This window comes from Vanacampus margaritifer, chromosome 10, assembly GCF_051991255.1.
Source record: "Vanacampus margaritifer isolate UIUO_Vmar chromosome 10, RoL_Vmar_1.0, whole genome shotgun sequence".
NCBI classification, from domain to species: Eukaryota; Metazoa; Chordata; class Actinopteri; order Syngnathiformes; family Syngnathidae; genus Vanacampus; species Vanacampus margaritifer.
In genome coordinates this window covers 9773587-9916737 of record NC_135441.1, presented here as the reverse complement: position 1 = coordinate 9916737, position 143151 = coordinate 9773587, and the positions used below count along the sequence as shown (strand labels likewise).

At 39.8% G+C, this 143151-nt stretch overlaps 11 protein-coding genes and 1 non-coding gene across 12 annotated transcripts in view; 7 read left to right on the top strand and 5 right to left on the bottom strand.

The window, feature by feature from the left end:
- Window positions 1-51082, bottom strand: part of gpc3 (glypican 3) — a 126023-nt gene extending 74941 nt beyond the window's left edge. The window contains exons 1-2 of the mRNA XM_077577039.1: window positions 50679-51082; window positions 44368-44529 (exon numbers count right to left, since the gene is read on the bottom strand). Of these exons, the coding sequence (XP_077433165.1) occupies window positions 44368-44529; window positions 50679-50835 (319 nt within the window). The 5' untranslated portion in view covers window positions 50836-51082. The remainder of the gene's footprint in view (window positions 1-44367; window positions 44530-50678) is intronic.
- An 8081-nt stretch (window positions 51083-59163) lies between these two features.
- cab39l1 (calcium binding protein 39, like 1) lies at window positions 59164-65724 on the bottom strand. The gene is made up of 9 exons (XM_077578418.1): window positions 65391-65724; window positions 64883-65022; window positions 64635-64799; window positions 64385-64503; window positions 63490-63658; window positions 63337-63396; window positions 63197-63262; window positions 62971-63114; window positions 59164-61993 (listed from the first exon to the last, which is right to left on the bottom strand). Exons 2-9 carry the CDS (start codon window positions 64997-64999, stop codon window positions 61802-61804), a joined length of 1032 nt encoding a protein of 343 aa, XP_077434544.1. The 5' UTR covers window positions 65000-65022; window positions 65391-65724; the 3' UTR covers window positions 59164-61801.
- Window positions 65725-68149: 2425 nt separating this feature from the next.
- On the top strand, window positions 68150-78795 carry phf6 (PHD finger protein 6). The gene is made up of 11 exons (XM_077578977.1): window positions 68150-68310; window positions 69914-70074; window positions 71413-71514; window positions 75564-75697; window positions 75789-75835; window positions 75999-76153; window positions 76230-76373; window positions 76498-76602; window positions 76700-76833; window positions 76975-77111; window positions 77777-78795. The coding sequence occupies exons 2-10, from the start codon at window positions 69943-69945 to the stop codon at window positions 77102-77104; spliced, it is 1083 nt and encodes a 360-aa protein (XP_077435103.1). The 5' UTR covers window positions 68150-68310; window positions 69914-69942; the 3' UTR covers window positions 77105-77111; window positions 77777-78795.
- A 603-nt stretch (window positions 78796-79398) lies between these two features.
- hprt1 (hypoxanthine phosphoribosyltransferase 1) lies at window positions 79399-89063 on the top strand. Its single transcript, XM_077577735.1, has 9 exons — window positions 79399-79621; window positions 81409-81515; window positions 81920-82103; window positions 82193-82258; window positions 83957-83974; window positions 84059-84141; window positions 88253-88299; window positions 88403-88479; window positions 88795-89063. Exons 1-9 carry the CDS (start codon window positions 79595-79597, stop codon window positions 88840-88842), a joined length of 657 nt encoding a protein of 218 aa, XP_077433861.1. The 5' UTR covers window positions 79399-79594; the 3' UTR covers window positions 88843-89063.
- Window positions 89064-91913: 2850 nt separating this feature from the next.
- On the top strand, window positions 91914-100075 carry pabir2 (PABIR family member 2). The gene is made up of 10 exons (XM_077577472.1): window positions 91914-93000; window positions 93113-93191; window positions 93272-93325; window positions 93587-93630; window positions 94565-94619; window positions 94905-95006; window positions 95374-95459; window positions 95857-95921; window positions 97355-97451; window positions 98441-100075. The coding sequence occupies exons 1-10, from the start codon at window positions 92876-92878 to the stop codon at window positions 98580-98582; spliced, it is 849 nt and encodes a 282-aa protein (XP_077433598.1). The 5' UTR covers window positions 91914-92875; the 3' UTR covers window positions 98583-100075.
- On the top strand, window positions 94705-94829 carry LOC144059776 (small nucleolar RNA U109). Its single transcript, XR_013295768.1, has one exon. It is a non-coding gene; the product is annotated as a small nucleolar RNA U109 (small nucleolar RNA).
- Window positions 100076-100080: 5 nt separating the features above from the next.
- On the bottom strand, window positions 100081-103934 carry mospd1 (motile sperm domain containing 1). Its single transcript, XM_077577473.1, has 6 exons — window positions 103461-103934; window positions 102160-102438; window positions 101999-102074; window positions 101501-101733; window positions 100709-100870; window positions 100081-100629 (listed from the first exon to the last, which is right to left on the bottom strand). Exons 2-6 carry the CDS (start codon window positions 102311-102313, stop codon window positions 100598-100600), a joined length of 657 nt encoding a protein of 218 aa, XP_077433599.1. The 5' UTR covers window positions 102314-102438; window positions 103461-103934; the 3' UTR covers window positions 100081-100597.
- A 162-nt stretch (window positions 103935-104096) lies between these two features.
- Window positions 104097-119409, top strand: ints6l (integrator complex subunit 6 like). The gene is made up of 18 exons (XM_077577471.1): window positions 104097-104379; window positions 104506-104583; window positions 108830-108979; window positions 110739-110828; window positions 110932-111115; window positions 111199-111327; window positions 111648-111811; window positions 112556-112708; window positions 112883-113015; window positions 113190-113284; window positions 113377-113487; window positions 114418-114633; window positions 114711-114837; window positions 114930-115072; window positions 115323-115554; window positions 115633-116007; window positions 116774-116867; window positions 117506-119409. The coding sequence occupies exons 1-18, from the start codon at window positions 104269-104271 to the stop codon at window positions 117606-117608; spliced, it is 2688 nt and encodes an 895-aa protein (XP_077433597.1). The 5' UTR covers window positions 104097-104268; the 3' UTR covers window positions 117609-119409.
- A 2339-nt stretch (window positions 119410-121748) lies between these two features.
- mmgt1 (membrane magnesium transporter 1) lies at window positions 121749-125570 on the bottom strand. Its single transcript, XM_077578713.1, has 4 exons — window positions 125430-125570; window positions 125083-125135; window positions 124891-124994; window positions 121749-122505 (listed from the first exon to the last, which is right to left on the bottom strand). The coding sequence occupies exons 1-4, from the start codon at window positions 125506-125508 to the stop codon at window positions 122358-122360; spliced, it is 384 nt and encodes a 127-aa protein (XP_077434839.1). The 5' UTR covers window positions 125509-125570; the 3' UTR covers window positions 121749-122357.
- A 359-nt stretch (window positions 125571-125929) lies between these two features.
- Window positions 125930-128503, top strand: pfdn6 (prefoldin subunit 6). The gene is made up of 4 exons (XM_077578714.1): window positions 125930-126106; window positions 126252-126322; window positions 126421-126545; window positions 128252-128503. The coding sequence occupies exons 1-4, from the start codon at window positions 126043-126045 to the stop codon at window positions 128358-128360; spliced, it is 369 nt and encodes a 122-aa protein (XP_077434840.1). The 5' UTR covers window positions 125930-126042; the 3' UTR covers window positions 128361-128503.
- Window positions 128504-132505: 4002 nt separating this feature from the next.
- Window positions 132506-134840, bottom strand: her5 (hairy-related 5). The gene is made up of 3 exons (XM_077578139.1): window positions 134666-134840; window positions 134492-134587; window positions 132506-134079 (listed from the first exon to the last, which is right to left on the bottom strand). The coding sequence occupies exons 1-3, from the start codon at window positions 134711-134713 to the stop codon at window positions 133639-133641; spliced, it is 585 nt and encodes a 194-aa protein (XP_077434265.1). The 5' UTR covers window positions 134714-134840; the 3' UTR covers window positions 132506-133638.
- Window positions 134841-140161: 5321 nt separating this feature from the next.
- Window positions 140162-142556, top strand: LOC144058720 (transcription factor HES-7-like). Its single transcript, XM_077577182.1, has 4 exons — window positions 140162-140215; window positions 140777-140872; window positions 140961-141054; window positions 141919-142556. The coding sequence occupies exons 1-4, from the start codon at window positions 140162-140164 to the stop codon at window positions 142554-142556; spliced, it is 882 nt and encodes a 293-aa protein (XP_077433308.1).
- Window positions 142557-143151: the final 595 nt, after the last annotated feature.

Genomic DNA, 143151 nt, shown 5'->3' with positions numbered 1-143151 from the left:
GTAAAAATCAGTAATGGCCTAACAAAGTTGATAAGATGCTTTAGCACTAAGCCTCAATCACAATCATCTTTATGTATATTGTTCACCAAGATTTAAGTGCTATTAAATTTCCATAAGATTGTCTCTCCTAGTAATCATGTTGAGCATAATGCAAGCTGACTACTTTGCTGATGACTGTGGCACCACTCCAAGAGTTGACACTGCCTCTGCTGTCACCTCCTACAAGCACAACAGATGTCCTTAGATTTGATGAATCCATCAGTTTATGAAACAATTGCTCGACTAATGAAGGAAGATTTGTGATTTGAATAGCTTTTCTCGGTCCACGTAGTTTCAGCCATTTTAATGAAGCAGATAAGGGAAGCTGCAGTCATACAGCAAATTCAAACATGCTTTCATATTGAAAGACACCCTGCCTAACATGCTCTAAAATCAGTGTTGTGAGTGTTGTACTAAAATGCCTGAAAATGCATTTGACTTGGTAGCACTGTGATGACACAAAAAGCAACAAACATCAAAAGGTGTTTTTAAATCCGTTTACAAGGTAGTTCAACACGCGGCATACCACAGATTGTCATTATAGCATGCAACATAATCTCTCTTTTGAATTCCATGAATTAATTTTGGGGAAAATGTTACTGTATAACTTAGTGTGGCAGAGAAGATCAGGATTAGCAGACAAAAGCAGTGCAAAAACACTAATGCAAGAATTGGAAACATTCTGCTGGAAGTGCTAATGAAGATGGCATGAGTCATTACAAAAAGAAACGTTTTTGTTTTTCTCATATTTATATTATCTTATTTGAATACACTGTACTCATTTTAACCACTCTGTCTACTGTACATGTAGTGAATAAGACACATACCAAGTCCATAAAGCTGATAACAGTTATTGTCTCTCAAACTCCGCCAATTCTTCCACTCTTTTCACGATCCATATTTTCTTCTCAGCTTTCATTAGAATGAAGATCCGACGTGTTCTCGATAAGTCCATTCTTTCTCAATTGTCGCACCCTTCTGGCAATGTCAGCATTTCGTTTTGTGAGATTTTCATTGACGTAGACATGTTTACCTTAAAGCATGTAGCTATCTCTCAAAAGAGCAATCTTTTTCTTCCTGTCAACAAACCTGATCAGAATTGCCGGTAGTCGTGCCCCCAAAACCCCAACCCCAACCCCGCCCCCACGTTAAAACACTGCCAATAAGTTGAAAAAGACAAGTAAAACTGAAAACCAGAGAGTTGAAACTAAAAACCTGTGACAGTCGGAAAAAAAGAGAGAATGTAAAAAAAACTCTGCAGATTGGCATTGAAAAATACATCATAATACAAAAAAAAATATGCTTAAAAAAATAGTTTGTTTTTTTTATCTCTGTATTTTATTTTTCAATACAACCTTTTACAATGTCAATACTTGTTACAATGTCAATGCAGCTTTTCCCAGAATTATATATTTTTTTCAATACCAAATCTTATTGTCAGTGTTGTGGCTCCATACTATCCCAGTTGACTTGACTACTTCAATTACCCTAACTTGTTTTTGCAATGTGGAGAAATGCACATTCCATCAAACTGAGTGAAAAGAAGCACATTGAGGATGTAGTAAGACTTGCATCATCAAAGCTGTTGATGTTAATTGACATGACAGACAGCCTCGTATAAAAATTTTAAAAACAACATTAAATAAGCATTAAATGCTGCCTCACAAAATTGTGAGACTTGCACAGAAAAAAAATGATTCTGGCTTCTCCTTTGTGGCTCCCAAAAACTGAAATAACAGCTTCACCTGCAAAAGAATATTCAAAAACAGCACTTCCACAAAGTCATTGTTCTGTGAATCTGAGCATTGTTTACCTTGTTAGCCAAAGTTTATGGATAAACAAGCTAATTGAGTAATGCTGCACAGCGTGAAGCCGCTCTCCCACCTGCGCTATAAATAGGTAAGAGGTAAGAAAATCAGTTGCGTGATGGGAGGGAAACGAAAAATTCTTTGTTGTTTATGTGTGAGAGATGAAACACAAACACCTACGCCACCTTAGTGACTGAGGTTTACCCCCGCTTCCTACACCCACGTCTTTTTCACCGCATCTTCACAAACCCTCTCACACCGAGCATGACTCTCGTTTGCAACACACACACCTGAAACTGATGCCAGTTTAGCGGAATGTGTTTCAGTCACCACAACACAAATAAGATACACAGAGGCACAAACACCCTGACAAGTACCTGGCTTGATCAAAGCAACTCGCATGAACACAAACCCACACACAGACACACGTCTCCATTAATTAGACCTGCTTGAACCTTCTATGCCGGCTTCCTCTTCCCCCATTTTTCACCCTCCAACCCCAAATCCTTTCTACTTTCATCCACACTCATTCATCTGAAGTGATAAAGAAATTCACATTAAAGCAGAAGGCAACACCCCCATTTTTTTTTTTTTATATCTTCTATGGCGCCCCACTCATCTAAATACAGTATTCAGTTTTATATTGTGTTTGTGGAATATGAATTAAGACGCAAAATCCAGCCGTTTTTAGCTATCTCAGGGGCGGCGGCCATTTTGCCACTTGCTGTCGACTTAAGATGACCTCACAGCGAGTGACAAACTGCCCCCCCCCCCCCCGAAAGAGGTGGATTTAGATGCTCAATTCATTTTCCGCAAACGGGGTGCCTACAACATTATTAAGACCATTTTTGGGTTGACTTCCTCTTTGAAGGGAAAGTCAGCCTTATTTCTTGACAATAGTATGTTATATGTGACCTCACTAGTCTAAACATGACATTTTGAATAATATTACATTTGTGGAATATGAGACATGCAGCAAAATCCAGCCATTTTTATCCATCTCAGGGGGTGGCCATTTTGCCACTTGCTGTTGGCTGACGACATCACAGTTACTCGAGGCTCAGGCTACAACCAATCACAGCTCACCTGTTTTCTGAAGCTGAGCTGTGATTGGTTGTTACCTGAGACCTGAGCAACGGTGATGTCGTCAGTTCAAATGGTAAAATGGCCGCCTTCTGATATTGATAAAAACTGGATTTTGCTGCTAAACTCGTATTCCACTAATGCAATATTAACTAGAATACCGTTTAGACTAGTGGGGCTGCATAGAACATATTACTATCAATTTTTTGGAGGGTTGACTTCCCCTTTAAAAGAGGTTGTAACAATGTTGTGCGAGTGGTGGGCCGAGGGAAAATGATGACACAAGGACATGTTTATGTTATTTATTGCAAGGTAAAAATACTAAAATAAAATACATCTCTTTTCCCGTCCACAGCCCCAAATCCCTCTTGAATCCCCACAGCCATCTTTTATAACAACACTTTGAATTTTGAATGAGGGTCTCACTCTTAGGGGACCTGTTGTCTTGTATTCACCTTCGCCCACCACCTTCCGCTCACCTTCACATCTGCCCTTTCTAACTCAGCCCCTATTTTTCCCATTCCCCTTCCCAAAGTCACAGTGATGAATGGCTGAGTGCTGCCATCTCCGCGCGCCCACCAGCTAAAGGCAAAGGCCAGCTAACACGGCTCAGACGCTCCCGGGATCATAGGCAGGAGGGACAGTAATTAATCCTGTATGAGGGGAGGCCGCGCTGCAGGATGTACGGTGAGCTTTCGGACATATTGCGTGCGCAGTATGTGTGGGTGTGAAACTCCAGACGGTTATATTAATACATGTGCAGAACTCGGGGTGATGTGTCTCAGAGTGCAAGGTTGTATCAGTGTGTGCGTGTGTGCGCGTGGTGAGGGTAGATGAGCACCTTAAATAAACAACACTTGGGTACAGACTGGAGCAGCCAGAGGCAGGACATACAAGACTGTCCTTGAACTCCTGGGTCGAACACACGCACACACACACACAATGCATTGGCAACAATGAAACAGCAACTGCAAAACTGTGACAGGGGTGTGAAATAATATTCCAGCTCTTTTGTTAGAGTAAATCGATTGTCAGGGGCACTCTGAATAATAACTAAGGTCTAATTGGGTGCAGAAATCTGAGAAGCCATTGCCTCCAAATATTGCATTTCCTCAAAACGCAGCCAGTGGTGTTACTCAACCGCAGAGCGTACCAGGCATTTATTTGTGTTTTTCTGCTCTATAAAATGAATAAACTGGCTCACAAAAGCTGTCTATTCCTGTTAATAATTTTAATCGTATCCAACTTGTTTCTCCACGTCACATATCATTGATGCAACTACCTGAATAGAAAACAACACTAGTGCAGTTTAGTGATAGACCGATATGATGTTGTTGTTGTTGTTTTCGATACCAATTATTAGTAGGCAAGGAAGCCAATAACTGATATTTGCAGCCGTTATTCATTTGCAGTAAAACTATATCTTAGCATCAAAATTATTTTAAAAAACAAAACAAAAAAAGCTTAACTTTGTCGAAATGACATTAAGCATGATTGTTAAAACAACTTTTCAAAATGTTTCAACATGAAGCTTTTTCTTTTATTAAATTCAAACAAACATAGTTTTTTTTTTAGTTTTTTTATAGTAAATAAAGTTCTCCAAAAAATGTAAATAATTAAAATGTTAAACTAGCACTTATTTAAGATTATCAAGTCTACAAGAAGATTGGCTTACATTTAGCAGGTTAAGAAATGAATGTTCCTCATTAGTCAGAAAAGCTCAAGCGGAATACTAATTGTCAATTACAACAGATAGTTTTAATGATCCAAAACGTTTCTGGAAAACAATTAAATCTCTCTCAGTAAGTGATAAAACATTGTCTTTACCGACTTGTGTTGTTGGTACATCCTCACGTGTTAGAGACAAACATGAAATGCTGAATTGTTTTAATGAGTAATTTATATCAGCTGGCTCATCAAAGAACCAATCCATTAATGCAGTCGTAGATAATTTCTTCTCTGCACCTGAGCAGCCCTTAATTAATTAATTTTCAACCCTTTACTGTAGCGGAGGTATGCAAGGGGTTCAAAAGTCTTGACACTAAAAAGTCATACGGCCCAGATCTTTTAGAGCCGTATTTCTTAAAAAAAAATTGGTGCTGATGTGATTGCAGAACCTCTCAAATATATTTTTAATCTTACCATGTCTACTTCAACTATTGCAAAAAAAAATTAAATCTGTTTTTGTATGGCCACTGTTAAAAGGCGGTGACCCAGCTATATTGAACAATTACAGACCCATTTCAAAGTTGTCAATATTGTCAAAAGTCTTAGAGGGTCTAATTAGCAAACAGTTAAAAGAATTCTTGGAGATGCTTTTCATTTTATCTGGCTTTCAATCTGGATATAGTAAAAGCATAGCACTCCTGTATAACAGCGACATTTAAAGTTGTAAATGATGTTTGTTTTGCTATTGACAGAAAACAGAAATGTGTTTCTGTTTTTTTAGATCTGACCAAAGCATTTGATTCTGTAGATCATCAGATATTGAAGCAGCAGTTAAAGGGTATTGGCCATTTAGAGCAAGCAGTTGGTTGGATTTCTATCTAACTATCGTACTGAAAGAACTCAAAGTGTTAAATGTGATGACCAATGTTCTGATGGTCTGCCAGTTACTCGAGGTGTACAAGCATCTATTCTAGGCCCACTCCTGTTTACAATTTATATAAATGATGTAGTGCAGAATCTGAGCAACGCAAGCTGTCATTTTTACGCTGATGACATGATTGTCTATCCCTTTGCAGCTACACTCACTGAAGCCATTAACAATTTACAAAATGCATTCACGGCTGTTTGTTGTAGTTTTTCTGACTTGAATCTTTCCTTAATTACCACAAAAATAAAAGTAATGGTGTTTTTCTAATAGTAAAGACAAGCAGAAGAATGTTTCCCCAATTGTTGCTCAAGATGGCTCAGTGATTGAGGTCGTTAGTCCTTTTAAGTACTTGGGCATCTTAATTGATGCATCATTGTCTTTTAAGTCTCACATTGATTCTCTTGTAAAAAACAAAAAAACTAACTGCGCCTTAAGTTAAGTTTCTATTTAAGAAACAAGTTATGTTTTTCTTTCCATGCAAGGAAGAGACTTGTGGCTGCAACATTTCTTCCTGTGCTTGATTATGGAGACCTTTTATACTCACATGCCCCAGCCAAAGCTCACATATGTTGGACTATGTTTTTCATGCTTTATAACAAACTATGGTCCACGAACACATCACTGTGAACTGTATTCCCGGGTTGGATGGCCTGCTTTGGATACTCGTCGGCTGACACACTGGTACAGATTTATTTACAAGGGGACTCATAGGGTTACTCCCTCCATACTTGAAAGTTTATCTTCAGCGAAAATCCGTTGGACCTTACTGTCTTTGTTCTCAGGACATCTATTTACTGACTGTCAGGACAGAGAAAGGAAAGATGGCTTTTCAGTATCGAGCACCTACAGATTGGAATTTTTTACAAAAGACAATTCAACTTCCAGATCTCATAACTTTGTCTCAGTTTGATGTCATTTTAAAGGACCTCGAAATGAAGTTATTAACCTGTTGCTGTTTCTAATTTACTGTTTTAACTGTACGTAATGTTGTGTTGTGTTGTGTTGCGCCTCTTGGCCAGGAATCCCTTGAAAAAAAGATATTGCGGATCTCAATGGGATTTTCCTGATTAAATAATGGTTAAATAAAAAAATAAAAAAATTATTAGCTTTGGATAAAAAGGTTAATCTTGTCTTCTAATTTATACAGTCTTTTGTTTTTCTTTTTTTTAAACAAAAGGTTTCGTTTAACTTCACTACTTTCTGAGTCGAAACTAGTCAAGGTAAACTAAACCTTTTGTCTTAAAAAAGAAAACAAAAGACTTACATTAGTTTTGATTTCTAACAAAAACAAAAAGTGAAAAGTGTCAGTGTCAACAGCATCTCTTATAAAGTGAACATTTTAATGACTACATAAATAAAGAGTTCCATGAAGTGAACCCAGTTTTATTGGTCTCTTAAGATGGTATCTCACTGAGTGACAAATGGTTGTGAACATAGCAAATTTCGGGTTTTTGACAGGGTTTGTAAAAGGTTTCAAAAAATGCTCGCAAACAATGAAAAATTGTTTGAACATGTTCAGAATTTCTTTGTGACAACAAAAACTGTGACAAGTAAAAACAGTCTGGGAACATTTCTGCAAGCTTTTGCAACATTTATAAACCCTGACGAAAACCCCAAATTCACTAAGTTGGCAAACATTTACCGCTCAGTGAGATATCAGCTTTGCCAGCCTACAGATTTGTAAAAAAAAATTGTCCCAGTCGATAATCCGTTTATCCCTAGTTCCGCTACAACAGGTTTTTACTTACTGTCTGACTATAATACCTTGATAATGTATAGTTTGTCATATACTTATACTACTGAAAATGAAAAAAAGTTAGGGGTATCGGACTTTTGGGTGAAATTAATGCAGAACCTAAAATTAACTACAGTATAACCTTTGCAGATTAAATTAATTTGACCTTTATGTCCAATGTGTCAGTACTTTTCACGCAACTTGCTGCTGTCCAACAAGGAGCTGAATGACAAAATTCAGGTTTAAGGTCTATGACTTGGACCAATACATTCCCTGCCATTCCAATTCATAGTTAAACTTCATTGTGCTGTTCACATTTTGACATTGTGAAACCAAGATGACACCTACCAATCAATTAATATTACCTCACCAGTGTGAGGCTTCAAACAAGGTATTCTCAGAGGTTAGTGGTTGCTGTTGTTGTTTTTAAACAAGACTTCTAATGCTACAAAATGTCAAGAATCACAAAATGTAGTTTGTTACGGATGGAAAGAAGATTTACAGTAAATGCACAATGTTTTGTTCATATGCTTACAATAGTGATACAGATCATTCATATATATATATATATATACGACGTACCGAGTGACTACCATAATTAGGGCACAGTGTCAATAAGAGAAGTGATCATGCGGTAAAAATGCATCACTTTGATACGAGTCTCCCAGGAACCAAGGGGGTAAAGTTGCTCCATAAACATCTAGGTGTGTTCTCCATCATAGTCCTATGCTAATTGGGCCAATCCGTTACCCACTTTGACATGTTTAATGTTTCGGGTGATGACCGATTATTGCAACGTACACAAGTGTCCGTGACGTCTAACCAGAGGCTACAGCGATAGGCATCATTAGCACTGGCCTTGCCAGCATACCAATCACATGGCCCTACAGCATAATAGGCAGGCCGAGGGGGGAATAAACAAAATGGTTTTGTTTAATGTGCTCATTCTCTCGATTTTGTCTTTTTTTTCCCCTAACAAATTTTTTCCACAATGTTTAGTGGATGAGGGCAGCCTAATTATGGAAATCTGTTAGGGTGCCTGTGGTTTTTGTACCCAAGTGTGGGGAGGCAGAGCGAGGAAGCCGAGGTAAAGTCCAAAACAAAAGGGTTTTATCAATTAAACAAAAACAAGGTGGTGCACAATGTGCCGACAGTAAACAACAAAAACAAGAAAGTTCTAAATCAAGACAAACTTAAATGACATGACGAGGGTTGGCAAGACATGTGGGAATTGACAATGGACCGGCAAAGACTCAAACAAAAACAGGAGACTAAGGCCCCGTCCAGACGGAAACAAAGTCGGCTTCGTTCCTTAAACACATACCTCACACCGAAGCATTTCAAGACTTCTGTGTGTCCAAAAGAAGACACTGAAGACGTTTAATGGCTGTAATGTATATGCCAAGTCTGGAGTGGCGCTGTAGCGGAGCCACAGGGAGTTACCGGAAAGCGTAGAAGAAGAATCAGCGAAGATGACAAGTGACAATGGCGGGTGATTCAAGTACAACGCCGCTTGTTGAACGTGGGAATAAAGAAGCAAAATATTTTGCTGCAAAAGCATAAGCAAGCTAAGGAGGCTGCGCGAAACGACTACGACACGGCTATCCGTCATTGTTGTTGACACCACTGACGGTTTGCGCGCAGTCACGTGAGAATTGGCGCATACGTCATCGAGCTGCGACCATTACGTCATCGCTGGAGGAGTATCCGGCATATGGTGTCCGGACGGACACGTGCGAGGCGTGTATTGAAATCTTTCCACTCTGGAGCCCGGTTTCAAAAGTGATTGGTTTCAAAAGTTTCAAGCTCCGAAAACCGCGCCGTCGTGTGGACGAACGGGTGTGCTCATTTTGGCCACTCATTTATACAACTTATCCTTTTAGAGACTAAAAATACTGAAAATATGTGTCTCAAAGTAAATTTTTTAAGGGCATTTCAAAAGAAATACTTTTAAAAAACGAATTTGAAAAATAAAGATGTTTGTTGTTGTGCAAAGTTATAATGTAACATTGATTTATGTCGCAGATCGGCCTGAACTCTTAATTTGACTTGTCTAACATTCTTGATTGGCGCACAAGTATTAAGTTAGCCACCATTAGTTGTAAAAACAATAAAAAAAAAATTAAAAAAGAAAGTGGATTGTATACAGAGCCTTTACTGATCAGAATGTAAGCATGCTTACTTCACACATTATGAATTCTGCTGTTATTCTCACGTTAACATTCCCTCCGAATGCTAATCATCCTTTCGGAATCCGTGTCACGAATAAGTCAAGGAAATAACAAACATGCTTCCCGAGTTCTCCCCTTCCAGTTGCTGAACAGAGGTCTTTGCGTCATGCACGATGGCGTTTTCTGTGCATGGGGTTGAGCATTCAACTACACACAAATGTTGGTTATATTCTGAATAGTATGAAATCAGGTGTGTTGGAATTTCAAACCAGCAGGAAATGAAAATGTGGATATTGTGTACAAGAGGGTGGGGCCATGGACAGATTTTTAAAAAAAACAACAACATAAAAACATCCCACCATGCATGTTGCGTTGGATGTTAGCTGGCCTGAATACTGGTACAAGTAGGTGTCGGGCTGCAGCCCACATGCAGTGACCCATTTTTCCCCAGAAAGAGGTAGCAATCAGCAGCACGGCTGCAGGGTGCCAGAGGCGGGCGTACGCCGGTCCCAGCGGACAGAGCGCTATTACAGCACAGGAAATACAATCATGACAAGTCCAGAGGCTAAATGTAAGATTCGGCAACAGCACAACAGAGGAGTTAGGTCCTTTTTAAGTCCAACCAGCACCCCCTACCCGCGCTTAAACGTGTTTGAGCTGCTTGAAGATCTGATCAAAGGCACTTGTACACCTACTGAGTAGCTGTTGATGTGCTGCGCTGCATCCAGAACAAAAGAATGGAAGAAAATTGGGTTTTCTCTGCGGTTTTCCCTACCGAGAGACATTTCTGAGGGAGATTACCCGGCGTGTACGACGCCAGAGGGAGCTTGGTGGTTTCCAGTATGCAGAGATGAGTGGGTTAAATGGAGAGACTGGATGAAAGGAGGGAGTCGAGGAGGGACGAGTTGAGATGAGAGGTCACGGCGAAGGGGGAGTACAGACTGACAGATATGGAAATCAAGTCAAGAGGGAGACAGAGATACCAAGTTTTCCTTCACTTTCTCTTTGTATTTACCCTTCAAAAAGGAAGAGAGCGCAGCCTAATAAAACATTTATCATTCCAGGAAAGCGCTTTAATGTCTGTGGCATTAAAAGGCTGGAAGAAGGGAACGAAAGATGAAGAGAGAGAGAGAGGGGGAGTGTACTGTGGATAGTGGTGAAAGGTGGAAAAGTGGCAGGGCACATGCAAACACACACTCACGAACGAGTGAGAGCAGGAAGATCAGGAAATGATTTGACAAATAATTTATCAAAAGACTAAGACATTTTTTTAAGGTAATCACTGGGGCTTGATTTATGAGGAAGATACACGATTAAATTAATCTTGATCTTGAACATTTTGTCGGAAAAATTAAAAGCGTGTTTTTGCTTTTGATAAAACACGAGGAATCCGGGAAAGTTAGCGCACCAGAAGTACTGTACTGTTATAAGATTCATATTCAAAGGAATGTGACTGCAAATGTAGTCACCATACACATTGTCACTTCTTGCCAAGCCAATGTGTTGAGTTTTTAAAATGTGTTTTATTATTTCAAGTGGTTCATTTTCCACTACCAATTCAATCCAAAAGAAGAACCAGTCTGAACAAAAATGGGAGAATATACACCGAACGACTCAAATTAAAAGCAGTGAGACTCCAGAGGTAGTCATCAAAAATATTGACACTTATTAGCACAGGCAATGTAATGGTCCCTTTTTTTTTTTACTTGATTTTTTACTATGAGAGCAGAGCCTTTTTATATTTTGACTGATACATATTTAATTTTGTATTAATTTCTACATTTATTTTTAGATTTGTTTTATTTTATTTCTAATATATATATATATATATATATATATATATATATATATATATATATATATATATATATATATATATATATATATATATATATAGAGAGAGAGAGAGAGAGAGAGAGAGAGAGAGAGAGAGAGAGAGAGAGAGAGAGGTGTGTGTGTGTGTGTGTGTTGTTTTTTTTAATTTATGAATTATATTTTTGTATTCATTTTTATTTTCATTTATTTATTGGGCATTGTTGGTCCTCCGCAGTTTTTACGACAAAGACAGTGACTGAATACATTGTCAGGACTTGAAGAAAACTGCTTAATAATTGTGCTCCAACATCATACTTATTATTCCACATGAGTGTTGTGTCAAAGGATTTTGCTATCTTTGTGTACAACAGTGAAGTTCTCACCCCACAGCACTCATTGCACAAAGTGGCGAGGCAATGTCATGGCTTGATCAGGCATGACCTGAGGCTTGAACACGACCGCCTGATCCACCCGCTAGCCAAAAGTCTTTCCTCGGGTGTGACTGCCAGGCTCAGCGCTGCCTGGGTGACAGACAAACATCCTTCTGCGGCAACCCACAGCGGGTCGGAGCAATCGAGGGGCAAGACCCAAGCAAGACGCAGCAAGGGGACGTTAGCCTGCATGTGCCAATGTTTGTCTGTTTGCGTTTTGCTTAATTTTGTCTGTGTGACTTAATGCTGTCTGAAATGTGATACGACCTTCAGTGGAAGATGGAACTGGAGGATGGCATACCCTGGGGCAGAAGGTTTTTCTCTTAAGGGATTTGTTAGGGAAATTAGACTTTTTATTGTGTATACTAATAGTTTGGTCTCTGGAGTAGCTGCCAACTCATCAAGTGTGAAATCAAGTGTGTCTATGAGCAAGATGTTTTAAACTTCCGCCCCAGTGTTATGTAACAGTGGGGGTAATTTACATAATAACCACCCAACACACGCTGTCCATGTTACCATGGTAACAAAAGTTGGCCCAGTAATATAAGGGGCCTAGAATGTCCTTACATAGAGTGTTTCAAAAATCTATTTAATTGAAACTAAAAGTGAAATTCACAAGGTAAAAGCTCATTCATGACCCCAATAAGAACAAGAGCTATAGAAGATGGATGGATGGATGGATCTGCATTCTTCTCTGTGTAAAGGTATCTACAAGAGGCATCAAACTTCACCAAACACTCATTTTTTAAATTATTTTTTTAAGTTAACTGCAATGCAACGCCTTACTTTGATTTAGTACAGGTTTTTACTATCATCATTAAATATGCAACAGCTGCTCCAGGTATTTTCAAATAAACCAGCTGCAGCAACGTAAGTCATCAATCTATGGGCAACAAAAGATAAACGATAACAAAAAAAACTGGCTTCCAACTTCACTCTCCAGCCATAGGGAATTAAGAGTCGAGAGAAAAAGAGATTTTTTGTTTTCTCGTTTAATAAATTATCCATTAACCATCCTATTTCAAGACTCTAATAGTTGTTTTTACTTTCCAACAGGTAGATGTTGGTCTAAACTAGCCAAATGCAGTTTATCAACCTTACCCAGATCCTTCTTGTACAAATCATAATCATGTTGAGCATCAACAGATTCCATGTTTTGGGAGCTCCACTTGTTCAATATGATAAAGTTTCATCTTGACATGAACTCGCTTCATAGATGAGTAAATATAAGCTGATTAACCAAATATTATATGCATGCCAAACACAGCTCAACATCTAATAAAATAGGATACAGCATACATACGGTGACATCACACACAAAAGCTGGACTTCTTGTTTTAAATCTTAGACTTTCTCAGTTACAGTTTGTTGGCGACAATAAACCATGTCAAGGTTATCTAAGTCATGCTGAAGTTCCTTTTCCTTTAACGAATCAGCGGAATTATCGTTCAATAGATTTAGATAAAAGTGTCTCCGATGTAGTACGTTGAACTGAAAAAGGATGCTTTGAAACAAGGGCGTGGAAATGTCATGGCATGCGTTGTCTTTTAAGTCGACTGCCAGCTTTCTGGCTGTGTGTTAATGATATCAAGATAAAATATTGACGTGAGTAATGTAATTCTAAATGTGTCTACAAGCTCTCACCCCTGTGACTCACATTAAAAATGCTCATAAACACAAAACACAAAGAGTCACAGGTGCATCTGCCTTCCCAATAGGAAACAATCGTGTGTGTGTGTGTGTGTGTGTGTGTGCGTGTGTGTGTGTGTGTGTGTGTGTGTGTGTGTGTGTGTGTGTGTGTGCGTGTGTGTGTGTGTGTGTGTGTGTGTGTGTACTGCACTCTACAGTTAAAACTAATTCTGGTTTGAAGCGGCAGGAAGTTAGCCTTATCTTGGGGATAGGGAAGGATGGGTTGTGTAATTATTTTCACCGACTTTGATCCAGAATTAAGCCGCCTCTGAACACCTGCTGGTGTCTGTCTCCATAATTAGACCCACAACCACAAGGACAGGACACACACCAGGCTGCACGCCAGTTCTGTGTCACAAACACGCAAAACACATTTGAATAAAAACAGTTCACAACACTATGAGCTTTGTACAAATGTGTTTTTTTTTCTTTCATAATTTATGATCCCCATGTCTATGAACATATTTTTGTTAAAAATGCCCCAAAGTTCGAGGATTCCAACACACTTTTCACGCTGGTTTTCTAGCCACACTGCGAATAACCTATTAAAATGACCATGCAAATGAGTGATAGTGCCCCCTTTACTGCTGTGAAGGTAGAAACGCACAGCTGGATTACATCTGAAAGAGGTTTCTGATTGTAAAGTCGTGGCTGGGTAGCGTGTAGTTGGACAGCATAGGATGTTGGTGTGTAAAATGAATGAGGAAGATTAAGAAGGAAAAGGCAGAGAAGAGATAGGAGGAGCGTCGTGCAGCCTATCAAGAGGTGAGACAGGTTTTCTCTCGGTGAGCAGGAGGAGCTTCCAGAAGAAGAGCTCGTTATGGTGAAGATGATCCGAGAGATGGGCAGGAGAGTACAGTACTCGGAATGTCTTCTGATAGGAAAGGGGAAAATAAGACGTGAAACCAGTAAGCATACAAGGAAAGTGGGGACATTGAGAGGACCTGGAAAGGAGACAAGAATACGAGGCGATGTGACGCAGAACAAAGACAGAGGTGGAAAAGTAAAAAAAATAAAATAAAAAAAACTGGTTGGACTGTGAAAAAAGTGAGAAATATCTTGGCCAGACAGGGAGATCGAAAAGGAAAAGATGTGCAGCAGGTTAGAATAATTAAAGGTAGGGCTGGGCAATAAATCAAATTAATTCGATACATCGTCATTTTAAAAATCGAATCGTTGAAAATTTGCTAAATCGTGAAATTGAGTTTTGTCTTCTGGATAATTAAAAGCTGCTGTTCTTATGTTCTGTTACATCCAAATGTGTTTGTCAGTTGTGATTTTGCCCAATGCTGGATGGGTGATTTACAAGACATGTTTACAGCTACCAATTACTTAATTGTGGCATTTAAGTACAAACTTTGAAGGTTAAGTTTGTTAAAACTAATTTAGAATCAGTATACATTGTTGTTGTCTGAACATTTTGCACAGGAATTATTTTTGAATTAATTTAACCTTTACAGTTTTTCTTCATAGGTTTGGCGCATTTCTTGAAACTGAGATGACATTTTCAAAACTGCAAGCTCATTTGGCCAAACAGACTTACATTTGTGCAAATCAGTTCATTAGCAAAAGCACATATCTATCCCAAATCTGTTCACACATGCTTCACTACAAGTTCCTTTCCCAAACAAAGAGTTGGTACAATCACAACTGCAAAGATCCTTCTCAATTGCTTTGGCTCATCTGCATTTAATTCGTTCTTTAAAAAAAGAACTTGGATGATTTTGCACAACTCTTTGGATCATCTGCAAAAGCTCATATCTCTCCCAAAACAGCTCACCTATGTGTCAAAATCAAATTTCGATGTCATACAAGTAGTCAGTGCCCCCAAAATGCATTGTCCCTTTGGCATTCTGTGAGCACCACAAGTCAAAATCATTAGATGTTTTCTCACAACAGCTAACAAAATACAATTATATATAAAACTCAGGGTGGGGAAGGATTTTAAAAGAGCAGCATTCAAAGTTTGCGGTTTGACATACTCACAGCCAAGGAAATTGCATTTTTATTCACACAAAGTTACTTAGACATTAGAGTGCAACAAAAAAAAGTGTAAGCCAAATTATGTATATTTATGAAAAACTAATAACTAAAATTATATCTCGCACACAGTGTAAATGAAATACTGTAACACTGTCACTTGCCTTCCCCCTCATTCTCTTGGTCATCCATACGCTGCTCTGTTTGGCCAAAGGTTTTCATCGACATCGCTTCGGATATTTTCCCTTGTAATAAAGCGAGGGGAAAAAACGGCGTGAATGTCTCAACCATCCTCTACACTGATCCCCTGTGATGTCTTTGCATGCAGCATCCATTGCTTGAAGTCGGGTCAACTGGTCTTGAGCCCGATGTTCATACACTCTCCACCTCCAAGCGGAAAAAAAATCCTCAATTGGATTGAGGAAAGGAGAGTAGGGTGGTAGTAGCTCCATGAGCATCCTTGAATGGGTTTTAAACCAGGCCCTGATGAGATGGCCACGATGGAAATTCACATTGTCCCACACAATCACATAGTTTGGTAGGTGATCTTATTTTCAGGATATGAGGCCTTTCATTCCCTTCTAATGCCAATATTGTCTGCAATAGGATAGAAGAAAACTTGTTTGCTGCTTACTTGCTGTAAGGTTACAATGATAGACAAGAAATAGCTGACTTACTTGCACATACTGGTACGGCAGGTCTTTCACAAGGTCAGTGTTTCTATCAAATGGTACTCTGTAAATCTGTTTCATTGTCATCTGATGCTTCTTCAACACCCGGTCTATAGTGGAAAAGCTGATAGAGTTGATATTTTGCAATGTAGCATTGTGCTGAAGGATTGCATGACGGATCTGTCTCAGAGTGATAGCATTATTTGCAATCATCATGTTGCAGATTTCTTGTTCTTGATGGGGATTGAGAAGGCGTCGATCAGCAAGATCTATTCATTTGAAAAATGTGCTAAATGTCGGCAGATTGAGCTAACTGTAGGCTAAATGTACACAACCGTTAGCACAGATCCACTGAGGCAATTGAGACATGGTCTAAGACATTGGCAATTTGATGAAAGCAATGAGAAATGCCATTCAGTTGAGACCAATTGTAAGGTAGTTTAGGGATTTGTCCGTGGCATTTTGAAAATGTCATCTCAGTTTCAAGAAATGTGCCAAACCTATGGAGAAAAACTGTGACAAAATGTTTCGTGGGTTCATTAGAATAAAATCGATTAAAATCGTAATCGTCCTGAATGACTGCAAAAATCGAGATTTCTTTTTTGACCATATCGCCCAGCCCTAATTAAAGGTAAAGATGTAAATGTGTTTACTGGTGCCATGAGTGTTCTGGAAAGATGGAAAGAATCATTTGAGGAGTTGATGATTGAGGAAAATAAGAGAGACTAAAGAGTAGAAGAGGCAATTGTGGTGAACCAGGAAGGAGAAAGTTAAAGAGGCACTAAAAAGTATGAAAAATGAAGCGGCATTTGGTCCTGATGGCATCAGTGGTTCTCAAATGGGGGTACGTGAAGACACTCCAGGGGGTACGTGAGATTAATTGAAAGAGTAGGCTCCATGTAAAAATAATTTTAAAGTAATTATTAAATCATGTAAATATTTCAGTTAACCATAGGTTCATAAAATGAATTTTATATTCAGTTGGTTATTCAATTTCATTGTCCTAAAAACCCAGAGTCTCCCCATACCAGAATGGTTCGACCCAAGCTGTCATATGCTAACTAGCATCGCCTGTAAATCATTTCAAAACTTTATTTGAGATTAAGTTAATGATTTATTTTGTAGAACAGATCTTTACTATGATCCCTATGGAGGACACTTAATGTGCACAAATCTTTATTTATAATTACTTCTTTCTTTTTTTGTTGTTGTATGTTTTATTTTCAAATAGTTGAAGAGAGACCATGATACAAATGAAGTTCCAAAGTTTAATAAATGAGACAATGATAGCACAGCACTGTTGTGAAAAATACCTGAAAAGATTCATTTCAGCTATTTCATGTGTCATTCCAGGTGCTACTTTCTCAAAAGAATCAATTGTGCAATGTTTTTCTAAAAGATTTTTGCTGTAAAAACGCGTTTCTCTAAAAGAAACAGCAAAGGCTTTTCTCACTAACTTAATGAGATGTTTTTGTGGTATGAAAAAACAAAACAGAATGAAAACACTCTCTGGGCAGTTCTAAAAAGAGCAAGGAAGACTAACATGAGAAGTGACAGGCGTGCTGAACACTGCAGCATCTCAGTCTTGTAGATTTAATGTCCCTGTTCCTCAATTCCAAATCGCTCCAAAAGCATCAAAGAGGCTGCTTCTCAACTGCCATTCAAAGTCTGTAGACTTTCAAATGACATTGACAGTCAAAGCGTCTCCTGCGTAGCAACAGTTACATTGATTGCCTTTCTTTTTGACGGTGAATATTCACTTACTTTTTTTTTTTTACTTTATGTCAGACACGAAGAGACTTACTTCCAGAGAGACCCGAAGGGGGAGGGGGCAGAAAAGGGATTTCTTTTTAGCAAAATAACTTAGAGAGAAAGTAATTTTCTGACATGCCATGTCTCGTTCATCCCTTTCAGCGTGTTCCCAAGGCTTCCTATTATTTTTCAAAGAACAGCGTAGCTCTCTGTCGAAGGGAATCAAGAAGAGCCGGCCATGGTCACTGTCTACAAAACGCTTGTTTTTGTAGCCAAGAATGAAAGGTTCATTTTGTCTGCACTTTCTGTTCAAAATCCCGATGCCAGTGATGCTGCTGATTCGAACAGATACTAAAGAATGTGCCTTCACACAACTTACAGTGGTACCTCGGCTCACGAACGCTTCAGCTCATGAACTTTTCGCCTAACGAACATTAAATTCGCGAGCATTTTGTCTCGGCTGACGAACTAGTTTTCGGCGGACAAACCAAATCTCGCGACACGAGAAATCACGAGAAGCTGACGCACGCTCACGGCGTCCCAGTTCGTCGCCCTCTTTGTTTGAGTGTGGACGTGGTTTGTGTTCGGTAGACATTTTGCATCATTTTGGAGTACTTTTGGAGTGTACTTTTGCTACCATGGGACCGAAAAAGACCCCACAAAAGGCTAGTGTTAAGCCTAAGAAGACATTGAAGAAAATTACGGTCGAGCAGAAGAAGGAGATCATCGACAAACACAAACGAGGTGCGCGTTTGTCAGCATCAAGTGAGAGCATCAAGACCAAGTTAGCAAAGTGGAGTGATGTGCAGGATTTTGTCGAACAGTACCATTCAGAAAAGACTGTGGCTGTGAGAATCATCAACATGATGAATGATAATGTGATGCCTCAGTTTCCTAAGACCTTACAACTCAGAAAGCAACAGGTGTCAATTAAGAGGTTTTTAGTCAGCAACAAGGATAAAGAGTCTCCTAAGAAGCAAAGAAGAGAAGCCACACCGGAGGACTCTCCTTCCAAACAGTAACTCCCTCCCTCCCTCCTCCTCCCACTCCATTCCATCAAGCCTTCAACTACTGTACAATCACAAAGGCAAGTTGCAAGTTTTGCAAATAAAAACACTTTATTATACAGTACAGTGTATTTCTTTAATTACAATACAATAGCACATTTGTTATACATAAAATAAGGTATATTTTGTGTAGTTTTAAGGCTTTTTTAGTAGAAAATTGTGTTTTATGGGGACCTGGGAACGGATTATTCTCATTTCAATGGTTTCCTATGGGAAATACTTGTTTGGAAGACGAACTTTTCGGCTCACATACTCTCTGTGGGAACCAATTAAGTTCGTGAGCCAAGGTACCACTGTATTTTGTTCTGTTTATGTGTTTGTCTATTTACACCCATATCATGTAGTGTCAACATGGCGTGGCTGTGTTCATGCTTAGGACAATGGGCCAAATTCACAAATTGTTTATGCCTCATTGAAGTATCCTTGAGCAAGAAACTGAACCTCCATTTGCTCCTGTTGCTGCACCTCACTCATCGTTACGACTCGGTGCTGTATAGGGCAGTAAAGATTACACTACCTAGTACCTAAGGGGCCTTGAAAAGGGTGCTTGTCGACACCACCATACATGTTTGTAACACTATGAAGTGCTCAATATATTCATGTTTTTGGAGGACACTAATTTAGTAACTCCTCAAGTGCTTCAAATGAACTGTCAATGGTTCTTGTAAAAAACAAACACAAAAAAAAGCTTGCTTGCGTCATTTTGAACTCGGTCTTGTAGTGGCAACTTGGAAATCTCTTAAGTCAGGGGTGCTCAAGTTCAGTCCCCAAGAGCCCCTATCCAGCCTGTTTTCCATGTTTCTCTCCACTAACACACCTGATTCGTGATCAGGATCGTTATCAGGCTTCTGCAAAGCTTGCTGATTAGCTGATCATTAGATTCAGCTGTGCTGCAGGAGGGAAACATGGAAAACAGGCTGGATAGGGGCTCTCGAGGACCATACTTGAGCACCCCTGCTCTAAGCAAACTAGCCAGTTTATGTTTAAACTTGTTGAACATCTACTACCTATTTGACCTGAAAGGCACCATTTATATTCTAGACCTAATTGGACATGCTCTCTCTTCTTCACTTCATTGCTTATGACTTCTTCATAATCTGAGTATAATTAGTTTCCAACTTAATTTTTCAGTCATACTCACGTTGTGTTGCTTATTGACAATGATACAATTTAGCTAGAAAGTAATTAGTTCAAAGTTACATTTACAGCTCATCTATATATCATGACTGGATGCACAGCTGGGTTAACGTACACCTTGATGTAAAAACTGGTTTTATTTCAAATTGTGGTTTATGACATCACCAGCCTCTCGTGTGTAACTTTTACTACTGTTTCCTCTTGGTTGGTCATTAACCCCGACAAACACTGTCATTTGGACCCTCTTCACCTCATAAAGTCCTCAACACTCATACTCGAGTGCTGTAAGCAGATCTAGTCACAGTCTCACCCCCAGGGTCTTGTACCCAGTTTGTTCTGAAATGTTGTGGTTAAACCCAACACCTCTCCTGGGCTTTTAAAAGGGTTTGGCTTGATCTCGCTGCATGTGTGTCATCTTTTTTAAAGTGCTGCATCTCGGGCCTTTATGAAAAATATATGAATATGAGTGATGATGTTCTGTATTAGCGCAAAGTCTGCCTTGTCACTGCAGGAAGTACATTATCCAACCCTATGAATGCATGTCATGTATTTTGCCAGAAACTAATATTTAGGAAGGAGAGGAAGTGAAAAAAAAGACTAACTTTTGAAGCATAGAATTGAATTCATCAGAATAACAAAGAACCTCCCCATCTTTAAATTAATGAATATTGATATTATTTGTTTTGATTTAATGATGGAAATGTATGCACTGGCTGTACAACTTGAAAGGATGATTAAAAAAATAATAATAATAGTCCTCAATCCTCAGCCAAAGCTTTGCAAAAACATCTTACAAAGTGCAGCACAAGTGAATAAGAATAGAGGGGGGGAATTGGATATGACTTGTAGACAAGACCAATAAACCTTCACGGTTGAATTGGATCATGCTGTTTTTCAGACAAAATTGAAGGCGTATGCACCAAACAGCAGCCCAGAGTATTGTCGCTTTTTAAGAGTCCTTGGAGAGGAAAGTGTGATGGATAGCGCTCCCGCAGGGCACTCCCTCGTTCTGCTGGGGGACTTCAGCGGTCACATGGGCAACGGCAGTGAAACCTGGAAGGCTGCCGATTGGGAGGCCATCTTGACCTGTTATTGGACTTCTGTGCTTTTTCACTGATTGTCCATAACATACACAAAAGGCTGCAGTTCAATGGTGGGAAAGTCAATGCCAGGCTGCCATGACACTCTGACTCATAAATGTGTAAATCTGAGTATAATGTCAGTGCCCCACCACACGTCACTGAAGTAAAGGTGGCTGTAGTGAAGGCCTCTACAGTATATGTTATGATTATAATATGACAGAATCAGATTTATTAGTCCAGTATGTAAAAACGCACAAGAAATTTGTCTTTAGAGTTATAAATCCGAGAAACACAAAAAATGACCAACAGAGGGAGAAACCATGAAGCCTGATGCTTCAATATTAGGGATGAGACTAGATCTCACGGGACGAGATCTTGCGGGATTTGAACGCCACGAGAATTCTTGTCCCTCCACAGCACGAGATCTTCAAGAATTTTTTGGTGGGACTTATTGAGTAGGGATGAGGATCCCAGTGTTTCAAATTTCCTGATTGCAAAACACAACATGCATGGCAATGTTGTTTATGAGCACCGCTAGAAACATGGCGCCTAATGCGTAGTATGACATTTTACTGGAAAAGAAAAACACAGGGCAACTTCGGAATTTCGATCTTTCATCTGATGAAGGACAACTATGCAAAAGCATTTGCACACACAGGATGGGATAACTTTAAATAATGTCACGTTTGTGATCCGCTCATGGGTGCTCAACATAACAACGGGTAATTATTGTAGCAATTATTGTATTGTAGAATTTGCCGTTACTAACTGCTAATGTTAAAGCCCATTGCTGACCGAGCGGTGCAGACTTGCGGGGGTATGCGCACGTAGCAGTGTTGTTTTTTCATCAGGGTTCATTCAATGTTGGAAAATGTGCCAAGACATTCGACAAAACGAACTCCGACGAAAAAACAACACTCGCCTCACAAGCGTTTGCCGCTCAGTGAGATACAACCAATGGAATGTCTTCTCTTTCATTTTATTTGGTGACCATGGCCAAAGAGAGTCTGTCTGGTTCAAAGGCTGCCAGACTGTACTGTGTAGTGTTCATACATGAGTGGTGAAATGTTACTGCACATTACTGTGCATTTGTCACAGAATAATCAAGGTTGTATTTTGTAAATTTCTACATTAGAATATTTACTTTTTCTTTACTTTTATGTTCAAAAATAAATCTTGCCATGTCACACCATTGTGGAGTCCTAGGATGTGGACCTCTTACGACTTCACTGTGGGGTTTGTAAGGTCATGTTACTTTTAAACATTTAAAACAATTAAGACATACAACCAAGTTGATGCTAATCTGTTTATTTTCCTCTTTTTTTTTTTTTTTTACAAAAAAGCCGGATTGAAAATGCAATAGAAATCGCAAAAATCTTTTCAATTCCCATCCCTATTGTTGAGCCACAAGTGCAATTATTGCAGCAGCATTTGAAAAATGAGCCCGTAAGAAAAGTGACTCTACTGTTTGTGTTCACATTTGCGCTTTAGAGCTACGTCAATAATTTTCTTGTAGTCTGCTTAATAAAAAGAAAACATTGTAAAAACTGGAAAATGTATACAGTATTATGATGTATTTCATATTACAAATTTTGAGAAAATCTCATCTCGTCCTCGTGGACTCAATCTCGTGAGACATCTTGTCTCGTGGGATTTGTGTCTCGTCCCATGCCTATTCAATATATATATTTATATATGATTGGAGAACATTAACAGATCAGCCAAACAAGAATAAGACAGACAAGCCAACAAGAACACTTGACCTCATTGTATGCAAAGTCATTTAGGATTGGGTATTTTTCTGTTCTCATTAATCTAAAGTCTTTGTGTTGCACTGAGACATTCTTAATGGAAGCCCTTTGCTCGTCTGAAGAACTGTGTCATGACTATAGAAACAAGACGAGTGATGTGGAAATAGACGGGGGCACTCTCAATTATTAACACTGCATGAACTTATGAACTCTGTCAGACTTCAGAGCAGCGATACACACATTAACAGCTGGAATGTGTCAAAGCTTGCTAAATGGTGTTAAAAACAACTATGGATGCGTTGATTCTAAAAGGGAGCACAACGTAGTGTATACATGTTTGCAAACTGAGAGGGAGATTTAATACGTTGACCGAATTGATTTGCTGTAAGACAACAAACGCAAAATAATGCGAGTCCATGAAGAGGTTGACAGGTACTAAAACAGCACAAGGTGTCTGTGATGGATGGCAATGAGAGACACAAGTCTGTGAAAAGGAGACAGGTAACAGTATGGAGACTCATGGGAATGGGGTTGGAGGGCAAGTGGTTATGAGTGACAGGATGACACTGTCAGCTCCTCCGCATCACACTCTTCAGGGACAACCCTCTTCACAACCCCGAGCGTGTTGTGTTGAGTAAACCGCTGCAGTGACGAGAGTTCCACAAACATTACTAGGGCATGATTCACTCCTCTTGTTCAAATTCCCTCAAGTGGACCCAGTGAGGCCAACATTCTGCCAGCACTCGTCAGACCCTCCAAAGCCAAACACAGCCCCTGCCTCAAGGCTGCGACACAACCCTCTGGTGACTCGTTACAATTCACAACAAAACATTCCAGACTCCTAATGAAAACGTACTAAAACATAGTTCATCTCTTCCCACTCCCCCCTCCATCTTGGCCATCAGGCAGCGATAAATTATAAATGAATGGCCGCTCAGTCGGACAGGATCGATACTAACAAGGTCCGAATTTGCCACGACACATTTTTCCTGTTTTTAGAGTCTTTCCCGTCTGGTTATCCTTGTAAAGAACAATAAAGGAAAACCAAATGCCAAAGACTCGTGGACTACTTTTACAGCTATAATGAAGGTTCAAAAAAGCACAAAAATACAGTATAGTGCATCTGATGTGAGAGTTACTGGACCGCTCTGATCGACCCGCCACACCCAAACTCCCGGCCCGTCACCTCTCCACTGACAGGTCGGCCGGGAATCAGCTGAGGGGGGCAGGCGAGGTAATGGAGCTTGTCGGAGTGCTCCCCGCTTCACACCACTTAGCCTCTCTTCTATCCAACTTGGTTGGAGATGTCGGGGTGGGGGAGGGGGGCAAAGGTGCTCCTACGGGACTCTGCGCAGACTCCTGGCAACCCAAACATTTCTCCTCACATCAGTCACGCCATGCAGGCAGAGAAGCGTGTAGCGCTTCTTTGCGCCGCTTCGCTTTCTTCTGTCTCACTGTGTAACCCAATTAGTCTTTGCTTGACCTTGACATCCACTCACAATCCTGCTGGGCTAACATGGCGTCCTTCTTCATTACTCAATATTCACAAACAATATGGGCGAGTCTACCTTTAGCTGCAGCCTCATTGTTGGCTGGTATTTCTTTTTTTATGCCTGAGTGCCAACAATGCTGTTTCACAACTATTTTAGTGGCATCTCGACTAAAACAAAAGTTGGACGGTTGTTCCTGTTGTCTTGTAAGTACTTTTATACATCATGCCAGACGCTGGTGCTGTCATTCACGCATCTCATTTTGAAAAAGTGTGAAAGAACACTCAGTTCAATTATACTATTGCCACTATTCGGTTTCTGTGGGTACTGTGTAAAATGCCTCTAATGCAGAAATTTTCCAGCCTCTCAGAGTAAAAGGGTGACGATACTGCATTTGAGGCTTGCGGGAAGTAGGACATACCCCACATGGAGAACTCAAAATTTTCCGGGCAAAAGAAGTTGAACTAACAAAAACAACATGGCTGCAGAGCTGCCAACTGTTACGGAGACACCTCTGAAGGTGGTTGAGAACAACCAGGCAAAGATCCTGTGATCCAGATTGACAAACTGGTGATAGCCAACCAGCCTGACATTGTGGAGGTGGAAAAACATCAGTTAGTCTATGATGTAGCAATCTCGAATGATTGAATGATGACAACAAAAAGGAACTTGAAAAGCTGGAGAAATACCAAGAGAAAGAGAAAACGTGAACGGTAGGCCCTGGTAGAGGACTCGAGCTTGAAGGTGTTACTGCCCTGGTGGGCGAGAAACCTACAGTCCTGCTGTAATATCAACATCAGCGGTGTCAGAACCTCAAGCTTTTTTTGCTTTAACTTTGTGCAAAGATTATAACATAATCTATCATTTACATGCAGATCAGTTTCATTTAAATGAGTTATCCAGTATAACAAATGAATTTAGATTTTTGGTTCCAATTCTCTTTTAATACAATTCTACATACTGACATTGTAAAACACATCAGATACATCCAACTGTGCTGCTTCAATGATACAAACACAAGCCAGCGCAAACTGACAGATCTCATTTTAGTGACTTTTAAAAGATTGTTAGCATCTCACATACGATGTAGTGGTTGACTAGCCTAACTTTTGTGCAGGCATCATGAGTTCAGTTCCCATGTAGTGACAGCGTGAATGTGAGTGTAATTGGATGTCTGCCTCTATATATTGTGATTAACTGGTGACCAGTCTACCTTTCACCAGAAGACTCACCTGTGAGCAGCAAGTGATATAGGAAATAGAAAATATTGCTGACAGTGTACATTACTGCAATGGCTCTTGACCAAAGGTGGGTTGAATAGCCCCGCCAAAAAATGCACTGAAATAAGAGTAGCACTGTTATTTAGGATTAATATGAACTAAGTAAAATAAATAGTTCTCCAAATAATTTCTTGCATAAGAGTATTCCTTGGATAGAAATACTCAAGTACTTAGTCATTTGTAACTTCTGATTTTTATTCTAAAAAAAAAAATAAATCATAGCATGAGCATCAAAAAGACAAAAATGCATATTGGGAATGTGCAAATTCAAATATTACCCTCTGGCTAAATAAAGGAGCACACGCTGGATGTCAGCTATGTGAGAAGCATGCTCCTCTGTCCGCCACAGCTCAACAATATCATTCAAACTACATTCAATCTCTATAAAGTAACAGTTAAGGCATATTCAGCCACAAGAAATAGTATTTGTTTTGTTTATGCTCACAAAACAGCACAAAAGTCAGCGTTTACATAGAAAAAACAGGAACAAGGCAACTCAGTGCATAGCTGCAGCTATTTTGTAGTCTGTAAAGTAGTCGTAGATTGAATGTGTTCTGACACCCTTGTTTCTGCCACATTTCATGTAAATGAGCCACTTTGAAACTTTGCTTCTGCGTGGGGCGGCTGGGGCCGTGGAGACTTTGCGTGCAGTCATGTGACTGCCTGTCTCTATTTGATTGATGAAGTGGTGTCAAACACCGCTAGTGGTTACGTTGAATTGGTGAAAGAGAATCCTGTGACAGCGCCCAAGGCAGAAGTCTCTCTGTACCATCACGCAAGCAATAATAGATAGTTTAAAAAATAAAATACATTAAAAAATAGTAAGCAGAATGTACAATTGCTCAATGTTACAGAGCAAAAATAGCATTCATTCATCACAAAAATACACAAGTAAAAGTTTTAATGTGCTGCATTAAAACCTTTACTTTTTTTTTCTTTTCTTTTTTTTCCTGTTGAGCTCAGTATTGTTCATTCAGTAATTTTACCGATTTGACATCATCATTGCTCTCTCTTTTTTATTTTTTTTTTATTTTGTATCACTATATTTACTTTTTACTTTTAACATTGCGCAGAAAAATTTAGGAACCCCTGGTTTATGAGTACCTTTTTTTTTTCTCTCTTAAGTTTTCAGCCCCTCCACCCAACCATGTTTGTTTGGGCCCTATGACTGAGCTCATGTTGTATAAGCGTTTCAATATTTAATGAGCAGATATCAAATATGCATTGCTCCGGTGGCAGATGGTCAAAGGCAGAAGACAAGCAGTGAGGTCATAAGGTGAAGCATAAAAACTAAAGTGAGCAATCAACCACTCACTCAATTTCAACACTCATGACTGTCTCAAACGAGTTAAGACGTACGAGTGAAGTGACATCAGAGTGCACTTTGCCAAAGCCTGCGATGCTTTTCATAAGCAACAAGACTTTGAAGATAAATCCCGGAGCAGAGGTCCCAAATCACCACCTGACAAAAAGTGAGCACAAAGAAAAAGATTGACAGGCAAACACCTCGTGGTCCTGCTGAGGTTGAACTCACAAAACTCAAAAGAGTTTAATCAAAAGGTGTGATGGCTTTGACTTGAAAAAACTCAGGAACTTTTGCAGCTTCAACACATCAATTGTAAAGATTTGTTTACGCTTCACATGAAGACTTTATAGAGAAAGCATCCCTATTTGCTCATTTAAGTCAAAATTGACGTTGCATAACTTACTATAAGTCATTAAGTAGAGCCATGTGATTTATCCCAGTCAATCAAAAAATAAATGACAGTAAATGATCACGTTGACGTTAGTAATTTGACCAAAATCATCATTGTCATGCATGATGTATCTTCAGCATATTGTGCACATCCTCAGCATACCTCAGGACTTCAAAGGATTACCTCTGCGCTTGTATTGTTTGACTTATTCCAAAAGAAGAAGCAGCATCAACACCCCTTGTTGAGGGACAAATGTGAGAAGAAAAGACGACAGAGATTGTAAATTATGTGAAGCAAACTGACTCGCATTCAAAGCAGTAAGATGTAGGAGGCGCCGTGTGCATCACTTGTTATCAAAAGCTGAGTATTTTTCATGTATTTGCTAATTGTGCGAATATGATTACTTTTGGATTACTCCAATATTGAGTATGCTCATGAAGACAAATAAAAATAAATATCACCACAATATATATTCTATACAATGTGGCCCTGATATTTGCGGGTGATAGGGACATGGGCAGCCTACAAATAGCAAACATCCTAGTGTAATTAAAAAGCATGTAGGCTATTGATTGATTGATTGATTGATTGATTAATTAAAGGCCATATGCTGTTTTCGAACTGTCACTAAAAGCAACCACACCTCACAGTTTGATAGATAGAGAGAGAGAGAGAAGAGATAGATAGATAGATAGATAGATAGATAGATAGATAGATAGATAGATAGATAAATAGATAGATAGATAGATAGATAGATAGATAGATAGATAGATAGATAGAGAGAGAGATGGATGGCTGGATAGATAGATAGATAGATAGATAGATAGATAGATAGATAGATAGATAGATAGATAGATAGATAGATAGATAGATAGATAGATAGATAGATAGATAGAGAGAGAGATGGATGGCTGGATGGATAGATAGATAGATAGATAGATAGATAGATAGATAGATAGATAGATAGATAGATAGATAGATAGATAGATAGATAGATAGATAGATAGACATCCAATGAGGATGACGATGTGTGACATCAACCGCAAAATGAACTTTTATCCCAGTCACAAGTTTAGCCGTGTATATGTTATGTATGATGTTTAAATAGTGAATTGGTGGGGGGAAGATTATGTTTGGAAGTTGTAACTCACATTATGGTTGTAGGCTAGCGGGCTAGCTAGCAAGAAGCTAAAGCACATAGCATGCCATGCCGCTGGACTCTCAGCTCAAACTTTTGCTCTGAGTAAGTTCCAGTGAATACCGGTCGCCATTCCCTCCTCCCGTCCGTGAAGCTTTTTCAAACTGCCCGCGTGTTGCGGACACGACTAGTCAGTTAGTTCGTTCCCACCTCCCTGACATGTAGCAACGGTCCCACTCGCACGGGCGTGCACGCGCTCTTTCTCGCTCTGTCTTTCTCTCTCTGTCCTTCTCTCTCTCTCTCGCCCTCGTTCGCACTCTCTCTCATCGTAGAAATTGTAATCCCTCGAAAAATAAATGTACCTGTAAACTGATTTCATGTTTTTTCCTGTAACTGTAATGGAATACAGTTTTAAAAAAAATTGCAATCTGATTACGTAACGGCGGTATGTATTCCGTTACTCCCCAAGCCTGCCCCCCAGTAACCCTGATGAAACGTTGCGGACCCCTCCAGCATTTAAGTTGCTCATCCTGGTTCTATGGGGATGAGTACTGTGAATGTCATGTATAAATTGCCTTTATTTTGACATTGTTCCCTTAATTAACTCGTGATTAATCCAATCAACCTCTCCGTTTCCTTGTGACAGGAGAATCAGTATCGTTGCAAATAAAAGGTTGGATGGATGATCTAAATGCAAGAAAAAACATGCATTATAAATACAGATTTGTCAGTTTAAATGCTTTTAAATTTGCATCAACTTAGCTTGTAGATCTAGAGATATGTCTGCAAGCAATTTGGTATCCATTTGGCAGCAAAGGAGACATATGGAAACACCGGGGGTTTGTTTAAAGCATCTCATTATCCCATCGCACATGTGCACATGTCAATATGGGGCAATCTTGCTCTTGTCTGCTCTCGATCCCAACTCATGAACTTGTCATCAGGCAGCCCAAGAAACAAAAGCTCCTTCTCTCAGCTGGAGATGGGAGGAGCTGTCAGTCTCTTCTGCTCTGTTTGATGAGAGCATTTCAAATGACACTTTGATCCTCACTGCACACTGTTTGTTTTTCCTCCATGATGAAATTCAGCTCGAGAGGCGTGCAACAGGGCGCATCATTAAAATGTGGCTCAAACACCAAGAGCTACTAGGCTTGTCCTGAAAAACCACTCATGACAATTTTGGGTCACATCAACATAAAAAAAACCAGCATGGTAGGTGGTGTAGGAATCGTACAGATGAACGGAAATCGTGTGTTCTCCCCCGTGACAAAATACTGAACTGAAAAACATTTTTTTCTGAGAATAACTGAATCTCTTGAAAGTTCTGTCACAGTTTGGGATCAGAAAAGGCACAAAAGCATGCGTTGCAGAGGAACTATTGCAATTCTAAAACTTCCATTAAATTATTTTTGGATTGACGTTCATCAAGGAGAAATCTATGACAAGACATTTAAAAGCATTAGAAATGTTAATAAGAGTTATCATTCATGACTTATTTCCCCTTCAAATTCAGAGGCAGAAAAAAATCCTTCACACCAGAGATCAGCTCAGGATGAATACAACATAACACAATTGCTCTCTGACGAAAAGCCACCCTTTGTTAAGCGCGCATATAAGAGCGAGGCCAAAGTGTGTGCATCTGAAAGAGGCTCTTTCCTTTCATAATTCCACTTTTGAAGATTTTTTACCCCATGCGGCGCTGACTGGCTGAAATATTATCAACAGAGAGACAGCCGTCATGTTGGGGTTGGTCAAATAAAAAGACACAGTGTGATTAAAAAGGTATATTATGAAAGTACTTCAAACAGGGTGCCAGCAGTGTTGCTAAGAAGGAAGCCGAGGCCTCCTGTGGAGACACGAGAGCTTGGCAACCTACATAAAGCCTGTAGGGATAAGACAGACTTTTTGGGAAGCCAAACAATGAAAAATGAGAGCATTGACAATACATAAAAACAAAGTACTATTTGGGTAAAACCTATTAAATGATTCACATTATGGTTTAGAAAGATGAGATTTTATACTCAAAGCAGTCTAAATGAATCATCCTGTGTTATTGTTTGATAATAACAGTTAAACACACCACCAACAAAAAAAAGAATAACAATGAATGTCAATGATTAGGGCTTTCCGTTTTGGAAATATTAAATAAGGAAACTGCATTGTCACATGTGATTATCAGTTAATTAGTGAATGATTTAATCTTGTCAAAACTTAGAAATATAAAAATAAAAAAAATTTAAAATAAAATACTAGACTGAATGCCGGCTGTCATGGTGTCTCAACAAATAAGTTCTGGGAGCGATTATACACTATTATGCCACTTAATGTCCAAAAAATGTGTCTGATTGTCACCAAAATTTACATGTACACGTGTAGACATGTGATACTCATAGTCTGAACATATTTCAACAAAACCTTCAATATTTTGGATTATATTAACCTAGTAAGTGTATATGCGTGCATGTGAAATGAAGTCCTTGATTCACAAAACAACTCCACAACAAAAAATATATACAGAGGCCATGGAAAATGATTTCCGGGCGGCTTTGAAGAAATTCTGGTCCACCATCCGGCGTCTCAGGAGAGAAAAGCAGTGCACCATTAACGCTGTGTACTGTGGAGATGGGATGCGGCTGACCTCGACTCTAAACGTTGTGAGTCAGTGGAGAGAATACTTTCGAAGACCTCCTCAATTCCACCGACCTTCCTTTGAGGAAGCAGAGTCTCGGGACTATGAGGTGGGCTCTCCTATCTCAAGGGGTCAAAGTCACTGAGGTGGTTGGGAAGTTCCTCGGTGGCAAGGCTGAGATCCGCCCGGAGTTCCTAAAGGCTCTACATGTTGTGGGGCTGTCATGGTTGACACGCCTCTACAACATCGCGTGGACATCGGGGACAGTGCCTCTGGATTGGCAGACCGGGGTGGTGGTCCCCCGGAGGGTGTGCTCCAACAATTGAGAGATCGAACTCCTCAGCCTGCTTGGTAAGGTCTTTTCAGGGGTGCTGGAGAAGGGGGTCACATATTTTCGGCTGCTAAATGTGCAAAGTTTGTCATCCTAATCAAGTGACAAAGTGCATCTATTTTGCCTTTGCCTCTTGAGAAATACGCCAGATATTCTTGACTCAATCCACAAATGGATAATGAGAGGAAAATCACAGTTGGGGTGGATTCACAGGTGCGTTTTGTTTTATGTTGTTCGTCAGACTCACACACTCTTAAAATGTTCTCTGAGGCAATTCGCCAAATAGAGATACACTCCTTTGTGACTCCTTTGAACTACAAGCGAAAGCTCTGCACTCAAATAGTGAGCATGCACACCCCACATAGTATTACTTTGTAAAATAGTTTTCCAGAGAGAGAGTGCAAGAAAAAACTAATACGTGATGGGCATCATGATAAAACGCACTCAACGGCAATTAAGTTCAAGTTAAATTGCAAGTTGATGGAAGAAGATGTGGTAATGGTTGGCATACCCCATTGTGTCTGCTAAACGATGCTCCAAGGAGCCCATTGGACACAGGAAAAGTGCCTCTCCACATCATTAAATGATTAGATTGGCCCAGGGCAGCACGTAAACAACTTCTTGCAGCATGCATAACTGTACACCCCACCAGTCTTTATTGGATTACTGAAGGGAAACTACTTCAGTAGACAAAATGACTGAATGGTGGAAGTGATGAAAGTAGATGATGGGGAGAATGACCTGCAGCATTCATGGTCAAGAGGACAGCTAACGAGCTGACTTAGAGAATAGATGCCGAGGGCACTGAGGTCCGATTTTGATTATTGGCTTCTGGAGCCTGTCGAGATTCTCCACCATTCACCTCCTGTTACATCTCGTTAGGGATGCTGCCACTGAAAATGTTCATTCAGCACTATTGGCGAGTCGCGACACATAAGGGCAAATTCCTCTCAAGGTCAACCAACAGTGGGTCTGCCATTCGGATTCCTTGTTACAGTAATTAGGAAGGAAACAAAGTCAATCAAATATTTGAGACTGCTAGCGAGATGCTAAATATGCTAGTTGCTAGGAATACGTTATGAGAATCCACTCGTTTTGAATTTGATGCCGGTAGCGCGTTCCAAAAAAGCTGGGAAGTTGACATGTATAGCACTTTTCCTTTTAAAAGCATATAATATGCATTTGGGAAGTGAGGACACTAATTGTTGAAGCTTTGAAAGTTTTTCCCATTCTTGCTTGATGTGCAACTTCAGTTGCTCGATGTTGTTATATTTTGCACTTAATTGCAATTACATGCAGGATTCCACTGTATGTATGTGCACATGTACTTGTTCACAAAGTGGTGAACCTTGCCCCATCTTTGTTTGGGGAGACGTAGATCAGTGGTAAAGTGGTCGTCTCACAACCCAGACATTGTGGGTTTGATTCCATGCCATCGTAACCACGGAGAAGTAGCCTGAAACTGCAGTTGCTCCCAATGCTGCGTTATCAGTAGTCGAATGTAAAGTGCTGAAGGCCTTGTAAGGTGGAAAAGCACTATACAAATGAAGTACCATTTTGTTTGTGAACATCTGTGCCGGTCGGGAATGCTCCTTTTATACCTAATCATGACACTCACTTGTTTCCAATTAACCTTTTCACCTGTGGAATGTTCCAAACAGGTGTTTTTTGAGAAGTTGTCAACTTTCCCAGTCTTATGTAACTGTTGCCCCGTCCTATCATTTTTAGAACAATATGTTGCAAGCATCAAATACAAAAAGAGAAAATATTTTCATTAAAACACAACAACAGTTATCAATTTGAACATTAAATATGTTTGTAATGTATTCAACTGAATCTTGGTTTCAAAAGGATTTGCAAATAATTATATTCTGTTTTTATGTACACTTTACAAAATGTTCCAACTTCATTGGAATTGGGGTTTGTAAATGGTCCGATCCAGGAGTAAACAGTAAAAAATATGTCTCACATAAAAAATAAAAAATAATTCTGTTTTCACTTTCCTGCGCCATTAATTGTTGTTTACTTGCATTTTTAGTGTGTGTGTGCGTGCGTGTGTGTGTGTGTGCATGCGTGCGTGTGTATGCTTCACAATTTTTTTGTAAATAAAAGCACAGTAATTTATGACTCTCTTGAAAGTAAAAATAAATCAATTGGACACTTGAGACCTGCAGGTAAATGCAGCCTAGCGGGTCATTTATAACCTTGCTTTGTCCGTTCTATACGCGGCGCTTTGCTAGTTAGTCTTGAAGAAGAAGTTTTTAACAATTCCCTTATCGTTCCTGTCTCAACAGTGAAAAACTTGGCAGTGGGTATGCATTTATTAATGGCAGCATGGAGGAATACAGGGGTAATGCTGAAGATAACGACTTTGATAACACTTCTCCAGAAAAGTGTACATTTACTGAGACCAGCAGAGATGCATTACTCTCATCACTCCACTTCCCAACTCAAATACATATAGAGTACAAAAACACACTTTTGAATAAGACCAGACAGACAACTAGCTGCCGTCTTTGCAGCGTTGTTTATGACAATGTTGGTCTGTCCGCGGGGGAAAAAAAAACACAAAAAAATAAAAACAACAAAAACTCCCATATTAGCAGATTGTTCTTGCCCAAAATGTACCCTAAATCATCCATGCCCTGACCTTGAGAACAGCCCACTGAGACTGTTGGAGTACCGGGCTGGCTGCCCCACTTTAGCAGATATCACGCTCACGCACTCAGATATCTATGCATGACATTATAACAATCCGGGCCAATCCTGTCGTCTCATGTTTATTAATTGGGTTTGCTCCTCGGATTTGGGTGTGACTGCCCTGAGGGTCAGAATTGCTCCCCCCGGCTGCAAAGGAGCGGTGGACTGTGATGAAACTGAGCCGACAACATTGTGGTCCGTGGATTTGCCATTTTGCACAAGCACTGTATCAGCACAAGTAGGCTACACACGTCCTGCCTGCTCCACTTTTTATGTCAGATTGAAACAAAATAGAAATAAGATTGAAAATTAACTTATCATTTTCTTTATTTTTATGTTAGACATTAAAAATCTGTTTATTTAAAACTCATACACATTCCCTTTTCTAGGTTAAGACTTCTTTTTTTTAAACCAATAAACATCTACAGCTTGTTGCTGCGCCACAGGATGCAGAACATCTTTGAGGGAAGAAACAATTAGAGCTGCCAGTCAAACATCCTGCCCCAAGATAGGGATTCGGATTGGTTTCTAACTCCAGTTAGATTGGGATGGAAGTGCAGCTCTCCTGTCTGAGACAAACATGCTAGCAACTAGGGGTGTTCGATTCGGCAATATGCTACAGTACGCAATTCTCGTATCAATTCAATATGTGGCCGAATCGATGTTTAAACATAAATTTTTTATGGAGACAATAAAAAAAAACATCTTACTCAGAGTTATGGTTCACACTTTAAGCATGGAAGAATGTTATATTAATGGAACATTAAACCTTAATTTTAGGGATGCACCAAAATGAAATTTTTGGGCCGAAACCGAAAATGAGGAACGCTTGGCCGAAACACCGAAAAAAAAAAATGTCAATTTTTTTTTATCATTGCATTTATTATAATTAATTAAAATTATAATGTTATTATAAAATATTTAGGCCTATTTAGTACGGGAATTCTAACAAAGCACAATATAAATTGAAATGCGTCAACACCAGACACCAGAGACATGTTGGCAAATGGTACATTAACTCTTTGACTGCCAGACTTTTCAGAAAGGGGATGCCGTCAGTGCCAGCCGATTTGAGCATTTTGACTGATCTTTCAAGGTCCACAGAAAAATTTGTGTTTGGACTATGGAAACACACATACTACCAAATGAAAGATTGAACTCTCATCTTTCATCAGAAAAAAAAAGTTTGTTTCTACCTTATTCCGTTTTTCAGTAATCAACAATAGAAAATGGTTAGTTTCACCGAAATGCTCTGTTTTGAAATTAAAAAACGGAGAAATTAAGCTTTTTGTGAAACGATATTATTTCATGCACTCTAGTGAATTTGACACCTTTTTTTTCCATGAATGATGCCACAAACACCTAAACAGTGCTTTACTTCTGTAAAACACTACCATCAACAATGAAAAAGTGTTTTTTGATAGCAAAATACGTTTATTTACATTCAACAGTGTAACAATTTGACAAAACAATTTGGCAAACTATTTACAAATGTGTGCAACCGTGGTACTAAATACAATTGTGTGGATGTTTCATATACAGTTTTTCTTTTTGTAACACTCCCCTGCGTGCAAGGAGACGGAGCAGGATTTGCACAACAGATTAGTTTCACTGCGATTGCAGACGCTACACTTTTTTGCTGTCTTTTTTTTCCGGGGAATAGCAAGTATATACTGCAGTGTGTGCTTGGTCATGTTGCCATCAAGTCTACTCTCTGGATCATGATACGGTGACATTACGGTGGTGTTACGTCTGGCTTCCTCATGTCCTTCAGCTCCTATACCGGGTGGTAAGAGATGTTCTGATCCATCTTATCCGCTCCATTCATGGTGGCATCGTAGTCCATAACCAGTGTCTTCTCCGTGATCAGATTGTACCCACTCTTCCGATGAATATGCATTGGACTCGGGGCACTCTTCGTCGTCCGATTGAACGTCCGCCTGTGCAGAAGTGCTCGGTTGTGCTCCGCGTTTTCCGCCGTTAGCATCGCTAGCCGGTGAGGCTTTATGACGTGATCATAGCCGCCGCGTCAACGCTTCCAACTTCGCCGTCAACCTTGGTGTCACCATCGTCATCATCGTCGTCATCAATGTGCTCTTTAGCACTGGTTAATGCTTCTCTTCTTTGAAAAAAACGATCAAACGTGAGCTGCTTGCCACCGGTTGCCATTTTCGCTTTCTCAGCCATTGTCCCCTCAACACTCTAGCTCCGCCTCACGTCTTCTACTACTGACGCCTACCCGATCTTGTCCAAAGAGAGTCATCGCTGCCATCTAGGGGCCAAAAATAGTCATTATACTAACTAGATCTGCTTGATACTTTCAGCACAGCTGGCCAAGGCTTTCCTCCACCCGTTTCCCCCCCCCCCAAAAAAAAAAAACTTGGTGAACGTCTTTGGCGCTCCTCCGTAGGATTTTACTAATCGTTATTTAACGTTTTTGGCAGTCACAGAGTTAAACACCAAACGCGGGGTGAGCAACTGAGCATTTTCTGGCAGTGCAATTGCACTTTATAGTCAATGTACAGTACTTTACACTGGCGGGCACGGATGCGTGCGGTGTGGTGCGGATAACGCATTTGTTGGCTATTTGGAGCGGGACACAGTCTGGCGCACTTAAAATCGGCACATTCACATATTCACCAACGTTTAAAAATAAATAAATTTCTTCGGCTTACATCGGCTTTGGGAATGGACTGCAACGTCACACGGCGTTCTGTACAGATCCGTAGTCACTCAGAGATAGTGGTAAGTGTTTACTTGTTTAAAACTGGTAATAGTAATAGTGCTAACATTAGCTAAAGTATTTAGCACGGCCACCAGAATACAAGTGAAAAAGTGGAAGCGCTCGAGGGGCTCTCATCAAAGAAAAAAAGGAAGGCGTTGCAGGAGAAAGAGTGGCTCACCTGTAGTGCAGTACTCGGCAGAGCTCTCTTTTTGACATAGTTTACCTAGCGACCCTCTCCTTCTCCGGTGCATCACTACTTAATATTTTATTTCAATGCTGTTCAAACATGAAACAGATTGCAACCTGTTTGTTAAATAAAGTGGCTAACAGTATTAAGCCTGAAGTTTCAGATAAATAAATACATTTTCATACAAATCTTACAGTGCACAAGTACACGTTTACTGGTTAGTATTTTCTAAATTTGAGTTTTAAAAAAAATCGCAATAATCGATTTATAGATTCGTATTAGGATTAATCGGCATTGAATCGAATCGTGACCTATAAATCGTGATACGGATCGAATCGCCAGGTACTACGCAATTCACACCCCTACTAGCAATTATTCTACCCTGCTGCCTTTAAACAAACTGTTCTGGCAAAATTGGGCTTCAAAGTTGTGAAACTATATGGCATGAACAGCCATCATATTGCAACTTTTTTTGAGACCTCAGCATATCTCAGTTTAGTCAGTGATTCGGTTCTATTCATTCAACTGCGACGCCCCGCCATTCCTAAATGGTAGCCACCGCTCCTTCAAATTTCCAATTAAAGCAGTTGGGGGCTGGAGAGGAGAGCAGCCACGCAGTGTTCCACCGGACAGATTGAGAAAAAGAAGACCAGACAGCAGGGCTCGACACTGCGACCAATTTACCACAAATACAGTCAATTTTACAATGTTTGCTGGTTTAAAAAAATAAAAATTATAAAATCTACTGTTCCGTTCGCTGGGCGGATCTTTGAGCCATAACTCGTTCGGATTAAGTGCGAGGACGAGTCAAGATAGCCACCACGCGCTGCCTGTTGAAGGCCAACCAAAAATAAATAATATAATAAACTAAACCAACTAATACATGGACGTCAATGCAATAGAGTTGGTAGGCTTTTATTTTGAAATGGACCCTCAAAGCGCACAGTGGCGTGTTTTCTAACTTGACTCGTTGTTACGGTCCACGGTATTTCGTGGCCGTTTCTTCCCCCCCGTGTGGTGGAGCAACTCTCGATGACCAAGATCAACACAACGCCATCCCGAAATATATTCATTCATTCATTTATCATACTCAATCGCTAATTAAGGACCCCAAAAAAAACGCTATTTAATTACGCCATCATTTTATGATACGGCTGACACAAGTCTCCTGCGTTAGCCGTTAGCCGCTAATGGGAATGTAAACATTGACGTCTCTTGCGAGGCGTGCAGTGCATTCAAATGAATTCGGACATTTCATACTCACACAAAAAGAAGTCCATCAATGTATTAAATGTTTAAAATTGCAAATATGTCAACAATGTGGGCTTTCTATCAATCTATAAAAGCTGACATATATCAAGAGGAATGATGGGGTGAAATCAATTTGCTGTTTTACCCATTCTAGTGGTTAATAAGTAAATGAGTAAAAAATAAAGAATAAACCTTCCGTTCTAATATAAAATTCTTATAACATTTGCCACCAACAACTGGAGTGACTTTACATTAGTCCCCTTTCAACAGCAGGCAAACACTGAACAAGAATACTATTCAGAGTCATAGTATAGCCCCCGCTACTCAGGGCACGAGGTGGAAAAAAATCTACCAATTTTACACAACCCAAAGTTGGCCTGCACCCGCTGCTGAAAAAAAATCCAAGAGGAAACACTGTTAGCGACTATCAAAGGGAGTGCGATTAACTTTTTATTTGGCTTTTGAGGCGTTCGTGGATGGGCTCTGCCACGTTTATTCCAAAACAATGACCAGTCTTAATAGGAGGTCTTAAGGCAAGAAGACTAAGAGACCACAGGAGTAATGTGAAATCACTGTACTTACATACAAAATACTAAGTGCCCTATTTTTGTAGAAAGGCACCCGTGCGTTCGGCATAAAAACGGGCGCATCTTCATTTTTTTTGCCAGGGAAAGTGTAGTTTAGCGTGTTTGTGAATTTGGTATGCGCATGACGCCTCAATGGGTAACGCAGCTAGGGTTTGGGTTTGAGTTAGGTTAGGGTTCCCTGGCACATCTCTCAATTTGGTCACAAAAAGTAGACATGATTTTAGACGCAGGTGATGTAATACAATTTTGGTTTGGGTTGGTCAAGTGCAGTTTACCTGTATAAACGCATTTTATCTCTGGGAACACAGCGAGTCCATTTCTGAATCCGCAAGCATGTGTGCACTTCCACCAGCCTGATTTTGACAGGAATGAGGGGAGCTGCTTCGAATGGCCGGGTGTTGGCTCATGTCCTTACTTCTACCTGTGCAAAGTCTAGGAAAATACCAAAAGAAAAAAAACTCCACGCATGTTAGACTGTGCTTTGTGGTAGACTAGCACTAAGTACAAAAATAGAGCCCAAGATTCATCATGTGTCATCACTTGTTATGAAAAAAATATATATTGTTTTTATTAAGACTGCTTTATTACTATTTAGAGTAGTGGATTTATTTTATGCAAAATATTGTTTAAAAATTGCCTGTACATAGTTTTATGGTGGTGACTGTTGGGCCAGTCTACTTCAAGATTATTCCCTTTAAGATTTTTTTTGAAAATAACAGTCATTGACTCATATATGATTACCATTAGAGTATGGAACCAGTAACAAAAAAGACAGAACAAAGTAATAACCATCAAGTGGTCTTTTCGATATTCCTGTATATTATAAAAGTGTAATCAAAGTATTTTTGTTGTACTATTTATGTCCAACTTCTCCCTCAGAATTGACACAGACTGCTGCAATGACATCAAATTATTTCTACTGCCCACTGTGCTGCATCATGTGCTGACTGATACACTCTTAACATAATATTCATAATTCATTTAGCAAATTAAATTCCCAGCATGTGCAAGTTTGGCTTCTCATTTAAAAATTTGAAGACGAGCACCCAGCACAGGTTTGTGGATTCTCATTCTGAACTAAATTGAAAGCATCGGCCCATTACGAGTGAGGCAATCAAGGCACGCGGGGAAGTTGATATTATGATCTCGCTAATGGAAATCAGAATGAAATTTGAGTCCATCACAAATCAGAGTAGATGCTGCAATTATTCCATTGCACGTTATTTCCTCAGTATGCCATCAAGATATCAGACAGGGCTCATTAGATTGCCAAAGAGCAAACAAGGAAATGTGTGTGAGAGCCACTGGAAAGTCCAAACATCTTACCTCCATCCTGCTATTGATCTGAAAGAGAGCACCTATGTTTAAGCCAGTCATCCCCAACCAGTGTGCTGTGTGAGACCATCAAGGGTGCCACTGAAAATAATCCAATTCCACCTAATTTGTATAATAATTTTAATTTATTAATCACAAATGTACCTTTGTTCAACCATCTATGCCAGTGATAGACAGTGACAAGCAGAATAATTAAATGTTGCAGCAGGAGGTAAAATAAACTTGGGTCTCCACTTGTTGCCATTCACACAACAGAGGCCTCCAGTGAGTACATCAGAATTTGTGTTCAATAAAACAGGCTCAAATTGTTGTTGTACGAAGCTATCAAAACAAATGATCAACAGTAAAAAAAAATTAAAAAAAATCTTTAAATTCATTTGAGAATTTGTACTTTTTTACTTTTACTTAAAAAGACACCAGACTATTTGTTTACACAAGAGTCTGTTTTTCAACTTAAGTGCAGAATGTGAGTACTTTTGCCACCTCTGATGTACAATTGAGGAGTTGGAGCTGCAAGGACAAGGGGATGTAGAGCCGGAGCACTCGCAGATGGGAGCGAGACAAGTGCAGAGGGGGAAGCCTTTTGATCTGTGCTCGGAGTGAGTTGGGGAGGGGGAAAAAAACAGAACAGCAAAGAACATGCGCTCAATTCCCAATACTGAAAGCATGAGGAAATGAGGAGAGAGTGAGAGGGAAAGTCAAATAGATTGATGGGGACAGAGATGGAGAAAGAGGATGACAGGGTCTGACTGAGGGAGAAGAGGAAGATAAAGTAGCTGGAGACAGATAAGACCATGATGTTAAAAGGATTTCAATGCGGGGGATGTTTGGGGAGTTCCATGCAGTCCTTTGCTAAAGCAATTAGTATTGAACCCCTTCTAGGAAAGTAGAGCGGTCTCTAATGTTGTTAGCTGTAGACGACCGAGTCGAGCACGCCCCACAGTCCCCATTATACCCAATGTTTTAATTGCCATATCAGGGTGTGTGTGGATTGTATTGCGACTACAAATATGAGATATATTGAAAGGTGGGAAGAATATGGTAAGAAAGTGTAAAAATGGACAAGTTACAAAAACACTGAGTAATTAATTACAAATTCAAATGGTATATTTATGAACAGTATAAGAACAACAAGAGCTATAAAGAGTAGTATCAAATATCCTCTATTTGCGCTAGGTGAATCGTCCACTACTCTACTCATGTATATAAATGCCTCTTCCCAAATATGGTTAGCCAAGGCCAACATGTGGAACACAATGAAAACAAAAACAATTCGTGAGTGATTCAAATGGGGGGAAACTAAAGGGTAGCCTCAAGACACACACACACTTGTCTTTGTATCATCGTGGGGGATTCTCATTGACATAATGCATTTCGTAGCCCCTTCCCCTTACCCCAAACATCAAAAATGATTGCCTACCCCCATTCCTTACCCTAACATAAACAGTGACGTGCAGTGAGCTCAAGGTTTGGGTAGGCAGGCAGACGCACACACCAATTACAAATTTGTGTGTTGGCAGGCGAGTGTACAACGCATCCTAGTGTGACTATATTTTCATTTCCAAAAAAAGAGGACACTCAGCCTGACCTCGAGATCCTTGATACTCAGATGCAAGATGCCATACATTCAAACTAATTTAACATATGCCTCCTCTGTATGGGTAGAAAATAAAACAAAACAAAAACATTACTCACTTTTGAAGGCTCCACAAACTTTTTTTAAATTAATTAATTTTTTTACTTCGAGCGGGGTTCGTACCCATCGCCTCCGGTGCAGCAGCTCAACAATTGCCACTCAGCTAAAGTTCTGGGCCACCGTCACAGCCAGTGCGCAGTCCGCCAACCACGGTAAACGTTGCAGTGCACTCTGCCTCCCATTTGCCGCACAACGAAAAACGGACAATTTCAAACCCGCCCAGACGCCCGGAAAGAATGTAATAAAATGAATATCTCCCTGTAAAACAGCCTAATTCCTCACAAAAGCTAGCAATAGCAATGCCAAACACTATGTAAAGTGAAACAGCCAGTTAATCGAAGCACATCCACAAAGCCAATTATTCCTTTTACACTATTCTTTGTGAAAAGTACGAATAATTCTTTGTCCCTTACTTTGCTGAAGATACGGTAGCTAAAGCGTTGGTTTCCCATCCTTCAAAAGATGACATTTTTCCTCAAATGAAAGGCATGAAAATAGTTTTATATTCTCCAAAGTGGTGTCATCTTACCGCTTTGATGTGCACTAAGTGTGTTTTGAATTCACAAATGAATGTACGTTCGCATCGGAATAATACAGCGACGTAAAAAGGCTGCGAAGCGATCTTCCTATTTGCGTAAAGGACTTTTCTACTGGGAAACTGACTACGCATGCGCAAACACACATTGTTACACAGACAGGGCTGAGAAAAGCACAGTAACGGTGTGCCTTCAGGAGGATCATTTTTGCAGCATTTTTGCCTGCAGGCCAGACGAAGTAATGAGTCATTTTTAATTGAGGTATGAAAATCACCAAATGTTGTCACTTTTAAACCTATAGGTAGTATAGGCGTTCTGAAATTAAAAAAATAATTAAAACAAATAGAAAAAGGCAAACTTTTTCAACTTTCATTTCCGCCTTGGGTAGGCAGTGCCTACCTTGCTCATCGTGACCGCACGTCACTGACCATAACCCAATTCAAACCTAAACTAAAACCAAGTCTTGACCCTAAAAAAGAGGTCTGAACTTGTGGAGACCACCAAAATGTCCCCACAATTTCAATTCGGTCCCCCCCCAATGGTAATTAAACCTAGAAAAACAGGTACGGGCCCCACGATGTAGCAAAGACAAAGGCACACACACACACGCTCTCTCTCTCTCTCTCTCTCTCTCTCTCTCTCTCTCTCTCTCTCTCTCTCTCTCTCTCTCTCTCTATCTCTCTCTCTCTATCTATCTATCTCTCTCTCTCTCTCTCTCTTTCTCTCTCTCTCTCTCTCTCTCTCTCTCTCTCTCACACACACACACACACAATCTAAGTCAAATCTAACGAGAATACAAAACAAAACCATATCTAAACGAAACATGCATGGCAGAAATACAAAATACCAAAACCAAGAACTGAGTCTGACCTGTACAAGGTAGGAAACAGAAAATAACAGCAGTACATGCTAGAACTGGACTTGCAGAAAGTACGCTGGTAAGCAGTCGTGAATAATTCTAGTAAAAATTTAAAATATATTTGAATCCAGAATATGAAAAACACATCTAAGGCATAAATTAAAAAGTGTAGAAGTGACTGTGTCTTCTTGTGTCTTGTGAACAGCAAACTGAGACGGCTATTGTTACCTAAAGAATGACACCTTGCTTGCTAACTATTTTTAATGCAAGAAACATATCCACCCCTGACTTCCTGTTGACAATTTGTGCTCACTCTTTGCAGATATTTATAGAACATGATTGTGAAAAACTATATACAGCATTTGGCAATTGATCCTAATGTAAATCTCATGTGTTGGTCAGAATTGCGATTTGATGTTTGAGTTAACTCCAGAGGATTTCAGATTTGTTGGATTCCGTCATGTCAATCAGAAAGAATTAACATTTGAGAGGCTAAAATCTGAAGATTTGGACTTATTAAAATAATATTTCAAAATATTTTCATTTTTTGTGTGTTCAATAAGTTTTGACTGTTGCGTTTTAACTTGATGGAAGTTGTGCAATTTTCATTCTTGCATTTTTGCTTTGACTGAATCCAGTCGAGATGAGGAGCATTCTGAATGTATTGTTGAGATATTACATTATACTAGACAAGGTGCTTACCGGTAATTGTTTAATGTCTCGATTTCTACTGTAAAAAAAAACAAATCTATGATCACAAGGTGATTTAGGGCAGAGAAACAATGCTATGCTATGGATGGAGAAAGTGAGGTGGGAGATCTTCTCACATCAGGATTCACATATCAAATTGAAGCTGAAAGTCTGCAGTTAAAGCCGATATTATTTGTTGCAGTTCAAGTCTATTGAGGTGATGTTTAAAGCCAAAAACATGAGAATTGTGTTAATGTACTTTATGGATACTTGTGGCCCTGACTGTACAAGTACTTTCACTGTGCTATTGATCATCAACAACTGAGGGAAACGTAAATAGGAGAATTAAACCAATATCAGTATTTGTCCCATCAACATTTTGCGAAGTCGAAACCATCTCATGTATTTAAAGATTATCTCAGCGCTTACCTTGGAAAATGGCAGCATTCTGGATGATATTTCGTTTGAGTTTTGCACTGACAACTTGCAGGCTGGACTCCATGTTGCTGCGAGCGGCTAACTGATAGCGTTCCTCCATCTTTTTGGAACAGCAGGCCGGGCCTTTGGTTTGGCAAACCTGCAGGTCAGCACCTGGCAGGAAATCAACAAGCACATGAGCGTGTGAGTTTTGATGAGTGCAAGGGAAGAAGCCACTGATGTACAATTTTATAACGGCTTCTCCCTCGCATGCCCTAAGAGCAGTAATCAGACCAGATCTTGCCTTAATAAACTCGAGATTATTCTGAAGACCCAGTAATATTTCATGAAAAATAAACAGCTGCTAAAAATATGAGTCGTTTTCTGTTTTGCGCTGTGTTGTTTTCCATAGAGATCAATTTGGTCAAGAGGAACTTCGGCACCACTCAAGGCTGTAGTAAGATCAAAAGTCTCTCCCCCCCCCACAAAGTTAGGAGCCAGGAGCATTGCATCTTGCAGACAAACAAACCCAGCATGCTCTTAGATAACACCAACACTGATAAGATTGGTGGGAATGAAATGCAAAGTTGCCATATCATGCCCAAGGATGTTTACACATCAATAAGAACAAATTGGGCTCACAATTTTGTTTTTCAAAAGTAGATAACAATAGAAGTAAAACTAAGCATGTTACTTGTCACAGTATCTGTACAATAACTGCTTTTAATTTAATAAACCAATACCAGAGGAAAGCGAGACAGTTAAGACAGTCTGAATGTTTCATTATTCTGTTAACTGTTAAATGTTAACAGTATCAACGTGACAGAACTCATTATTGTCTGATCATACCTCAAAGGACACTTTTCCCAAAAGAATATATTTGGTTTTGACATTGCAATAAGAACAAGAAGGCAGAGCCACGCTAGATCCAGCAATGGCACTGTTTTTCATACATGCCAATTATTTTTACATTTCATACAGAGGAGTGATTGGCTACAGCTAATGTATATAAATAATCTTAGTGTGTCCTCAGGCCTTAGTGTGGACCTGTCTTTTCTTCTTCTTCTTCTTCTTTTTCTTCTTCTACTCCTTTTCTTTTTCTTTTTTCTTTTTTAATTTGCTGTGCCTGCTAAGCAGCTTTAAAAAAAAATGGTTGCGTTTCGGGAAGTGAAAAAAGACCAACATCAGAAAGTATTACACACAAATTGTAATTCACACAATTGTTAGTGTTTATTTGTCTTCTTCTTTCTGGAAATGCTAATTTTCTATTTCACTTGTTGCTAATTTTGCCATAATAGTGGCAGTTCCACCCATTAGGGTCATAACATTAATACTTTTAACAATGGAAACACTTACAAAAAAAAAACTTAAGAGACAATTATTTTTGATGAAGACAGAGGTCTTGAAAATGAATGCAAGTGAGGAGTACATTTAGCGCGCTCGCCAACTGTGATGCCACAGTGCCGCTGTGACTTCTGTACCCTTCGGTACTGTTTATGTTTTTGTGATTTTAGGATGCTTATTCAATCACTAGGATGGAAAGAGACTGCACTCCGGGTCAAAGATGTATCGTATGTATACCAGTTGTGCCCGTACAGTAAAAAGACAGCTTAGTGGAATTGGTAACTCCAACACAAGAATATTTTTCTCACTTTACAGGCTTTAATATTTGTGATTAAGTTTGCCATTTATTCATGAATGAATGTATTGCACATGCATGTGTCTTCTAGTTTAGAAAAGAGGAGTACATTTCTATGTTAAAATGGTAACCTTTTAAAAACATTTAAACTGTTAAATTGACTGTAATACCTCAATGTTAATTGCCCAATTTTCGTGAAAGCTCTTAAATTAAAGCTGGACGAGTACATTCCAATTGCATCTTAATATTCTTGTTTCAAATCCAATGCGTTGGAGTAAAAAGGCAAAATCGTAACAGCTGATTTTATCTATCCATCCATACATCCATTTTCCATTTCACTTATCCACATACAGTATGTTGACCTAACTGCATCTGCATTCACCAAAGTCCTTTTGAACAGCAGAACTGCTTTGTTGGGACATAAAGTATTGCTCCGCCTTACAAAAACTGAATCTCGATTAGCCCTTCAAGCTATTGATCTTGAGAACCAGACTCGAGACTATAAACGGCACACAAGAGATGACAATTTAGTGAGGCCATGCAGCCGAGTGTCAGTCAAACTGATTAACGAGCAGCAGGGAGCAACATTGCCAAAGACCTCACCTAACATTCCTGATCTCTACCAACTCCCGTTCCTGGTGGAGGAGCGCAGTCTAATTAAGGCAACAAAACAGTCACACACTTTTTGTGCAGCACACACTGAAACTTGAAGCGATACAGACAAAGGTCTCCAATTGATAAGATCAACTTAATTTCAGGCTGCAGGGGGGAATTATTAAACTGTCAGCAACACCATGGTAAGCATAGTCTATTCAGAGGAAGGGTATGCTGGAATTAAAGTTTCAAATCTGACAAAACAGACACATTAAGGAGCAGATGATGAATGTGCTTTACTAGATATATTCATCATAATGAAAAAAAATAAGACATTTTCGGATCCCAAAACACCCATGGATTTTATTCTAGCTGCTCCTATTGCCTTAATGTTTGGTTTTCTTAAAATACAATAAAAATTAAAAAAAAAAAAAAAAAAAAGACTTGTAATGAAAAAAGTAATTTTTCAGTGGTTTTGTTTGAGAATCTTTTCACATCATTGGACTTGAGGTCATTCAGGGATCAACGTTTTACCACAATAGATGGATGGATGGATGGATGGATGGATGGATGGATGGATAGATAGATAGATAGATAGATAGATAGATAGATAGATAGATAGATAGATAGATAGATAGATAGATAGATAGATAGATAGATAGATAGATAGATAGATAGATAGATAGATAGATAGATAGGTGGGCTTGGGTAGCTGGATGGATGGATGGATGGATGGATGGGACAGACAAAATGAAGAAAGAGATAATGTAGGCCCAGAGCAATTTATGTGTAAATCTCCCCAATATACAAGCTCAGCTCAAGGTGATGCCTTTCAATTATTGTGTACTTTCGATCAATATAGTGAAAGAGAGGAGGTCAGACAATTCAACATGCTGAGCAGCTGTCAAGGTTTTTCAGTGTACCTCTTCAACAGCCTTCACGGTCACCCTTCTGCTTGTTGCTAACTTGACAAAAAAAAAATTGTTTTAATCCTGACAATGCCGCTTGGTGTCATTACAGAAAGCTAATGAACAAAAGGAGCTTGAGGATGACCTCGTGCATGTCTAACAAGCTTAAGCCACAGAACAGGGCACCTCTTCGGTTGCACCTCACCAATTAGTACACAGTTACTACTCTGCAAGTTTAATTATGACACATAGGGGAACAGGACTGGAATTAATGTATCGAATATATTAAAAGTTCTACTCATTACAATCATACATTATATCAACAACTATCAGTCTAATGTCAAGCCATAGAGTCATTTCAAATTGATATACCTTTTGACTAGTAGTGCCATATAAACAGCAGACGTGTTTGTTCTTCCCTGCTCACTATAAATACTACTGAGTTTAAAGCCTGTAGTGATCTACAGAAGCATCCACCACCATAGCCAAGTACATTTTAGTGATAACTGAAACCTATTATTTGCCTAAACTTGCTTCTCCCTTTGGGTTTTTTAAGTGAAGCAAAACACCAACAATAACAACCAGATACATACACTAGATAACTTTAGGACTGTTAAACAATGAAGGAGTGCTAATAGTGAACAACATGTTAGGAATTTAAAAAAATAAAATAAAAATGCCCTTCAGTGTTGTTGTACTACAGATGGGGAGGGTTTTTATCACATTTGCAAGTGATCAGAAGAGGCTCTTGGGCAGCTTTCTCATTTGAGTTATAGCAGTGTACATTTGCCAAAGTCTAATCCGTACAAGACCAAAGTATTTGTTATAAAAAGACAGGAAGAAAGAAATCACATCCTCTTTTGTGATGATCTGCAGGTGCAGGTTTTTCCACACCACTGTATATAATCTCACTATTGTCAGTCCCAAATCATTGTTGTTTATGTATGCAAGTTCTTTAGAATCAAAAGTTTGTAAAACAACTGTTTTTGCTGTTTTACCCATCATTATTAAAATTCTGCTTAGCCTTCCGGTGCACCTCTTGTTTGATTAACCTGTAGCCTTCCATGAGAGAACAAATTAATACACATACTGTATTATGGGCAAAGCACGACATGACAATAGACCAGAAAACACATATATAGTAAGTGCAAATAATACTGCAGCAAAGTAAAAATATGTATTAAACGTATGTTTAAATATTTGCGCAGTTGACTTGTTCTGCTTTGAAAAACATTTTGATGTGCTAATCCAGTTGCTGCACACACATTAGATTTTAGCTCACTAACATATTGTAAATACTAGTATCCTCACATCATCTCTAAAGGCATGTTTATACCTGGCACAGTAAAGAAATGTTATTTACATACATATATTGATCTGTTGATTCACCTCAGTTATTATCACATGTGACATGCAGCTGTGAATATCTGTGGGACCCCAAACGTGAAATAAACATCGATGTTTCATTAGACTTGTTTATTCCTTAACAGCTGCCTGCCTGACACTTTATCCAGATAATTATCCTACTTCAATGTTCTTTTGACCTCCCGCTTAGGAAACATTAGAATAATGCCATATTGATTATTTGTTGCTGTGTGGGAAGACATTTCAATCATCCTACATTATATCATCATCACACTTTCACTTCTTCACACATTTCACATACACACTCTATTTATGTAGTGTATCTTGTTGTGTACTGTAGATCCATATTTAAGGAAAAATGGGAAAGTAGACAGAACTAAATGGATATATAAAGTGTTTCACTAATTAAAAAGGCATTATAAAATTTCATTTTGAAACACTTTTATGAATCCGAAACAACAGAACAGTGGTCACTACTGCCTATAAAAAATATTTATAATTCCACCAAATAAATGTTTTTCATCAGTCCGTTTTCCCATTGCTGTAAACTATAAATCCTCGCTGAGCAATAATACACACAATAGGCTGAGACGAGACTGGAGAGAGAATAGGCTATGTTCATGTATGATTATTCGCTGATGTTTAAAGTGGGGTCCAAAGGCAATGCATCACACCCCTGTAAATTAGCCGCTGCTGAAGAACAATAGGGAACACCTCTTAGGATGGTGCGGCGCTATTTTAACATCTCTCTTCATCAAAACAGAGCATCTTATTAGATGGTACTAATGTTATACCTTTCCTAAACACTTCATCAAAGGTGCTGCAGAGATTTTAGTCGCACTACCAAACAGATGCAACAAGTCTCCTTTCTTTAATACGGTATAATTTCAAATAGATATTACAACAGGGCATGTCAATTTATTTGCAGCAGGCAACTGTGTGTGTCATGGGCATGTGAAAAAAGTCAAATATGACCCAACTGTGACGAACCGTCCTTTGGCTGACTGCATGGTAAAGTTACTTCCTAGAATGCCTTTTTAGTTGAAGACAGACAGACTTTGAGATTTGTGGAGACTAAATATTTCTATGGATGTGCCGGATCTTGCCCCCAGCGGCTGTCAGATATCTGCTGGCCCAGGTGGAGGGTGTTTGATTAAAAGTGGATGCATGGAGAAAACACATTGCCGGAGTTGTATGTACCCGCAGATGGGAGATGAATATGAAATGTAGAGAGGGCATGCCAAAAAAATTAGTTTTAATGCATGTCACGCTTCTTCCCTGCTATTTAAGTTGCAGCCTTTTCAGATTTGTTCCACTCTTTCCTGTTTTGGAAGAACATTTGCTGGCATAGAGAAAAAGGAAAATGGAGAGTATATGACAGTTCACCTGGAGGACATTGAACATGAATGAGACTGAAACGCCTGATGAACATTTGCTACCATCCCCAAAACTGAATCTCTTATTTTACAAGATTTGACTATCTTTAATAGGGGTGGGGTTGTTTTTTTTTAAATTAATATTGTTTAATAACCAAACAGCAGTAATCTTTGAGGCCATGAATTGTGATCAGTCCATCATTTCAAATAAATGTCAAATTTGGTCCAAGAAAAAGAAGAAGAAAAAGATTAGACAAAGAAATCGACCATAATTGGAGCAATAATCACTTAATTTATATCCTGGCTGTTTGAAACTAATAGAATTTATTTTTAACAGCATATTTTGCAGGTTGGGATGATTTTGAGCTAATCGACATCCGACTGACAATCAGTGGCGCTTTCATGGACATCCTGTTTGTAAAAGTGAAGGCAAGTAGTTACCTGACACGGCGGTTTCGGGGACCCACTTGGATCCCGGGTGCAGAGTGTGAAACACAGCCCGAACCTCCTGGCAGTTCGGCGCCTGTCCCCCGATACCGGATAACAGCCGGAAGAAGGCGCACAGAAGAAGGGCACTAGTGGCTCTTAAACTAAACATGGTTGTCAATCAAAACTTAACTGCAACAGAAACGTCATATATCAAAAGTCTGTCAAATGATATGAAAGCATTAAAAGTTCGAAGATCCGTTGTTTGAAGACTCTGCCATCTTATGGGTCAGCATCCTTTTACGAGTCGTGCTCCGCCAGCATCCACGCGAGCAAGTCCGACACTGGCAAGTTGTGATCTCCTCCACCGAACACTGCTCCAGTCAACTGAAGGCATGTGCGCGCGCTCGGACATGCGCACACCTGCGTCCACATTGAGGTCCTCTTTGGTGTTCCTTCAAGACAGCAGCAGCGACTTGAACCGATGCACGAGCACGATTACTGCGTTGCACAGGCTGTTGTGGAGATGAGGGGTCCCGAGAATATTACTGGATGTATTTACCGTCGCCGTGTCTTTTGTGATTCAATATTCCTAATAGAGACAAAGATAGTTCATTTATTTATTTGAGTTGTATGTTCTCTCATCTCTCAAGTTGACTCTTAATTTTAAAAGCCAAAATAAGACGATTGTGTTGGCTGGCTTTCATTTCAGCAAGCTCTCACTTGGGCTCAAAGCATCTCGCCTCCACTTGGCGTCAATTCAGTTAAAATGGCGCCATCTAGCGTTCGACCTGTATGCAACTACTTTTTTTAATGCAGAAAATAAAATCACTATAGAAAGTTGATTAAGCAGTTATTCTGCTAATTTATCATTCTAATTTCGGTTGCGGGCCACAGGACCACATCAGTTATGTTTTTCCTTTAGCGGGTCGTGTTAAAACAAATGTATTATCACCTCATATTAAATAATTGCTGCACATGAAAATGCAGCATTTAATTTTTAAAGTTGCATTGTGCAGTTTAAAAAGGTAATGTTTTTTCTACATTATGCATGCTCCACCAATGCCCAGATGAGTACGAAGAGCCCTGACTTTTTAACTTTTATCTTCCCTATATAGTAGAGTGTGCGAACCCTCACACTCCAGTTTCTTTGAGGGGCGCAGTTTTTCTTACCTCATTTGAAGTCATGTCTTCGTTTGTCAACTGTGGCTGTCGCTTTAAGATAATGCACGTACTCGCACTATGAACGAGCCTGACACAGATGTTGCAGTTACGCTTTGGGCCAGAGGTGGCAGTCACAAGTAAAAATGTGACAAACTGCACAAAGATCCTTTAACAAATACAGTATTAAAAATAATTGGAAAAAGGATTTCAAAATCACAGGTCATGAAAAATAGTGGCAACCAAATATAAATACTATTGATCAAATTATGTTAATGGTTTTGGTAGAGGTGGAAGCTTGTAAAAAGCTTTTATTACCCCCCCCCCCCCCAAAAAAAAAATCAGGAGTACATGCCATTTTATATTTTCACTCATCTTTATTTATAGAGCACTTTAAAAAAAAAACATTGCTACGAACAACGTGCCGTACAGGGAGTAAAATCAGTCATAGAAGCACAAATTTTAAACAAGAAATTAATAAACCCAGACACATGCAGCCCTAGTGGGCCAAATAAAATGACTAGCTAAATTTGGACTGCAGGCCTTGAGTCTTACATTTTGTCATTTATTCATTACCCAGTTTAAGGTTATTGTACCAATACACTGTCCTCACAAGTAGGGCAGCTTTGGCATTAGTAGGACAACTACTTGATCCTATTGGGGCAAAACTTGTGTTAGGCTACTAATGTGAGCCATATGCCTACTAGTTGGGCCTAGTGCAGATCATTTTACTAAAAAGCTGAGGCCATAAGTGGCACTTGTAGTGGATAAAACATTTGTAAGACAGCCATTAGTGTACCAAATTGTGTTACAAGTGAGGACAAAGATGCATGGACCTTAAGGCAGAATTACAAAAAGGACACCAAACTGCAATATAGCCTTTCTCTTGGTAAAAAAATAAATGCTGCAGCCTTATAAACTCTGAGATGATCTAATCATCTGGCGGATTACAGATGGATACTGTGCAATTCCTTTTATTTACGAAGGTGTTGGAATTGCGAGGTCATCCACCTGAAAACCACGAGACAAAAGTAGCAGTGTTAAAGTCTCCCGTAAAGTTGCAACAAAGAGGATAAAATTGATTGGCTTTGCCATTGTCAACAATATGTACAACTTTACGTATCTAGGGATTTCTTCAGTGGGTTTTGTGTGACAAACAGCGAGTTTTGCATGGATTTGCACAGCAGAAAGCAACAGAAGCTGGAAGCAAACCAACAAAACTCACCGTCAGCCCATAAATCCACACAATTACTGTTTGCCGATGCATGGTGGAAGGCCAAGTGACTGGCAACACCTGAAGTGCACAAACTGCAGTAGGTGAAGTGTACACTACCTGCACTGTGAGCACTTTGGAACAGCCAAGTCAGTGACTGAAGATATGCAAAGCAATATTACAAATGAACAGATTAAATTTGTTTCTCATCTACGAGTGGAAAATCTCAAAGCACGTAGAGTTCATTAAGTGTTTCACCAAAATCACTCTGGGAGAAAAAAAACGCACAGTTCAAAGTTCAAATTGATGTCATGCATGGTGTCATGTGACAACATGCGTCACTAAACCTCAGTTAGCAAGCATCAAAAGGATTAACTTTTTTTTCTTCTTTTTTTTTTTAACAAAGTCTAAAAGAAGAGCCAGCATGAATACCCTGATGACTACCTTTTTACAGTTGCTTGTAAAATAGGTTTTTACATTTGCTCATCACTGCCACAGCTTTTAATGTTACTAAATTTTCTCAGTTAACAATTTTATGATAATAGATTGACCCTGGAATTGACTCATTTTGGGGATAAAACTATTACTAGCGTCCTGTAATAGCATGTGGAGATACCACTGTAATATAATCCGACACATGGTTATATCCGGACCATTGATTGCTCGCATCGTGACCTTAAAGTATGATTTGTTCACCAGTAAGAAACAGACAAGCACTTTCTTTCCAAGCATTAAACAGCATGCTATTTATGATGGCAGTTACCCGACAGATGTTAATGGTGCAAAATCGAGGCACTCCCTCACACACGTTGCTCGCGGAGAACGTCTACAGAAAGGGAGCGTGAAAAAGCTCTCCAGCCAGAAGGAGCAACTAGGGCAGTAGATAATCAAGTATTTCACTATACTACACTAGATGCACCTTAGCTGGGGAGTCTCGGTGGTCAAGCAACTCGTAGACCGAGGTGAGAAGAGACCGGTGTGTTCTTTTTGCAAGCAAGACCATGTCCAATCTGAAAGGGAATAAAAACAGTTGATTGCATCACAAAGAAAACGTATCACCCTGCTCTGGAGTCCAAAAGACTCTGACCTATTTTGAAATGCTTAAGTAGGCTTCCAAGGAAGCACACCTGTACAAATCAGGGAGCCTAATTTGTCCAAACGGACTAATCATCTCTGGACAGGGGTCACAACCTTTTTCCTAGTCATTAAGGTAGAAGGGGTCAGGAACATATTCTAGGAGTTGATGTTTTATTTCTAGTTTATGATACATCTTTACAATCATTTGATAATTTGTGTTTACTGCATTTTCATAATTATTTATTTGGTGTATTTGATTGATTTATAATGCTGTTTGTGTACGTTTTTAACTTCTCTCAAATTTTAATGTCAAATTGAACTACATCAATTCATACACTGCACATATTAGGTGTCTCATAAAACGTCAATGTTAGTCTATCACTGTCAATAATATTACATTTCCACTTTGTGCTAATCATAAAAATATTACTGGAGCATGTTTAACTACTGCATATTTATTACTCGCCAGAAACAAACATGCAACATTTATTTTTTTCCTTCTTATTTAGAAGAGATGTAAATTTAATTTAAGCCCTCCTCAATGTTGCTCTTTGTTTTGTTTGTATTACATTATTAATACAAGTGTTTGTGTGAATTTTGCTACTTTGATCGCTCTACCACTTCCTCTTTAATCCAACATTGCATTTACAAGGCTTTACTTGGAGAGACGTGCAAACAAAAATCTATTTTACCAGTAAGAAAATGCATACCATCTGTTCATCTGGTGGCTATATTCACCTATTTCTAAAGTAAATACTTATGTTGATAAATTATTTATATTCCTCAATAATCTTCACACAACACACCCATAATGGCTTCTTTTTTTTTTTTTTGCAAATGTATTAATTTAAAAACAAAAACCTAAGACATCACATGTACACAAGTGTTCATAGCCTTTGCTCAAGTCTTTTTGAATGATGCCAGATCTCTCCTAATATGTACAATCAGATTCAAATCTGGGCTCTGGCAAGGCCTCACAAGGGCATTCACAAAGTTGGTCAGTAGCCACTCCATTTTTGTAGCTGCGTGCTTAGGTAAACCTTCATCGCAGCCTCAGGTCCTGAGCACTCTGAAGCAGGTTTTCATCCATGATGTCGCTGTACATTGGCATATTCATCTCTCCCTCAATCCTGACTAGTCTCCAGTTCCTACAACTGATAATCATCCCTACTTCATGATGTTGCCACCATGTCTCACTGTAGGGATGGTTTTGGTCAGCTGATGTGTGGTGCCTTGTGTCCTCCAAACATGATTGCATTCATGCCAAAGAGTTAAATCTTTGCCTCATCAGACCACACATTTTTCTTTCTTGAGGTCTGAGAGTCCTTCAGGTGCCTTTTGGCAAACTCCAGTCAGGCTGCCATGTGCCTAAGAGTGGCTTCTGTCTGGCCACTCTACCATACAGGCCTGATTGGTGAAATGCTGCAAATATGGTTGTCCTTCTGGAAGGTTCTCTTGCAGTATCACCTGTGGGACCTTTTATAATAGGGAGGTGTGCGCTTTAACAAATCACGTCCAAATAAACTGAATTTACCTCATGTGGAAACATGATGCTCCCAAGCTCCATTTTCAGCTTCATGGCAAAGACTGGAATACATGTGATTACTTGGTCTTTTACCGGTAATTTAATACATTTGGGGGGAAATATATACCAAAAACACTTTGTTATTGTTAGAGGGGAAATTACTTATTCTACTTTGGAATGATGCCGCAGCATAAAATGTGTAAAAAGTGAAGCACTATGATTACATTCCTGAAACGACTTCTACTGTAGCAGGAGTCACAAGGAGGCCCTCGTGGTGTCACTGTTGAATGGGACATTATTTCATACATGTATGTTTTATTATTAACGTATCAATAATTGTAAAATACTTGTCCAAAACGGCAGCAACAACAACTTAGTCGAGAGACGGGAAAACAAGTTCGAACTCGGAGATCATGTGTCGTGCTTTTTACAAAGTGGCGCCAACTGCACCTCGTGATCAGCGAGTCGACGCTCAATTAAAAAACAACTCGCAGTGACAATCACATCCGAGTTTATTCGATTAGAGAACAAACACACACGGCATCTCGAAGCCTAACAAGATAACGCATCTGTTTTTGTCCATGACAAACATTCTGAACTTAATGTACAAAGACTTCAACACATGCTTCACATAAAGAAAGATTCGATATAAATTCAATTTGTTTTCTGTAAAACATGAACGCAATCGCATTACTTTAATGACCAGATGGTTGTAGGCGATCTATGAATGACGACAGTAGCTTCAATGAATGGGACACGCGTGAGAATAAAAGAGCAGCCTACCTTGAGTTGGTTGCACTGAGTGTGGAAAAGAATGAAGGCAAGCGTGGTCCATCGTACAGAGCAACTAGCGAGTCCACTCCACTCACCCTTGGCCGCAGATGTTGCATCCTGCGCGGCCCTTTTTGGCACAAACAAAACGTTTTGTCATGCATGAAATCGGTGAGAGCATCTTATAGTAGCTTTTCTTGTTTGTGGGGGCGGGGTGGACGCGCTAAGCAATCTTCGTGGGTGTAAATGCTCACCAAAATACATTTTTTTCCCTTCTTTTTTTTTAAACGGGGGGGGGGGGGGGGGGGATGTGGCAACAAAGAGCATTTTAAAATAAATACCCAACAGCGATTTAGCTTTATTCCGCCAATGTGTCTACATTGATCTGTGTGTTGGTTAAAGCAGCAGCCCAGGAGAGGCTTGTGACCTCTAACCCTTGTAAACCCTGCCCCCACATACCCTTCTGCTCGGTCTGCAGGAGCCCGCCTCATTTACACACAAATCCCCCCCTCCCAAAAAAAAACGTGTTCATCATTAGTTCTTAGTTCTTGTCCCTCCACGAGCCGTTAGCAGCCCGGTGCAACACCCTCCCTTCCCTTCCCTTCCCCCTTACATTATTGTGGGAACCAGCGTTGCCTAACTTGCCTTCTTCCCGGGTCGAACTTTGACCTACATTCCCATCCTGCATGTTTTCTACTTGTGCAGCCTGGAAACGACGTGGCTTATGGGAACACCAAACGCCCATACTGTATTTATTAATGATTTTGGCATTTGCAACAATTATTAATGTTAACTACACGTGTTATATTAACCTGCAGACACTCCAAGTTGCATTGCATGAATGTGAGGTGGTTTAATAATTAGGGACTATTTTGCTTGTGGAACCACTCAAAACTTAGTATTCAGGATTGATATTTCAGTTGTAAAAAGTATTCATTAAAAAAAAAGTGCTTAGAGATAAGAGACAACAGTCTTTATGTTGGTTACCTCCCACCAGTGTTTGGAACAGGGCTGACACGAACCAAAGAGGATGTGGCTGCTTCTTGAACTGAAGTAAATATGCTGGGTAAACAAGAAGGACAATTGACGCAAATCCTCAATGACATACAGAACAAAATTCATTAGACTGTAAAAATTGTGATGGCATAAATAAATCTAACACTTGAAATTACATTGGTTTCCCAATAGTGTAGATCTGGGCATTATAAGGCAACATGCTGTTGATTTAGGTTGCATTAAAGAGGGGGAAACAATTGCTAAATCATGAGTAACTCTAGTCAATATCTGGAAAATGATGATAAACTTTCCATGGAAATGTTACCTGAGAAAATGAGGCTGTATCCATTTGGAGGGTTTCCATTTTGTTTATTGTTTTAAGTCTTTTCACAAAAAGAACAAACAAACTGGCAGCACAGTGAAGTAGAAGTTAGCATGTAGGCCTATACATCACAGGTCTGAGGTTCGGGCCTATATGTGTGGAGTTTGCATGTTCTTCCCAGTTTTGCTTCCTCCCCAAATTAAAAAAAAACATAAATGTTAGGTTAACTCAAGAATCTAAATAGTTATTATTAGAATGAATGTGAGGCTTGCATGTGCCCTGTAGTCTTTTAAATGACATTTTTGCCACAACCGTATTGAGGATAAACAGTTCAGAAAATTGACGGACAGATGGATTTACCAAGTTTAATTTATGCCAAATTTAGTGTTAGGTGTTTGAAATAATCTTTGCTGGCATCAGGCGGAATCTTTTACTTCCAAAAGGATCACTTTTCCGGAGACTCCCCAAATATGGTACACTTCACCATTAACTGCATCATCAGAGAGAGAAAGCCACTTTAAACACCTTAGATTGGTCGATTTTTATTTTTATTTTTTTTATAGCACACAGGTGTGGACTGATCTCTGTAAAGTGTCCAACACATTTTGGTAAATGGTACTTCATTTATATAGTGGTTTGCCACCTTGCAAGGCCCTCAAAGCGCTTTACATTCAACTACTGATGACGCAACATCACGAGCAACTGAGAGTTCTGAATCTTTCTCAAGGATACATCGACATGGTCTCAATGGCATGGGATCGAACCCACAACCTCTGGGTTGGGAGACGACCAGTCTACCACTGACCCATGCCGTCCCACCCAATACAAGATTAATTTACTTGAACATCACTGTAATGCTCGAACAAAATGTGCAGCATTGTTGAGGTTACGGCAACTGGGGTGCACTTGAGAAACTGGGCTCTTATTTTAACTGTTCACATATAGACAGTCAACATGTGGATGATTCTATAGGTTTATGTCTAGAGTTGGGTGAGCCTGGAAACCCGGCTTTATATTTCAAGTTATCATTCTTGCGACAGCGCACGATACCAGCATCGGCTGCCCTCTTGTGGCCGTTTTATGATCAGAAAGTAGAAATATGCCATCAATTTCATGCAATTTTAAGGAGAATGTTATATTGGGATATATAGGTGTTTCTTTAAATGTATCCGTCGTTGTTTGGAGGAAATTTTCTGTATCAAAAGTACTAGTGGTATCGGTACATTGACTATTCGAAAGATGAGTACTCATAATGGTATCAGTAAAAAAAAAAAAAAAGTGGTATCAAATATTCCTATTTGTGTTACATGATACTGAACATTAAAGTCATGCATGTATGTTAAAAATGAATGCATAGTAACAGTGTTTTATTATTTCCAAGCAAATGACCCAGAAGACTTTTGTGAATCTGAAACAATCTGCAAATCACATGCAGTTAAATTGCCAAAGTTTATTTAATTTGAATGCTTTCACACTTTTCTTTATAAATGTATGTACAGCAAACTCAGCTCAAAAGTCAGTCAGCTCATGTTTAAATAAGAGGGGAAGGCATCAAAAGCGACCAGAATAAGGAAATATACAGTTAAATCCCTAATTATAAGGCTATACAGTATATTGTTTTGTGCTCTATAGTCTAAAAAAAATAGGGACTTAATGTCATTATCTTGCCAGTGATTTACTGTCTATAGTCACAACTGGAGGTAGGATCCTATAAACATGAAATGTTTTCTAGCACAATATAAACAAGGTGCCAAATAATACATGGAGCTCCCTCTAGGTAAAGTAGCTGTATAACAGAGAGCGAGATACCTACTGTGTATATATATTGTATTGTTTAAAATTGACACTAAAGGAGAATATATCCCATTTGGGTGTATTTGAACTAATAATTATGAACAATGTACATTCGACTCAAATCAATATAACATGTCCCCCCTATTACAAAGGCTTTGGTTTAAAAATGTAGACTTATTGAAATGAACATGGCCGCTACAATCCATTTAACATCTTTAAATAAGGCATCATTCACCATTAGGTCCCACACTGTAATTCATTATGAAGTAACATACATGTGGCGCCACCCAATGAAATAGTTTCTAAATGTTTTCCACAAAGAAAAACCCTGTTCAAGTTTGACCATGTATAGAGATCAGATCACATAATGCATGCATACAAACCACTAACATTGAAATAACAGTTCATCCTGAAATTTAACATTTTCGTCCCAATGGCTGAAGTAAAGCAGATACACCAAACCAAATGAAATGAAAGCGAGGAAATTAATATATTCACCACTTATTATCGTAACATTGTCCCTCTTGATTAAATGATGCTTCAAAAGTGCATCATAGTGGAACAAACGCAATATTATAATCTTTTTTTTTTTATATATATATATCAAGCATCACAAAAACATTTGACCCTGTCAACATTTGTTTTGTGCCAAATAATCAAAGTTAAATATTTAAAACAAAACATGATTTTATTTTTATATTAAATTTATTCAAGTCTCATTTTTTTTCTGAATTAAGCAAAGATTATACAACAAGGCAAGCCTTTTTTGAAAAATGTAATCTTAATGTTAATTTATGGAGAAAACAGACTTTGGTATGACTACTATTATGTGTGTCTACTCTCTCTCTCTCTATATATATATATATACTTATGCCCTTGCAGTAGCAGCGGATTAATGTTATCTTAATTTTCCACATTCTCCCGCGATCAGTCGTGTCTGAGAAGTAATTTTGTTAATCATTGTTTGAAAGAGGATATATGAAAAGTATTAGGGCCACACTGGGGAAAAATACATTGGTAATCTACAAGGGAAAATGTAACCAGATTTATGTTGGAATGTTATAGGAATAAAGTTGGAATATAGAAGAAAATAAAATAAGATTCAAGCTGTAATTTGAACGAGGTCATGTCAAAATTCCCTTAAAAGATTAAATCTCGGTCTGAGAACAGATGCTGGAAACTTGCCATTTTATTACAAGGTAATATTTTTGTCATAACATATGGGGTTGATTGAACAAACCCAACAAAAAGTTACTGTAAAATGCTCCTAATGGCAATAGCATTGATGTGGCACGATATTGTAGAATAGCTTTTAAAACTCATTAAAACTTGTACTGATGTGACATTCTATTTTTAAAATTCTGACTTAACTCAAGTAATGTTTTTAGTTTATTCAGAAAATATTTCCAACTGTATTCTCAGAATTGCATGGCTTGATTCTAACAGCAATAGTATTTTTTCTTTTTAGTGTGGCCCTAATACAATGTACATGACAATGCGAGGTTGGAACCGAGTCCTCCCAGTGAGATCAATTGATACATTGTGTTGATGGGCCAGTGATGGCTGCTACCCCGCAGCACTATCTGATGCCTCGTTTCTATTTCAGACATGTGAGCTGGCTGAAACCACCTCACAATCAATTAATTCCTCATACGTTTTGATTTTCTCTTGCTGTGCTTGCAAATGCATTGGTAACTTTGTCGCTAATCTCTGTGAGCGCAAAATGCAGACAAAGGTCTAAAAACAACGTTTTTAGGCACTAGGAACGACAATGTGCAAACGTGGTTATTAGTATGATCCACATGCCAAAGCTGCGTTTCGACATTGTTTAAATACTCCAATAAAAGAGAAAATAAACAACAAGGCAATGAATCAGATCTGTCACGAGAGGGGTCAGATGAGATCATATTGGAAAATCAAACGTCCCCCTCAGTTTTTCAGTCAACAGTTTCTGTCATTATCTTGCCGGAGCTCATTTTACCAATAGAGTGATGTGGTCATTCTAAGGTCTGTGCTGGCAAAAATGTGTCAAAGAAACAGTTTAAGGCCCGACGTTAAATGGACATTTCAACACAGAAGAAGCACTACGGTTTATATAAGAGTTCTTGGCCCACTTAGGTTGCTGTACGGAAATCCCATCCAAACTAAAAGCAGACGGAAGTCACCTTTACGTTCTTCCTATATTGTGTAATGAACGCTAAACCTTTAAAAAAGCATGTCTTAAGACGCTGGCCGCCACAACTGCATCTACCGATTCTGGAGCATTCCATCCTGCGGCCTCAAGCTTCCTCAAGGGCTGTGGGCTTCTTCAGGTCACGGATCTGCTTGACCAGATAGTTTTTCTCGTCGCAAAACTGCTCGTCCTCTGACCGGTCTGTCTGGAAGTGGCTCAGGAACTCCACCAGCTTGGTTTGGTTCTTCAGCAGGATGTCCAGCACTGGTTGAGTCTTGTTGGGGTTTGCAACAAATACCTGCGACATCCAACAGAGTAGTGTTCATTTTGAAGACTAAACAAAAATATTTTCGTCAACACACATATTTCACCAGACAAAAACTAGACTAGACTAAAACCCTCATTAATAAACAATAAGTCAGTGTGCATTTTCATCGACTAATGAAGGTGAGACGAAAATGTACTTCACTTAATAAAAACTCAACTAAAATCCATGGACATTTTATTTCATGAACAAAGACGAAATTTTGCAAAATCCTGTCCTGTCTCTGCTAATCTGTCACCGTCATGTGACACACACCCTTTCAAATCTGCAGCTAACGAGTGCAACATGCACAAACACATGCAACAGACAGGAGGTGGATTCACAGTGAAAGATTTTTTTTTTAAACTAAATTATAGTTAGAACGTAACATTAATCCAACGGATGTAACGTTCCAACAATAATGCTAATCCGACCGCTAACTAATGCTGGCTAATTTACTAGCTCGTAGCATAGCGCCATAGTAGCCACTTGTTGATATACTGTAATTGTGTGTGAAGTTGTTTTTCATCGAAAAGATGAGAATTTTTTTATGTGAAATAGTTTTAGATCCAAAATGATTGTCCTGACAAAAACTTAGACAGTTTTTTAAAACTAAAAATAGCCAAATAAAATTATGTTTTCATGGACTAAAATATAGACTAAAATGCTAGATTTATAGTCGACTAAAAGTTGCCTAAGTAAAAACTGGATGAGGTTGCCTAACAAGCGTGATTATAGCTGGACCAAAACTGAGACTAAATTTTAAACTGATAAAATTAACACTACAACAAGGAATGTTTGATGTCGTTGGGCATAAGTCCATACATGTTTACTCCTGTTACTATTAATCTTAACTGATCACTTGCCCTTTTCTGTAAATAAAAGACACACATCACTCATTGCTGCATCAGAGAAAAATACCAACCATAGAATTTCTCATACAAGCTGAAAAAGAAAAAAGTTACTCTCACCTTAAAAACATGGAATGCTTCAAACTGGATGTTGCGACTGTTATCTCTTAGCATGTTCATCATCAGCTTTAAGTTCTCTGCTCGGCTGATGTACTTTGTCATCACTGTGAAGTTGTGTCTATCCAGCAAAAGTTCACCCAGGAGCTGAAAATGCGTTTCCAGTCGTAATTTGTAGGGGCAAATATTGACACTGCTTTGATTCATGTTACAGTTGTGAAGGCAGTACCTTTAAAGACTGTCGTTTGGTGACGTAATTGTCAGAATGCAGGAGCTTCTCGTATTCTGTAAACACCTTGCAGACATTTTTTAAAGGAATATTAGATCAAGTCACAATGTTATTTCTGTGGTGGAAATGTGAGCCTTTACCCGGTCATAATTGTTCTCCAAGAAGTCAGCGCACATAAGCTTATGCCTCGTGAGAAGATCCTGCCAGCGGAAAATCAAGTTGTTAAAGGAACTGCAATATAATGCTTAACAGACAGGATATATATATTTTTTTTTTAACTGTCGTAACATTACCTTGAATGATGCAAATGCATCTGATGCGATGTCAAAGGTGGAGAGCTCCACATATCGGAAGAAACAGTAGAACTCTTCAGAGAAGAGGATCGTCCTAGCTAAGGGCTCATGGCGTAGACATTCTCGCAGCATCATTCCGCAGTTCAGAGCCACTTCTGCACTCTCATATCTGGACAGATGGAGACAAACAAGTCAGGTCTAGTCGTTTCCATCTGCACAATATCATACCTGCAATAGCCTTATTTATTCTGGGAATCAAACCAATAATGTGCAATGCATAATTCCACTCTACAGTAAATTCTCACAAAACCGCAAAAAGTCAAACCGCTGATTGGATGTCAGCACACCTCGTGGACTTCAGCAACTCTTCTGCACCATAATATCTAAGGATTATTTTAACATGTTTTGCATGTTCTTCGTCATATTTGGGATTCTACGATAGAAGCATACCAGGGAGGAAGAGTGATGATCATTAAATGCATGCAAATGAATATGGCAATTGACAGCATGGGTTATTATTAGCCAGTCTTATAATACTGCATTATTTGATTGAGGTCATACAAAGACAGTAGCCTCAGCTGACTAACTCAATATAAATTGGAAATCCACAATGCACAACCGTTTTTACAATCAAGATGGCCTTATTTGAGTTTGAGTTTTACAGTTATAAAACTAACATTTGACAATCATTCTTTTCAATTACATGTCGAACGCACAAGTAAATGAACAAGTTCAAGCTCGCTCTCTGGGAGTTGTTGGAACATATTCTTTAGCATAGCTTTAAAATTTGCAAGGCAAGTCATCGTGTCAGAAACATTATCATGGTGTGAATATAACTGGCTAAACTACTCTTAACACTCTTGTTTCTGATGTGAATCAAACAAGAGGGACTTACCCTTTTAAAAGCATGAAGAGAATCTGTTGGTGTGTAGAGATGTATTCTACCGTCGGAGTACGTGTGCCAATCTGCCGTCTCACGATATTACTGAACAGATGAACCACATCCTTCTTCCCCTGTGCAAAAATAAATTAATAATAACTTGGTTGTGCGGCTTGGTTGAGATACATGTTGGCATTTCTGATTTATCGCTCACAAAACAATACTTTTTGTGGACACAGTAAAGCAATGGGTGCATGCCCCCTACCTCAAAGTCGATCCTTTGCAAATTAGCAATGAGTGAGATGAGAAGGTTGGTGTTGTACAGCTCCTGTGCAAGCTGAGCCACCGCTTCGGTCTGAGGCTCCTTATCACCTGTCCCACAAAGTACCTCCTTCAGGGAAGCTAGATTTTTTGAAGCTTCCTCTGCCACCTGAGAAGTGCACAGTTAAATTAAGAGACATTAATTTCCAAGTCAAAACAATTCAAATGTTTTTTTTATTTCCCAACTATCACCTTTTCACACTTTTTACTTTCCCCAGCGTCCAGCTTTTCCATATATGCCACATTCTCCTTCAAACTCCTCACAATTTCTGCTGGACTCTTCTGAGACTTTCCGAAAGGAAAAGGCATGACTGAATGAGATGATCCAAGCCCTGTCAGAATAGAAATACAATTGTGACGAACATCAGGAAATGGTTGCAAAACGCACACCTGAGGAAATAAGGCCACGGCGACAGTAGGTTAGCTGATTTTAGTGGTAAATCGACAATGGCTAAGACCAGATCAACACATCTAGCAAGCGACGACATAAACTTCATCTGGAACTTAACTTCTTAAAAGTTAAAACAGTTGTCGCGGGTGTCGACTCAAACGTCAGAACTACAGCAATGTTCGTCGCCAAAGTTTAGCTAGCTTGTGACCTAGTGGCAAGTAACGAGCAATCTCCAAAACTACGCGGAGAGTGAACACGACAACCAACATACCAAACACGGATTAAAGATTCTCAAGTGTCAAAACTTACCGACCAAATGCGAAAGTTGGAGGAAGCCTGGTGGCTAAACGTTAGCTAGTAGGCTAACAGTTGTTCTTACTTTCCTTTTCTCACTGTTAGTTTGCGTTTAAATGTAACCTTATCTCAGATCACTAGCTTTATATGCTCGACTCGTTACAAAATGCGGCTACAATATTCTCTGATGGACGACCATAGTAGCGGTGCTAATTTCTGTAAACCTCGCTACTCTTGACCGGCTGTCACCTAACTAGCTAGCTGCCTAGTTTAAAGGAGATGGCTGGCCTGACTGACAACTTCATTTCCCTGTTGTCTAGTGTGCAGTTGCAACCCTCGTCCTCTCCTCTCTCCCCTCTCCCCTCTCCCCTCTCCTCTTGCCGGGGGGCATGTTTTGCCCATTCAGTGACTGACATCGATTTTAGCCAATCGTGTTAAGAGTACGGTAGATTTCTGGAACCGCCCCCTTTTTACGAAAGTTTGTTTTTATGAATTACTTCGTTTTGTTTGGGCGGATGAATTCATCACTAATGTAACAGTAATGGGCTATAATAGAAATTAAGTACATCTAAATCCGATTGTCTGGTTAAACGAGTACATAACAGTTGTAGTAGGTGTGGTGTGTGATACTGCATATTTTTTAACCTGCTAACATTTATTTATTTATTTGTTTGTTTGTTTATTTATTTATAAAGCTATATTTTTTAATCAAAGAAGAAAATACCGCATATTATTGTGGAATCAACCTAATACCAAAAATACAGGGCCATTAAAGTAGGAGCATCATCAAACTGCTAAATCTCAATTAATTTTCACGATCTCTAATTAAGTGTTTCTATGATGTTTGCTATATTATTATTATTATTATTATTATGAAATAGTGAAATGCCAGGGAATAATTAGGGTAAACCTTACTGTTCTAAATACTCTGTAGTGCTTTTTACCCATTTACTCATGTCTGGAGTTTCTTTCTTAAACAGAGTGCACAAAATGACCACCAGAAAACAAATAATTTTCCAGGTACTGTTCAGAAACCGCTGTACAAAAATTAGAACAAAGTTCTTGATTCATTGTACTTCTTTTCTGTATTTTTTATTTTTTTTTACGTAGCCTGCTGTTCAAGGCTATCTATCACTACACAAAAAATATTATCAAATATTTAAAACTTGTTGTTTTTTCATGTACAATCATGCATTCAGGGAATCCAATACAAAAAGAAACCAACATTTTTGAAAAACTGGCATAAATGTAACAAGTGTAAACAAATAAAACGATAACTAAACTTTGTCAATCCACGAGAAGGATGTGTGCAAAACGTTTAGACGGCTGCCGCTGCACCACCACAAAGTCCCCGATTTGGACAATTCCCCGTATACCCTAAAATACTGTGCAAATAAGATGGCTCATTTCTTCTCTGGTATTTTGAACACCTCACTGGAGTCATGCCATGTGCTAGCCTGCTTCAAAGAAGACTGTCTCGGACACAAAGACCATCAGTACCAGAGCTCCTCAGAGCTGTGTATACTTTCCCACTGGCTCTTCTCTCTATACTACATCACTTACTGCACCTCCAGCCGTCAGTCCGTAAAACTGATCAAGTTTGTGGACAACACAACCCTCATAGGTAATGAGTCTGCCATACAGGAAGGAGGAGTACTGGGTTGTATATACCAAGAAAACTAAGGAGATGAACATGGATTTCAGGAAGGTCACAACCCCATGGTGCCACTTCCCCCTGGGCACAACCATCCTCAAGTCAAGTTGGAGCTGGCCATCAGCTCATTCTTCTAAAAGTCTCAGCTGAGAACGTTCTTCCTACAGCAGCTGAGGAAACTCAAACTGCCAGCCATGTTGGTGCAGTTCGACACGGCCATCATTGAGTCCATCCTCACGTCCTCCATCACCATGTGGTACGCTGGTGCCACTGCTCGGGATAGGCACAGATGGCAGAGCACTACGCGTGCTGCTAAGAAGACGATCGATCGGCTGTAAACTGCCATTCAGGAATGACTACATCTCCAGGACCTGGAGATGTGGAGGTTGGATTACGACTGACCCCACACACCTCGGTCACATTGTTCAACCCTCTGCCCTCAGAAAGGAGGTTCATGCAGACTGTAGTCTCTTGCATGAACATAATCTTCAGACTTATGAATGCAAAATAAACCTGTATCACTTAAAACTTCACACCTACACTTGATATATTTTGCTCATTGTATGTTTTTTTTTCTTAGTCTATTTATATTTAATTTCTATTATTACCATTCATGTTTCATGTTGCACCACTGGACCAAAAAAATAGTTGTGAATTAAACCTTTAGTCAGGCCGTAAGAAGTTAATAAATGCGAAAAATAAAATGAAATAAATTCATTAAGAAGCATAAGTATGTGATGTGATTATGATATGATGTTGTTGGTATTAAGGGGTGGTTTATCGGTTATGTGACCCTTCTGAAGGCCCAGGTACCAAATGCACAGCTTGCCACTGATCTTTTTAATTTATGAATTCTATTAATTGAATTTAACAACTGAAATAAATGAGAAGTTTTTACCATAATTAACCTGTATACAGTTTGCTACTCCCCATTAAAGTTAATCAACTTGGTGTAAGATTATGATTTCAACATGAATGTATGGTTCCCTGCAGTGACTATGGTTTCACATACAACGTACTGTAACGATAAAGTGTCTTGCATCCGCGTTGTGTGCGAAATCACATTTTCACATCTCCAGAGACCAGAATGCAAATCGTCACCGATACTTTTATTCTGAAACTCACATCCGGAAGTAGCGAGTGTAAGGCCTTGGTAGCTAGCTTAACCGTAGTTGAGTGAGGAAAGCACACGATCACTTGAGAAGGACGGGGAAAATTCAGTCACCACTCGCCACACTTTCCTTATTTAACATCTTGGCGCCGTAAGATAATAGTTGTCAGGTAAGATTTTTGTATCGCGGGCTCGCGAGACAGCCAGCGTGTTCCGTGGCCTGCTGTGGTTCGAGGCCGTTGTGCTGGCGCTCAAGCCAAGCTGCTCTCTTCTCAGGGATACATCACGTATGGCGCTCTTTGCTTTCGAAGCGGTTTGCAAAGACCCGCGCCTGTCATGACAATATCCCTCATTTAAAGGGAAATATTCGCTGCTTTTCCGCTTCCCACCACCACCGAAACAAAAAGTCCTCTTTTCAGACCTTGGCCTTTTTATTTTTTAAACTGGGGCCTTGTGAAACATTTCGAGGCGTTGAAACGTTCCCAGTTCCAAAAAAATCACCAGTTTATAGCTAGTTTGTCGGAGAAGGAGATACACACCCCCTTTAATTCAAAACTTTGTGGGGAGAAATCTGGGGGAGTTTCCTCGTTTCATGAGCAGCAGCCATTCCTCACATTGTTCGCCGTACAATATGTTGAAATGTTCATTTATGAGGATTGTTTGGCGAACAGTTGACTTTGTAATAAGACTTATTTAAATGTCGTTTACATGGGCTTATTGTGTTTACACACCGATGTAGCCGCCGCAGTGAGGCGATGGTGGCTCTGCTATCATGGCAGTAATGGCTCGTTCTAGGCGTCGCAGTACATTGTTTGTCTTAAGAAAAAACAAAACACTTATTTTGACGTTATTATTGAGTCTCATCTTGAAATGTTCCCGTCTATTACATTCATCGAGGCCGCTGAGCAGCTTTTTAATCACACCATCCCTGAAAATAATGCACACATTTAGAGGTTGAGATGACCCTTGTTGGCAGAAGTGGTTTTAATTTTCACATAAATGTCAAATTAACATGTAATGTTAATCTATAATTAAATATGAATGTTTTAAAATAGTAAAATTAATCACGTAATGTTTACAAAAAATATCTATTTTTAAAGGGTACCCTGTTCTAGAATGGCCCATTTTCCATAGAATCATATTTTTTACTGAGAATGGATGCAAAAAATGAGTCAGATTTGGTACATATACAGTGCACATAAATACCGAGAAGATAGTGTCAGCACAGTGTATTGCATCATTTCTGAAATGTATATGCGCAGCGCAGGTAGTCATCATGTACACTGTGTATAAGATATAATTGGTTTGATCCTGATTTTGCCTAATCTAACATAGTTACACTTATAGTGACCACTGATGTTGCATTCACAGGCCTCTGCTGTGCCGATAGAATAAACTACCACTGCCATTATACACAAGCAATTTTTCTTATTTAGTAATTTGACAATTTTTTTTATTCATACTTAATTATATGTCACAAATGTACTACGTGATGTCTGTTATGGAAGAAGTGATGATTCAGCATCTGTGTGGACCACAAACATCTCAAGTCTGTCTTTTGGATGCAACACTCCAATTTTGCGTTCTTTCATCGCTTTTTATAGTTTCGTATTCTAGTTGGTTTCTACTTCCAGTTGCATGTTTGACTCTTTTCCCCTGGCTTCAGTTCATCAACTCATACTGTGGTTGAAGCAGTTTTACTGATGAGTATCATGTCTTAAATCTGTCTAATCCAGTTGGTTTTTTTTACTACCATTGTTTGATTTTCATTAGGAAGTCATCCGCTCTCAGCGCTCCAGATCATGTCTGGGCAGAGGAAAGGTGCTGCGGCTCGCCTGCTTAAATGCGCCTTTTGTCGAACCAGCCGGGAAAAGGAGTGCGGGCGGCTGCTATTGTCTGACAGCCAGAAGGTGGCAGCCCATCACAAGTGCATGGTGAGCAGAGCACAGTGGTCTTTTACTTGTAGCATGTGACTCGAGAAAGTAAGTTCACCCTCATTTGGCAACATTATTGCATAATTCTGCCCAGAGGGAATCTTTTATGTTTTTTATTCAGTCACTGTGTAAATTTATTTATTTATTTATTAATTAATTATTTTTACACATGTTTTCTAACCTTGGATTCGCAAACATGTTTTTGATGAATATGAATGTTAGTAAATGTAAAAGCTACTGTGTACCGTGCAGAAAAATATGTGGTTCATTCTTATGTGGATTATGATCCGAGATATAAATGATAAATTACAATATCATTATTGATGCTACCATTACTGATGGGATTTAAAACTTAAAAAAAAAAAAAATATATATATATATATATATATATATATATATATATATATATGTGTGTGTAAAGAAAGAGAGTTGACGCTTATGGCTATTGACAATAACAGACATTTAAACAAATTATAGTTCTGGTTAAAAGTGTTGCCATGAATTTCATGATGATTTTGTTATCACGTGATTGTTACGTCTTTGCTATCCGTGTGGTGTGCCTTGTTCACTTTGTTGAGTGTGCTGTTCCTGCTGTGCGTGCCTTGGTCTCTTAAGGGCAGTGTGGTGCACACATGCAGACACCACCACCTACAACAGGCACAAAAGAGCAAAAAAACTAAAGTCGAGATTGAACCTTATTAATTAACCCATGGGCAGTATTTTTATTTTGAAATGGCTTGGTCAAAATAATCAAAAATCCCAAAACGGGTCATAATACCACCTTGGGGTTGTATTTTAAGTCATTTTGTAATGTATTTTATTGTGAAAAGTGGAGTAGGAAGCGGTACGCTTTTATATCAATTTTCTGCACCCCGCTGCACTTTGAACACAAACAAGTCACCAATTAACAAAGCTGCTACAAGCAGGTATTTTGGATGTGATAAAGGAAAACATGCTCAAATTAATCTCCCGATTATACAAAACTACACTCACTTAACATTGGACCAAACCCAATTTGTTATCACTTCATTTTTTTTTTCTTAGCATTTGTTATGTGAGTAGAATGTGGTTTGGCATTGTCTCAGATTGGTCTTCACTGGTTAGATGGAAACCTACTTAGTTATTTTGCACTTCTTGATAAAAAGAAGAAGAGAGAGATAGAGAAAAAATGGTATGTCTCTACTATAAGTGTGATATGTCCAAATAGGTTGTCTTAGCTTTATTTTTCCTGTCATTGTTTTTAATAAAGTCACTGACAATATATGAACTGGGGAGCTGTTTTGCTTTTGATGGTGGATACAAGCACAAATAATGTTGTTTCTCATGTTTGTGGCCTAGCTTTTCTCCTCTGCCCTGGTCTCATCGCACTCAGATAATGAAAACATTGGAGGGTTTTCTGTTGAAGATGTAAAGAAGGAAATCAAAAGAGGAAACAAACTGGTGAGTAATTTTTAACACAGCATTAACAAAGGTGGTTTGAGGTGGTTGAGATGTTGGACAGAGCATACATACCTTGTGAGACCTTAGTGTCTTGTACATCATGATAGTGCAGCGAAGCCAGTGTCAAACAATTAACTCGTTTTAAGACTTTTAATTGTCGTATTGTGCATTTTTGTGAATTGTTTGTGAGAGAAAAAAAGCAAATGGCCCAATCAGGGTGGGTGACGTCAGCCCCTGCGCATCCTGACTATAAGTGAATCTCGCTTGCGCAAAAGGCGCCTTTGGCTGATTTGACCGCCACCGTGTAGTTATATGTGTAAACGTTGCACTCAGAGAGAGATGTGTGGCCCTGTGAAAAAAAAAAAAACCCTCTTAGGCCGGGACCCAGGTCCACTCCTCAGGATGTTTTTTTTGTTAACTTTTTTTGTTTTACTATGATTTCCTGTTATCTCAAACCTTGGGCCATCACAAGTTGATAGGGACCACCCCAACTTGGGGCCCTTTGGTCATAGGGGCCCAAAAAACACCCCTTTTGGGAAAAGCTTCTGGCAAAATAGTGTCATTGCAAATGTCAAGGTACAGCAACTGCATAAATGGTCAGAAAACTAACATTTTGCACGATGTATCCTGACACATGGGGGAATTAGCAGGAAAATAATCATAGGCTTCCTGTATTTCAATTCTCAAATATCACCCTCAACATACCCTAAAAGATAAAAAAAAATTAAAATAAAAATGTCTCTCTGCCTGACAAATTACCATCAAAAGGGATCTATTTCAAACATTTTATTATACATCTCACTGCCTCAAATGTATATTAAAAACTTCCCACATTTATAACCTTCAATTTAAGTCCAAGATGAGTTTTCTATCTTAAGTATTAGAGAAGCTATGACCAAAATACTCCACTGTACCTAAATTGGAAAAAAACGGAAAATTCCAGAATTCCAATTCCAAATAGGATTAAGCTATTTTTCTGCAGCTAAGTACAATCTTAAACAATATTTGAAACATGGGTTATGTAGTACTATACTATCAAAAATTAATAATGTTATGTCCCCAGAGCACCAGGTGGACCAGGGTATCAAGGCGCAACATTAAACATGATCACACAAAATCTGGGAACCAAATAGGAGATTAAAAAAAAAAAAAGTACAAGATCCTGACAATGAATAAAAATGCCTTGTAAAGTTCCACTTTTTTTTTTTTTATCTTGAATGCTCGCTATACTAATAATAACAACCAGGAGACTGAATATTGACTGTTTACTGGATGCAAGAAAGGTGTGGAGCCTTATCTGCTGAATGCGGAAGGTCTGCTCTATTAAAAATGTTTTTTTCAACATCCATCCATAGTCCAATAAATGTAGCAAAGATGTTCAAATTTTCGCAAAAAGTTGTTCTTGACAGCATTAAAATTTTTAACATTTAAATTTGCCATCACTTCGTCTACCACACCCCCCCAACCTGTTTGACGAGCGCCCGACGAATATTAATGAGAAAATTTTGGTCCAAGTGCTTCTCACCTTTTTCACCCCTGAACCGTTTTCATGCCTGAACCTAGCTGATCTGGAGCTGTTTTGCAAGGAGGAATGGGCAAACATTTCAGCCTCCCGACTGGCTAGAGACACACCCCAAGACCTGAAGCTGTAATTGCAACATAGGGGGGTGGTGGGGCTGAATACTTTTGCACACCCTACTTTTCAGTTTTTTAGTTATAAAACAAGTTTGAAACAAGATAGACACTTTGTTTCACTTCAATATTGTGTGCTACTTTGTGTTTAACTTTCACATACAATTTCAATAAAATATATTTATGTTCGTGCAAGTTAGAACCACTATGGTTTGAGGGTGACATAATCCCCAAAGCCACAGGTGTCAGAATCCGGTCCTCGGGGCCTGAGTTCAATTTTATGGTTAAGATGCACTCTATTTGATATTTCTCCATTTGGCTACACAGAATGTTTATCTATTGTTAAGAAATGTTCACAAGTCATTTTTATTCCATGTCCGGATCTTGTTCTAGATAGAAAGCTCATCTGGGACTTAAATTGAATTTTTTTGTATTTTTAAAATACATTTGCGGCAGTGAGATGTTTAATAAAATGTTTGAAATGGATCACTTTTGATGGTAATTTGTGAGGCGGAGAGACATTTTTTGATCTTTTAGGGTATGTTCAGGGTGATATTTGAGAATTGAAATACAGGAAGCCCATGATTATTTTCCTGCTAGTTCTGCCATGTGTCAGGAAAACTCTGTGCAAAATTTTAGAGTTTTCTGACCATTTATGCAGTTGCTGTACCTTGTCAAATTTCTCCAGTAGCTTTTCCCAAAAGGGGTGTTTTTTTGGCCCCTGTGACCAAACGGCCCTGAGTTGGGGGTGGTCCCTATCAACTTGTGATGGCCCAAGGTATGAGATAACAGGAATTCATAGCCCAAAAAAGGTAACAATAAACATCTTGAGGAGTGCACCTGGCTCCCGGCCTATCTGATTTGGGCTCTTTCCTCCACATCAATACTGCAAATTTTCCAAAAATATATTTGCGGTATCAAGGGCTACTCAGTCATATGCCCTTAAAACTGACATCATCCCCTACTCCCTGCTCCCACCTTATGGCACCTCTGCTTGCACATGAATGATAAAAGTGGTAAATTTACGAATAAAACTACAACAGGAGTCTAGATTTATTCCTTTCTGTGTTTGAAGTCTAAATATTCTTGACTTAAGCCCTCGAGTAGCAGGCGTAGCTCAGTCTGGAACGTCAAAGCAGGGACGGTTAACACCTGGATAAAGTGCTTGAGTCCAATAAAAGCGTTAATATAGCCAACTAAAATTGACATGTCTAAGCCTCGTGAATGTTGTTTGCTCAAAATGCAGCTTTTAATCATTTTTGTGTGCGTCCTGGTAACTTACACTCAGTTAAAAATGGCAATAATATGATTGTTTGTAGCAACATGAAAAATAAACATTTTTTATGAATTTCATGTGTTCATCAACCAAAACCTAATTGTATTGGAAAGCCTTACTTTTTGTGGCAAATATTTAACTACTCAAATTAATGTTCCACTCATTAATTACGTTTATTACTAATTTCATTTCAGGGGTAGAATTGAATGATTGAGTTTAACTAAGGATGTGATCAATTTTAGCAGAGGTGGCCGGCAAAATATTAACACTTAAGAGAGTGGCAATATATCACCGCTGTCTTTGCCATTTAAAATATATTTTGTGGGGTCTATATAATTACATTCTATTTGGTTGTTGCTATTTCCAATGTCTATTGTCAAAACATAATGTAGGATTGATGATTTTTATTTTGTCTTTTTATTATACTGAAAAGGTGTTACAGTGTGTTTGGTGCATACTGTTTATCTGTTTGTTTGTTTTTGGGGTGGGGGGTTAGTAGTATTTGCAAATTTGTTTTAGTAGTACTAAAGTGTGATAATGCAATAACAGTGAAAATATTGGTCATGATAAATATGAAATTTTCCATGTACTGTATTTTTATCTCCAGTTAAAACATCCATTCATCCATATTTGGGTGAACTCGAGACTTTCACAGCTGACACTGAGCTAGAGGTAGGGTAAACCCTAGACTGGTTGGTTGCCAGCCAATTTCAGATATCTACAAAACACTTGGTTAATAAAGTTAAAGAAGGTTTTATGACAGAACTGATGGGGTTTTTTTTCCTATGGGGAAAAAATGTCCTGAAGTCAGATAAAATCATCACTGGCATCACAAAATGTGCTGTCGTTTACCTTGGAGATTACCATGTAGTTGTTTTTGAATGCATCAAAGGATGAAACTGTGTGGTTGCTGGCCCCTAAGCAACTAGTTTCTTTCACTATGGCATTTTTTTTTAAAGACAAATTGTAGTTTGAATCTTGCAACATTACAGTCATGCCCACTGGGGGTGCTGTCTCGCTATAATTACCTGACTAACGTTTCATTAACATTACTTAAGCCCATGAAAATGGCATTAGTAAAATGAAAGAAATGTGTTTTTTATTTTGAAAATAATAATAAGAGCTCCACATACCGCTACAGATGTGTTCGTCATGTCACCGGCCGGGAGCTACGATTGGCTGTGACGTGAATACGTGCCGGAGGACTTACCACTATTACTGCGCTGTAAAGGACAAAGCCCAGGTTAAAGAGAATGCGTCACAAGGAACCTACCTGTAAGTCACTTTCCCTTTTGACTCCATTAGACCATCTGAAGAATGGATATTTTCATGAAACTATTGAACTACTATTTGCTCCCAATTGTAGAGTTTACTGCCGCAAACATCGAGACGCTTCTCGAGATGGCATTGAAGGTAAATCTGTCTACAATGTAATAACATTTTTCTATTTAACATGCCAGATCCATGCACTTTTCCCTACACTTGTACAACATTCACATGAGTAAAACTTCAAATGGATGCATTTTTTTTTTTTAAATAAAGGTTTCTTTCTCTCTGATGTTTTGTTTGTTTTCAGATGAAGAGGAAGGCGTGGCCAATGACTCAGACGCTTCGCCGCCACAAAATAGGGGCAGAGGAAGGTTTGAGAAAGGAAGAACCAAGGTTCGTGGCCAATCAGAAGACACGCGCTCCACTTCCTCACAGGCTGCAGACGAGGAGACTTCCTCACACGTAAGCCTGCGCACAAAGACATTTTCAGTGTGGCTTGATTGAATTTGGCCTCTCAGTGGTCTACTGTGTGTTGCAGAGGGAGAGGTCGCCTCTTCGGGCCAGTCCGGGTGATAGCGGCCAGCGCTGTGGCTTTTGCCATGCTGGTGATGAAGAAAATGAAACGAGGGGTGTGCTTCATACCGATAACTCCAAAAAAGTGGCTGCTCACTATAAATGCATGGTAAGGTCTGTGCGAGCGAGTGCGCATGTGTGTGGAGCGGGAGAAGGGGACAGACCTGTTGCTGCGATGAATTTAAGTGTTGCAAATGTACTGTGATATTGAATCTTCTGTTCTTGATTTACAGCTTTTTTCGTCTGGGACAGTTCAGCTGACCACCACATCACGCGCCGAATTCGGGAACTTTGATGTGAAAACCGTAATCCAAGAGATTAAGAGGGGGAAAAGAATGGTTAAAAGATTTTCTCTACCCAGCGTTTGATCAATTGCTCTGGAATTTGCCTGTTATCATCTAATGCGAATTTGTGGTTGTCTTGTTGTATTTGAAGAAATGCACACTTTGCACCCAGCTGGGTGCAACCATTGGATGTGAGATCAAAGCTTGTGTGAAGACTTACCACTATCACTGCGGTCTGCAGGACAAAGCAAAGTACATTGAGAACATGGCACGTGGAATCTACAAGTGAGCACTACTCTCACCAGTCTTATTTCTAGTCTAGTACAAGTCAAATGCTTGCACAGTCCATTCTTTTATTGAGCCGCAGCTTTGTGGGGTACGCATTCGTATTGTTCTGTGTTAGTTACAACTCCTCCGTTATTTCAGACTGTATTGTAAGAACCACAGTGGCAATGAGGAGCGGGATGAGGAAGATGAAGAACGAGAGAATCGCAGTAGAGAAAGAGCAGCGATTGACCACGGAGGAACACCGTCAATGCAAGTGAATGGCAATTAGTTACAATGTAAGTATTTCAAGTCCATAAAGCATTCAAGGAAGTTTTCTTTGCCAGGATGGCCCATTTTTCTCTCAAAAACAGCTTTTGGCTATGTCCACACTGCAACTCAATTCTGATTTTTGTTTTGGAGAAATCAGTAAATAACTAACCACTTTTGTAATACATCTTTGTGCTCTGCAAATGCACATTTAAAAATGTGTTTTTAACTCGTTCACTCCCAGCCATTTTCACTGAAGCAACCTCCTTTGCTCCCGGCTGTTTTACTGGATTTTGACTTAAAGATTAGAGACTGTTCTTTCATCAGGAATTTTTTTTTATATTTCTGTCTGTTTCCGTTTTGCAGCAATTATTATTAGAATGTAGCTAAGTTTCATCATTATTCACAAATATTTTTAAAACAGTGGAGGAACGAGCTTTTTGCAACATGGCCCTGGTTGATTTCTTATATTCTGCTGCCACCTGCTGGAGGTTTTTGTAATTACTAACATTGCTTCACCCGTTTTATGCAGTTCAGAGGCTGCATCAAAGCCTTATGTATGCTCTAGCATAAAAATATATATATATATATATAAATACGTCTTTGGGACACTTAAAACATTTACGATAGAATGTAATCATACGTTTTTGTGAGCAAGTTAGTTAATAACCTGGTTGATTTGACTATTTTGCAGGTTCGATGGAAATGCAAACAGCAAACCTTGTGGGAGAGCTATGCGTTTTTCTACAAAATCTCACCCTACTCTTAACGTTGTGGTCTTTCGTTTCCCATAAACTGTCCTCAACACCTTGCCTTCCCAAATAAATGAATGCACTGCATTGAGACTAGATGAGCTTTTCACGCACTGGTGGTACCTACAGAGCATGGACTCCTGCGGAATTGTGAAAAGCCAAAGGATAACTTTCACAAAGAGTTATGGACATATCTTAAACTTTTTGTGCTACTGTCATGAATAAGAGCTGGATAGACTGAAGTTATAATTGTCATCCCACAGACTACTACTACACATGGTGAACCCATATTCGTCCTTTTCCCTTACTGCAATATCTGTCACCAGTCTCTACCAAGTTGTGCAGTTTTATCTTTTTTTCTTTCTTTTTTTAATCATATCTTTCAGAATCTCTTCATGTTAGCCTTTCTTTCTTCATATGTAATACATTTGCTACTGTGTAATCATCATGAGTAATTTTGAATGTGTGGATTTCTGATGGTCACAAGTCCAAGATTTACTGGCATGCACTTGCATTTGTCCACATTTGATGGTGGATTCTTGTTTTTCTGTTTAGCCGCTAAAGAGCTCAGTACACAGCTCTTCAGGAAAGTTGGCTTGACTTTGTTTGGTGTGATGTTACATGTATCTCTACAAATGTATCCAATCGTTTTTGGAAATAGAACATGTTTTTGTATTTTACATGTTTACTGAAAAACGTGGTCTTATTTGAGTGTAAAAAAAAAGAAGCAAGATTTACTTCTCGTATAGCTGGCAACTCGGTGTTCCGCTTCCAAGAGAGGAATGTCACACCAGCCAAAGTATCATGAAGTCACTGTGTATCTTTGTGAATTTAGTTTTACATTCTTGATCCTGACTGAAGCTTATCTTGCTCACATGGAACATTCATTCTGCCTTTTTAGTATTTTCAATAAATTAATTTGTGCATTTAATTCATGTAAATGCACAGATTTCTTTTTGCACATTTGTTTTCATTATTCAGTGCAACACTTGAATTGTGCAGTTTTCTATTTTTCAAATTTCTAGTTCATGATAGTAAAACAGCGAAAGGCTGGCCGATACCAGTACCAATACCTTGAAATAGGTCATTATTACAATTTTATAGACAAATAATACTGATTATAAGTACCTCTGCAGAGGTGCTAATGCTCCTTGCAGCACTCAATGAGAGCATCGCTGCCACCTACTGTAGTGGATGTGCAATTATGATTTATTCTAGTAGCGCAAAAAATAAACAGGAAGACATAGCCCATGGCACAGTCCATGATCTGTCTGTGTGTATGGAGGGGCAGCTATGGGGTTGGTTACAAATAAATTAGGTAAATATTCTTAATTTCTCATTGTGGTGACAGTAAGTCAAACAAAAATAATTAAAGCCGGCTATTCAAACTTAAAAAAACAAAACAAAAAACGTGAGCACAAAACTTGAACCACCGTCAGTATTACTTTTTACCACAGAATGTTGCCACCTCAGGTCCCATATTCCAAATGCGTCCGTTGTATGAAGGGGGCGGGTCTCCCAAATCCTGCTGCTTGATTGCGCGCCTCTTTCTTACGTCATCCATTCCTGACAACATGCTCACTCCACTAGAGCAGAGAAACGTCACGTGTGTGTGAGCCGGAAGGGTACAGCAGCAGCGAGGCAGCTAGCTTCTCCATGTGAGCTGTCAGAAGGGACTGTAACATTAGGAACTGTAATCTTTTTCTCTCGGTCATTTCGGGGAGCACGGTACAGTAAAGGGAAGTCCGGCGAGAATAGACATGGCGACATCCGGCCAGTGTGTTGTGGTAAGTCTCCCTCACCTCCCTGAAAGGCATGCGGGTAGACATATGGGCGAATTCCCGCTGCTCGCACCTCGTACGTGGGCGTTACTATGTTTTATTGAGTTCGTGTGTCACTAATGCTTTGTTTGTAATACGCCTTATCTACCTTTTTCGCGTTTTGTGTTTGTCACCGTCTCAACGGTTTCAAGTGTGGCCTGCGGCTATGGTGACAAGCACGCGCCCACCCATGCTTTGTGTACGTGACTCAGACGAGTTTTATTTCCTTTTACCACCGCCACACTACATCACCATACTCTCTAACAGCCATCAGCAAGAAACGCAAACGCTACAAACAAGACCAGAGCTTATACAAATAATACAATACAGTTATAATGATTTTTAAAAGCAAACTACTGAAACAGGCCTCGACACAAATTATATCAAAGAGATCTTATCACCTGTCAACCATGTATTTTGGCCCACCCCTCATGAACAAAGTGTTCCAGTTGTCTCGAATTTGAAGCGTGTCTGCCACTGATGCAACGCTTCTCCGTGAAACGTTTTCTTGTCACAGTTGTCAATATGCAACTATGCATGCACCCTAAACTTGGAGTACACCTTTCATTTTTGTGGAAATTGTTAGGGGTTCATTGGTTGCCTTCATTATTTAGCACTCACTGAGCCAAAATTGTTAACATGCCACACATGAGGAATAAGTTGTATCGTTTTGTCTGTTTTTTTTGTTTTGTTTTTTGGTAATGTTTACTATTTACAGTATTTATTTACTCCACTAAAACAAGCCTTGGTATTAATAATAATAATTCCAAATGAGCACTGCTGTATTTAAAGTTGCCTGCAGTTTCAAGTCAGCTTTAAGTGCCAAATTTAATGTTGCCTCGTGAAAAAAAGTGACAGACACAAGGAAGAAGTAAAAAAACAAAAAATAACACATTTGGTAAATAAATAAAATGGAAGGAAAAAAATAATTACATGCAAGTAGTGCTCCTGTATCCTGTGCTGTTAAGTGCACCGTTGCCAAACGTGGAATTTTCCTGTACAAACTTCAAGGTTGTCCTAGACAAGAGTTCACTGCACATTATGTGAGTGGGGAAAAAAACACTCTCTCAGTCATTGAGGGACATCTGCTGTGTACACTACCGTTATCTGGATTTGAGAGTGTTTAGCCCAAACAGATGGGCATGTTTTTTGTTTCATTCTCTCAACCACATTTTCCGTTGGGAGGCGCGTAAGGACGCTACACTACTCTAGCTTACATTATAGTCAAAACGTGTAGTCTACTCTTGATTACAGTACTCATGTTATTACCAGGGCAACTCGACACCAGTTTCTCAGCTTTCACATGACACCAGTTATGTCGTCCGAGTTCATCAGACAAACAGTTGTGCATATTTGACAAAATACAGAAAACATTGTATAGGGTTTTCAAGAAAATCTATGTATGGCTATTAAGGTGCAGACAGTTTAACTGGTTGCAATGGGGAGGGGCGTTGATATTTTTACAGTGCCTAAGTTGTAAATGCCTCTCAGGTGTTTAGTTATGTTATCTTTTGTTAAGTGCATGTTATTTCAGTGGTAAAATGTAGGCATTGTTTAGGAGGAGGTGCAATATCAGGATTTTCCAAATTGTAATCATTTTCCTTCGATGAGCGTGAGCGTACTATTGTATGATGCAAGAGTTTGGAATCTTTTCATGGGAAAGTAAAGTCACAATGACCTTGTCATCTTAGCTTGTACTCCTCTTTTATCAGATTAATCTAATGGGAACACTCCTGTCTCTTACCTCTTTTCAGATCACCGACGAGGAGCAGGGGTATGACCTGGACCTGTTCTGCATACCAAAGCACTATGCATGTGACTTGGAAAGGGTGTACATCCCACACGGGCTCATTTTGGACAGGTGGGCTTTCACATTTTTCACAAGCTTGCAAAAATATGATAGCTAATGACATTAGCTATCACATATATATATATATATATATATATATATATATATATATATATATATATATATATATATATTATAATAATAATTTTATCAGCCTTTACTGCTAAAATTGGGGTTTGTTTAAATCAGTGGTTATTTAGTAAATATGTTTGTAGTTTGAAACTGAACAGGCATTATTACGAAAAAAAAGATTTGTTTAGTTACCAAGAGGCTGTGGCTTACAGTGCAACCTCTTGAGTTTCAAAAAATGTTTTCATTTTTAGAAGAAACGTAGGGTTAGGGTAACCGCCTACACTTAGCATAAAACTGAGCTATCTACCCTCTTGGGCGCTTCCCTTCCCCTCATGTGATCCCAGGACGGAGCGACTGGCCAGGGAGATCATGAAGGAAATGGGAGGGCACCACATTGTTGCCCTCTGTGTGCTGAAAGGAGGCTACAAGTTCTTTGCAGACTTGCTGGACTACATCAAGGCCCTGAACAGAAACAGTGACCGCTCCATCCCCATGACGGTGGACTTCATTCGCCTCAAGAGCTACTGTGTAATCATTTTTATATAAACAAAAACACACACATTGTAAACTGTATATTTTTCATCTGCAATGGGTTTGCTTGATTCTTGTTCATGCAGAATGACCAGTCAACAGGAGAAATCAAAGTCATTGGAGGAGATGACTTGTCTACTTTGACCGGCAAGGTGAGTGATACTTCAAATGATCACATTCTAGTATTACAACTAAGTGCCACTCATTGTCATGCACTGCGTTAGTGAACTCTCTGGGCCCTATTTTTGTTGCTGGCGCAAGTCTAGTGCAAAGTGCAGTCTAATGGTACACATGGGAAGAGTATTCTTTGTTGTGGTATTTTCGTAGACTGGGCGGGTGGAACTGGGCATAATGGGCGTTTGTGCGCCATTGTGGGATGGAACTTTTAGAAGCGCTTTCCCGGCCAATCGTAGCAGCCTTCCTAATATGCAGAGGGCGGAGGGATTGGAGCGCAGTACACTCGACTATGCCAGGCTTGACTTTGCAGAAAAAGACGCAGACGGGTGGGTGCCCGTGCATGACATCGGCAGATAAACTTCAAGATAAGATCTCCCCTTGGGGATGATGTGATGTGGACAATTTGAAACAAACTGATACTTTTGTCAACCAAAAATTGTCATCGTATTTTTGTCACATTTGTTTTTCAGACGAAAATGAAACAAAAACGATGAGAATAACTAAGTTGACTGACAATTTTTCCAATGATTAAAATGAAAACAACTCCGTGGAAAAAAAAATCCCTAAATCCAATCAGAAGAAGGATTGAAACGCAGTTGAAAGAAAATAACCACTCGTAAACTTTTTTTTTTTTAATGTTCAAACATGTTTCCATTCATTGTGCAGCTGTAAATTTAATCTCAGACAATTATGCACTTTTTAAAATTTAGGTAAAAAAGTTTTATGACCGCATATTATTGTCAGTCCAACATGTTTCATTGAAACAAAGTTTGATAATGATACCGTTGTCTACAGTTACAAATAGGTGTTATAATTTTCTGTAAAAATGCTGAAATGTATGCTGAAGGAAAACAATTTAGTTAACTAAAATTGCTCGTTATTTCGTCCACTAAAATTGCTCGTTATTTTCGTCAAGTAAAATTGGATTAAAAGTAAAATACAATCAGATAACTAAAACTTTAATACTAAAATTAAAATTTCTCATCAAAATTAACACTACTCACAACCCCCACCACTCATTATTTTACCACGTGGTCAGGTGTGTGCTGTTTTAAAATATATATTTAGGATGATCATGGTAATAATCCATTCAATAAACAGATTTCTACAATGATTCCAAGGGATTGTCCCATGCTGTTGTTAATTTTATGATGAATTGCAATGATGTCCACCACATATGCCCGTGCGGCACACCGATCTGACCGCCTGTACCGATTAAATGCACCAAAATCATGTTAGATCACCTGTGCTGCAAAATAGACCTCCTTTTATGCAGTTTAGAATTTATTCTTCTTTTTGTGACCAAATTGGCAGTGGAACTCCCAGGGAGCCGTCGCATGATGTGCTGGAGGTGCGGCAGATGTGTCCGCAGGAACGCACGGAAAGGCTCAAGACAGCCCCTAACCGCGCAGGATTGTGTTGTGCTGCCACAAAAATTGAGATGCAACACGTTTTTACGCCCAGCGCACACGCGCCAGTCAACACAAATAGAGCCCTCTGTGTTTAGTGTGCACTGAACAGGCACAGAGAGTCATACTCAAGTCAGCCTCACTCGGCTGCTTGTCAAGATAAAATGTTCATTCCATTCATTCATTCTCCGAACCGCTTATCCTCCAGGGTCGCGGGAAGACAAAATGTTTGCAATTTAACTCAACTTAATTTCTTTTTCACAGAATGTGCTGATTGTGGAGGTATGTATATGCATTCGATACTATTGTACTCCGGTTTCTGCTTGAATATCAATTAATATGAGCTTGTCTGGTGATGTTTTGAAGGATATTATCGACACTGGGAAGACGATGAAGACATTATTGCAACTCCTTAAACAGTACAATCCCAAAATGGTTAAAGTGGCAAGGTAATGTAAATTCCTTCTAGACTAAGCAACCATGTGCTTACATTTAAGTGCAGAAGTATTTGGACAATGCCAAGGGACAGAGTTAGCTCTGTTTTCAAGGGCTCAAAAGTATTGGGTCAGTTAACCAACATTTAACCAGCTGCAATCCATTTTCATGTTATTGTACTTCAAGAAAAATTAACAATTTAAATTGGCATTTGGCAATTGTTTGACTGGAGTGATGAATTAAGGGACCAAAATACTAATTTATCAGTTTTACCCGTGTTCTATAAACAAAGATACAGATACATAGACCGAAGGTATTTTAGTGTTATTTTAAGCACCAAAAATATAGTCATCAATTCCGTGGGATATACTTTTTGCACAGTTGAGAATCCTAAACCACAGCAAACAAAATAATTCCAAATGTCCGTCCGTCCGTCTTCTTCCGCTTATACGGGGTCGGGTCGCGGGGGCAGCAGCTTTAGCAGGGAAGCCCAGACTTCCCTCTCCCCAGCCACTTCAGCCAGCTCATCCGACGGGACCCCAAGGCGTTCCCAGGACAGCCGAGAGACATAGTCTCTCCAGCGTGTCCTGGGTCGTCCCCGGGGCCTCCTGCCGGTAGGACATGCCCGGAACACCTCCCCAGGGAGGCGTCCAGGAGGCATCCGAACCAGATGCCCGAGCCACCTCAACTGGTTCCTCTCAACGTGGAGGAGCAGCGACTCGACCCTGAGTCCCTCTCGGATGACCGAGCTTCTCACCCTATCTCTAAGGGAGAGCCCGGCTACCCTGCGGAGGAAACTCATTTCGGCCGCTTGTATCCGGGATCTTGTTCTTTCGGTCACGACCCACAGCTCGTGACCATAGGTGAGGGTAGGAACGTAGATCGACCGGTAAATCGAGAGCTTTGCCTTTCGGCTCAGCTCCTTCTTCACCACAACGGACCGATACAGCGTCCGCATCACTGCAGACGCTGCACCGATCCGCCTGTCGATCTCCCGCTCTAACCTACCCTCACTCGTGAACAAGACCCCAAGATACTTGAACTCCTCCACTTGGGGCAGGACCTCCTCCCCGACCCGGAGAGGGCACTCCACCCTTTTCCGACTGAGGACCATGGTCTCGGATTTGGAGGTGCTGATCCTCATCCCAACCGCTTCACACTCTGCTGCGAACCGCTCCAGTGAGAGCTGGAGGTCACGGCTTGATGAAGCCAACAGCACCACATCATCTGCAAAAAGCAGAGATGCAATGCTGAGGCCACCAAACCGGACCCCCTCAACGCCTCGGCTACGCCTAGAAATTCTGTCCATAAAAGTTATGAACAGAATCGGTGACAAAGGGCAACCTTGGCGGAGTCCAACCCTCACCGGAAACAAATTCGACTTACTGCCGGCAATGCGGACCAGACTCTGACATCGGTCGTACAGGGACCGAATAGCCCGTATCAGGGGGCTCGGTAACCCATACTCCCGAAGCACCCCCCACAGAACTCCCCGAGGGACACAGTCAAACGCCTTCTCCAAGTCCACAAAGCACATGTGGACTGGTAGGGCGAATTCCCACGCACCCTCGAGGACCCTGCTGAGGATGTAGAGCTGGTCCACTGTTCCACGGCCGGGACGAAAACCACACTGCTCCTCCTGGATCCGAGATTCGACCTCCCGACGGACCCTCCTCTCCAGCACCCCTGAATAGACCTTACCTGGGAGGCTGAGGAGTGTGATCCCTCAAAAGTTGGAACACACCCTCCGGTCCCCCTTCTTAAAAAGGGGAACCACCACCCCGGTCTGCCAATCCAGAGGCACCGTCCCCGATGTCCACGTGATGCTGCAGAGACGTGTCAACCACAACAGCCCCACAACATCCAGAGCCTTTAGGAACTCCGGGCGGATCTCATCCACCCCCGAGGCCCTGCCACCGAGAAGCTTTCCAACCACCTCGGTGACTTCGACCCCAGAGATAGGGGAGCCCACCTCAGAGTCCCCAGACCCTGCTTCCTCAAAGGAAGGCGTGTTGGTGGAATTGAGGAGGTCTTTGAAGTACTCTCCCCACCGGTTCACGACGTCCCGAGTCGAGGTCAACAGCACTCCGTCTCCACTATACACAGTGTTAACGGTGCACTGCTTTCCTCTCCTGAGACGCCGGATGGTGGACCAGAATTTCCTCGAAGCCGTCCGGAAGTCGTTTTCCATGGCCTCACCGAACTCCTCCCATGTCCGAGTTTTTGCCTCAGCGACCACCAAAGCTGCATTCCGCTTGGCCAGCCGGTACCCGTCAGCAGCCTCCGGAGTCCCACAGGCCAAAAAGGCCCGATAGGACTCCTTCTTCAGCTTGACGGCATCCCTTACCACTGGTGTCCACCAGCGGGTTCGAGGATTGCCGCCACGACAGGCACCAACCACCTTACGGCCACAGCTCCGATCGGCCGCCTCAACAATTGAAGCGCGGAACATGGTCCACTCGGACTCAATGTCCCCCGCCTCCCCCGGGACAATGGAGAAGCTCTGCCGGAGATGGGCGTTGAAACTCTTTCTGACAGGGGATTCTGCCAGACGTTCCCAGCAGACCCTCACAGTACGTTTGGGCCTGCCTGGTCGGACCGGCATCTTACCCCGCCATCAGAGCCAACACACCACCAGGTGGTGATCAGTTGACAGCTCCGCCCCTCTCTTAACCCGAGTGTCCAACACATACGGCCGCAAGTCCGATGACACGACTACAAAGTCGATCATCGAACACCGGCCTAGGGTGTCCTGGTGCCAGGTGCACATATGGACACTCTTGTGCTTGAACATGGTGTTCGTTATGGACAGTCCGTGGCGAGCACAGAAGTCCAATAACAAAACACCACTCGGGTTTTGATCGGGGGGGGCCATTCCTCCCAATCACGCCCCTCCAGGTCTCACTGTCATTACCCACGTGAGCGTTGAAGTCCCCCAGTAGAACGAGGGAGTCCCCAGGGGGTGCGCTCTCCAGCACACCCTCCAAGGACTCCAGAAAGGGTGGGTACTCTGAGCTGCTGTTCGGTGCATAAGCGCAAACAACAGTCATGACCCGTCCCCCCACCCGAAGGCGGAGGGAGGCTACCCTCTCATTCACCGGGGTAAACCCCAACGTACAGGCGGCTAGCTGGGGGGCAATGAGTATGCCCACACCTGCTCTGCGCCTCTCACCGTGGGCAACTCCAGAGTGGAAGAGGGTCCAGCCCCTCTCGAGAGGATTGGTACCAGAACCCAAGCCGTGTGTGGAGGTGAGTCCGACTATATCTAGTCGGAACTTCTCAGCCTCGCACACCAGCTCAAGCTCCTTCCCTGTCAGAGAGGTGACATTCCATGTCCCCAGAGCTAGCTTCAGTAGCCGGGGGTCAGACCGCCAAGGCCCCCGCCTTTGGCTGCCACCCAACTCACTGCGCACCCGACCCCTTTGGCCCCTTCCACCGGTGGTGAGCCCATGGGAAGGGGGACCCATGTTGCCTTTTCGGGCTGCGCCCGGCCGGTCCCCATGGGTATAGGCCCGGCCACCAGACGCTCGCCTTCGAGCCCCACCTCCAGGCCTAGCTCCAGAGGGGGGCCCCGGTGACCCGCGTCCGGGCAAGGGAAACGAAGATCCAAGGTTTGTGTTCGTCATTGGGGTCGTTTGAGCCATGCTTTGTCTGGTCCCTCACCTAGGACCTGTTTGCCTTGGGTGGCCCTACCAGGGGCATGAAGCCCCGGACAACATAGCTCCCAGGCTCATTGGGACACGCAAACCCCTCCACCACGATAAGGTGATGACTCACGGAGGGGTAATTCCAAATGTATCAACCAAAAAAATACATTTGTAATTCCAAATGTATCAACCAAAAAAGCTTGGAATAGTGGAATGTAAACATGAAGACAGTTTGCTGTATGTAGTAGGAAGTAACAAGCAAATATCACAAATAAACACCAAATGTAGCACAAACTGGTCTTTATTGATAACTTGTCCAAATACTTCTGTTCCTAACTAAAGAGGTACATGCAAAAAAAAAAGAAGAAGCTCTAACCACTTTATTTATTTTATTTTAACTATTTTTTAAATATTTATTGAATTAAATATCCTTATTATTAAATCAAGTACAGTAATTTAACTTTATTTTCATCTACAGTTTGTTGGTGAAAAGGACACCAAGAAGTGTTGGGTACCGACCAGACTGTGAGCTGAAACTTATTTTTTTCATTTTTTTTTTTTTTAAATAATGAGCATCTGTTTTCTGTCAATTGAGGTGTCTTTAATATATTTGGTGTCTGTCTGTCAGTTGTAGGATTTGAAGTCCCTGACAAATTTGTGGTGGGATATGCACTAGACTACAATGAGTACTTTAGAGATCTAAATGTGAGTATGCAGTTTCTATCACTGAAATATCGCCACTGCCTGATTACAGTTCACTTGAATCTTATGCTGACCAAGAAAAACCAAACTTTTTTTTATATGCATTTATGGCATGCAAGGTTATTGTCACTTAAAATAACACAGATTGGTACATATTTGAATTATAAGAAAACAGTACATGCAGAAGAAAATATCATTATGTTAAATTGCCAGTGCTAATACTCAATGATCTGTGGATTTCCTACTAACATATTTAAAGTCTATCATTTTTTCCGAGTTTGTTACAATTCTTAATTGTTGGCTTCTTTTGTGTTTCAGCATATCTGCGTTATTAGCGAAACAGGGAAGGAGAAGTACAAGGCATGAAGGGCACCTTTATTTTTTTGATGGCTGGTTCTATTTTTTTTAAGACCAATTTTATTTTTGAGTGCATCATAAAAAAAACTGTCTGCTCAGGTTATCTACCCCCAATTCTTGCAAGTTTCAGCTTTTGCAACTGCATCTCTTACTTAGCTCATATAAAAGCATGTCTGGGCAGTACAGTGTGGCTATAAAGTCAATAGATAACCTTTTTGAAGTTTGCTATAGTTATACTCGTCAAGCTTTTTTTTCTTACACAACCACAATGTTTGACAAAGTTCAAAAAGACAACAAGGTATTTTGCATTGGTTTGAAAGATATTTGAAATGTTTTAGGTGATTGATCTAGTTCTGTCAAGGATGGGCAAGCAAATTACCGGTACTTATTTATTTAATTTTTTTTCAATTGAGTGGCAGCAAGCCACAGCCCTGCATTTCTAGTTTTTGCCAAAGTGTAGAGATTTCTCTTTCATAGTTAGTCTCCTCGGCACCTCTCGACCCAGTGTTTGCTGGTGTGTACGATGATATAAACACATGCCGCCAAAGTTTCATAGAACAACACTGAGGCAGTTTTTCCTCTGGATCATCAAAATTGGTTCGTCATCTAAATTTCAATTCATTAGTCTAAATAGCAAGTTATTTTTCAACTTTTTCTGAAAACAAGAAAAAAAATTGCATCAAATTCAAACACACAGGACAGTTTACCTCATTTCAACCTTTGCAGAAAAACACGACCTAGATGACTGACAATCTTAAAGAAAAAAATACAGTTCAAGCAAGCACGTTGGTATTTTGTTGTTGTATTGTGACAGTAAATACAAAAATGATTTTGGCTATTAATCTAACAATTTACAATGTACAGTTAAAGACAAGCAGTAAACTGTGAAGAATGAATTTCAAGAAGTTGAGGTTATGGATGAAACATTGCTCAGTTTTGTTACTTGTAGATTAAATCATCAAAGCGAGATGTTTTTGTCACCTCACTTTTCATATGACTGCTCTTAAAATAATTTGGAGTGTTTTTTCTTCTTCACCCCCATCCCCCCAAATAATTAAAATCATACATTGAGTGTTTATCTGCTTTTTTCTTTGAATAGTTTTTTGGGTTTCGATGTTATTTTTCTTTCTTTCTTTTGTGCCTCAATAATAAGTGGACTTTTGCTATTCGTGGGACAGGCTGGTCCCTATCAATTTCGGGCATCAACTGAATTGTGTATATTATGAATAATATACTGTATAGATTAATAATACAATTTGCCTAAGAATTGTGGCCATGTGCTTTTGCTCCACCATTGAGTGGTGGTTTGATCATTTAGCTTTTGTGAGTTTGAAAGCAATGCTGCTAACTTGCCGTACAGTACAATATCACTGTTATTTTTTAAAAGATTTTCAACATTTTACCAAAAAAAAGAAGACCTTTGTTAGTCTGCTTTTACATGTCGATCCCCCAGATACTCGCAGTTTGGCACCTGCAGATTTACATATTAGTGGATTCCCCCACCCCCCAACCTTTTTAAATATATATTTTTCTCCATTCCTCCGTTTTTCATGGAAAACATACACTGAATGTTGGTCATGTTTTGTTTTTTTAAACAAATTTGGGGGTTTAGAAATATATCGATTATCTCTCTCCCCCAATGCATTTCGATGGCCGTTAAATATAGATATATTTTCGCTATTGGTGGTCCGGCCTGGTCCTTATCCCCCGCGAATATTGGGAGTCGACTGTACTTGGAACAAACTGTTGTGGGATGGCTCTTTTGGCACTTTTTGTATGTCCGCTTTCCCACTGAAATCGCAAATTAAGTGATGATGAATTTACAAGTTTTTGTTTTGTTTAATCAAAGCTGTTGATCATTGTATGTATTTGTGTGTCAACCTGTTAGGTCTCAATTGTTGTTACATCACGAGTACTCAAAAAATAATCACTTTTAGTTTTGAACAGTTTTAACTAGGCAGACCTGACCAATATGTTCACCTTTACCTGTTTTGCTACTCTATACAAGCTCTCAACCAGTGGTGCCACCCCTATAAATTATTGTTGGGTTATGCTGGGCTGCTCAATAAATATTTACACCCTGACTTGTGTATTTGATTATGTAGTAGCTGACAAATAGTTTTATGAGAATAAAATTGCTTTTTGCTTCCAGATGGCACGCCAACATTTAGTATTTGTTGCTTCCAGGAAATATTCATGTTGTTTTTTAGGTCATACGTTCCAGCAACATCCAATATTTTCTGGTAAGGCTTTATGTTTTTACTGTGCACTCAACTAGTTTAAATTTTCATTATGTGGTTCACTGTTTAACTCATGTCTTAATAAGAATACAATTATATTAGCTATTCTCAGAGTTCAAAGGTATTCGGGTTTCTGGAAAAATTTCATGAAGAAACAAATGCACTATAACTCGTACAGGTGAACTTAATTCGACATATAAGATAATAAATTTAAAATGAGAGAAAAGGAATGTTTTATGTCTCTGATGGTGTCATGGTACATTTGCCAGACTTTGGTACAGGCAGCATGGGTTCAGTTCCCTCTCAGTGACTGTTTAAATGAGTGTGAATGGTTGGCCATTATGTGCCCTGCATTTGACTGACTGGCGAGGGGCGACCAGTTCAAGCCAGGATGTAATCTGCCTTTTGCCTAAAAAGTCAGATGGGATAGGAGCCAGCCACCCTTTGATCCTGAAAAGATTACAATGAGCAGAGTTCACAATTGATGGATGGATGAATGCATGTTACGGAGTTTTGAAATACTTTTATTTTGAGGCACATTATCAGATCTTAACGAAACTGCAATGAGTATAGCATACTTGGATTGTTTAGTATCTTGCAAAAGTAGGATGACTGCATAATAACAGAAGTTGTTTTTAATTAACTTTTGAAATTAAAATGCAACAGCAGAATGGTTGTTTCATAATGTAGGAATTGTTTTATATAAATATATCCAATTAAAAATAATTAATGCACATTTTGATTTTTGAGCCTTTATTTAGATTTTTGATTGGTCGATGGTTCGTTACCGTAATGCAGAGTACCAAGTGGAGGCTGGCCTGACGGCAGTCCTTAAAAAGGGGCGTGAAGTTTGGCTATTATGCTAACAAGTAGCTGCTGCAGCTGTGATGCAATGCTGTAAGGCTCCAATGCTTTATTGGAGGCGACCTACAGAAACGGAGTAACGTAACTCTGTGCCGTAAAATTTCTCCATACAGTGCTTAGCTTGTTTCAGTCGGACGTTGTCGTCTTTGTCGATATCAACTCAGATGGACGCGAGTGTGCAGCTAATGATGAGTGACCCGGCTCTCTGGACATGGCATTACGGCTATTGGCGGTAATGCTAACGCTTTTAGCTAGTTAGCCTATTTGGCTAGGCTGCTGAGCTACTGGTGGCCAGCTAATGTTAGCGAGCAACAAGCTAAATCCAACACCGCTAACAGGAGCTCTGTGTTAGGAGAAGGAAACCCGCGAGTTATCAGAACCACTTGATGTAAAATTGCATTTGACTGGAACGTTCATTGGGTACTTGGTTATTAGTTGGTAATTGTAGCCACACCGAGCTACTTTATTTCATGCGCTAGCTTTCAATGGTAACAGTTGTTGCCAGTAGACACGCTCTCGCAACTCTCTACTCGAGTTAGTGTTAGTGGTCATTGTACCGCGTTTAGCCATTGCATGCTAACCATCCTGCTGGGAAGTTGGTGAGCCCACCTAACGTTACGAATAACGTTAACGTTAACTCGGAAAATTCGTGGATGTCCTGACAAATTCGTCTTTGGAATTGTAGTGACAACGTTATTTGGTTTGACAACGTTAAGTTTTCTGCACGCTGGAGTTGTTCAGAAGACGGGCCTTGTTGATCGCGCTGGGTTCTGTCTGATTCTGGAGCTTTTTTTTTTTTTTATTACCCACTTCTGCCTGATTGATTATTTTGTCTAAAACGTGTGAAGTTTACACTTTCCGAGAGCAAACATGTAACCGTTTGGACTTGGCCTTTTGGATCGCAAAAGAATCGCAGCATTAACTTGGCAGTTGACACAATGCACAATTCAAGAGTCCTATCACAAGAAAAGATGGAACTAGACCTGGACAGCCCATCTTCCTTAGTTCAGACCGAAGGACAGCTGAGAAGATCCAGCAGTGCACCCATGATTAATGGCCTCAGGTTCTTTTGCTAACTCTTTAACTTAACGTGTTTCTTATTATGTTCAATTCGGTGTAGTCAGCACTGACCTCTTGAGTGTAAGCTCTGGGCTAAGACAAGTTTGTCATTGCAGTGATAACTCCCAAGTGTTCCAGAGAGAGGTCTTGCGATGCCGCAGAAATAGCACAACGGTTGTCAACAGGCCCAATATGGTACCAAATCTAATTTCAATGTGTTTTCTGTTTTTGGAGTTATTTATTTGCGACTGCTGTGCCTTCATCTTTGATTGTAGGTTCCGTCGTCTCCCATCCGTGTCCCCAGCACCAGGCTTCATCAGATCAAACAAGTAAGAAAAAGAACCTCTGCAACCATGACCAGTCATGTAGTAACATAAGCATGGCAAATCACCATCTCCCTCTCATGCCATAGGGATTAATGGTGCATTATAAACATGCAAGAGTAACATTTTGGGGTTATTAAGACCTTCGGTCTAAAATAAATGATCGATTGGTAGTACCAGACTCCAACAGAGACATTAAAGTGATTGTGTAATTGTGTTGCTGTGGTTATTTAGATACTTACTTAACACTTTTATGTGCTGTCTCAGGAAGAAGGTGTCGATCTGATGAACAGAGAAACAGCACATGAGCGGTAAGATGATCAATTATTGAAGCACTAGGAGGATTTTCTGTACAGGGAACCTCTTTAAGTGGGTACACACAAACAGAATTTAAACATGTGAACTGTGTATTTTGACCTCCCTTCTTCTGTACAGATGTACACCTATACCAAAATAAATATGTTTAAAATGACCCCCGCACACTCATGTATGATATCAATTGACAAAGACTATAAAGGACATTTTAGCTCTAATTATAGTTTGTTTTCAAAACAGAAGATGTAGTTTCAGTTATAGTTTTAAAAAAGCCTTTTCACTTTTTATTTTGTGAATGAAAAGTTTTTTATTTATTTTTTTAAATACAAAAATCCTGTCTTTTGTGGTTGACATCTCTTCTCCTTGTCATATTTGTTGTGGTGAATTACTTTGGGGATTTAAGCAGTTGCTTCTCTGTGTGTGGCAACAGCACGAGATTCAACAAGCTTCCTAATTGGCCATTGTTCCATTTCAGACAAGCTTGTGTTGACCACTCTTATAAGGATCTGTTGTCATAAATTTTGAGCAGGTTTAGCATAAACAATTGACAGCTAAATAATCAATTCAATTCAATCAACACACCATTCCACACAAGATCAATAATCGTTCAGGTTAATCACAATTATCGCTGTGTGAACTGCGCCAGAATTGAACACGGTCCATTCTGGGATTCTAATTGAATGCTGCTCTGTTCAGATTACAGACTCAGATTCAAACTGTTAGCGCTATGCGGTCTATGATAACTGCTAAGCAATATGTTTACAAAAAACTTAAATTGTACATACTGACTGAACAATCACTAATCTCCAGTTACATCCACATGCTACATGTTTACTTGCTTTTAGCTGTGCTTATAAAACAGCAGGAAATGGTGGAATTGTCCCTCCGGGTGTTAAATTATGTTCTTGTTTCCTTTTTTTGTCCACACAGGGAAGTTCAAGCTGCTATGCAAATAAGCCAGTCCTGGGAGGAAAGTCTTAGTCTGGTAAGGAAGCTCACTTGACACACGTCAATGTCATCTCTCGAATGTACTTCCTCATGGCATGTTTGGGTGTCTGGTAATCGCTGCTCTTTTTGTGGAGTTAGTGTGAACAAACATGCTAGAGAAAATGATACAATTACTGTATTAAGGAGTTAACAGGGCCACCAGCCTTTCAAGATCAGGCTGAGTTGGTAGTATAATACTCCAACATTATTTTTGATGACGTAAACTATCTTAGCACGTGGTGTGTGATGACCAATGTTCAGTTTTTGTTGTTATTTTTTGTAGAGCGACAATGATTTGGAAAAGTCTGCGTCGTCGTCTCCGAAGCGCATCGACTTTGTGCCTGTGTCCCCGGCACCGTCCCCAACCAGAGGGATAGGGAAAAAGGTACTTCTGACTTTTTAGTATGTTAAATGACACAACTAACCCTTTTCTACCCCATTGGCAATTATTTTGTTTTAGTTTTTAAAGATTATTTGGGCCTTAAAGCTCTCATTAACAGAATATATCGTCTTATTTATTTGCAGTACATATCGGAATTTTCATACACATTTGTATGAGGTCCGATTGCATGCATTTGTGTCTATACTGTATGTTGCCGTGATGCGGATAGGAATGATGTCCCTAGAGGACAAAAAAAAATGCTTGAGATCCAACCTTTGTGTGGAAGAAATAAATGGCTCTGCAGAAGTCTGACAAGGATTTTGGTTGTCTCCTCTGTTGTGTATCAATCTGTGTTCCTGGCTGAGAGCAGCAGTGCTTTTCTCCTTCCCTTCAAATCCTTGTGAGCAGCAACGGCCTCACCCCCAGTCCGATACCAAGTCCAACCAGGCGCTTTAGGTGAGTCTGCACTCCATATTGATTTTTCCAACATCATACATGCGCATTTGGCCTCCTGTAGTCTTTTTGCTGCCTTCAATTTGACCATTATTAATTCACAGCTGGTTGGGTGGGCTAACATGTCACAATTGGGGGAAATGTGTAAGTTCTGAAGGATCGCAGCCTTACTTTTGATGTCTTCTGTCTGTTCTCTATTCATTTTGTGAAATTTAAAGACACCATTATAGTCTTAATAGACAACCACACTTTGCCTTATGCCGGCATGTAATTACTTTGGTTACAATGCTACATGTTTTTGTTGATCTACTTTTAATGAGTTGCCTGATGATCAAAGAAGACTAGTGTGTCTCGGCAACAGTTTGATATGAACTTGTAAAGTCCACGTTTTTACCCTCAGCCGACGTAGCCAGAGCCCAATCAACTGCATCAGAGCCAGCATACTTGGGCCCATAAAACGCAAAGGTAAGCATGTCAATATTTATTATTAAGAACCGGTAGTTTTTTAAAGCTTCAGGGTACCCACTAACCTTGCTCTGCAAGCTAAATTCTCGCAGTATTTGTGAGTTCACAAACTCCAGAGAATACATCTTTTACCGAGCCCGTTGACTTCCACTGATCCGAACTGGTTCGGGCCAATCACAGAGCGACATTGCGTTTGGGGCGGCTGTGACAAAACCAGAAAGCCAGTGCCGACGCCGCGGCACACAAGAACCAAACAAACCTAGCATGTCCCGCCTTTCCCGAGCAAATGACCGTGGAGCAATCCCAGATTAATATTGTGGAGAACTCCCTTCAATGAATCACAATTATCAACCTGGATGTTGCCAGGTTAAGTACCCCACACCATGTCAGGGGAAAGTATTCATTTCATACCCCTTTGAACTTGTTTTTGCAAAATTACAAAGTTGAGTGTATTTTGTTGAGACCAACACCAAGTGGCACATAATTGTGAATTTAAACGGGGGGTGGGGATACTATGCATGGTGGTTGCAAAGCATCCCAGATGTTAGAAATCCAATCGTTGACGTGTCAAGAACTCAACATTGGCCACGATGATGAATGTTTGTCTGCGACACGTCTGTTGGGTCAAAATCGGGCTACATTTGCATAGTCCAGGGGTCAGAAATCTTTCCTGTCAAAAGAGCCATTTTAAACCAAATACTGTAATCAAAAATTTGTCTGGAGCCGCAAACCACTTGTGATGAACCATAACAGAAAAATATGCAGCATCCAATACATAGAGATTCATTTTCTTCTATCTTTCGTCATCCGTTTTTTGGTGTGTGTGTGTAATTTTTCATACTTCATTTTTCATACATGTTTTGACTTTTCTGCCTTTCTGTCAAATTTTGGGCAATTTTATGGGCATATGTTCATTTTCTGCCTCTCCATTTTATGGCTATTTTAGTTTTTGTTTTTTTTAACCTTTTTTTATGCTATCAATTTTCTGACATTTTTGGCAATTTTGTGGACGTGCTATGGTAATTTTCTGCTTTTACTTTTTGGACATTTTCTGGCCTCCACTTCTGCTTCTGTGTTCCTGCTTGTACCATGTAGGGGTGTAACCATACCACAAGCATTAACAATAATCATAATCATTAACATATAAAAAACATTGCAGTGGTTAAAGTTGATGCGTCTTGCAACACGATGTGGCAACAACGAGCAGATGATGCATGCCATTTTAGCTTAGCAAGTTTGCGCCCTTTATGGGTTGCAGAACAATTTAAATGAGTTTGTGATTTGTTGTTTCCACATGTATGGTAACACTTGGTGTTAAAAACCAACAGCTTTGAACAAAAAACAAAATGACAATGCAGACTGGTGGTAAGAGATTGGGGTGAAATGTTCATACGTGGTAACACACATCAATTTTGTTGTCTCTTACTGTGCAGGCGAGATGGAGACAGAGAGTCAGCCGAAAAGGCTGTTTCAAGGCACCACCACTATGTTGTCGTCTGACGTCTCCAACTTGGCAGATCTCGGCTCCTGGTAAGACATTCTAAGTAGCCGCCACCGTTAAATTGACTCCTTCAAGTCTCACCAGAAAGCAACTCTGCTTGTATTTAGCTAAAGATTTAGCTCTTGAATTCCTTGAATGTATTGTGTTCTCAAGTCATTTGAAAACAGTTTTTCATTTTCTCACTTTCATGTAATGCAATGGCAAATACATTGAAATGTGACTGCTGTGTAATTTGAGTGCATTACATCTCCTGCATAGGTGTCGAACTTCGATCCTCGAGGGCTGCAGGTTTTAGAGGTTTCCCTCTTCCAACACAAGCTGATTCCTATCAGCAGGATCATTATCAGGCTTATGTAGAGCTTGCTGATGAGCTCATCATATATCAGCTGTGTTGGAGGAGGGAAACATCCAAAACCTGCAGGACTCCGGCCCTCGAGGACCGGAGTTTGACACCTATGGACTGTATACTAGCCCAGCAAATGATATACGTTTGAAGATGAATGCCACAAATGCAATAGGTTGGCTTGTTAACACATTACTCACTTTTTGCTTTGCAACACAATGCTACTAGCTCATATGTTAGCATTAAGAATTTTGTTAGAAATGTGATTTGGTTGTAAATCATTTTGGTTTTTAGATTTACAAAGCGTACTTCCTTATTGTTTTGCGTGTCCGTTTTACAGTGAACTCCAAATGAGTGCCATATCATCAGCTTGAAGCAAGCACACTTGACCTCTTATTTGAAGAAGTGTGCGAGTGAGAACAGCCACTCAGGAGTACTTTTAACTTGGAAATTCAAGTGTGGTTTAGTAAATTGAAATGTCTTTAAATTGTGTGAGATTTCTACCTTGGAGGACTTATTTCAAGATCAGTGGTGGAATAGAATTTGTCTGTGGTGCAGTTTTAAGATTGTTGCAGCACAAGTATGACTAAAACTTTTAAATGCCCGGTTTAAAAACGTAGTTCTGTCACATGTAAAAAGTAAATCAAGATTTGAAACCCCCTTGTGTACATGCAGCCACTCTCCAGATGGTTTGATGGACGGCAGCCTGAGCAGCGTCTGCTCCTCCACGGACTCCCCGGGCAAGATGGAGGGCGTGTCACCGTCGTCGTCCAGCAACTCTCCCTTCGCTTCCCTCCAGGATTTGTCTCCCAAGTGAGAGCGCGGTGGCAATAAGGAAGACCACAAAGTTCTTGTCTGGCCAGGGAACAGTTTTTCCTGCAGACCCTCCACCTCCGCAATGCAGAGAAAAATGTGTGCTTTCTAAATGTTGCTGGTTGTCCAAATGCATCTTAAGTTCGAGAAGTGAAAGCCATGTTGTGTTAGGGTAAACGTAGTGACAGTGTGAAAGACTGAGGATGCTGAGCACAAGCTGCTAGCTTTTGGATGGATGGTGCTCAGCTTCACTGGCATTTGTTGTACAATTACAGTAGCGACCATTCATGTACGCTCCCCTCAAATAGAAATGTGACATGAAGCACTGGACAAAAAATCTATTTGGATTTGTGTATTGCCCCTTTGTGCTGGACCCCGTTTTGTCCAACATGCCTTTGTATGTAAAGACTTCAGAGCATTTTTGTAAGAAAATATTTAACTTATTGTCTTTGCTATTATGTACATATTCATCTTATGAATAGCTTGTATAGTTTAAAGTTGGTGTGATGAGGTTGACACATTAGAGCTGCAAAAAAGGAATATAAGAAAACTTTACTGTTATTCAGTAGAGACAACTGTTCCCTTGGTTAAAGAAAATGCCAACTGTGGTGTGTGTGTGTGTGTTTACCCCCAAGTGGCCTAAACACCTGGCAAGTTACCAGGAGGAGCAATGAAAAACCTTGCAGTTACACGCATACAACACAAGTTGGTCTTCATAGTGTCTAACATTAAAGGCCTTTCCTATAGTTTTTTTTCCCTCTGGAAAATTTTATTTATGATTAAAAAATATATATATATATATATTGAATAGGTCAGTGTTCTATCCTCCTGAGTAAAAGTGTACATTTGTGTTGTCATTTGAATGGAGTGCAGTCTAATGCAGTTAACATCCAAAATGGCACCGATGGTTTGTTTTATGAAAGGCTGCTGTTCCTGCTGTGGTTCTTGTTGCACAGGGTACCTGTTTTTGTTTTGTTTTCAGCCTGTGTTAGTCTTAACTGAGGGAGAAGTTTGACTGGACCTGCAATTATTAGAAAACTGTAACAGTATGTTAAGTTTAAAACTGTGTGACTTTTGCACCTAGGTTTGTGATCAACAGTCAGTCCCTCCTGTCCCCCTTTACGTACAAACAAGGATGTGATTGTAATCATTTTAAAGGAATTGTGCCCTTTTTACTATGAAGAATGGTTTGTTTGCTGTTATGCAATTGAATGTCATTTTACTTGATCCAAAATGAGAACATGGAAAAAGTGGTTACTTTGCCCAGCTGTCGATGCATGAGGTTTTTGCTTGGCCATGAGTTTAGTGACGTCAATTGTCAAACCGGGCTTTTGCTTTTGTTTGCGTTCATATCAAAGAAAAGAAAAAAACATTACTTTGTCTGCTGTGTTTCTGTCCCAGCTCTAGAGCATGCCATACATTTTGCTGTCAACCGCAAACCTCATGCACAGCATTAACAAGGCTCTTGAAATACAGTAAATAAAGCTATCAATAAAACAGGCTGATGTACTGACACTTTATTAAATGTTTGGAACATTATAATACAAGTATTTTGAGCAAAAGGCTTTTCTTGACGATTGCTAGGGGGGGAAGCATTCAGATAGGTACCCATACATGCAGATAACTGCATTGTCTTCAATCTTCACTTACATGACTTGATACATCAACGTTGGTTACAAGTAAATACAATAAGAAAATTGGTATGGCTTTATATACATGTAGGATGCATATTCTTTCACGCTGCTGCTCACTTCAGTTTCATAGCAATTGACAGGAAGCACGGGGCAATCATGCTTCTTCACAGGTCCTGCTCAGGGACGGACTCCCCTGAGGACACGCCACCGCTCTGTTTACATCAATGTGCCACAAACACAAACCTGCATTCAAAAGACAAAACACTCAAATGTTTCAGGAGTGAAGACGTATCGGGAGAGAAAAACTCCCCGTCGCCAGCTCGAAAAATGAAACGGCGGTGTGTGGCAATGTCCGATTTGCTAGGCCCCCTCGGCTTTGTGCCTTTCATGTGCGTAGGATGACCATTGTGAGGAGTCCTGAAATTAAGCAATAACATTAATACGTCTTTTCTAATCTTTTAATTCTAACTGAATGTAAAAAATGTATTTGGCTCACCAAGAACATAAGCAGCTACAAGTTTCTTGTTAACACTTAAGTGGAGGTAGACAGGCACAGTGGATTCTTGCTCTCCCAGAGTTGGGAGCATCAGGGCGGCCACGCACACCAGCCCCAGTAGCACCGTCAACAAGCTGGGCCCTCCAGCGGCAGGACGGCTCTCTGAGAGAAACGCATCATTAACAAAACTGTCATTCTCTACCAAATAGACAATTATTTAACAATTAAACGCAAATATTTTCAGAGTAAATGTTACAACAGCAGGTGCCATTTTGGAAAACGTGTTTGTAAGTCAGATCAACTATGCTGACAAAAAGTTAGAGAAAGTCAACCTTAAACAACATCAGGGGGTGGCCATTTTGCCACTTGCTGTTGGCTTTAGATGACATCACAGTTGCTCAGGCAATGACCACTCACAGCTCACCTGTTTTCTGAAGCTGAGCTGTAATTAGTTACCTGACAACTGAGCAACTGTGATGTCACTCGACAGCAAGTGGCAAAATGGCCGCCTTCTAAAATTGATAAAAATTGCTGGATTTTGCTGCTTAACTCATATTCCATCAACGCAATATTAACCAAAATACCGTATTTAGAATAGTGGGGCTGCATAGAACATATTGTCAAGAATTTTTTGGTAAGTTGACTTGTGATTTGTGAAAATGTGTGCCTACTTAATTAATAAATAACTGCATTTTACCCTGGACCTATTTAGAAAAGCTGCTCAGATTGAAACACTACGTTCCCAAATATGTGCATCTGGCTCCCTCTAGCGGTCACAGTCTCCAACCTCACCTGTTTGAAAAACGGTCTGTTCAAAAAACTCGCTGTCCGCCAGCTGGTCTTTGGCCCTGCGCTCATCATCTTGTGAACGGAGGCCGGAGTGCTCGTGCGAGGCAGACGGACGCAGCGTGGCCGTGACCTCCTTGCGGCCCAAAGCTTTGCGTTGACTTTGCTCCGACACCTGCAGGCGGAACTTGTCGTACACGCCGTAGTGGCATGGCCGCACGTCACGGAGGCGGATTACGCTGCAACATGCACATTACACAGACAGAAGTTAGTTCAGTGGATCACATTTATTAATCACTGTCCCTGGTGATTGTGATGTATTTTATTATTTGTTTTTGTCACGTTATTCGATAAATGTTGATTATGAATTGCTCCAGATGGATAAGGCACACACATAATGAAACTAGGTTCACCTGCAAAGGTTTTAGTGTATATTAGGCTAATCCTGAAATGTCAACTTGTTGTGAGTAATGTATTTCATGTTTAAACACACAAGAAGCTCACATGTCAACACAACACTGCGGCTTGACAGCTCCGGTAGCATCCACCACAGTGTATTTGTTTGGCGCCGTACACAGCACTGGAGGGGGTGGGAAAAAAAGGTCAAAATACAACAACGCTCATTGGCAAAACGCTTAAGTCAGGTCCATGTGTGTGCCACTGACCTTTGAACTTGAGAGCAAACTCATAGGGGTTGTAGAGGGTGAGCACCTGCTTGTGAGACGTCTGCTCATCGGCGTAGAAGACGAGCTCAGTGGGGAACACGAACACGGGAAGGTTTCCTTCCACCAGCTCAGGCTGTCGATGCTGCTGCTGCATTGGCCCCCACTGAGCTCTTTTCCGTCTCCCGTCCACAGTCTGCCCGGCCCCCCTCTTCCCTCGCTCCGCAAACTCTAGCAGGCTGTGCGGAAAAAAATGGCACTCCTGGGTTCTATGGCATGGCACTGTGAGGGGACAGAGGTTGATACCAATGTTAATAAGGATACCTGTCCTAACATCCAACTCCATACTTTGTAGCCCTTTGTATGCACACAATATTTATTAGGCTACTTTTTACATTTTCAAAATGTTGTTTAACTCGAAGTTTACTGATGCTAGCCCAATAGGACAGTATAAATTTTATGAATACATTTTTAATATTCAATACTTACGTTTTATCCACTCAAATTGATGAGGACAGTGCCATACATGGACAGAATTGTTTTTTTATTTTACTAATACATTATTACAATACAAATACAGCAAAATGTTAAAAGCTCAACAATATTCATAAGAGTGAGTTAAGACAGGTAAAACACTATTCTTGTTATTGCTGATAGCTACTGCATTATGATTCCCCATATCCAAATTTTGTGTAACTCAAGTGTAACCATTTGTTCAGTTTTCTGCATCGGGTAACTAGAAGGTTCCACATGTGTCTGTAAAGTTTGAACACATATCATATATAACGCCAACTTACTCCACGCGGTCGTGTGTTTACATGTTTTTATGTTCAGTGTGAACACGAGGGATAGTGCTGGTGTCGCAACACTCAATGCTCCGTAAAAACGTTCACAATGTCCACTTCGTCGTCGTGTGGGTACCAACAACGCTTCCATGTTACAACGCATGTGTCATGTATGGGATGTTATGTTGTCGTTCTTCGACTGTAAAGCAAGCTCATCTAAAACGCACATTAGCTTTCATGTTAATGTTAAGATGTTCCTTTTAACGGGCTATTTTACTAATTTAGTTTTTATACACACTCACCACCAATCGCCATTTAATCGTAAATATTTTAAATTCGTTGACATTTCATCCGATTAGTTATATTGTCAAATTATTGTAGCTAAAAAGCTAGCATGCTACGACAAGCCTAATGCTAACCCAAATGCTAACCGTCTGTAAATTGTCCCGACGCTTTTGCCATACATTATAATAAAACACATACTTTTTTCAACAATCACAAATTAAAGTATAGAATTACCTTAAGTCTAACGTTAATGTCACCACCAGTGTTTTGTTGTGCCGACGCCACTGTGATGCTGTTTCTTTCCAGCCTTTTTTTTCTTTTGTCAATAATAGGCTGCAGGGTTCGCGATGCATGCTGGGAAGGCTTCCCAGAACGTGCTAAGACGTCAACAGAACGACTTGACATCAAGCGTTTGCTGTTTACGTTCTTTGCAGCCACATACACGGCACACACTCAAAGTGCTGCCGAATCAAATACATGGATATAATATGTTTTACCAAGATACATTCGCATTTTTACAGTTGTCATGTTAAGGGTCAATCACATATTGTTTCGAAATACCTAAGTGGATACTGAAAACATTATTCATGTGAATTTCATGTTACAGCCATTAAGCATTTACGACACAACATTTAAACAGTCACCGTGTAGTACACAAGTACACAGTCACTAACGCAGGACAAACAAACGCAGCACTACCACGTCGTCGACCTCGTTGCGCTGCTCGTTTATATAGATTTGGCACTTGATGGGCGTGGCTATAGCACGCCCGCTGAACCAATGACGTCGTGGCGGAGGGAGGGGGCGTTCCTTTCGTTTGGGAACAGAAGTTGAACAGCGCGAGCCGAGCCAGAACACTGGAAAGGCGGACAGAGGGAGGGCAGAGGCAGCGGCCCTCTTCTGGAGGGAGGGGGGGCTTATTATAACAAATATATACGCACATGTGTGACCCGCTTGGCCGTACTATAGGTCATATGTGGATAACAGTTAATTTATAAAAAAAAAAGAAAAAAAAGCATACAACAGCGGCTTTCCATTTAAAATGCCTATTTTAGTTTTCCTGTTAGACACGTCCGCCTCTATGAATCAGCGCACTTATTTGGGTACGACGTATCTGGACATTGCTAAAGGCGCGGTTGAGGTCTTTATGAAGGTAACGAATGCTTTTACCCCGACTTTTTTTTTCCCAGCAAGTGTGCACCGTTGGCGAGCGTCGGCTTCCTTGAGCGAAATCGGTCAAAATTAATATATGTTGTTTTGGTTTTCCTTTTTTTGACAGCTGCGTGCCCGAGACCCGGCTAGTAGAGGCGACAGGTACATGCTAGTTACATTCGATGATCCACCATACGGAGTGAAGGTAATTAGCAACTGATACAATTGTTACATTTGCCAGTCCAACTTGTTTTTCTGTTCGTGGGATTTTATTATCCGTCTGGTGTGTTGCCAGCATTCGGTGGCCTCCCGGTAGCAAAAGAGCGGCAAATTATTTGTTCGTGCTATCCGCAGAAGCAGAGCAGCGCTGCCTCCTTACATCCAGCGGACATTTTGCTTTTGTGTAGAGAAAACTCTCGGGCGTTGAGATGGAGGCGTAGAAATTTATTATTGACTGTGACGTCACTTTCCCCTCACAATTCACTATCCTCATTTGCCAACGAAGCCGTCAGTCATCATTAACCCCGCCCCCTAGCCTATTGGCGTATTACCATTGGTCAAACATGGGCTGAAAGTTGATAAACCTCCTTCACTGGACGTGAGTGCAATAGAACAATATATGATGATTATTTTTCATACCGATACTGCGAGCACTGTTTCAGCACACAATCACACCCACTCCTCCCTCACTCCCAGCACTCTCATGCATCCTTGTGTGATGGATATTCCTAGGGGTTCATCATTATTGACATTTGGCATTCAAATGAATGCCCAACCGTCTCCCTAATCTTCTTCCGTTTACACTTGGTGTGTATTAAAAAAAAAGAAGTTATTAAAAAAAAGAAGTAATAATAAAACCTCACCTCCTCCAAAATACACACCCACACCATGGACAAATATTGATGCAACCTGTGATACACTATAATTATTCCAGAGCCCCTCATCATGTCATCTGTTTGCTATGTTTTATAACCTGGCACCTGACACCTAGGATATTCATCCCAGATGAATTTACATCCTATATGTGATAATGGGTTAGGGTTAGGTTGAGTAGCACCAGCTCAAAGAGGTTTTCGACAAAATGATTCAAACATGTTGAAAAAGCATTCTCATCCAGTTCAACTTATATTAAAACCAGGACAAATGCGAATGGAACATTTTATGTTTGTTGAATTCATCACAAACTTTGATCACAGTACATTGGAACTGCAACCCATTTGATTACTCTATAGACGCCATCCATTATAGCCCAACGACTATGTTGATATCCAGGTTGAATTTGAAAGCAAAAATAAATAATAAATAAAATCAGGAAGAAAAAAAATATGCCTCTTAAATGTGAAGTGCAGCTGTGGAATTAATTTTCATCGATTTTTAGCTTTGGACAAGCATTTGTGTTGCCCCAAAGTTCATGTAGTACACACAAATGCTGTAAGGAAGAAATTCTGCATTCTTCTAGAAATTGCAATGGATAGTATTCTCATTCACCACCATGTTGGAGGTGATTGAGAACTGCCTATTTGCCTTATGAATCGAGGAACATCAAAGAAGGAAACATTAGCACATCACAACAGTCTAGCTATGAAATTGGAGCGCTCTGATTGGATGATGTCCCTATTCTTCTGGTACCCAACTGACTTTCATTGGCTCTACTTGCTGTTGACACGTTTCCATTGGTGTCAGTAAATGTGCTAAATGCTAAGTTTAGCATACTACACTGCAGTGTCTTAACTGTGGGCTGTTTTCTCCATAGTCTCCACTTGGCTGCAGCGGCCCATTTCTCCCTGCCTCTAGTTCTTTTATAATAAAATTCAAGAGGAATAAATACTTCTGAAGTTCCAATCAATGTTGTCCATGCATTGTGTGTCCATCAATGACATAGAGCTGTTTCCACATTATTTAGATGTTATTCTTTATTTTGGAAATGTCCTTTGTCAATTGTCTCTTTACACATTCCATATTGGGCGCGCTTGTGAGAATCATTCTCCATACCGCGGTAGAAAGTTTTGATCTTATTTTTCAATCAGTCTTCAGGTGTTAAGGTCAAAGCATTTTGTATTACATTCTTGAATATTCAATCAAAGAAATTCTTAAGATGTCATATTTTTCTACTTAATCTTGTTAGCATTATTGCTGTGGATAGGAAAGCAACTTCCGTGTTGCTAATAAATAAAATTTCCAAAATGAATATGCTTATTGCATGGTTATGCAGATATTCATTTATTTTCTCAATCCCTAAATTTGACCATTCAGCAATTGTTTTGGCATAACAGACCAAGTCATATGCACACTGTTGAGGTCCCAGCATTTTTTTAAACAGTGCTCTGATGCTGAATGCCAATCTAGCCGTAGATAATTGTTTCATGGTGAGCATCTTTGTAGATGAAGAACAATTTGAACAGGAACATGTGATGATTATATGGCATATACGTCTCTTTTTTTGCCACCATGTATCACATTAGTGTCCTATTTTTTTTTAAAGCAGCGCAAGTTAAATTAATTGATATTATTATTACCGGTATATAGGCTATCCCAGTTTGCTTAGATAAGTGTGTTTTATGATCAAGAAAACAAGCATTTATCATGCTTGAAAATGGAAATTTCATCTGACCTTTTTCATTACCTTTTCACACTCATGTATAATAAAAGTCTAGTCCTTCATACTGAATGCAAGGTAGTTATGGTGGCAGTCCCTTTATCCCTACCCACTCTGTTTTTTCTGTCATCTTGCCTTATGTTGCGTGTGCCTGATTTGTGCATGGAGGATTGTGATGGGAGAATTCTTCTGTAATTCTGTATTCCAATTGTGCCGTTACGTAGGCAATAAATTGTTGATGGAGAAGGAGAGAGAGGCTGGTGGGTGGAAAGAAAATAAAAATATTCTGTAGTCTGAATTATTGAGTGCAAGATGGGCCTTATATGTCTACCAGCCTACACAAGGGTGTATCCGCTTTACTGTATGCCTGGCTCAGTAGCTCAGCGTCGTGGCTGCAATGACCTATTATCATACATGCAACCACAATGGGATTCCACCTACATCCTGGTTTTCCACTCTTACTCTATTTTCACCTAAGTATGTTCTAAGACAGGGGTCAGGAGCAACCTTTCCCGTCAAAAAAGCCATTTTAGGCCAAATAAATAACAGAAAACCTGTCTGAAGCCACAAAACATTTGAAGATTGTGATGAAGGAACAGTGTGTTAGTGTTAGTCTAATGTACTGAGGGTCCAAGAGCTAATTCGAGCTGCATCACAACACAAAAATAAGAGAGCCGCATCCAATACGTAGAAATTCATTATCTTTTACCTTTCCTCTTCTGTTTTCTGATTTGTATTTTTTGGTAATATTTCAAACTTCGTTTTTCATACATTTTAGACTTGTCTGCCTTTCAGTCAAATTTCTGACATTGTTGGCAGTTTTAAGAACATATGGGAATTTTCTGCCTCTCTTTTTTTGGCTATTTTTTTAAACCCCTTTTCCTGCCTTTCTGCTATAATTTTTCTGACAATTTTGTGGACATTTTATGGTAATTTGGGGGATTTCTTTTGTTTTTGGACATTTATAAGTGCTTTTAAAAATATTTTCCTTTCTGCCTTTTGAAATAAATGAATACAATTTCTGACTGTTGGCTATTTTGTGGACATTTGATGGTAATTTTCTGCTTTTCCTCTTCCTCTTTGCGCATTTTAGGTAATTAAAAAAAATCATCTACCTTTCGTCTCTCTTTTTCTGACAACTTAAAAATTTGGAATTTTGCATTTTTGAACATTTAATTATTCATTTTTTAAATCAAAATCATTAATTCATTTAAATAATATTTTATCTAATAAAAATAAATATGTGATGATAATAATAATACTACTAATAATAATAATTATTATTATTATTATATATTTCAACAATTTTTTTTCATAGATCCATAGGGAGCCACAGGAGACCGACTAAAGAGCCAATTGTCGCTCCAGAGCCCCAGGTTGCAAACCTTTGTTCTAAGCAAACATATTGATGGTGGCACTTCAAGATCTCTTCTGCCCCTCCCTTGACATGAGAAGTGGTAATCTTGCAGGTCATCCTTAGATTAAGCATGAAGCTGCAGGACTTGAAGTACTTGACCTCACTGGAGAAAAAGTCCAAGAGCAGCTCTACACCCACATCCTCTCCTCTAGGACACTATATGTCCTATGGGAGGTGTATTTTTTTAGCCTTTTGTAGGAAATTAGACTCTTTAGTGGAGATATGTCTATGTGTATTATTGCCCATTTGAAGAGTTTGTCTCATGCAATGGTTTTTGTCACATCTTGATAAATGTGAAGTGCTTGGATATCAGTCAGCATGTGGAGAATGCAGTGCTGTTTACATTTTTCTTTCAGATTAAATCACCTTTCTCTGGGTTTACACATATTCTAGCCATTCTGTTCTACTGAGTTCAACCTCTTGCCGTTTGTATTTCAGGCCGGTTGGAAGGAGAACCATGCCACCTTCATGTGTGAACTGAAGAACCTGCAAGCGTCTGGGCTGACAACATTAGGCCACGCTCTCCGCACAGCCTTTGACCTGCTTAATCTCAACCGGCTCGTCTCAGGCATCGACAATTATGGACAGGTAAAGCATGTGACGTTGTCGTCCTCTTCTGCAGTGTTATTGGTTGCGTCCAGAGACAATCGAAAGATGCGCATAGTCGTATTACTCATCTAGGGGTAGTGCTACTCAGTTATGTTTGTCCCACTTGTAAAATATTTCTGTTCACCTCCTTGCCAACTTTCTGTCTCACTGTATGGAGCAAGTTTTTTTTTCAATTCCCAATTCCTTTTCTTTAAGATGATAACGTGCACTGTAGCTTTACAGATGCTATGTATACTTTGCGGGCAGTGTGTGTTGTGGTAATGTCTTTCTCGTGACTCATGGGGTTATCAGATGTCATAGTAAACCCATTTTTCCCTAAGGCATTAAAGGAAGTGTCTATTGAGGTGTCACTTTTGTTTATTTCGAGTGCACGAAGCATCCTGTAATTCATTGGTTAAAATTTTGCAGCTCCTTGTATTGGATGTCATTAGTTTGTGTACGGTGTCCCTTATGCTGTCCAGTGAGTCAGTACAAAATACAAAAAAAAAGAAAGAAGTTTACCCTTAATGTTAAATTAATTGAATTGAGAAGAACATTCTCACATGTCCACATGAACTTCGCCTGCTTGACTGAAGGATTTGATGAGCGTAAAAACTTGTAGTAGAAGACATCTAATTCTAATCCACTCCATCTGCCTTCATATTCTCCACTCCTCTCTCACATCTTCCTCTGACAAGGCCCGGGGTGGATTACTATGCGGAGTTGCCCAGTTCAGGAGTGTGAAAATCTCTTTAAGCATTCTGTCTGTGTTGCAGTAAGACAAGGCTGACCTCCACAGGGCAAACGTGGTGGCCTCTGGCTCGTGTGCGTAACACAGAGCCACTCAGCCAAGCAACAATAACAATCTTTCATAACCAGCATTTGTTGTCTACATGATGCTCATATATTTGTAATTTTTTTTGGACTAGTCTGCCTCGCAACTACATGGTTCCACTTCCAGTTGGGATCTAGTTTCCTTCTGTTTGGAGTAGGCTGTTACTATCAAATCTGGTCAGATTTGATTATCATATTAAGTGTTCCAGTTGAGTCCAACAAAGTTCCAGTCCGACAGACCAGCTAGCAAAACAACTTTCCACATCATTGAAAATAAGACTTACGTTTGCTAAAGCTGACATGGCCGTTAAAAGCGCATCTTGGGTGGCCACAACTGAGCCGACGACCTGCTCGAACCTGGGATGTGAGCGCACTGGCCTATTTATTGAAGCCTCAATTCTACTGTATCCAAACTATTCATGACCTTTTCAGTGTATTAGCACTCTATTAGTGGAAAGTTGACATTGCAGTTAATGACGTCTCATCAGGGGTTGCCACAGCAATGATATATTTGGCACACTATTTTACACCGGATCCCTTTTCTGATGCAACATATTACCCACCCATTTTTATTCAGGTTTTGGACGGGTAGTGGCTAGGAATTGGGGTTTAGTATAAACGGTCTTGTCAAGGGACCAAATAGGACATTACCGATGCAACTCATGCAAGAAAGCTAAACTTAGCTTAGCTTGCTATTTAACAGACACGTCTGTTAACAACATGTCACTAAGCAGAAACTGAGTGTGAGTGTAAGTGACGTGATTATTGTGATCATCTGAGGGTGTGCAAGTGCCTCTTATTTGGCATCTGGGATAGGCTCCATTTCCCTGATGTGACTCTCAACAAGATTAGAAAATAAAAAATGGGCAGACAGTTGAATACTTTGTCAAAATGTGTAGATGACTGTTGGATGTTTCCTTTTTAGGGCCGTAACCCATTCTTCCTTGAGCCTTCTGTAATCATCACTATCACTGATGGCAACAAACTGACACACAGCTCCGGGGTCCCAGAGGAGGTAGAATAAAATAGTATTGATGTGTTGCTACAGTGCACCAACTGAAACCAGCAGGTGATGTGAAATGTGCAAATGTAATTCATTTAATTTGGCCCCTGCACAGCTGCACCTGCCTCTGAACTCTCCTCTGGCTGGCAGCGAGCTGACCAAAGAGCCCTTCCGTTGGGACCAGAGGTTGTTCGCGCTGGTGCTTCGGCTCCCTGGAGCAGCTACTGCAGACAACGAGCAGCTTGGCAGCGTCCCTACTGATGAGTCCGCCATCACCCAAATGTGTGAAGTCACAGGAGGTTGACATACTCACTTACTTGTTTGCTCTTTTCAATGTGATTTTTTTGTAGCATTTATTTTTTCATTACTGTCTTTGTCTTAGGGCGATCGTACTGTGTACGAACGCAAAGAATGCTGAACCAGTGTCTGGAGTCACTTGTCCAAAAAGTTCAAAGTGGCGTTGTCATTAATTTTGAGAAAAGTGGGCCGGATCCGCCTCTTATAGGGGAAGGTGAGTGACTTATTAATCCACACTTCATACTGAGTTGAAACTGTTTCTGTCTTGAATTATTTTATGTTTTACTGTAAAACAAATAACTTACACAAATTCATAGCAATGTAATTATCTTGTGCAAAGGAGTCCATACTGTGTGATGCACAACTAAAAATGCAGTTTGAGTGGCACAAAGAAGCTGTGAATTTTTCCCCCTTTCATAACACCATTGGCAATGATAGAAGATCTGTTGTTTCAGAAAATTCCATGTAAAACATCCATAACCACCGATTAACATGCGATATTTTGACCTAACAATGTCCTCTTCTATTTTGCAGACAACTCAGTGGAGTCAAGCCGCTCTGTGTCGTCCTTCAGTCCACAGCTGTGGCACAGTTGCCACAAACTCATCTATGTGCGCCCCAACCCCAAAACAGGGGTGCCAGTTGGGCATTGGCCTATTCCAGAGTCCTTCTGGCCGGACCAGAACTCTCCTACGCTGGTGAGCAAAAACACTTCGCTGTACTGTATTTTTCTTTGTGTTGGAATTTGCCTGCTAATCTCGCATCTGTCAAGAATTAACTGGTGCGTCAAATCAGATGTACAACTCTGATGTTTCACTGACTGTGAGCTGTTAAATTATCTTGTTCTACTCTCCGTGGCTACAACGTTGGGTGCACTGTAATTTCTAAAGAATTTCTCCACAAGAGCTACTGTGTAAAAAAAAAAAAAAATCCCCCAAACTACTGTAGATTGAAATGTTTAGATTAGTGTTTTTTATCCTTATTGGAGGAGATTTTTTGTATTTTTTCCAAATTCAAGACATAGTATAGGGTTTACTGGTGAACAAAATGAACAGGGAGAGTAGCCTTTTCATCAAATGCGGCTCTATGTATATCATAGTTGATTTTGCTCATTTCACACTATTGCTTTTACTGTCCATAGCGGGCATAAAAATTTTTTTTTTTTAAATAACTATATATGTATGGATAGGTCTGATGCCACTGATCATTTTGAAAATATTCCAAAATGACTTAATTACCACACTTCTAAAAGAGGAGCCAACTTTTTGCTAAAATACCAGAGAGGGGTAATTCCCTAAAAATAAGTAGAAATAATAAAGAAATCAGACCACGTACCAGCATTGTGTGCAGGTGTACCTATTTTTGTGGCCTGTGAATGTGTATTGGTATTGCACCTGCCCTTACCACATTTTTTTTACTGAAAGTTAATTTCCTGCTCCCAGCCTCCTCGTACAGCCCATCCTGTGGTGCGTTTCTCCTGTGTGGACTGTGAGCCAATGGTGATAGACAAGCTTCCGTTTGACAAATACGAACTGGAGCCCTCGCCTCTTACCCAATACATTCTGGAAAGGAAGTCTCCACACATGTGCTGGCAGGTAGATATTTACAGTCACACACACACACACACAGCTATCAGACCAAGCACAGAAACAATGACGTTGCTATCAAAGCATCTTACGCGTCTTGTGCTCCGTTGCACAAATATCTGCCGACAGTCGGATTTGCCTTCATGTGAGAGGATAAAACATTCCTTCTCTGTCTTTCGTTAGGTGTTTGTGAGCAGCAGTGGGAAGCAAAGCGACCTGGGTCAGCCTTTTGGTTACCTTAAAGCCAGCACCACTCTCACTTGTGTCAACCTCTTTGTCATGCCTTATAACTACCCAGTGCTCCTTCCACTCCTTGGTGAGACATACTGTTCGTTCCCGATGATATCCAAACCCGTGGGTCAGTTAGTCTGAGCTGGCTGATTTTAATAATGTATCAAATTTCCTCATGCAGCCATCATTTGTAGTCAAAATTGTGAAAATAAGCGGACCAGTCTAAACTCCAAAATCACTATTTATTTTCTTCTTTCAGACGACTTGTTCAAAGTGCACAAACTAAAACCAAACCTTAAGTGGCGACAAGCCTTGGAGATGTACCTAAAGACAATGCCTCCATACTACCTCTTGGTAAGATGATGTCAGCCCTCCTGCAGATTTTCTGTGATGTCATTCTTGCAAATAACGAACATCTTGCATTCATCTGTTGCGTCTTTTAACAGCCTTTGAAAAAAGCCCTGAGGATGATGGGGGCACCAAATTTAATTGGAGACAGTATGGACTGTGGTCTGAGTTACAGCGTCATCTCTTATCTGAAGAAGCTCAGCCAGCAGGTAAACATGGCGGGCCCACAGGGTCCCTTTTAGTCTCATATCTCAGTCGTGTGAAAGCTGCAGAACGCTGGTGCACCGAAAAGGTCTAGGGTGGCACCTTCTCGGTCGAACAGAATCTGAAGCTCGTCTGAATTTCGTTTCTTTCTTTTTTTCCTCTGTAGAAAAAATAGAAATTTAATGGATCTGTTTCAGGGTCAATACTCTTTAGATTAGTGCTAATTTGTGCTAACACTATAGCTTTGCTTATCTTTCGACTTTGGCATGATATTGCTCGGTATAGGTAAAGCATTTGACCCCCCCAAAAAATGTTAATAATTGCCTATAGATGCCACAATATGGAGGCAACTCCTCAGCTTAGATCAGTATAGTTTGTTGGCACCAAGATGCCACAAGATGGCGCCAAAGTAATACTTTTGTATTTGACATGGCTTTGGCCTGAGTTTTCGTCACTTAATAGTGGATAAGATCAAAAATAGGTCAGAATGTTACTCTCCGAATATGCAGGGAACACACACAGATTTCATGCTTTACAGTTTTTGATTATAAACGGTCAAACAAGTGTCCAAAGTAGTTCCTCTAACAGTAGAATATATTTGCTTACACTTGAAGTGGCAAATATTGTAATCAATATAATAAGGGACATTTTGTTATGCATATTTCATTCTTATTTTGCCATATAACCGAGCAGCAAGGACAGTATTGTACACCTGTCATGTCCGAGAATGCCCACTACACGCATATAAAAACCTCGACGTTCAAAGCCCACGTTTTTGTGATACAAAATGTATTAAATGATTTAAGAAATCACACAACCCTTTCTGCATTAGTGGTAGTAGTCATTGTACACTTTAGTGTAGATCCGGCGAGTTAACAATAATCAGTGAAAGAGCACATTTGGTTTCTGAACAAACTTTTCTGTCCTCCATCAAGGCAAAGATCGAGTCTGAGCGCTTAATCGTGTCTGTGGGGAAGAAGGCGCCCCAGGACGCTGGCATCCGGGTGAAGAACCACTCCAGCTTGTTGTCTCTGGCCCACCGGCAAGATTTTAAGCAGTTACTACGTGGAATCAGTGGAGAGGGTCCACTTCGCATGGTGGACATCAATTTAAAGGAGTTTTCCGGATTTCAAATCGCCCTGCTCAACAAGGTAGGTGGAGGACAACATGTACTGTACTTTTAGGAAATATACACTTGTGGAATAATGAAAGGTATCTTTTTTCTCAGGATGTAATGCCTCAAGCTTATCGAAATGCCTTTGACATTCCAAGACGGAACCTTCTGGATCAGCTCACTCGAATGCGCTCCAATTTACTGCGGACTTCACAAAAACTAATCAGAGGGCAGGATGAAGGTAGGTTATATCACAGTTTTCAACCATTTTCCATAATCATTTTCAAAAATCTTAAGGAGAATTTATGTGTTCAAATGTACTGTGCTTGTTAGATTACCTGCACAGTATCCCAGTGGCTCAGATGGGGAACTATCAGGAGTACCTGAAGATGATGCCGTCTCCTCTGAGAGAAATCGACCCCGACCAACCCAAGCGATTGCACACCTTCGGGAATCCTTTCAAGCAGGATAAGAAGGTAGGAACAAAACATCTGCGATTATACATTTGGGACTCATTTAAATGTAATATTACATAATCCTTATCTGGCCATAATTGGTTTTACTGCCGGCAGCAGTTCCATTTTGTTTCCTCGGACCCAGATCTAATTTTAGTTATTCAAGATGATGCAGTCTCATTCCGGTTGACGTATTCAAGACTCGGCGGAGGTCTGTGCTTTTCTGTATTCTTGCCAGCCAGTTCAAGTGTTTGTCGCATGTCTTTCCCAGGGGATGATGATCGATGAGGCCGATGAGTTTGTCTTGGGCCCTCAAAACAAGAAAAGGGCAAATTCCGGTGACTCAAATGCGGGTGCAACTCTGAAGAGAAGGCGGAGCATGTCACCGTTACTACGGCGGCCCCAGACTCCACCAGTCAGCACCAACCACATTCTGATTGGAAAGAGTCCAGCTGGGGTTCAAGGGCAACAGAATCTGTTGAAAGCCATACCACAGCACAAAGGTACGACTATATTGAAGAAGATGAGCTCAATTTGAATATGGAGGAGAAAATACACACGTTGTGTACGATTCTCTTCAGGGCTGGATGGCAATGTCGGGGAGAGCAACGGTGATGTCGTTCTTGGACCGGAGCCGGGGGAGAATTGGCCCAGTGAGGTGGAGCCTTTGACAGGAAGCCAACCTTCGCTTAGCTTGGAGGGAAAAGCCACGCCGGAAGCAGAAGATCCGGGGGAGGACGTTAACATGACCAAGGAGGAAGCAGTGGTTCAAGACGGGCAAGAGGAGCCGTCACTAGAGGAGGGATACAACTATGAGCGGCTGAGTCCACAAAGCCAGTTAGAGAGCGCAGATACGGAGCCAGCAGTGCTGGACACCATATTCATACCGCCACTAGATGGCAGCCAAGCAGAACTGCGGACACGGGTCATCAAGGAGGTCCGCAAACCTGGCAGAAGTGAGTCTAGGGTTATTATAGTTTTGTCATTTTCAGTTTAGTTAGCTTTTACTTTGTTTTGAGTTGTTGTTGTTTTATATTTAGTTTTTTTTAATTAGTTTTAGTGTTTAAAAAAAAATTGTATTACTTGTGTGCAATATTTCACAAACACTATGGTAAAATGGGAAAAAAATTATGCGTTTCTCACCTAGCGGTGCGTTTCGGCTGGAAGCCAAAAGTCAAGCACGCAAAATTCTCGCCTAGGAGCGACGTCATCTGAAGGTGCTTTTCTATTGGCTCAAATTGAAATCACATTATAAATCAACCTCAAAGGCTCATGTAATAAATTAATTGCCAAAGACTAAAATGAAGGACATTTTCGCTTTGCTTAATTAATTAGTTTGTTTTGTAAATGTAATGTAGTTTCAGCTAGTTTTCATTTTTTAATAAAGCATTTTCTGTTTTATTTTATTTCATTCACAAAAAAATGTTTTATTTTTATTTTAGTTTGAGTTATTTTGTTTGTTTTCGTTAACTAAAACAACCTTGGTAAGGACAAACCGGTTAAGCATGCCTTGCAAAAACTGGCCCATTCTCCTGAACACAATATAGCAATACTATATTTCACTTCAACAATATTATAAATTACTATCAAATCACATACGGGCCATTATCCGCTTTTGGGCTTTTGTGACAAAGTAAGGTAGCACATTTTCCTAGATGTCTCTACAGATCACCACTGTTGCTTGAAGCATTATTTGCTGATTGACTTCTTGCCTGTTGACAGACTTTGAGGCAATACTCGGACTGCTGCAGCAGGTCAAAGGACCGGTAAATGTCCAGCGCTACTTTATCCAACACGCCCTCAAAGAGGCCACCAGGTAAGAAACTACTGAGCAGACAATTCACTGTACTAGTAGAACAACCAGGTCTTCACACCCACTAGTCTAAACAAACAATTCTGATTCATATTGCATTTTGTCGCTGCCAATCCTTTTTTTCTCTCCATTTTTAATTTTTTTTTGTCTGCATTCAGCTTCATCCCCAAACCATAAAATAAAAAATGCTAAAAATGACAAATAAGTGTTTTTCGCATAGCAGCGACGATTTGTAGATTATGTATTGAATAGCAAAATCCAGCCATTTTCATGCATCTCTGGGCGGCCATTTTGTTGCTGAAAATGTCATCACAGTTGCTTGGGGCTCAGGTAACGCCTAATCACGGCTCATCTGTTTTCTGAGTTTGGTCACGTGACATTGGCAATCTGAGCCGTGATTGGTTGTAACCTGAGCCCTGAACAACTGCGATGTCATTTTCAGTGGACGGCAAGTGGCAAAATGGCCGCCAATGAGATGGATAAAAACGGGGGATTTTGCTACTTTAGTCAAAGATATTCAAACTCGAGTCAGCACAAACTTGCCATCATTTAAAGTGCCGCTTATTAACTCCAAATAAAGTTCAGATGTTTTCCTGACATTTGACTTCTCCATCTCCCCTTCTTTTAACAACCTCTTGCAGGTTCAAGAAGCGGATGCTGATTCAGCAGTTAGAGTTAACCCTCGTCAGGCTGGACGAAAAGCACGGGACACCATCACAGCTTGCCAGGGATCCTGGCAGTTAAGGAATATCAAGTGAGCAATGGACAACACAAGAATGGGTGGCCCAAAAAAAGGACAAAGGCGCTTCTATGAGAACGCTCCACATGCTATTACGTCACATCCCGTTAGAGGCCGAGGGGAGGCTTAACTGCAACGACACATTGGTTGAGCGACTTTATGAATATAATCCTCTGCATACTGACAGATGACAGCCACAATCATCCAGAAGACAAACACTCCGCCATACAGACGATAAGCCATAAAACATCCTGACATGGCAGCACAGATCTTTCTTCAGCTGGTCTGAAACGTGTTTATGAAGCGCAAACCACTCTTTTGGAAACAATAACGCGTGACCTCCCATTTCTACTGCCATGACTGCTCTCTTTCCATCTGTTACTGATTTGTGGGCGTCGGAAATTTTATGTTGTGAAAGCAATATTACTGCTGAGGTCACGATTATTGCCCTCTTGAATTTCAACGATATTGTCTTCATAAAGGTCAATGCAAATGAACTAACTTTGCACAATAGGAAGTTTTTATAAAATGTAAAAGACATCCAAAATTTCTACTGTGCAACCTTTGGCCACGATGACTCAACACTTAGCTGTCTAATGTGCTGTTGCACCTGCATGCCGCGATTGTCATTAGGGCTATTTTAGGCTCACTTTCAGGCATGGCTGATTTGAAGTCACTGGAAGTTTTGAGTGACATTTGGGTCAGGCAAGCAGCGGTTCTTCTGAGCTGTGAGGTGGCCTCTTCAAAATCACTTATTAATGAGTTTCGCTGTCAAAAGAAGTTGGTGTTATTTTAATCTCTGGTATCATTTGGCTGCCAAGAAATACTCATTTATTGAGGAGTTTTGGCCTTTTCATTAAATCTAGTATTATTGGTCAGTTTTGGTCAACAATTAAAATTGCAAACATTGTATCACTATGTTTTTTCCATTCCATATTGTGAGAATATGTTGATGTTTAGTAACTTCAGACATTTTCTCTGATTTTCAAAATTTGTTCATTTGCATTTATTTCTACTTTTGGCTTCTTCTCAAGTAGATGCTCAAAAGTTCTGAGGGGGTTAATAACCATCTGGACATGACTACAAAAATTAAAAAATGTATTTAAAAGAAAAATCATCTAGGAATTTTAAAAACACTCCAAATGTTTATATTTTTTTCCTACCGGTAATTTTAAAACTGTATTGACATGCTGCAAACTAATGACCTGCAATAGTGTTTTCAAAGCTCGGAAGTAATGGACAGATGTCCTAATATGGTCATGTGTCAGTGTTCGAGGATGTATCTGGATGAAATGATTGAGGTCACCCTCCTTTACAGCGACAGAATGTTTTCTTACTTGTGTGCAGCTGTCCGTGTCCATTGAGAACACACACACATTTTACAATGTCACCCTTTGGGAAATGAATCCGCTTTTTGGGAAATTGAGTTGACCATAACAACTGACCTGGAAATCGCATCTCTCATTTTAAGTCCTTAGAAGTATGCCAAGTCATGAGTGCTGACTTCTTCTCTCGCTACGGTTTCCCGATCCACTCACTGGCAGTGTGACAGCTTCATTTGAAGGAATTTGTGCATCTGTGTGGCCTGGACTGATTTTTAACATCTGCCGCATTGAGGACGGAACAACCCCTCACTTTGTTTTCATGACCAATGTACACTACTGTTTCATGTTCATAAGGCAGACTGATTATTTTTGTGAATTTGTTCATTTCAGAGGAAGACAAATATTTTGAAAGTCAATTTTTTTAAAGTTAGAGTTTTATGGAATTTTTGTACAAAACAAATAAATCACCACTAAAATGGTATCTGTTGTTTCAAAGTGTGAACTGCTGTTGAATGTGTGAAAAAATGTTTTGAAATTACTTTTCTGTTTTTTAAGATTTATGTATTTATTTTTAAGAAAAAAAAGCCTGCTTTATATAGTCAACTGTTCTGTTAAGGCAACCAGATGATTGTGCTCTCTCAGGGATGTCTCACTAGCTGAGTATCACTCTGCAAGCAATCCTGGCCTGCAAAACCAAACAATGTCAACTTGCTCCTCGTCGCTGTGATGGACCGGTTGCATTCCTTCACAAAAATGCTCCACCCTGCTATAGAACTAATTGGAATACAAATTTAGGTTGAACCTCCAGTACAAAGAAAAAAGATTGATTTCTTAAAATGTGGCATTGTTCCCTTTCGGTTACATCACCTTTTCCAAGAACACGCAGCACCCATAAAACCCAGGTTATTTCCCACACATTGTAAAACATTTATTTTCTAACAGTTTTACCACAAAGTCACCCCACTGTAATTGGTCTAGTAATTTTCCAGGTGCCTTTGTCCTCAAAAAGAGAATTTAGAATGACTGAGCTTGTGGAGCACAGTGCAAGATTACGTTGATAGTGGTTAGCACAGGTTTGGGCAAATTTGGTCCTGCAGGTTTTGGATGTTTCGCTTCTCCAACACAGCTTATATATGATCAATTCATCAGCAAGCTCTGCATGAGCCTGATAATGATCCTGTTGTTTGGAATCAGTTTGTGTTAGAAGAGGGAAACCTCAAAAAAACCCGCAGGACCGAATTTAGCATCTATTCTAAGTCCACAGATGCTCTAGTGTTAATAGCACGACAAGTGCCCACATTTTTGCATGTCTGATTACTAATCCTTCCTTACAATAGATCAATACAGTATAAAATCCTTCCTTTGGTCAGTTCATCCCCAAATTGCCTTGTCAATAGCTTGGAAGATTGCATTGCTGAGCGGTCTTTGCTGACATCTAGTGGACAACACGAGAAACTGACAGTTACTTCACAGTTCTTCACAGAGGCAATAATACAAGGAGAAGGTAGGGTTGGCAAAGGCAAAATAAAGGCATAAGATTAGTTGTATGCTAGGTTGGACAGTGAGGTGGGCACGTACAGCGACACAGCGAGAGGTGAGAAGGATGTTCAGCAGGTTAGATACAGATAGCAAATCTGTAGACTAGTGACAATAGTTTGCTAGATGGATGGCTAGCTAGCAATCTAGCTAGGAAGGCTCTTTAGTCCCTTTTCTGTGGCTCCCTCTGGATCTCTGGAAAAAAAAACTAAACAAAAACTACAAATTGTTATCGTTTGCATTTTTTTAAAAAATATATAATAGCATTTGAATGAATTAACAATTTCGATTTTTTTTAAATTAATAATTAAATAATTTTGTCAGAGTCCAAATGTGTAAGTTGTCAAAGAAGATTAAAGTTGAAAATGTTTGGGAAAAAAACAACAAAATATCTAAAAGGGAAGATGAAAAACATAAAATTACCATTATAATGTACACAAAATTCTTTTTTTTACTGCCATAAAATGTCCAAAAAATGAGGGGTCACCTTAGATGAAAGGTGGAAAAAAATGAATCTCAAAATGAATCTCTTAAGTATTTGTTACGGTTCAGCTCTAATCAGCTCTTGTGGGGGTACATTAGACTAACACTAATGCCCTGTTTTGTTCATTACAATGTTCAAAGGTTCTGCGGCTCCAGACAATTTTTTGTTTATTTGTCCTAAAATGGCTCTTTTAACAGTAAAGGTTGCTGACCCCTGAGCTAGAGAATTAATGGACTGTAGAAAATAAAGGAGAAAAGGAAACGTTTACAAATGAAATACAGTGAGAACACTGTGAGCAGGCGAAAGAACATTTGGAAGGGGGAGGACTAAGATTTATATACAATACAATACCATGTGTGTGTGTGATGTACAAATTGCAGCCAGAGGCACTTGAGAGTCTCTTATTCAAGAGCTGGAGGTGGCAGAAATGAAGATGCTTAAGTTTCCTTTAAGAGTCATCAGGTTGGGTAGGATTAGAAATGAACTCATCAGAGGGACAGCCGAGGTTAAGATGTATTGGAGACAAAGAGAGCAGAGTAGATGGTTTGGACACATCCAGTTAGAGAGCCGGTAATTACATTGGCAGCAGGATGATTAGGATGGAGCTGCCAGGCAAGTGAACTAGAGGAAGACCTAAGAGAAGGTTAATGGATGTAGTCAGGAAAGACATGAAGGTCGTTAGTGTTAGTCAGAAAGAAGTCAGGTCACTGTTATGTCCATTTTTTTCATCAAAGCATTCAATTAGCAGCGCTTATTTGAAACGTCATGCAACAAAATGTGAAGCACATGAAATTCAAACGTTAAGAGTAAAATCTGGTTGCTTTTATTAAATTATATATTAACAAAACGTCAATGAAAACAGATGTACCATCATTCTCTTCCAAGTTAAGACTAGCATGAGAGGGATGAGTCAATATTTCCTCGTTTCCCCATGTCCTGTCACATAAATCTAACAGGAACCTTCTGCTTCAGAGAGCTTCACTTTATAAAAAAAAAAGAAGAAGTTAAAACTAAATCCTGCCCTGACATGTTAAGAATGACAAATGGATGAAATGAAACATTTTTTTTATACCCTTCATACAGAGAATATTCAGTGCAAAGGAGAGAAATATCCGAAGTCGTGTCGGAAGGGACATCATGGCTAGATGCTTCTGTATGTAAGAATCCAAAGCATTTCCTTACTGTATATACAAACAAAGTGAAGGGTTGGCACATTGGTGGGCATGACTACTTGAGTGAACAGAGGTGCATGTTTGTACATGATGACTTTTAGATTATGTACAAATACATGATGAAAAAAAAATAATCGGGGACGGTGAGTTGTGACTCTGCCCCCTCAGTCTAACGACAACAACAGCAAAAGATCCTATCTGACATGAGTAATTTCACAGGCGGGGAAAAGGCCAGTCTCAGTGCAAATGCTCCAGCTTGCGGAGCCGTAACGGGTTCGGAAGCGCTTGCTGAGAGGACGGCTCCTCCTCGGCTGTGCGGAACAGCACTCGCCCTCGGTGGTTGAAAAGGTAAAAAGACGGATGGTTCCTCAGTGTGTCGAACGTTCTGCAGAAGGGGCAAGCAAACATTTAGTACCTATTCACGTGAAAACGGGACATCTCACTCCTAAAGATATAACATTTGGAAGTGGAGCAAATATTTTGGCAAAACTGCACTTCACTTAAATGTGTGTCTAAGTAGCAATTGTTTGAATAATCATCATCATCATCATCATCTATGGTCAGTTCCTTCAGTACATCTATGACATTTCTCCGGATAAGCAAAATTCCACTGATTGGATGTAGTAACAAACGCTGATTATGATTTTCTACTCATCTACATCTATGTGACAACTTGTCTGTGCAGTCACAATAGAGTCAGTGAGGTGAGAGGTGTGTGCAGCTCCCAATACGGCAGCACTATCAATATCTGCAAACAGAAAGCTAGCATCGCAGGAATTAAGAGGATTAGTGCAGGCTTTTCTCACAACCTTGTGACCATGGGCAGACCATTGTAAGTTCTATTTTGTTTTATGCTGTGTCTTTAGTTTTCAAAGATAAGTTGTAACTACATATATACACATTTCTTCTTCCTTTTTTTTTTTTTTTTTTAAAGAAAAGTGGGATCCTACAAGCTCAAAAATCTCACGTGATAGAGAAAACCTGAGATCAGTTTTGGATTCCGTACCCAAAAATTATTTAAAAACAGCTGTCAGACCTAACTCAACAAAAATTGTGTTCCCCGGTGTTTTATGTTAGCGTGAAGCTTTCGTTGGATGAAATGATATGGTTTGGTTAAACAGGAATCACAAATATGGTAACCAAGTATCCCCCAAAGACCACATGGTTAGCCTGCGGTCTAAAAATAGCTCATCAGTGATGGGACGTTCTAATTTCCTAGGAATGCTGTGGAAGTGATCATGTGAGCACTGGCAGAGATTTATAGGGATTTATTTTTATTTTTATACATCGATATGAATCTATTTCCTAGTCTTTAAAAGTGGAGCACATCATGAAAGCGGTTGTACGGATCGCTCATGTCTGAATCAACGTCAGTTTGTCAGTGAAAAAGACGTTCCCTTTGGTCTGCCACATCACATTAATGTCAGCTACTGAAGCTTATGAAAGGTAATTGTGTTGATGCAGAAAACGAGACAAAGCAGTGTTGGAATTTCAATTCATATTAGGGTTGGGAAATTATGAAGAACGGAGAAAAAAAAAGTCATAGTTACACAACTATTGATTTAATTTACTATTTATTCAGCTGTTTCTTAATTTGGTTGCAAACGTTTGGTCAAAATGGTCCTGTGTTGCATCTAGTAACGACTACTAGTTACTTTTGTCCCAAATTGACCTCCATAAGTTCCAGCCAGACCCTTGTGACAAGTATACTGTGTCACCCAATCATTTTGGTGTTCACGACTACACTTACATTAGCTTAGAAATTAGTATGGCTTCTTTCTCCTCTTAAAAAATGTCCTCCTTTCGAGGTAACGATAGAAAAGTGTAGCTGTTTTGCTGCCATGGAGGCGATTGATATATGCCGTGTTGACACCCGCTCTCTCTGCAGCTCCACATTGTGTTTTTTAGCCAATAACAAAATACGGTCGATTCGAAACATTTGGCAGTGCATGCTGTACAAAGCAACATGGCGGCATTTCCATCTTACTGTCCTGTGAAAATGAAAACCTACTTATATTTTAAGCACTGGACACTTAAATACAGCTTCTGTTCTAAAGAGGTTGGTTTGAACCATTTTTGTTTTGTTAAGAAATTTCACATTGTCTGTAATTTGCGAAAATCTAATCATCAATACATGTGAATATTTTCAGAATGCACATTTATTTGCACCAAAACATTGGGAAAATGTATTAATCATTTACACCTTAACATAACATCAGTGGGTCAAAATTTACATTAAAGTACATGCATGGTGTCGTCAAAGTAAAGTAAAAAAAATAAAAAAATAAATAAACAATTATTACAACAGAAAATGACAAATTAAACGGATTTGTTCAACCTAGTTATTAAAGTTTGGAATCATATTGCATTTGTGTATTTAAGGTAGCCTTTTCATTAAGTGTTGGTTCATGGGATCGAATTCCTCTCTGTACTTTTTTTTTTTTTACTACAATTTTTTGACAGCATCCTATATGCTCTGAGGGCTATGGTTTGGGTTAAGCCAGTAATATCAATAACAGTATATCTTTGGTGGCAAAACATCAAGAAAACTTTGTGAAAAGACCCAGAAGGGGGTAAAGCAAGGCAAGATGGAAGATGTCCACTGTCACATCCAAAAAATGTATGAAGACGGACAGTATTAATTGAAAACAACAACAAAATTACTCCACATCGTGTATTTGTTTCCACACATTTGTCAATCAATGTGCTTTTGAACTAAAATTGTGAAATTGCGAAGATACTTTAAGGACAGCATGTGGATGCAACTTACTTGTTCTTGAGCTCTGAGGAAGCGTCCATGTCTTTAAACTCTCCAGCAATATGGACAATACCATAGCAAGTCATGACGAACGACAGCAATGTCTGAAGTACAATCTGCAGCACAAGCAAAGAGACATAGTGTCAAAACATTTCCGAATATGCAACGAGAAGCTTAAACGTGGGAGTAATGAATGAGATTCACGTCGATTGGCAGGGTTTCGTTTTCCTTCTCTGTAAGTCGCATGTAAGATCGATCTGATGACGGAAAAAAACATTAATTGAAATCAAGTCAACTGGACATCGAAGCGCATTTTAAATACAACTGCACACCCAAGTGTCGTTCTAAAGACTTTGATGTTTAAGGCGCATAAGGTGAACTGCACAGTTAAACATATGGACGACATCCATCCCTGCGTGAGCTGAGTTAGCATCTTACAAGCTAGAAGCAAGGCCTCGCGAGCCGCTAAATGCATCTCTGCCAACCCAGCCCCTCTCCAGAGAGAAAACTGCGCCAACAAGCGAGCATCCACTCCACGCAAATAAACTCACGCTGTGCCGCTGAGAACGCTGCGTGTGCTAAGGCAAAAAGTCCAACGCCGACGATACCTTTCCAAAACGACGAAGACATTTTTAACCGGACTGCAACTGTGAACTCTTGCCGTAAAGTCAAACGGTGTCGTAAAACGTCGCATATGAATATTTGTTGCGTAAAATGAAAACAGAAACACTTTAACAATAAGAAATGAATAACAAAATAGCACTTAGAGAAATAACGATTCAATTGGAATGATTGCAAATCAAAGTTTTTAAAAAACTAAATAAACGTTTTAAAGTGAAAATTCAAAGGCACTACACTTAAAAGTTACACTGAAGTGTACTTATGTTATTAATGTGAATTTCTGTGGAACCAGTTATTTAAAACAGCAAAATCTAACGAATGAAATAGATGACTTTTTGCATAATCTCCTGTTCTTTACTTCAATCGGTAGATGGCGCTAACATACTTAATAACTACCAATTCTACCAAAGAAGAAAAAGAATATCCGGCATAAACCACCACCCTTTCCGGTACTCAGGTCCACATTCTGCTAGCCAATCTGTCGTTCTTTAATATATTGAAATAACGAACTGACCATTTGTAGTTGTATAAGCAAAGACCAACATGGCAGAGGCCATTCAAAAGAAACTTAACACTGAGCTTGAAAAATATACTCAGATGCAAAAAGGTACGTGCTGTAAGCAGTGTTGCAAGCTATGATGACTTGCTAGCTTTCCATATAAGAATAGTCGTTGCTATCTGGATTCTGTACGTTGTTGTTTATGGTTACGAAAGTGCATAGTTACTTATTTGCTCCTTTCTATTCTCCTTAGATGTTAGCAAGAGCATGTCAGCCCGACAGAAGCTGGAGACGCAGCTAGCAGAGAACAATATCGTCAAAGAGGTAATCTGAGAACTGTGCTTGATACTCCACCTTTGCAATGTACATGGCTTACAAATCGGCACAATCGCATGGTTGATTTTTTTTCTTCTTGTTTCCAGGAGCTTGACATACTAGACAGTGCAAATACGGTGTACAAATTGATTGGCCCTGCTTTGGTAAAACAAGACTTGGACGAGGCCAAAGCGACTGTGACAAAAAGGCTGGAATACATCAACGGAGAAATGTGAGTTACTCCTTTTAAAAATTCTGTCGCCTTTTGTATGTCCCACCATTTGTGCTTCGCATACCTGCTTCCATCCATCCATTTTCTGTAGCATTTATTGGCAATGGTGTCACAGGTGAGCTGGTGCCTACCCCAGCTGACTGGTGGGCAAGAGGTGGGTTACCCTGGACTGATTGCCAGGCAACTGCAGGGTATATCCAGACAAGCATGCATTCACATTGGGGACAATTTAGTCTGAAAATGGAGGAATGGATTAAATGTAACCCTCCCTTACCTTTCTACCTACCTGCCATAAACTGTGGTCAAATCTAGAAAACATGTACCCATCCATTGTTGCGGGTGAGCCAGGAGTGATCCCAGTTTGATCTAGGCAAGAAATGATGTACACCCTTGGATTGGTTGCCAGCAAGGCACATATAGACAAACAACCATTCAGTCACATTAACACTTTCAGGACAATTTTGAGTTTTCGATTAAACTAACATGCATGTTTTTGGAATGTGGAAGGAAGCCAAAGTAACTGTGGCAACCTATCTAATTCTGATTTTAGTTCTTAAACTGTACACTGCCTCTGCTGTTAATTTTTGTTACACATCACACAAATGCAGGAATGCAAGTTGACACTGGAGATGTCCCCCCTTTAGGCGGTTCAGTGCCTTGCTCGTCTCGGCTGTAGGCGCAAAGCAGACTAGCATCTCTCCAACTACTCTTTGCTGTTTTTATTTATTTATTTATTTATTGACGTGCTACTCAAATGGTTAGCATCTTGTTTTGAAGTAATCCAGCTAACACAGTATACTATTCCAAAAACTCATCTCTAAACACAACTTCATTTATAGAGCACTCTAAACACATGCATGTTAGGTCAATTGAAGACTTAATTGTCCTTAGGTGTCAGTGTGCATGCAGGTTTTTTTGTCTATACAGTATGAACCCTGCGATTGGCGTAGTCCACCTCTCACCCAATGTCAACTGGGATTGACATAAACTCAGATGCAAAAATGGACGGATATTATAATACAAATGCCACGTGATGGCTATTACTGCATCAGCAATATTGCATGTACAGTGAATATTTGCTATTGTACCAAATATCGGCACGCCATTCAGGCCCCCTCTAAAAAGTTGAATTCCTTTAAATGCTAAATCCTTCTCAAATGGTAGGGTGGGGGCACGGTGCAATGCTGGGGGGAGTAGTAGTAACCATGAAGCGCAGTGAACAAACCCTTAAGAGACACCGTAGGGAAAATATTGAACAGGGATCAAAAGAAAGGCGAGGAGAGACGGATATAACGAGGCACACGATCAGTATCAAATTGTTCAATTAGCTGGTTAAAAAATGCTCAACTCAGTTCAGCATATGTCCTTGACGCCAACATTCCACCAGATGGCGCCAAACACGGCAGTTATTGTTTTGACCTGGCACACAAAATACAAAATTATTCATTTATTTTTCTTTTTTCATTTCAAAATGTTCTGCCCCCCCCCCCCAAAAAAAAAAGAAGCATTGCAATGTCAGCTCTCACCAGAAAAAGCCAAGAATGCATTATTAACCACTTACCCACTATGTTGCTGCTACAGTGTACAGTATTAAAATACAATATCTTGCTCACATAAGATGCCATTAATACAGTGGCAGATGCATTTATTAAACTGGAAATGTTTCTTATATTTTCAAAGTTTTTATTTTTCTGTTTTTGTTACAGTCAGCGGTATGACACTCTCCTGAAGGACTTGGAGAAGAAGTCTGACCAGCACCGACAGCTTTTGTCCAGTTTACAGCAGGAGTTTCAGAAAGCGCAAGGAAAAGTTTGAAGAATTTCAATTCATCAATACGCACGCACACACTTCGCAGAGACACGCTCACACTGACAGCTCAGAAGATGGGATTCATTGAAACCCGCTTGTCATTTATCCTCTGTTTGTAACTAATAAATTCTTCTTTTTTTTTCCATGAAGTTGTTTCAAATGGCTTGTCTGCAGTTATCAACAGTCCATGATAGTTTTTCTTTAGCCCACTGGAGCTTACATGGCAGGACAGGATGCTCACTTTATTCAAACTTTTTCCCTTGAACAGGCTTGATCAATACATTCTCTCTCTTTCTCTCTCTCTCTCTTGCCTTTTCTCTCTCTTTCTCTCTCTCTTTCTTCTCTTTGTCTCGCTTTTTCTTTCTCTCTCTCGCTTTTTTCTCCCCCCCCCCACATGCGCAGTAAAAAACAAAAACTGATCAATAATACCCAAATGAATAATACATGAAACAAATATTTCTCAATTGCAAGTAAATAAATAAAAATACAAATCAGAAACTAAAGCAAGTGTTAAAATTGTTTTGTGGAACGTTCACGATTTGGCTTTTCCTGTCCCACCAAAAAACATGATCATCCGCCAGGAGCGGTGAGTCCATCATTTGCCAGGGGTTCCATATGGAGGTAAAATGGGTACAAATCACAGGCAAACAGGTTTCTGAAGTTCTCTCCCCCCCACCTTTTTTTCCCCCATCAGTCCATTGTGACTCTGTGTGGGCTCTTTACACAAATCCACTACCTTCTGAACTCAGTACCACTCCTTCATTTCCTGTCTTTCATAATTGGACAAATTTATTAATCCAGGTGTGCTTGACCTCAGTAACCACGACGACAATGGTCAGACACACCTGGATTAATCAGTTTGTCAAATCATTAAAGACATGAAATGAAGGTGTGGTATTGAGTTCAGGAAGTAGTGGATTTGTGCAAAGAGCCCATTGGCAAAATTGGACATTCCCGATCCCTTGCAATGTAACGAAGAAACGTGGTCAGAGAATGTGACAGCTGCCAAAATAGTAGCAGCACCCGTGACGTGGAAGTATTCCCGTAAAACACTTGAGAGTGTTTTGGTGTTGCCACCGGTGTGAAGTTGACACTTTAACTACTGGTGCACACGAGCCTGCAAATTCTCTGGCGCGTGGGTGTGAGCGATCCCACGCTGCCATTTGACACACGAAGAGTGGCAGTCTTCTAATCTGTACAATATGCGTCATAGGCTACTTTACCTCATTAATACGTACTCTTTATGGCTCAAATTACGCGGCGGGCATTTGTCGACGCGTAGTAGTGTAATTAAATACACTTTGCTCAATACGTAGTTCGCACTATAGTGTGGCCAAACTAGTGCGTATGTGGTGCCAAAAGTGTTTTAAACTGCGCCAAATAACCACAAACACATTCGCATTTGTATCGGTTCCTCTTTTAAGTACCCTTCATCACTCTTGTTAAACGGGCGCCCTCAAACTGAGCCAACTAATCCTCCTTTACTTTTTACGCAGACAATAAATGTTTAATCTGCTTTATTGGAGGCAGATGCCCCCTCAATGAAAAGATAATCTCATTCCTTCCATTGATGCTCCTTTCCTGCGGGAGGTTTAATCCGTAAATGAAAGAGAATCCTGGCCATGCGATCAGCCCAGCGGGACTAACACCTCCATTCACAGAAGCGGGCTGCGAGGAAATTGTGCTTTTCAAGTTACTTCCCTACGTGAACGCTCTGGTTAGAGAGTTTTCCCGATAAATGAAAACCTAATTTAAACTTTGGTTAACGTTTTATTTGTGTTACCATGGTTACTGCCTTACTCTTCAATTTCATTGAAAGTATAACATGAATTGGTATTTGTACTAATGTATTATAATACATGTGATATTCAATAGATTATAGTACACGTACACAGCCAAATATTTATGTCCCCCCCAATATAGCCTAATGTCATAGCTAACAAAAATAAAAACAATCAAAAAATATTTTTAATATAGAAATTAGTTGGTAATTCATCTTCTAAAAATATGCGTTGGATGAATCTGTATAATAAAGATTTTCCGTTTTTGAACGGAGCTAGTAAATATGCACGAACTTCAACTTAATTGAGAAACGCGTGTAACCCTAACCCGTGTGAGGTCCCTCTCCACATTTTGTTTTTCAGCAGTTGCTCTCTGTTGTCGAATGCGGGGAGAAGACGTGCACGCATTCCACAACCATTTCTGCAGGGCTGTTGCCGCTCTTTTGTTTCCTGATGGTCAATATGGATGACCCATTAGGGTGCACGTCGTGATGTTTATCTCAGTGCTTTCATCTTTGAAAACAAACGGCAGTGGCCGTTACCTTAAATTGCTCAATTTAAAGACAATCACATAAAAAGAATATAGCCTACTATCTGGTTACGTGATAGGTTTCCATACAGTGTGATATCATGCAATAAGATGAAAATTATATATATATATATATATATATATATATATATATATATATATATAATATAATTATATCAAATTATAATAATATAATTATAGCCTATTTAATTGATTTATCACATAAAGCAAATAACATTCACTTTCCGATACATTAATTCCATGGTACTAACACCATATATGAATGGCATGCAGTGCAAGAAGGTACTCTTTATACTCATTTTACTGTACTCATTAGTTTTCATTTGATTGTTTCAAATTTACAATCATTTCCAAATATACTATCTAAAAACAGTTGGGCCAAAGTAATACAATTATGGATAAAAAATGGACTGATGCGCTTTATGGGTCAATTTGACCCAACTTTCTGGGTTATTTTATACAAAATTAACTATTTTTTGTGTGCAAAACAATCCAGAAATTTGGGCCAAACTGACCCAAGTAAAGGATCTAACTCAACTTTCTTGGTTGTTTTAAACAAAATGGGACTGTTTTTTTTTACCCTAAATTGGGTCAAATTAACCCAAGTGGAGCATCTGACCCAACTTTATGGGTTGTTTTATACAAAATGACCCAAATTTTAACCCAAAGTTGGGTTGTTTTATACAAAATATACTAATGGTTCAACTAGATTTACAGATTAGTAGACAACTCAACTTTAATAATTCACATTGTCATTCAAAGGTGCATTGTGGATCTTAAAATGTTAATGCTAAAAATATTTTTCTACATCATGCATGCTCCACCAACAAAGAGCCGACGTTTTATATGCGACTGCACTTATCAGCTTGTATCTTCCCTTCAGTGTTGAAGGGTTTCGGAAAACACTCCACAATTTCTTGGGGGTGGGGCTGGGTGGAGTGGTGGAGGGTGACGTCATGCTGGTCCTCGCAAACATTTAGTGTTAGCTTATTATATGACATAATTGGGATGAAAACGGGGAAAAAACTTTCAAGAGGCCGGCTTTGAGCACAACCCAAACTCCAGCTCAAACTCCCCCCAAAAAAATAAATAAAATAAAATGAAGAGTTAATTCGAACGCACGTTCTCGCATGCGCACTATGCACGAGCTAGACACAGGCTGCAGTTACGCGTTAGGCCAGAGGTGGCAGTCGCGAGTAAAAAAGTGACAAAGTCGCTAATTATGTTAGTTTTTTATGAATGACTGTCAACTAACCCGTTTGTCACCATTGCTAGAACAGCAAAATGTCTGGCCATCACTGTGACAGTCATCATACATCAGCGCGGGTCCAACAGCATGAAAATAAAATGGTTGTGTTGCGAATAAGCACAGTAGTTAGTGTTAGATATTATTAACATTTAAATTCTTTATTTTCATATATTAACCATTGTTATACATTTCAACATGGTTAATATAAAGAATTAAGATGTTAATAATGTATAACAATGGTTAATATATGAAAATAAAGAATTTAAATGTTAATAATATCTAACAGTAGTCTCACTAGCTTCAGGACTTGATGATGGAGGGAAAACTGTTATGTTAATGAGAATTTTATTCAGACAGCAACATTTTAACACTGTGTTAAAAACTTTATGGATAAAGTTCAGGCAAGTGCATTGGAATTTGTCAGTAAGGGTGAGCATAGCATAGAGATTAGCCTCATGTTGATAGCTTTAGCTAGTCTGATCGCTGCTATAGTCTCAAAAGATTCATACTATGGGATGAAGTGAAGCACCATATGAGTCGCTAAAACTTTGTCAAATAATGCACCGGCAACAACTGTATTAATGTTTATTCATAGCAGTTTTATGATACAACACGAACCATCATGATTATGACACTTGTCACTTGTACACAGCATCAGTATACGCGGCTTGCGTATGTTACAAGCATGATGAAATTTCACCAAAAATGAGACCTGCCTTTGTTTATATCAATTATTAATCATATTTTTACTTATTTAATGATGTTCCTAAAAACACCCCTTCACAGAACCCTCAGTTAATACTAATTTATTTCTATATTTTAATAACATTTATATGAACGTTATTATGTTGATATTTTTATTCAGGAAAGTCATTATGTATATATGAACCCATTCTAACAAACAGCAATGACTAAAACAACAGCCATTGTGGTATGATAATGTGAAATGCAAGTTGAAACAAAACAAATCATCCCATTGTGTTTACGCCTTTGTAGATTGGGTGCAGTCTGGGTTGGTGGATATTGTGCGAATGGCCACTCTTGTGGCTTTCTGCATATGAAAACCAAACCAACCCCTCATTAGCATGTCAGTGGGAATGTCCAATGTGCATCAATTATGTGTGAACTACACTCCCCTTTGACATTGGATGACCAATTGACTGTGGATGCCTCTAGACACCACAGGTATTTTAAAAAAAGAAGAAAAAAAAGAAAAGAATTTCATTCACCCATACATTTTCTACCGCTTATCCGGGGGGAAAAAATAATAATAATAAAAAAAGGTAAAAAGCCAAAATATAACCAAGACTTTTTGCTATATTGCATCTTGTTCTCATACTCGCTTAAAAAAATGACCATAATACAAATATAAGAAAAACCTTGAAAAATAGATCAAACAAAAGCATTCAAAATTGTATAAGTGAGTCCAAATTTACATAATCTACTGCAACATGGTCACAAGGACCACATGAGTAATCAGCGGGCCTGTTGTACAAATGGCTCACCATGCAGTGATGGGACATTGTGATTCCCTGGGAATGTTGTAGAAGTTATCGTTACTTGCAGAGATTTATGTAAATAAAGTCTTGTATTGATATATATATCTGTTTCCTAATAACGTATAATTGAAGGTCATTTGAGCAAATGTCTTACTGCAGAAGTATCAAAAATAGAATCTACCGCTCGACTACATGCGAGAATTCATCACTGTGGCCAGGGCCTCCACACAGGATCCGGACTCTGGGCGCAGGCTGTGGCGGAGAACCTTTTCCTGGTATCACAGTATTGATACTCGGCCTCCTGGCTTGGGTAAGGATGGGAGATGCTGTCCTGGAGCTGGTCCTGGTTCAGATGTGGAGGATACAGAGGGTGGACGTGTGCGGGTGGACTCACTGAAGCGGACTCTTGAGAGCCTTGGTTGGTCACCGGTTCATCACTGGCTATGAAATGTCGGATCCTTTGGAGACACGACCTCATGCCCCCCTGGTAGTCAAGCTGCTGCGGGGGGCCACCGGGTCGCTGGCCCTTGGATGACAAGACGGACTTTATCGCACACGGAACACTCTCCTTTTTTTTGTCCGACTTTAAGAATTGCACCACGCTCTCCAGGATTTCAGCCTTCTCCACTTTGGGGTTTGTTAACTTCTAAAATGAAGAAGAAAAGGTCTGAACAGTCACATTTTGAACTAATGTGCAATACATTTATTTGACCCATTTTTTAAGTCAGTTTTAAATTTAAATCTAAATTCATGCACAGTGTTAATGTTCAAACTACATAATGTTACAGTGGCTTACATTAATGTTTTTTTTTTTACAAACACATTTTTTTTAATGGTCTAAAAAGTGTAAACAGATTTCCTGCAGGCACCCACAACCAAAATTTGAAGTTTTGAGGCACAGTGACTTCACTGTAAAAAAAAATATTTTCAGTGTTTGTCCCCCTTTTCCAAATATAGAACTAAACGTAAGGCGCGTGTCTATTCACGCACACATTCGGTTATTTTGCAGCGGGACCCTGTCGTAAAACGAGAACAGCTATGCTAACGTGTAGGCCTACCTCATTGTGTGTGTTCTCTAGCATTAAAACTCTCAAGGTCTCCAAACTGCGGTTGATGCGCTCCCTTCTGCGTTTCTCCATCATCGGTTTCGACACCTTTAAAAGGCATTAATCATATCACTAGAAATCAGAAACATTTTTTTTTTATCAATTAATTCCAAATCCGCAACTTACCCTCCTCATTCTGTGCCGGTGAGGCTGTGGTGAAGTTAATGCTTTCATGACTTGTGTAGGCCAGTCTGACTCTGCACAAATCCAAACAGAAAGTGGATGTTTCGCACCTGGTTTGCAAATATATGGACGTCCCTCCGCGCCCACAAGGGCTTGAACGAGCTATTTTACATGTGAATTAAATTCCAGGTGGTATGCGTGATACGCATGCGTCAAAGAGGATTAAATGTTAATTTTATTGGCCTAGCTTTTACTGTAAAATTCGTTACGTGTTGTTAGACTGAAATACGAGTTATATGTTATAATAAAATAAAAATAAAAAATGCACAAAAAATGAAACAAATAGACCCCCGTAAAACAAAACAATAAAAACAACAACAATATAGCACAAGACTAAACAGAAAATACACCATGAGGTTCATGCATCATGAGTGATAACAACACACAGCGACACAATAATATAACAGATGAAAAGTTTATTTATCCCGTACAGTGTGAATTCGCCTTTTTCGAGGACAAAATAAGCACACAAGATATTAACATATGATTAAAATAAAATAAAAGTACATGCTACTGTAGGCTATATGTGAACCAATCTTGATCACACAATATCAAGAGGGGGGTGGGGGGTAATACAACACGCGCGCACACACACGCACACGCACACACACACATTTGCCGCTGACCAGATCGCTCACTTCACAGTCACACTCAAACGCCCGTGCGTGTTGTTTGTTTTGCCTCCAGGAGTGTAGTTGTTAAACAGCAGCACAACACTTGTCACGTGTTTGAATCACGTCCACATGTGTATATAGGCCTATATTAGTCCTATACGATAGGAACGTGCATGGACCGCAGCACTTTTGGCAGTCACTGCATTTGTGGCCGTCCTGATCCCCATAATAGGCTCAAGTGTGGAGATAACACTGGGATGATCGGATTTTGGCTATGCCGCAGAGATTATGCTCCCTTTAAGGCGCTCTGATACTTCCGTTTCAAATCAAAGAGGGCCGATTAGTGGAGGCCAGAGACCGTGCCGGTAACCATGGCAACAGCCCAAAAACTACCTACCTACCTATAAAAAGAAAGGTTCTATCTATCTATCTATCTATCTATCTATCTATCTATCTATCTATCTATCTATCTATCTATCTATCTATCTATCTATCTATCTATCTATCTATCTATCTATCTATCTATCTATCTATCTATTCATCTTTAATGTTGTTATTTTGTTAAAGTGAAGTGTGATGTTACATTTCCAAATTATTATTATACAAAACAAACTTTCCCATTTTCATAACAATATAATTTAGTCAAATGTGCATAACACAAACTCACTAACACTCATTGGACTGAATCAACTTAACACTACCGTAATGTGCAGTTAGCAAAGTTGCACAACTGTGTCAATTTACGTGAATATTTTACACTGCAGTTTATTCATACCACGATTTTATACTGTACTGTATGCATATAAATATATGTATATGTATATATCTATATATTAACAGCCTAAATACCTTACTTCTACCATTTTGTGCCTTACCCATGCCCTGCATCATGTTTTAGAGCAGGGGTGGGCAGACTCGGTCCTCAAGGGATGGAGTCCTGCAGGTTTTGGATGTTTCCCTTCACCAACACAGCGGATTCATATGATCAGCTCTTCAGCAAGCTCTGCATAAGCCTGAAAACTATGCTGATGATTGGTATCAGCTGTGTTGGAGGAGGGAAACCTCTTAAACCTGCAGGACTGTTTTAGAGGTTCCCCCTCCTCCAGCACACCTGAATCAAATGATCAGGATTATTATCAAGTTTCTGAAGAGCTCGCTGATGAGCTGACAGTTTGAATCAGGTGTGTTGGAGGAGGGAAATCTAAAAACCATGCGACCTCGAGGACCTATACATTCTAAATTGAAGGAGGTGTATGTGGAAGCTTGATTGCAGGAGAGTGGGTGAGATTTGCATTTCACACATTTCTGGTGTAGAAAATGCTGTATATAAACTCAATCCATTAACCATTGACCATATTATGTTCCTGTCTTTCAGGCCACAAATTCTCTTTCACATCACAACAATTAGGCCAATCTTATCTTGCTATTTCAGAAAACTGGTTGATTTAATGCCTCGCACATTTCTTTGACATATTATGACAAATTAATTTTTCATGTAGAGACTTTTACAATGAATGGCTGATTTATTTCAGTTGCATACATAATCCAGTAAAGAAACACAAACATCATTTTGAACAAATAAATTGCTAAGCGAACGACCTCGTGCCGACATGTTGTGGGGGTGTAAGAAAATTCAACAGAGACTCATCATTACACATTTTGATGAAGATGACAAAAGCAATTCATAATGTCAGAAATAACATAATTTGACCTTCTCTTTTACATGGATGTGGCAAATAATTTGCAACAAACAACATTTGTGATGTGCACAAGTGACGCAACGATGTAAAGATGTTGATTTGTCTACATCAGGGGTCGGCAACCCTAGTTCTGCGCGTTTTAGATGTCTCCCTCCTCCAACACAGGTGATTCCACAGTTCTGAATTTGGTAATTTGAGGGTTAAAACTGCTTCTGGAAAGCAATCTTTCATTTGATGTTGTTCAATTACAAGTCAGAAGTGTAGGCCTGTTACCACGTGTGTTTGTCTGGACTCATTGCATGTTAGACAATCTGTTTTGTTTTTGTTGTTGTTGTCTGACATCTTTCGAAAGAGCTTCCCATGGGATATTACAAATGGGATATTCTGCCTTCCCCACCATCTTCTTTCTCCTCTTCTGTCTTTATCTTCACCTCATCTCAAGTTCATATGTTGCATATGGCTCATGTTTTAAGATTAATAAACATATTTTGAGTATAACACTGTTGGCCAAGTGTCTTTTTGCATCACGTTTATAAGATGGAAAATAAAAATTATTATTTTTTTAAATCAAAAATAAATTAGCTCAGTGTCCTGGTTGGCACAGTTTTTGCCCTGAGACTGGGAGGTCATGGGTTCAATTCCCGGCCGGGTCATACCAAAAGACTATAAAAACGGTACCCATTTGCCTCCCATCTTGACACTCAGCATTACAAGTTGGAGTTGGAGGGGTTAGATGACCAAATGATCGCTGAGCGCAAGCCGCTCTGTCAGGGGGAGGGTCAAATGCAGAGAATGAATTTCACCCGATAAAATGTGAGAAATATTACTTGGTTATAAATAAATGAATAAACTGGTGTCAAAGTGAATATGTTAATTCAGTTAAAAGTAAATACATTAGTTCGGTTCAGTAACTAAAATGTTAAGAAAATATGGCTTGGATCAAGGCAAAAAATTAAGGTTGGTTCAAATGAAGAATTGTTGTTTACATCAACAAGAAATAATCTGTCACTCAATTTAGTTTCTGTGAAGTCAAATATTTTAGATGTGACCTGGACACTTTATTTTTTATTTAAGCGGGGTTATAATTTTTACAGTGTGTGTTGAAGGAGGGAAACATTTCAAACACGCAGGACTGCGACTCTTGACTCTCCAGGGTTGCCTACACCTTGTTTATATGCAGCTAACCACGATCGACTGGCAACCTGCAGGGTGGACCCCACCTCTTGCCCAAAGACAGCTGGGATGGACTCCAGCATGCCTGTGACCCTATAGTGATAAACTGTTCAGAGAATGGATGGATGTAATTAGATAATGTTTAACGTACTGCATTGCATAACATTCTTGATTTGACTAGCCTTCTATACACAAACTTTTAATGAGAACTGTTTACTGTACTTTACAATTATTATTATTATTATTATTATTATTATTATTAATATAATAATATAATAATAATAATAATAATAATAATATTATTATTATTATTATTATTAATAATAATAATAATAATTTGCCAATAATGTACAAATATTTAAATGTTAAAACATAAATACAGACAAAGGGTAGTAAAGGTCACATGGTTCATCTCACTTAAAAAAACGTAATTTAAAAAAACTTAAATTTATCATTTAGAATAAATGAATTAAACAATTTGTAATAAATAAATAAACAATTTCATACATAAATAAAAAAGAAACAAGGAAAAATATAACAACATAGGCTTTTTTTTATCATCCTAGTTTATGGGGAATAGGGCTAAATTAATGCAACAAATACTATCTTGATGATGTATCTGCTACTAATTGTTGGCTGGATTAAAGAATGAAGTGGGTGGCAAGTGGACTGCATGCCATACTTGCCCACCCCTGCTGTATGCTATTTAATTACTGCGTACTTGTGAAGTGTAATTTAGGACAACAGGCTTAAATTGAATCTAACCTAATTGAATGCAATCTAATAGATTTTGTCTGGGGGAGGAGTTAAACCAAGGGTACACACCCCTTAAATAATAAAACCAATCATAGCCTCGCTTGAGCTGTGAGGAAACGAATACGTTTTTTCCCCCTTTTCAACTAAACGTGCCCTTTGTGGGTACCAAATGGACCGTTTACTTCCAATATCGTGACTCCTCCATGCACGCAAGTGTGTGTGTGTGGTGTGGGTGTGGGAACGTGTAGTGAAGGCAACAAGTGGTCGTCTGGCTTGTGAAGTGCAAACAGGAGGTATGAAGTTGACCCCCGAGCAGCACACTTGACACACGGGTGTAATCATCATCCTCACACTTCATCATCACCTTCATCAGCAGCAGCAGACAAACGTGTCGCCCACCCCACCCCACCCCACAACCCAGTCCTCTGTTCCCATGGGAACAAACGCCAATAATCACGTTAAACATAGCGCCTTGTGTGCGCGCGTCTTTCCAAAGTTAGCCTATAGGCTTATAGGTAAAGTATAAAATAGCATTCGGACCCGCACATAGGTATTCACTAATGCACGTTGTGTACTCGCACTCGTTTGGTCGTGTTCATCACTTAATGCAAAATCTCACACATCATAAAAACCTGAGCAGTTTCTCACTTCATTTCTGTTCCCACGAGAAGGAAAGCACTTTCCCAGCCTCGCACTCCTTTGGGAGCATTTGAAGGTGAACTAAATCTTAATCAATTTGCATTCATGCGAATCAACATTTTTTTCTGATCACAAAAGAATGAAATATGCTAATCGCCATGTAATTATTAAAAAAAATAAATGTAAGCAAATAAATGCAACTGACCTATTTTTTTTGCACGTTTATAAATGCTATATTTTAAAGAAAACACTATTAAATAAAACAATCAATTAACATATAGCCTAATTAGGCTTTCATTGTTGGACAATATTTTTTATTATTATTTTTTAGCTTTCCCAAGACTTCATCTCTATTCGTACAGTAAAGTGTAATTTAGATTTTTTTTTTTAGGTGAGGGAGACAAAAAAAAAAAGTCTCAATAAAGCCAGTTGAAACTGAGGTGTGGTCACAGACACCTGTCAGCCAATCAAAGGCGTCTCGTGGGCGGCTATTTAAGCACCCCTCGCACCATCATCCCGATGTTCTTCACTACACCAGCTCTCACTTTGGGACCATCATGACCAGGACCTTTGAAAAAACGCTCGAGGAGGATAACAAGAGTAGAAAAAGGGTGAGACTGATCATTTGCTAAAAAAAAGTTTTCAAAAGTTTTCAACGTGATTTACGCATGAGAAAGCAACTTAAATAATACATGCCGTTTTTTGTTATGTCAAGCATAAATTGTGACGAGTTCTTGTCACATTTCATTAGAATTTTAAAATCTAAAAATACAATTAATGAATATCTGACGAGGTCAAACCAAGATGAGCAATTGTCATCTTTGTAAAGACTCATAAAGCGTGATACAGTATTGAATATCATTAGATTCAGTGTTGACCCAAGCCTTTGGCAATGCTTTTTTAAAATTTTCTTTTTTTTCCAAGTATTATTTGTCTACAAAATAGTTTTAAGTACGCATCTGCAAGAGGGGCTAATAGCTCCCTCTGCACTCTCCACTAATGAGAGAGCCACTACCACCACCTACAGTAGCGGATTTGTAATTACACATAGTACGGAGGAAAACAACAACAACAACAGCAACATATTCCCTGAGGCCACACGCGATGTGTCGCATTATTTGGCCATTTAGAAAAGCAAAACTTTCACCATCTGCTCATGTTGCTGTCGATAGATTCTCAAACCGGCCGTGGAAAAGAAGAGAAGAGATCGGATAAACAAAAGCCTCGCAGAGCTCAGAAACTTGTTGTTGACTAATACAGCTGACCCGGTAAGTTGTCACAATTCAAAAAAAAAAAAAAAAGTAAGCAGATAGGATTTATTTTTTGGAACACTATTGAAAACATTATCACCAACAGCGTTTGCAGAATCCGAAAATTGAGAAAGCAGAAATTTTGGACTTGACTGTGGAATATCTTCACAAGTGGACAGATGGAAAGAAAATCATCAATGGTTAGTCACTCTATGTGCTTCAACTACTAGGCCAGTGTTTCCCAAACTTTATTCAACTGAGTTACATTATTTACATACATAATTGTAGCAAAATTGTACAAAAGTTGATACAATTCTGCCACCCAGTGGAAGAGTATTGAAGTGTTTTTCCTGTCACTATACGTCAGTGGTGTCCAAACTACGGCCCGGGGGTCATTTGCGGCCTGCTATATATTTTTGGGCGGCCCACGGCATATACAAAAAATTATTTTTGACATGGCCACATTTTTTTTTAAAGAGACTTTTGTAGGTATGCAAACATAAATGTACAGTTAAAATAGTATCTGAATTTCTGTTTGTAACACTATAGAGATCATGATCATTCAGTTTCAAAAACAACAATAGTTTGATCTACTTGCTACTTAGTGTTAAGGTCCAATTTGTGAAAACATCACATTAATGGTGTGGTCAGTTTGCTACAGATTGTTCTTGTTGTGGTTCAGAATGTTGAGTTGGGATTCAGCTGCTGTTCAGTGGAGAGGCAGAGGCCTAAAAAAATTAATCCTGAACTATTTGCCTTATGACCTTTAGCAGAAGCAGTTTTTCCAAAAAGTAACTACATTATATCAACAATGTATGATTGCTAAAATGTTAAAAAAAAATTTTTTTTATTAATAAATAAGTAAACAATTTCAAAGTGGCCCTCACATCTTTCTATTGTTCTGTATGTGGCCCTCGGAAGAAAAAATTTGGACACCCCTGCTATTTGGCGTCGATAGATGATCATTTACCACGGCATGCTGGTTGGGAATCACTGATCTAGTCATGTTCATGTAAACCTTTGCAACTTCTAATGAGGGGACTCGAACCCTCTGTATCCCCCAGATGCTTCCAGCGGTGTGGTAAGTCTCCAGCCGAGCGGCCCTCCTCGCTTTACCATTGAGGGTGCAGGTTTTCAGCAGTGCGTGTGGCAAATGGCCAACTACATGCACAAGATGCCGGCCTTGCAGCGAGCCGGTTTGATGGAGGGGCTGAAGCACCACGCCGAGAAACAGCGGGCCAAACAGCCGCCATCTTTAAACTCCCTCTCCAGACTGACAGATGCGGCGTCAGCGGAGGTCATTTGCACATCTGAGGGTCAAGACTCCCACAATGCTCTGCTCCTCGCGCATTCCCCGCCTCAGCCTCACGCTTGCTCGACGCCGTTCCACACCCCTCCCACCTCCCCCTGGTTCTCCCCCTCGTTCTCCACATTTGCTTCCTCCTCTCCTCCTTTCCCCTCGTTCGCCTGTCACTTCTCTTTCCCCCCCAGCCTGTCACCTCCGTCGGCCAACACCTCTTTTTCCACGCTGCCACACTCCCTTCACACCCTTCCTGCCCACGCGACTTCCTCCTCGCCCACGTTGGCTCACCAGGCGAGCCCCACGCTCTTCCACTATCCCTCGGTCACCTCCCCGAGGTCTCCTCCGCACCCCACGCAGTCACAGAAGTCATCCTCACTCACGTGGAGACCCTGGTTCTGAAGTGTGGTGCCCTCTAGTGATGTGTGACTGGAGCTCCATCATGCCTGCAATGGACAGTGTAAATATGAAATTGAACTATTTTGGAATTCCCTTTTGAATAAACTCGTATTTTTGGTCTTTCGTTACAAAAGTACGATAAAGTTGCATGTGAATAGGTCTCTACAAATATTGTGTGAGAGCTGCAGAGAGCCTCCTCAGAAAATGCTGAAAACATAAACAGATTTTATCGCATTAAAAGCAAAACATGAAAAAGACTAATAGTCAAAATTCCGTATGATGGCTTTGCAAAGTAACTTTGACAATAAAAGCTGCGTATGTGATATTGCAACTGTTTCAAAAAGGTCACTAAAAGGGTGAAGGGCAACAATTACATTTACCTCACAAAGATGAAAAACCTCGCACACACAGTGAAAAACTCACACCCACAAAAAAAACCTTTCTCACTCTAAAAAAACTTCAGACTTGAGAGCAAAGACCTTCTACTCACCAAAAACGGTGACCAAAGAAATCACTCAGATGCAAAATAACTTATTGGCGTTGTACTGGTCAAAACTAACATATACCTCTCACATAATACTCTCATACATACCCAAAA

Coding starts and splice junctions, on each gene's coding strand:
- cab39l1 (XM_077578418.1), bottom strand. CDS start 64,999: ATGCCTTTTCCTTTCGGAAAGTCTCAGAAGAGTCCAGCAGAAATTGTG. Junction 63,263..63,336: donor TGGAGAACAATTATGACCGG/GTAAAGGCTCAC, acceptor AATGTCTGCAAG/GTGTTTACAGAATACGAGAA. Junction 61,994..62,970: donor AAGCATTCCATGTTTTTAAG/GTGAGAGTAACT, acceptor TGGATGTCGCAG/GTATTTGTTGCAAACCCCAA.
- phf6 (XM_077578977.1), top strand. CDS start 69,943: ATGTCTGGGCAGAGGAAAGGTGCTGCGGCTCGCCTGCTTAAATGCGCC. Junction 75,836..75,998: donor TTCTCGAGATGGCATTGAAG/GTAAATCTGTCT, acceptor GTTTGTTTTCAG/ATGAAGAGGAAGGCGTGGCC. Junction 76,154..76,229: donor ACGAGGAGACTTCCTCACAC/GTAAGCCTGCGC, acceptor TGTGTGTTGCAG/AGGGAGAGGTCGCCTCTTCG.
- hprt1 (XM_077577735.1), top strand. CDS start 79,595: ATGGCGACATCCGGCCAGTGTGTTGTG. Junction 79,622..81,408: donor CATCCGGCCAGTGTGTTGTG/GTAAGTCTCCCT, acceptor ACCTCTTTTCAG/ATCACCGACGAGGAGCAGGG. Junction 88,300..88,402: donor TGTTGGGTACCGACCAGACT/GTGAGCTGAAAC, acceptor TCTGTCTGTCAG/TTGTAGGATTTGAAGTCCCT.
- pabir2 (XM_077577472.1), top strand. CDS start 92,876: ATGCACAATTCAAGAGTCCTATCACAAGAAAAGATGGAACTAGACCTG. Junction 93,192..93,271: donor TTGTCAACAGGCCCAATATG/GTACCAAATCTA, acceptor CTTTGATTGTAG/GTTCCGTCGTCTCCCATCCG. Junction 95,460..95,856: donor AGTCCAACCAGGCGCTTTAG/GTGAGTCTGCAC, acceptor TTTTACCCTCAG/CCGACGTAGCCAGAGCCCAA.
- mospd1 (XM_077577473.1), bottom strand. CDS start 102,313: ATGCAGCAGCAGCATCGACAGCCTGAGCTGGTGGAAGGAAACCTTCCC. Junction 102,075..102,159: donor GTTTGCTCTCAAGTTCAAAG/GTCAGTGGCACA, acceptor CACCCCCTCCAG/TGCTGTGTACGGCGCCAAAC. Junction 100,630..100,708: donor TGTAGCTGCTTATGTTCTTG/GTGAGCCAAATA, acceptor GCTTAATTTCAG/GACTCCTCACAATGGTCATC.
- ints6l (XM_077577471.1), top strand. CDS start 104,269: ATGCCTATTTTAGTTTTCCTGTTAGACACGTCCGCCTCTATGAATCAG. Junction 110,829..110,931: donor GCTCCGGGGTCCCAGAGGAG/GTAGAATAAAAT, acceptor GCCCCTGCACAG/CTGCACCTGCCTCTGAACTC. Junction 115,073..115,322: donor CTTTCAAGCAGGATAAGAAG/GTAGGAACAAAA, acceptor TGTCTTTCCCAG/GGGATGATGATCGATGAGGC.
- mmgt1 (XM_077578713.1), bottom strand. CDS start 125,508: ATGTCTTCGTCGTTTTGGAAAGGTATCGTCGGCGTTGGACTTTTTGCC. Junction 125,136..125,429: donor AGCGTTCTCAGCGGCACAGC/GTGAGTTTATTT, acceptor TTCCGTCATCAG/ATCGATCTTACATGCGACTT. Junction 122,506..124,890: donor TCCTCAGAGCTCAAGAACAA/GTAAGTTGCATC, acceptor CCCCTTCTGCAG/AACGTTCGACACACTGAGGA.
- pfdn6 (XM_077578714.1), top strand. CDS start 126,043: ATGGCAGAGGCCATTCAAAAGAAACTTAACACTGAGCTTGAAAAATAT. Junction 126,107..126,251: donor ATATACTCAGATGCAAAAAG/GTACGTGCTGTA, acceptor TATTCTCCTTAG/ATGTTAGCAAGAGCATGTCA. Junction 126,323..126,420: donor AGAACAATATCGTCAAAGAG/GTAATCTGAGAA, acceptor TCTTGTTTCCAG/GAGCTTGACATACTAGACAG.
- her5 (XM_077578139.1), bottom strand. CDS start 134,713: ATGAAAGCATTAACTTCACCACAGCCTCACCGGCACAGAATGAGGAGG. Junction 134,588..134,665: donor ACCGGCACAGAATGAGGAGG/GTAAGTTGCGGA, acceptor TGCCTTTTAAAG/GTGTCGAAACCGATGATGGA. Junction 134,080..134,491: donor TAGAGAACACACACAATGAG/GTAGGCCTACAC, acceptor TCTTCATTTTAG/AAGTTAACAAACCCCAAAGT.
- LOC144058720 (XM_077577182.1), top strand. CDS start 140,162: ATGACCAGGACCTTTGAAAAAACGCTCGAGGAGGATAACAAGAGTAGA. Junction 140,873..140,960: donor TGACTAATACAGCTGACCCG/GTAAGTTGTCAC, acceptor TATCACCAACAG/CGTTTGCAGAATCCGAAAAT. Junction 141,055..141,918: donor TGGAAAGAAAATCATCAATG/GTTAGTCACTCT, acceptor TGTATCCCCCAG/ATGCTTCCAGCGGTGTGGTA.